Source organism: Rhamphochromis sp. 'chilingali' (assembly GCF_963969265.1).
Source record: "Rhamphochromis sp. 'chilingali' genome assembly, chromosome: 9".
Lineage (NCBI taxonomy): Eukaryota > Metazoa > Chordata > Actinopteri > Cichliformes > Cichlidae > Rhamphochromis > Rhamphochromis sp. 'chilingali'.
The window spans coordinates 31,843,360-31,980,901 of NC_137936.1; the positions used below are offsets into that span (position 1 = coordinate 31,843,360).

Consider the following 137,542-nt stretch of genomic DNA (forward strand, 5'->3'; position numbering starts at 1 on the left):
TCAGGCGATTAGAGGATCATCAGGGGGTCCTTTTGTCCCTCTGTGGGGGTTTACTCCCACTAGGTGTATATCTGGGACTCTCCACCATTTGACCTTAGAACTGAAGAAGCTTCTCGGATGAGAGGTGAAATGTCTTCAAGGAACTTAAAGAAGTCCAGACGCTTTTCTTTGCAAGCTCCTTTGACTAGTTACACCTTCATTATCATAGACACAGGTGTAACTAATGCAAACAGTGCCTGCATTCCAGTGTCAGACTCCTATTGGCTTGCATATCTTACTGCCATTCAAATTAATACAGTGAATAGGGTTTATATAGGTATTTAAATATTTGAAACTCTGAACTCTTTGCGCATGCATCTTTATTGTATTTAAAGTTATCAGTCTGTCTTTATATCTGCTTTGACTGGTGATCATACACATGCAGTTTTTTATGTCCTGTTGATTGAAATCTATTAGCAAAATTAATTTAGATAATAGAATTAGGTCAGTAAGTGTTTGGACAATGACTCAATTTTTATATTTTTGCATTTCTACACTCTTCATTCTTCAATCTTTATTCAAGAGGTTTAAACAAATTATTGTCAATTATTACCCTTTCATGCATAGTGGTCACTACAGTGGACAGCTATTCAAAGGCTGTTTTCTTGTATTTGTGTCATTGTTGATGGTATACTTGCTCATAAACCACTATGTTGAACACTGATGTGTCACTCCATACCCTGCCACCCACCGGTCATTTAATGTTACTATAGATGTTTGACATGTTTCATTGCAATTTTTTATTGTTTTGTTTAATTGTTTTGTTTTAATTGTTATTCAACCCTGTCATGCATGAATTATGATAGCCTCAATCAGGATTTTTTTCCTCAAGTATTTTTATTCATCTTTTCATTCTTAAAGATGAATAGAAATACTTAAGAAAAAAATCCTGATTGAGGTTGTCATAATTCATACATGAAAGGGTTAATTCTAAGGATTTTTAAATGCTGCATTTTTAAATACAGTCAATGAATTTCTTTTCTCTACAGCTTAAAGACATCATGAAATGCTGTTTCCTCCCTTGAGATGCTCTGCCAGGCCTTTATTTAAGTAACTTTCAGTTACTGCTTGTTTGTGGGTCTCTGTGCATTCAGCTTTGTCTTCAGTAAAGCATCCTCTGATGGGTTGGGATCAAATGACTAATTGACAAACGGACAAATATCCCATTTCTTTGCCTTGAAAAACCCTTGTGTCACTTTTTACAGTATGCTTTGGGTCATTGTTTGCACATATGAAGCACTGTTGGATCACTTTTGCAGTCTTGGTTGTATAAATCTGAGCAGAGAGAATAACCTTGTACACTTCAGAATTCACCTGCTGCCTCTATCTATGCCCATGCCATAAGATTTACATTATGAACTGTTTATCTCCTTCGCTGTATTCTCTGAATTTAATTTAATTTGGTATTAATTAGTTAATTTTATTTAGTTTCCCCCTGCATTAAAGTCTAGATTGTCTTACAAATGAAGAAACATTCTAATAATGACGACTGAAAATTGTGAAAAAGCCAGCACTTCAGGTTAGATTCATCTTCCAAGCAAACATGATCAAAATAATACTATTTTACGGCAGAATGGTGAGCGTGCAAGAAAAAGAGTCCACATGCTTGTATGTGAAAGAATTTAATAGCTGCTAAGCTTACAAGGCAAAGAAGTGGCCCGGAACAAAACCCTGAATCAAATGACTCCAGGGGTGCTGTTTTGAGGTCGCTGATGTTGACCTCCGTTTTGAAGAGGGCCAAACAAAGTGTGACATATCTTTAAAGCTTCTCTGTGGCCCCGTAGCTGCACTGCAAACAGAGCACAGTGCAAAGATTAAAGCTCTTTGTTACCATGGAGATCAGGACTGAGGCCGACACTTGACAGGTGAATGGAAAGAGAGGAGAGGAGGGGTTAATTGACAATAGGGGGTGGGTTCAAATCTCACCCTTTACGCTCATTGGTCCGCTTTGCATCACGTTGCCTGTATGGAATGCAAACGAAAGAGTCGCTTCGGTCTACCCTCCCTAGGCCAGGTCTCCTTTGCCGCTGTTTCTTCTGCCGTTGCTGGAGTGCTCCGAGTCTGTTGGGCGCAGCGAGCCACCGTCCAGCGTAGAATATCAGGAGAAACACTGAGCGAGAGCAGTCAGAAGGAGAAGCGACGAAACAAGGTTTTCGGCAACGGTAAGGTCACGTATATTTGGCTTCTTGGCGCAGGATGTCACGGTTCGTACAAGGGTCACATACCTGTTTGTATGTGTTTATATGTGCTTCGGAACGCGTGAGGTTAGTCGATAGCACAAGCAGACGTCTACACGGGCCCCAGAACAGCAGCAAGCGTTTTTCTAGCTGACTTGCTAACGTCGACGTTAGTTTAAGTGCTAAGTTTACTGTTCAAATCCTCATATAGGAACAAAATTGTGTTATTATTATGAATAACAACAATTCAGATGTAGCTAACGTTAGCTAGTTTTGTAATGGAATTCATTGCCAGCAGGAAAGGAGTAAAAATGCTTATGAATGAGACAGCGCATGAGCGAAACGTTTAAATGCAATGTTTTGGCCAATAATAAGCCTCCCTTTTTGTTTTTAATTGACAACAGTGTCTGTAGGGTGTAGCTTTGCTAATTTTGAAATGCTAGGCAAAGTTGGCCAAGTGGATACCAACAAGGAGCTGTGGCCCCTAAGGTCATGACATTTGGCATAAAGGAGGTAGTTATGTTGACAAGTGAAGGTCAACACAGCCGATGGCCCGGGCCCTTTAAAAAGCTGCATGGAACAGTCTGTCCATTTAAGGAAAATTAGCAGTGCTTTTAGGAGCAGAAATCTGTGAGGCAGAAAAACTCACCCAAACTAAAGCACAACCTCTTGGATGGTCTCTACTACACTACAAGCCATGATAATGAGGTCCACTTTAAGGACTCTAAAGTAGTGGAGCTTGGTCTTTGACTTTCATGGGCTCCAGATGTGTGTGTTTGAACACCTGTCGGTTATTTTGGCCTTCCTCCTGAGTTGTAAGCCTCAGTTTAAAGTTAAACTGAGGCTAAAACCATCCACGCTATGAATGTGGTTTTAGTGCTATAAATTTGGCCATTTTAACATGGAAGTTTCTGGGAATTTTGGAGCCAGCCTCAAGTGGCATCTAGAGGAACTAGAGTTTTGTTTTTTCCTTTTTCTTGTTGGCTTCATTTTTCGCCTTGACGGTAGTCACACGAAGTGATGGAGAGCCTGTCACTATTGTGGCTCAAAGACCCTCTCCATCATCATCTGGACACCAGCTGCAGCCATTAATGGTTTTTTCACGGAGTTACCTAGATTACCTTTACAGTTTCTTCCAGATAGCTCTTGAACAAATGTTGGATTTCTTTTAAAGCCACAGTTATAATTTAAATTAAAATCAGATTAAGCAGAACAACTACAGGTCCAGGCTTGGTTTGGTTTCTATGTTTTATTAAAATCTTATTAATTTTCAAAGTTCAGCTTATTAATTTACAGAGGGTGTTGTGCTTTACTTGCCTTGTTATGGCCTTGGTTTGAAGGTTATTTTGTACCTGATTTGCATCCGTTTCCTGGAGCCAGTGAGTTGAGACGGCCACTTCAAAAGGTGCTGCAAGATGGTGCCGAATATCACTGTAAAAAAACTGTGAGGCGTCAAAATCTATAAGCGGTATATAATTATGATGAGAATAATACTAAACTGTTAAACCTATATCCATGCCTATATTTAACTTGCAGTGAATCTTTTTTAGATTAGGGATGTTTACTGATTTGTAGCTGGGGGGGGCAAGCATTTACATCACTTCAGCTCATACAAACAACTGACTAGTTGTCTGCAGCAGAAAAATAACACAGCAGGCTTAGGGAAGAAACTTGTAGATTTTCTACAGTGACACTGGGGTTAACTGAAGAAGAATTATGCATTATCCACTTAAAAGCATGTCAAGCTATTGTAGTAGAGGCTCCTTTAAAAACCTGAGAATAGTTAGCCAGCTGTGAAAAATCAAGCAGAGATAATTAGTTACCCTTCAATTCCTATAGACAGCACCTGATCTGATGCTGTTATTCAAATTAATTATGGGCTTTTATCAGGTATTTATGAAAAGGTTTATTTGTTTATTTCACAAGAGAGAGAGAGAAGCCACACTTTGTTCCTATGTTTTGTTTAGAGATGAGCTCATTTACATATGCATACTGCTTTACATTTACTTGTGACTTGCAACTGCCTCTACCCTTCAGTACACAGTTTGTTCATTTTTATTATTATTATTTTTAAACTGCTTATTTATTTCAGGGTCACATAGTGGCTATAGCTGACACCGTATGAAAATGGACTTCTTCATTAAAGTAGATGACAATTCAGGTGAAATAATGCTATGACACACTGATGACCTTAAACTGCATCCCAAGGCCCATACATAGGTGTAAATTATTAGGTTGGCCTTTGGCTACATCCACATTAGTCCAGATAAATTTGAAAACTGCGTTTTCGTCTGAAAACGCTGTGCGTCCACACTATCGTTTTCAGTCGTTTTCACATTGTTGTTCATCCACATTTTAACGGCCGAAAATGCTTACGTTTCAGTACTGCGTGAAAAGCAAGACGATTTGTCTTGCTTCATTTCTGTCTTCTGTTTATTTACTTTCTGGCTCTTTGAAAAGTTGCAGCAAAACGTCGAGGAAAAGCACCGAGTTTTTTAAATGGACTAACAATGAGGTGGAGTTGTTGCTGCAAGTAACATTAAACTACAAAGTTGCAAAAGCAAGTGAGAATTAAAGAATTTGAAGAAAAGCTCTCTGGAGCATGTACATTTGATATTAATCTTTAACCCTTTAAGACCTACCATAGAACCAAGTACGCCAGAGCTTATATTATATTTTTACATGGTGTGGCGCCATTTTTGGGAGCATTTCAAGTTGCTATACATCAATACAACCATTATAGCCCAGATTTTAATAATATGTCTGCATTAAGTGCATAGTAATTACATAAATTGCAAAAAGTGCAATAAACTACAAAAAAAAATTGAAAATCGTTTTTGCTTTTTTAACATATATTTCTAGTTAGAGAAATTTAAGAGGCTTATCCCTCAAAACTGTAAATACAAAAAAGTTGCACAAAATAGTTTCCTACCACAGGAAATTTATTTTGAGTGTCTTCATAGTTTTATTTTTGAAATACACCAATTTTTATATACTGCAGGAAAAACGAAAATAAATATTATAGTGCAAATTTGCAAAAAAGCAGCATATGCATCAAAATAAACTATTTCCAGCAGTGCAATATGACTTCTAAGCATCCCAGAAATGACACAGAAAGTCATAAAGTCAAAGATAACTTTTAAAAACACCAGTATAGGCTCATGAGGTCCTGATGGTAAAAAAAAACTACATTTCCGCAAAAACGACGTCACTTCCGGTTTCGGGCATGTAATGGTGGACATGCGAAAATTCGCGCTGACGTCTATTCCAACGTAGGAAGTGTTATGAACAGCTGATCGGATCGGCAAAGCGTGTTTCTGGAATATTATGTTTTTGTTGCTCCAAGCGCTTTTTATGCAGTTTTTGCAAAGCTATATGTGGAAGGAAACTGTGACCTAGGACAAGCTGATGGCATAAGATGTAAGTACAACTCCTCCGGTTTCATATGCAAAAAAAATTATTGCGCTAGCTTACGTGGTTTGAGAGCTAACGGGATTTAAAAATAGTTACGCAAAACAGAGCGTGCCCGCTCTGACCGGCTTTAAAGGGTTAATAGGGCTGTCAAAATTGAGCGCAAACAAAACAACTGCTGTATAATGCCTTCCGCTATCTTAGTTTAATTGGTCACATGACTGCACCACATCACTAAAATGTGTCATTGTTTTCGAAAAGGCTCCAGGTTCGCTGTCCACACTGCGATGCGAAAACGGCGTTTTCAAATGTATCCGCTTTGGAGAGCGTTTTCAAAACGCTGCGTTTTCCTTGACCGAAAATGCCGTCTCAGTGTGGATGGAAGGCCAAAACGAAGAGAAAAAGATGCGTTTTCAAACGAACATGTATTAGTCTGGACATGGCCTGTGTGTCTACTTCAGTGTCTTTTAACATTATAAACATTGACTAAAGCTTTCTGTCAGAATGTCAACATGTGTTATGTTTTTCATAATTTTAAACCTGTTGAGTAACACATCTGTTATTTTGGGCACAAGATTTTGCTTCTGAAAGGTAGTAAATTAACACAGTTAAGCTCTCTCGGCTACTTCAAAATGACAAAGTGGCTTCTCTGTTATCCTTTGGATAAGCTCTAATTTTTGTTGTCTCTCTGGTTCCCTGTTGGCATTGATATATATTTAAAGGACTTTAAAGGAAGCACTACATTTCTATTTGCCTCTGCCTTATACCTGACCCAGTTTTCGCTTTCTTTTTTTTTCTGCTGGCATGAAAGACTCCTGAGAGTGATGCCCGAGAGACTGCTTTGATAGAATAGTTGGGATTGAAAAGCGTTGATAATCTCCAAGCTTCACCAGAACTATTTAATGGTGATATTTATAGATCAGACAAAGAATCTTTCATTTCTCTGTCGGCACCACTTCAGCCTCTCAGTCTATGTGTGCTTTTCTGCCTGCTTTTTCTGTGTTTATTTGGAGAGGCATTAATAGTCTGAGACATTTTTAGCATCTACTGGAGCATTTTTCACCTTACAGTCTTAGCCCTTACTAAATGAGCCAGGGTCCTCTCTGGAGAGTAAAGTCAAAGTGTTTTGTATCTTCGCAGCATGAGCCTACATATGCTGGAACTGCACACACTCTCAGCACACTTAACCTGGAAAGCAGCCAGAGTCTCTTTGTGCTGGTCTACTCAGCTGTGGAAGGCAAGTTCCACAGCTGAATCGGAATCAGATGGCTCAATTACGCTTCCATGGTAGGCCTTTCCTTGGGATCAGAGGGTATCGCTATCTTACACACTTTAGCGAGGGCAGTGGCCTGCTTGCTGTGTTTGGACAAGCCCATCAGCTATCATCAGGCTCAGGGGATTCTCCCAGCATCACCAGAGTTCTCCAAGGAAATGCTTTTTCAGAACAAATGATCTTGACTCTGACTTGAGGTTCATTCCACTGAAAGAACAATGAAATCTGAGACCCTCTATAATTGAGGTCCTGCGTGGTCAAATAGCATTGAAGAGAAAGTTCTTCAGGACCTAATGTTGAGGACCTCCCACATACGGTGATATGACCCTCAAAGGTTTACCCACAATGCACTCTTTGAAATCTTCTCCAATTGATCATAAGAAAACAAATACGAGATACAAGTAATCACTATTTTTATCTGTTACACTGCATTGTAGACATTAAATGGGTGCAGTTCTACTATGATATTGATACTATGGTATATCATATGATATTAAACTTTATTTTTTCTACAAAGAGCTCTAATTCTGAACAAAAATTTAATTAGATTTGGGCTTTAGACTGTGACGTAATTTTTTTTTTTTTTTTTTTTTAAAATCCGTAATTCTGATTGCTTAAATACTGGGGAAATACCAACTCACTCCATTTATGTTGAGCTTTTTTTTTTTTTTTTTTTTTTTTTTTTTTGCAATTACTGACTGTCAAAGTTTGGCTTTGCTTAATTAATACACTAAAATTGGGTGGGAGGTACTGATTGGAAGGGAATGACCCATTAAAAGTTTAAATAAATAGGCCCAACCCTCTAAAATGATATTTTAGTTTCTTAGAGGTAGAGCAGGGCGATATGACCAAAAATATTTATCACGATATACATTTGAAAATTTGCGATAACGATATAACTAACGATATAATTGACACTAGCCAAAATACTTTACAACTCCACAACGTTATTAGTGCAAAGAAAACCCCATCAATGTATTTTCACTCAAACAAGCAGCTGTTTTTATGTGCATTAAAGTGATATAAAAATTTAACAGTGCAAATGCAAATTCCTTGCTGACAGTTTAACCAAAAGACATTTCCTGCTCCGACAATCCATCAAGCGGTGCGGGTTCGTAGCTTAGCAAAGTCGTACTAAATCATTCGACTGGTTTTCGAGCGCCGTGTACCACATAAAATCGTTTCGAAGTCAGTAAACACAACCAGAATTCATACATAAGGCTCACAGGATTATAAGCTGCACTGTCGATTTTCAGAAAAATCAAAGGATTGATTTTAAGTGTGCCGTATTTTCCAAAAAAGACTGTAATAACGACGGCCCGCTAGCATGCTCTACCAAAAATAGTGCTTTGTTGTGTATCTGACGGACGAAAGCTAAACCAGTTCCACACCACTGAAGTTGCAGCATTTTTACAAACCAATTCTGGTTCATCTGTTTCATTTAACGATCCGCTTTCACCCTTCTCATTCTGCGTCGCCGCCATGTGTGTATGTAAACCAGTGGTTCTTAACCTTGTTGGAGGTACCAAACCCCACCAGCTTCATATGCGCATTCACTGAACCCCTCTTTAGTGAAAAATAAAATGTGATTTTTTTTTTTACTGGTGCACAAAATGAGCCATGCATGTCATGGCGGAGGCTCTGCCGAACCCCTGAGACTGAGTCACTGAACCCCTAGGGTTCGATCGAACCCAGGTTAAGAACCACTGATGTAAACAAAGGCACTGCGCATGTGAGTTTTACACATATTCTATCACGATATTTCATTTTCTTATCGTTGCCCAACATTATACCGGTATTACTATGAAAGGTATGATATGGCCCAGCCCTACTTAGAGGTAAGGTCTTTGTGCAGAGGTTCTATTGTAAGAGGCAATCTTGTACTTAACAAATGAAGCCATTAGGTGTGAGTAATAAAGACAGTGGGTCCCCATCCTAAGTTGGTCTTTTTGAACTTCGTTAGTTACTTTGACTTTAGTCAGAGCTGTTCGGCTAACTAGAGAGAATTAGTTTTGTCAATTTATGAAGTCTAAAGAAAAGCTTTTGAGACCTAACCAGTGTGTCAAAGGTAGCTCTGTTTATCTTTTTACAAGCAAAAATTATCATTGATAAAAATGAACTGGTAAAATCCTATCAATACCTTTTGAATAGTTAAACTAACACCAGTTATCAGTTTATCATTATATTGAATTTATTCCTATGTTTTAGGTTTGTCTGTCTTTATTTCTTTTCATTACCATAATAAATTTTGAGTGCCTTAAATTTTTTGCCACATTTGAAATTTTGCATAAAAGTTCCTTAGAACAAAATGCAATGCCCTACTTCAAATGGTTCATTAAATGTTTGTGAGATAGATGTCAACAAAATAGCCCCGGCAAACTCATGTTCATTTTGTCAGTCTGACTCATACCAATTTAATTTAATAATATCTTGCCTTTTTTGCCATCTGGCATCTTTAAATATCTTCATTATCCTCATCCTCAAATAATTTAGTTTGCCAACTTAACTTTAACCTAGACTTTTACCATCATAGCTCTTGTTAGGGTCTATTAGGCCCCTGGCTGAACACCACCTTGCATCGTAATCACTTTGTTTTTGATAGCAGTTTTGGAGACTGAGCTTTAGGATGTTGAGTTTTATCATCAAAGAGCTGATATCTCACTGAGCCACACTATTGGTCTTTCCTTCCTGTTTTTAACCCCCCAACCCCCCTGCCACAGCTCTGTTAGCCAAGTGTGAGATTTCAGGCTTGCACTTCTGGATGCACTGCCAGCTAATCTATATGCTAATGAGAAGATGATAATCAATGAGGTTCACGCATGGTTGGCCCCAATCAATACTATGTTGCACCAGCAAACGACTCAAATAGCCACATTTCATGCCGCCAGACAGTTGGGTGGCGTGTTAATGTTGTGGGGTAGAGCATAAGTATGCCATTATCCTTTGGTTTTTATCTTCCCAATTCCATGTAAACGAATTCTGTTGTCATTAAAGAGGAGTTTAAATTCAACTCTAAAGCTATCTCATTTCATTTTTATGAGGGGTTTTGCTGGTTTTCCTCTTTTGTTATTTTGTTTCTAAGCTTGATGTCCATACAGAAATCTTTGGCACCAATTATTCAAAGCCTTCAGTAATAAATCACTCTAGTCTAGTGTGTACACTGTTATTTTTTTTAAAAACTGTCAAGACATGCTGCAGATGAATAGTGTCACAAAAAAGTTGCAAAGGTTGAGAATAACAGTTGAATAGTTTGAGAGCTCATGTCAGCAGAGATAAAGCAATACCATGTCATGACTTAAGATGATGCTAGTCTCAGTTTCACAACTAATAATGAAACAATTTTGTGGATCAAAAATCTGTTTTGTTTTCTTAAAAAAAAAACAACCTCTCGTCCCTGTGGGATCTGGGAGCTTGAGCGCAGTGTCTTAGGCTACGTCCAAAAGCAAGTGAGAATTAAAGAATTTGAAGAAAAGCTATCTGGAGCATGTACATTTGATATTAATCTTTAATAGGGTTGTCAAAATTGAGCGCAAGCAAAACAACTGCTGTATAATGCCCTCCGCTATCTTAGTTTAATTGGTCACATGACTGCAACACATGACTAAAATGTGTCAACGTTTTCGAAAAGGCTCCAGGTTTGCTGTCCACACTGCAACGCAAAAACAGTGTTTTCAAATGTATCCGCTTTGGAGAGCGTATTCAAAACGCGTTGTTCTTGATCGAAAATGCCGTCTCAGTGTGGATGGAGGGCCAAAACGGAGAGAAAAAGATGCGTTTTCAAACAAAAACGTGTTAGTCTGGACATGGCCTTAGCTGTTCTTAGGACTGCACTCTCCTGGACAGAGATCTCAGATGTTGTGTCTGGGATCTGCTGGAGCCACTCGCCTAGCTTGGGAGTCACTGCACTTAGTGCTCTAATTACCACTGGGACCACTGTTTCCTTCACCCTCCACATCTTCTCAAGTTCTTCTCTGAGCCCTTGGTACTAATTCTAGCTTCTTGTGTTTCTTCTTCCTGATGTTGCTGTCATTTAGTATTGCTACATATATCACTACGGCTGTCTTCTTCTGCTTCTCTACCACCACTATGTACGATTGGTTAGCCACCACCATTTTGTCCGTCTGTATTTGGAAGCCACACAGGATCTTAGCTCGGCCATTCTCCATCACCCTTTGTGGCGTCTCCCAACCTTGTTCCTGCTTGTTCCTGTGCTGCCATGATTAGTGCCTCTGTGTTGTCTTTCAGTACAACTTTGTCCAGCCACTGGTAGGACGTCTGGATGTCAGCCACTTCCTCTATCTGCCGGTGGTACATACCGTGCAGGGGTCTATCCTTCCATGATTATTCCTCCTCTTTCTCAGGTTTCTGCTGCCTGAGGTATTCACTGAGCACGTGGTCGGTTGGGGCCATCTTCATTCGCGGATGTTTGTTGTCTCATCCTGGACTGTGATGATATCCAGTGTTGGTGATGATATCTCCCCCCGACTGTCGTCCTGGTTCCCCCTTCGTAGCATGTGTGTTGTTCCTCGTCAATCTCTAGACATGAGAGCAGTCCTTATTCACAATGTTTGAACACTGAGCTGCTAGTTTCGCCATCAGTGTGGATGTTGGGTATCGAAGATTCCATAGGTCCCTCATCCTATTCATGTAACCCCTTCGTTGTTCAGCCTGTGACTCACTGTTCCTGTCCTTAGCTGAATGCTAAGGAAAATGGGCCTATTACAACTGCAGGTTATTTGTGGAAATTGTGCTGCAGACTTGAAGTGAAAACTGAAATACTGAAAAAGGAATGAAGCCTTCGGTTTTCCACTGTTCGGGTCTAGACTAAGCAAAAGAGAAGAAAAAGCATTTCAGGGTTATTTTTATGAAATGCCTCATTATCTTGGATTTTCAGCTATTTGGAAATAATTTGGGTGATATGGGGGGGTTAGGGTCTAAGCATCCTAAAAAAAAAATTCAGTATTCAGGAAGCATCAGAGGGGGAGGGGAGAGTAAAATCATTACCATCATCTTCATTAAAGAGGATCCTGTTGTCCAATCAGGATGCGGCTCTGCATGGGGATTCCATAAGCGCCCGTTGGCTGTCGCTAGGATACCACATAATTAGTAGGCAGGCTGTGGCCTGGTTGGTGGACTTGGGTGTTGATGCTGGGACGACGAGCTTGCTGTGTGTTGGGGGTAGACAAGAGGGGCAGGGGGTTTGGAGGCTGCACAGAAACACCCTTGCACGCGCTCATTTATTCACTCAGTCAGCCAGGCAGCCAGCCACTCACTTAGGCAGACAAAGAGGAAAGAGGAGCAACATCCTGCAGGAGGACAGCACACTCCCCGGGGGATGGGGCATCATACCCCTGCATCGCGTTGGGGGTGTCGGAGGAGGTAGGAACACCAGAGTTAGGGGGCTTTGTCTCAGAAGCAGAGTACCCCTCTTCACACACAGATACACGCACACACACACACACGCACGTGCACACACACACACACACACACACACACAGAAATTTATATATAAAAATACACACAGGCACACATTTCTCTGTGGATCTTTTAGCTATTAAAGCTATTATCACACATCAATCGATTAGTGGAGCTGACAAATGCATTCTCATAGTATTTTTAATGTGGGTCATCAGAGTTGTATGGGCACTGATGGAGGTTTCTGCACTTCCTTACTGTGATGTAAGCTCTGTAGAGACAGCCAGTCTGTCTGACAGTCTCTTAACAGCTCTCATCGTCCTGCTGGATATGCGAAATGGATCACACGCAAAGCTGACTGTCAGTTCTTGTGGTCTTGTAATGCTAGCATGAGGGGATCAATATGCTCCAACAGCACTTAAATTACATTGTTATGGCATTGACTGGCTCTTTGCACTGTGTTTCATGCTGCTGGTGCTGCTTTGATGTTGTCTTAAAAAAGCTGAATAGCACTTTTCATGGGTGCAAGGGGTCGTCCTCCATAAAACCCAATTCAAAGCCAGATTTGTGGATGTAACAATGTAAAAGTGGTACTTGGATGGGGCTGAGCAAGGGGTGATCTACATGGCACTGTTTACTGATTGATGGGTGACTCCTCTCAGAGGGACATGGGTTGCAGGGATCATTACCAGAGGGGATTCCCTCCCCTCTCCCCACATGGGGAGGCAATATGAAGCACACTGTGGGATGTAGGCTAATGATGGCATACAGACAAGCAGGCTTTGGCAGCAGTGGTGCTTTGTTTACAACCTGGACCCAGCACTGCCTGACTGCATTTCAGTTTTTCAGCCACAAATATGAAAACATCAAGTTTTCAATCAGTGACTGGCACCGCTGAATGGAAAATAAGGGTCTTTTTAATTTAGAAGGTCTTGGAATATGTTTTTTACATTTTTCCATTTTTCATCCAGTTTAAATTAGGATCTAGTTCTTTGCTTTAATGGTGTTAGATATATCAGGTTAATATGTAAAAGCATTTTTAATTGATGCTTGTACTGCCCTAATTTGACTGGTTGCTGCCTTTCTTGTTATGCAACCTAAGGTTTCAATTAAAGCATTTAAGCTGTTTAAACAGATGTTAAAAAAATGTCTTTTAACTCACTCACTGGTTTGCTCAAATATTTTGTAACCTTTTGTGAGCTGTTCTGCGTTTGCCATTTTAAGGAATAGCATGTGGTTTAGTGAGATGGCAGATTGTTTCCAAGTCTCCTTTGTAGCCTAAATGGGCTGTAGAGCTTTGCTTTGGCTCCTAATCTGCTCAAAAGAATGAGTATGTGGAGGAAATGGCTTAAGAATTGCAGCATGGCGGCAGCATTGCTCCTTATTTAATTACTTCCATTACACACTCGTCCCACTCCTGCCCATTTAAAATCCTGAACCTGTTCACTCAACCTTCACCTCTCACTTGCTCCTTTTTCCTTGTAGCTGCGGTGACTTAATGTGAACCTGTATAACCTGAAGGCTATAAATTCCTCCCTTTTCCCCCCTTTTCTAACTCATACAGTGATTGTTATTCTTTCTGATCCCCCCATCAAACATGCTCATTAATCCCATTCTTGACACTAGTCAGAATCTTAATGAGTTCAGATTCTTTTCTTGCTCTGAGAGCTTTTTTTTTTTTTTTTTTTTTTTTTTTTTTTTTTTTTTAACTTCTTTTTCTTTTCTTTTTTTTAAAATTAACTGCTGGACTTTGTTTAAACAAAAGAATCTTTGACTTTTTCCAAAGATTGCTTATTTTCCACCAAGGAAGAATGCTTGATCTCCTTCCATCATCTTCACTTTTTATCAGCTGCCATGCTGAAATCTTCTCCACCTTGTCTACCCGGAGAGCTCTGAACCTTTTTCGTTCTGCGCTAATGGATAGCAAAGCACCAAGGGACCAAACCTAAAAAGGCTTTTATGGAAGGACCCTAAATCATTCCTCCTTATTCTTGTGACTGACTGAATGGAATGGATTCATTTTTTTATTTTATTTTTTAAAATCTTATTCACTCAACACTCTTGGACTGAGTGTTGACTTAATTTAGGCTTGTAGTGTCTGCTTACCCCTTATATTTATGCTAAATTCAGTGGAGTTCACTGGATTCCTGAAATACAATTTTTATGTGTATTTTTACATGAAAACAGAGGTATCATTTATTTTCCAGCTCGTGTTTGTATCCTGCATATTCATTTCGTGCAGTCGGACAGCATATCCGTCTTTGAGAACAGACAGCAGAGGTGTGACTTAAGCAAAATGACAAGAGATATCCTTGTGTTTGTTTTGTAACTTGTACTGACTTTATATAACTTTAGCTTGGCTCAGTTTATTGAATACATAAATACAAAGTAAACAATGAGATGAAAACTCCCTTCTTTGAACAGTAAAAGCAAAGGGAGTATAAACTGTTTGAAACTTAATAAAGAGAATTGCATAGGGGCTCTTACATAACCCAGCAGCAACAAAATGAAAGCGGCTCCCCAAAAAGATGGTATGTCTTGTTTTGTATGAGAGAGAATGCCTAGTATCAGAACATATATGTATATTTTGTGTAGTGTGTCAAAGTGGGGGCTGGACAGTCATGGCAACAGGGATGTGGGTGTCAAATTAAGTCGGGGTAAAAAAAAAGTTAATGATTGGCTGCAGAGTTCGACGTGATCTCTTTCATGGTTTCTGCAGTGAGAGATTATTCAGGTAGTTGCTGTAGTAAAAGATTGCAGTGACCTACAGTTTACACTGGGCTGGTTTGCAGCTGGGTGCGAAGGATAAACTGAGCACTGAAATGCTCACTGAGCTGGGGGGGGAAAAGTGAAACTGGTAATTCACTGGTCGATCTGCATTCCTAACCTCACCTATGGACATGAGCTCTGAGTCTTGTCTGAAAAAATAAAATCACAGATACCAAAATGGCAGAAGAGTTTCTTTCAAAGCATAATAATTTGGTAGGGGCTCGAAGTAAAACGACTACGCTTTCATGCAAGGTGATTCAGGCATCTGACTGGTGTGTTTTCTGGACTCCTCCTGGGTGAGGTGTTTTGAGCCATGGGAATGGCTCAGTGTATCACAAGAGCTGGAGGTAGCAGGGGAGAGGGAGGTCTAAAGGTATTGGTTTAGACCCTGATCAGGAGCAGAAGATGGATAGGTGTGATAAAGATTAGTTTCAACTGTAAAAGTTATAAGTAAAACAGTGATTGTATAGTTATGTAGTAAATGTTTTTTGAAGTCAAGTACTAATTTGAGCAAGCTGAGACTTTGAGATAATTTTTCTTTACATTAATATAAAATCCACAAAACCTGGACCTGGTGAAATCTTCATAACCAGAGTTCAGAGTTTTTATTCAGAAGAGATTTTACTTAATTTGAGTTCCTTTTTTGGGCCCTTTGATCATTTATGAGTCTAATTTGCCTTTTGTTTTGGTGGCAGGGTGATGCACTAATTAGTACTTACTTATTTTTCATACTTTAAAGGGATTGTGGCACATGTGTCATACTGAAGACGTAGGGGTTCAATCCAGTCCTTTGCAAGTTTTAATCCAGCCTGCCAATCAGTTTAGTCTTTGAAAAACTTCTTAGTCATTTGTAAGTTTTCATGTGAATCTCCTTTTTCATCCTAGAACCCTGTGGAGTTCATTTAGTTTAAAATTTTCAAAGATCTTTAAGTTTGACTTTTTTTCTTTGAAATTCCCCACATGTACTGAGTTTTCAGGTTCATGCTTTTAAGAATTTTTAGATTGATTATTTTACCTTGAGATATTTGTGCTTGACTAAATGATGTGACATAGTTAGGGATCTTTGGACAAGTTGTTGTTAAGAATATCTGGTATATGTAACCATAATAAGCCGTAAACTATATATGGCCTTGGATGTGACCAACCGTGGTAAAATTAATTTTGTTGCCCTTGACTTATAGTGCAACATAAGACTAAAACAGTTTGGGTATAACTTTGATGCGGTAGATGTGTCACTGGTCTTACATTTACCTGGTGTTGAATGGTTTATTGACAACCATGTTCAGGTGCATCTTGTTTCGACTACTTTGTCTCGATTCAGTTGTATGTAAACATAGAAACCTAAAGCATTTTTGCAATCCATGAGCCAAAACTCTGGGTTAATAATTATTGAGTTGGTTGTCTAAAAAAATTACTAATTCCAACTTCTGTATCAGTGGCAGAAACAAGCTTCCATACATTCATCAGGTTTTTTGCTTCTTTCTTGAAGGCACAGGAGAGCCATTCAGAAGAGCCGGGGGTCAAAGGTGAAAAGAGCAGAGGGCACCATGGAGAGTGAGCCAGGGGCCCCTGCTTCCACTGCCAGCAGTACCGGGACCACCGCAGCCACCACCACGTCCACCACCATTTCCTCCAGCACCACTGCTGTCAGCAGTAATAGTACCTCTAATACTACTACAACTACTACTAGTTCTACTACTTCCACTAGCATTAGTAATAGTAGTAGCAGCAGCAGTAGTAGTAGTACTAACACTAGCAGTACTTCCAGCAGTAGTACTACAGCTGGAAGACCGGCAGTGCCTCAGATATCGGTTTACAGTGGAATACCTGACCGTACAGTACAGGTGAGTGTTTTGGTTCTGTAATAAATCTGCTGAGAGCTTAAGTTGAGGTATTCTGTGTAACATCCTGACACTCTTTGCTCTACTGCCCTCTGTTGGTGTTTAAAAGTGACATACAAGCTTCTAAAATTGTTTTTGATGTAGCATCGTTTTTTACAAAGGGAATTGATGAAAAAGGGAATTTGTCTTCCCAGTAAAGGATCTCAAATATGTGGTAATGTTGGAGCATGTCTCCAATTTGGAGACAGGAAAGAATGTTTTCTGTGCTTTAGTGCTTTTGACCTCTTGCCCTCGGGGTAAGCCTCTACACAGGCTTAGCCTCCCTCAGAATTAGGTCCACTCAACTTTGAGTGCTGATGGTTTGACAGCAGGGTTTTTGTTAGATTGAGTCCTTCTTTTCACCCCCTCAGCATGCTGACAATCACAAGGCAATCACTATTGTCACTGAGCAGCACTGTGAGCATAAAGGACTGCTGGAAATCAGTTCATGCATGTATTTCATCTTTGCTACTTGTGCCCGTCAGCGACACGTTGTGGGTCCGGATGCTTCTGTGACACTGTTGACTGCAGGTCAAAATCCTTGGAAACATGGCATAGGGCACTTGGAGAGGTGGTTTCCCAGTAGTAGGGGTTTAACTTTCTTAGAGTTGTGTCTGGCACAGTGTGAAACCTTTCTGTCCCACATTTAGGGAAAAAGAATTGTTTGTGTGTTTGCAGTAATTGGAGGTTTTGAAACCCTGACTTCTGTCTCCCGATTAGTCTGTTAAATAGGCAGTGATGCAATCAGTTCAGATTCAACACATTTTGATTGTACCACATTTAGGATTCGATAAAGATATTGCATACTAATGACTATTGCTTAATGAAGAAAAATCAGCAGTTTGGTCTGTAAAGCATTTTGAAATACAATCAGGACAAGATTTATAAGCTCAAGTGATAAAATAATTATAAATCTAAAACCTTGTAAAGTTTGTAAAATGTTAAATTCATAATAACCATGCAATCAAACTGACATTTCTTGATGTTGTTTACTGTTATCACACAATTTTCTTTTCATTTTTCCCACCAGATAATCTGCATGAGCAAAGATCCTAGTAAATAAAACTGCATTAAATATGGGGATGTATTAGCAACTGTTACTGGTATCAGAGTTTTTGGGTTGCCTGCTTTTTTTTTTTTGTATGCCTTTGGCATGGTTCTAGCACCGCTGTATGTTTGTAAAAGAGCAAATCATTTCAAAAAACCACAGGTAAGGCTGTACAAAGAACAGAACTGTTTTTAGTATAGGTGTGATGTTGGTGGCTTTAAGCGGTTGTATAATAGAAGAATGTGGAGAGTGTGGAGGTGGGTGATACAACCTCAGATTATATCACAATATTTCAATGAAATTTGCAACAATATTTCTGGAAATACAGAAAGAGTTTTATTTGTGAATGAAGTGGTGCCAGCAATAGCAGCATTATGGTGCAACAAGTCACACAGGTATTGTTTTCCAAGGAAATTTTAAGTAAGTCTAAAATAAGTGTTTAATACTTGTGCAATAACTAAAGTAACCTTGTAACTCTTCAGAAACCTGCACAACATTGTCACACAATAGAACTGAAGCTGCATGGTTATACTTAGGGTGTGTTTTTGGTGAAACAGGTTTGCCTTTTCCATGTTCAGCAGGGGCGGTTTTCTTGCATATTTTGGAAAGCATTGTTATGTTGGAGGATAATGAAGTAGCTCCCTTTTAACAAATCATCACTGTAGGCGGACACATGGCTGTGGCTGTCAGATATATCTGGGCTTGTCTACTTGCTGTGCCATTAGATAATGTAAACACATGGCATTGCTATAGAAATACAATTATAAAACCCATTTTCTTTTCTTTTTATTTATCATGTAAAAATTTGTACTGAGATTACCCACATGGTAGAGGCACAGAGGCTTTGGTTTGCTTTGTTGACATATCATGAAGAATTGATGTTTTTCGAGGTGACTGAATTTGTGATTCTTTGGATTTTATGAAAGTTTAGTTCAGATGTAAAAATCAAATGTCTTTTTTAAACTGGCCATTTTTTTGCACCTGTTTTTATTTGCAGGTATTCCAGCAGGCATTGCATAGACAGCCCAACACAGCAGCACAGTACTTGCAGCAGATGTATGCAGCTCAGCAGCAGCATCTGATGCTGCAAACTGCAGCCCTCCAGCAGCAGCACAGCCTCAGCCTGGCTGCTGTACAGCAGGTCAGCAAGCAGGCATCACAAATAATTCATTCTCTCAGTTTAGAGATGATGATTGCAGTTATTGTTGACCTGCTGCAAGACATGTTTCAGAAATTGTGCATCACTCACCCTGTCCTTCTTCCTCTCTCTACCTTTGTGATAGGCCAGTATCGCGGCTGGCCGGCAAAGCTCTTCACAAAATGGCACTTCATCTCAGCAAACAGGATCTACTCAGGCTACGGTAAGTGCAGTTTGGAGTGCTGCCTTCCTAAAAGCCTCTTTAAGTTATCTTTGTCCAGTTGGATTATCATCGAGCCAAGTTGATTTTTAGCAGCAGGATGCTAGCAGCTTGGTTGCTCCTTCTGTTTTACCTTTAAAAAGATTCAAGTTTCTTTTTGATTTTGTACGTATTTAGCTGTAAGAAATATTAGCAGAATGAACACATTTTAACTATTGAATTTGATGCTGTCGAATTTAATAGTTGGGGATATGATGCTTTTGTCTCAGAACTCCCCACATCTATTCAGGATTTGTACGTATAACCTAATAATCCTAATTATCTCTCCCCATAGATCAACCTGACCACGTCTCCAGCGGCAGCTCAGCTGATCAGCCGAGCTCAGAATATTAGCTCAACCCCCACCACTATTTCCCAGCAGGCTGTTCTGCTGGGCAGCCCATCGAGCCCCACTCTTACACCCACCCAAGCACAGATGTACCTGCGTGCACAGATGGTAAGACTACAAAGAAAAGAAATGGCCACAGGCGCATTTACATGATCCTCCACTTTATGCATAAACACTAGCACACTCGTATTGCTTGATTTAAATAGGCACAACTCTGTTCTTTGGAGGCCCTGTGTATGTGTTTATGCCATTCAGATTTCTTTATTGTCATGCAGTCAATACATCACAGATGCATTACTGAACAAATTTGCATGCACAGAGAGAAACTCGCAATAAAAACAGGGCTGAGTTAAAAAAGAATAAATGAAGGCGTTATTGCACATGTATAGAACATTACATACATAAATAAATAAAATATACAAAATACATATTGTGTTTGTAAGCAATTCCACTGTAAATGACGTGTTTTGTTGTCATCTTGCAGTAGAGTAGGTGGTCAGGATAATGCGTTTGCCTACAGAGAGCTCTTTGCAAACATGGAAGTCGATGTCTTTAACGTGAATGCTCAGAAAACATTTTTTGGTTTGTGTGTGTGTGTGTGTGTGTGTGTGTGTGTGTGTGTGTTCTCTCTTTCTCTTGTTGAAGGAATAGAAATTGGTTATTTTGGGTATAGCTGGTTTTGAGTGCTTGTCAGTTGGAGTTTCCAGATTGTACAACTGATGGCAAACTGAAACTGGCAATGAGGTGGTAGAACAACCTGCTTATTACGAGCAAAAACACAACGTTATCAGATGTCTGTGATGATTGCGGCAGGAAGCAAACTGCATGTCAGTTTAGTCATGGACTTTATTTCGAGTACAGTTTCCTGGTGCTACATTTACTCGTATCAGTGTCCCAAAATATTTTCTTTAGTTTCCTGTTTTGTCTTATCATACACCCGAGGTTAAAAACTAACTGAATATACACATGCAGCACCCCATGATTAAATAATCTTCTGTCTTGTTAAGTTTTTGTAAATACTTTTGTAAATAGTGTGTTTTAACATTTATTGGGAGCCTGTGGCCCTTATTCAGTGTCATGTCCAAGGTACTGAGTCATATTTTCTAAAGCAGAATGGATGCTTCTGGCACAGCTTTACCTACACCTATTTCATAGGTGCATGTTTGGCCTCTGGCTTTCATCAGGTCAAAATGGTTATGGCCATTATTCAACACCATGCCCTGGGTACTGAGCCAGTTTTCACAGGTAGTTAGATACTGATTTGGTGATATAAGTCTTTGTCATCATTAAAATTGCAGTTTCACTAGTTGGTGGGGGAATATGATCAGTAATGACACAGGAGAGTAATTTTAGTTTACAGTTTGCTTCTCCTATGTTAGTTCCCCCTTTTTTTAATGTGTGCCATACTTTCCAGGCCCAGGTACAGGTGGCGAGGAGCCTGGGTCGTGCTGTTCCTCTGTCCCCACAGCTCATCTTTACCCCAGCTGCCACTGTGACGGCTGTGCAGTCAGACAGCTCTACGCAGGCCTCCTCACAGGTAATATTGCTGGAACCTATATTATCACTAATAATACAAGAGCAGTCTTTTATCTCGTCTTAACATCTTTTCCAGCTCCCTCTCGTAAATATAACTTTATACATTTTACACATATGTAGCAAAGCAGTAATCCATAAAAATAAATATTAAACTTACAAGCTTTAAATGAATTTCCAGCATTTTACAAATAAAATTCTTATGAACATAGTCAAAAAATCCACAGCTTGAGCCATTTGTGAATCTTGTCTCTCTTTTTGTATTTAAGAATCAGGTACAGAATCTGGCCATCCGTGGCCAGCAGGGGGCGACAACATCCTCCTCTCAGACTCAGATGCCACAGGCTCTCAGTCTGAAGCAGGCCCCTGTGCCTATCCAGCCTGCGTCACTGATCAAAAACCCAAGTCAAGGTACCCAGGCCTCAGCAGGGGGGAAGACCAGCTCCTTAGACAGTCCCTCTGAAGGAGGGAAGAAGGGGGACAGTGCAGCAGTCACAGAAGTCCGAGCTATAAACATGAGCCGCAGTGTCACCGCTGTGAATGCTCAGCCTCTGCTTGCTCCAGGTAAGAGAAGTTTGCATATCCACAACATTAAATCCCATCCATTAAAGAAATGTCTCTCACACAAGTGAGAGAAAAAAATAATAATGATGGATATTAGTGATGCAAATAACAAACCCAAAACAAATGGTTGGTTAACAGGTTGTTTTGTTTGATCTTTAAAAGTACAGGAAGTAATACTTTTCTTGTTTTACTTACTGCTGTCACTCTTTTTAATCAAGAAAATTGTCTGCAGCTCAACCAATATTTATTGATACATGCAGCCTTAATGTGTTTAAAACCTAATGCTTTGTGCACTTGCCAAATTGTTTGCAACACAAAGTCTTAAAAAACAGCAATAAACTCTGTGTAAGATATCAAGATGTGCTTACTAGGTCTTGTTGAATATGAGTGTTGGTATTAAATGGCAGCATTGTGGTTCAATTGATGGCACCATTTCCTCACAGCAAGAGTGTCCTGGGTTGAAACCTTGACAGGGCCCTACTGTGTGGAGTTTTGTCTGGGTCCACTTAATACAAGTTAAAACTTGTGGCTCCACAGTGTAGTTGTTAAAACACATTTAACATGTGGAAGTTCAAGGCCAGGAGAAGGAGGGCTATGTCAGGGAGGGCATCTGGCATTAAACTCTCTTCTAAAGGCAGTGGTGACACTGCCATACACTCTAGACAATCTAACCAACATGTGCAAGCAACACTGTAGCATAACAGATTACATTTTAATGTCCCTAATCATGTATTGTAGCAACTTAAAAGCAGTCTTATAAACCAATGTTTGTCAGGTCACTGCTTTGATTCTGACTAAATTATATCAGCAGCTCGACTGGATTGCCATGAAATTATGCAGAGCAGAAATTGGTGGTCACAAGAGCATGAATCCTAGTGTCTCCACTGAGTTTCCTCTTCTGTGTTTCTTCAATCAAATTGTCTTATAGCCAGTAAAATCTTTAATCTTAGTGTATTTTAAATGCTGTTTCTGAGCACATCTTAGATAAAACTTCTTGTGCTGCTCATGCTATGTGTTCTGAATGCACCAATGTTTTCCTCTGAAAACATGTGGTCCACAGAGCATGTAAGCTCTAAAACTGCAGCGAAGTTATAGTTTCATTTTTGTGGACAGAAAAAGGAAACTGACAAACTGTTTGCCGGCGGCTGCATGCTTCTGTTATGTATCAGATGTACATTTCAAACCTCAAGAAAGATTTTGGCTTTGTGACAGCTGTCTTATATACATATACAGAGCTGTGCTCTAGTGTTTATAGTGAGATTAGATGAAAAGACATTTCACACATGGACGTTTGAAAGCTTTTTCTTGGCTGTTGCCATGACTTGTCGGGGCCTGCTTCACAAATCCATTCACTCACTAAATGGGTGAAACCAGCTCTATTAGAGACAGCGTGTTGGTTTTGTGTCTGGAACAGTCTAGCTGCTTTGTGAATTAGAAGCTGTGAAAGGCACACTGCCATGCAAGAGTGTTTTTAAACCACTTATTGTGTAATTGAAAGTCAGCAGCTGTTTTTTTTTTTTGTTTTTTTTTTAATGTTTTTTTCTCCCCTTTTTAGTGTGAATGGTTGTGAATGTTCTAGCAGCACAAGCTGATTACGTCAAATTAAGTCCCATTTGTTTGCATGATAAGTAACCTTTAGATGCATTTTAAAGAGGGTCCTCATAGGAAATCACATCTTGCGAAATAATTTGTCTGTCTGTGCATGTGCCATATTTATGTCTGTATGACTGCATGGCTGTAACACTCTTTACATTTATGGTTGGTGTTGTGTGTGTGTGTGTGTGTGTGTGTGTGTGTGTGTGTGTGTGTGTGCGCACTTGGGCTTGTGTGTTTGTGAAGAGAGGGGGAGGTGGGGATTATCTGTGCACGTCGGTGCACAACTGTGTCTTGCTTTGTTTCAGTAATAGATTCGCATAAAATGAAAGGGAGGATGGAAGCTGAAAATCTGGCAGCATGCTGTCTGGGGGGAAAAAAATTACCATGGGTTGCCATAGCAGCAGCCCACGAGGGACAGGTGTGCACATGAGATGCTGGGGAGTTATTACTCTGTGGATCAGGAAGAGAAGAGGCAGCGTGGCTGGCTGATGGGATTCGGATTAGGATAAAAGCTTGGATTCAACTTGACTGTGGCTGGGTCAAGATGCACTTTGCTTTAGAGGGTAAAATTGGTAATAGAAGGGAGCAGCCATTATTTTTAGCTGCAGGAAACCAGAGATTTTGCTCCATAACCATGTATAATATACACAAAACTTAAAAAGAGGTTATACACACACAATACGGTAATGTTATGTTGAAGCGCAGTACGTATCACTCCGCGAGGCTCCTGACTACGATTGCCGTAATGCTCCGACAATCCATCAAGCAGTGCGGGTTCGTAGCTTAGCAAAGTCGTACTAAAACATTTGACAGATTTTCGAGCGCCGTGTACCACATAAAGTCGTTTCGAAGTCAGTAAACACAACCAGAATTCATACATAAGGCTCACAGGATTATAAGGGGCACTGTCGATTTCCAGAAAAATCAAAGGATTGATTTTAAGTGTGCCGTATTTTCCAAAAAACGACGGCCCACTACCAAAAATAGTGCTTTGTTGTGTATCTGACAGACGAAAGCTAACCCAGTTCCACACCACTGAAGTTGCAGCATTTTTTACAAACCAATTCTGGTTCATCCGTTTCATTCAACGATCCGCTTTCGCCCTTCTCATTCGCCGTCGCCGCCATATGCGTATGAAAACAAAGGCACTGCACATGCGCGTTTGACCCATATTCTATCGCGATATTTCATTTTCTTATCGTTGCCCAACATTATACCGGTATTACCGTGAACGGTATAATATGGCTCAGCCCTAATAAGTAGGGTTAATAATTCATGTGAAGGATGCCTTACAGCCTCCCAAAGTGAAAAAGAAAGAGATAATAGATGCAGTTAAATGGTTGGTGTGCGCAGCATGTGTTAGTATGTATTACCCAAACATAAACTTTAGGTTACACAAGCTTAGCAGCTTGCTCTGGTCCTCTATGGTCTTCATTCCGGCCTTTCACCCATTTTGCTCTTGTGGAGGTAGTCCACCTGTCAGCTGTATCTCACAGTCAGACAAACTCCAGGTTTTGAGTCCTCTTCCTGCTCTGGAGGGCCACTCCAACCAGAACCTGCAGCAGGCCGGAAAAGAGTTTCATGTGTGACAAAGACTAAAAGATGCAGTTGGAATAGATCCACTCACAAAAGTGTCAGCTCATTTGTGCCAATTATAGTCACAAAGTATATATTGTATTACTCTATAATTCATTTAACAAAACGGACGTGCACCTCCCATCAAAAGACTCCTATTCGTGTGCCCTTGTTATCGCCACAAATAGAATCTTAAGAAAAAACAAACACCTGACGTGTCTCATTTCTACCAAATCTGTGTTAAATCGAACTCAGCACAGAACAAATTGATTAATTGTGGTTACGCTGAGAGTTTGTCAGATTCACATTCATGGGAATTGAGGAGGAAGCAAATGTTAGGCCGTCTGGCTTGATGCAGCAAGTGTATGTCTGTCATCACCTTCTCTCAGCAACAAAGAGCCGGCACCACACTATAAAACCACAGCAGGGAAACCCCATCAGCACTAAAAAACTGGAAAGATGAAAACTTTTTTCTTTTTCTTTTTTTAAGGTGTACTTATGTATAAAACCTTTACTGTACTGTAAGTTTTGAAGCCATTTGAGAACCGGATTCATGGAGCTAATTTTCCTTGATAAACAATCTTCAATCCTTATTTGGAATTGTATTAAAATTAGGAAAGGTGACCCAAGGTCTACTGTTGCTGTGGTGTTGTTGGTCAATATTTTTCAAGATGGTAAGCCAAAGCAGGAGTCAGTGAAAATGTGGAAACTCTGGGGTTTTCCAGGGCCTGGTGCTGCAAAAGCTGGAAGGAATGCATACTGTCCTCAATTTCAGGACATTGCACAGCAATACACAGAGTAAGAACTCTACAAACATTCACAACGTTGGGGGCGGAGGGAGTGGGTTTCCGCATACTGTAGACTATATGATTTGTATGTATATATTGGTGTGGGGTGCCTGAGTAATTCCAGTCCTTAATCTTAAGACCTTGAGGGGGAATAACATTTAAACGAATTTCCAAATCTTCCTCTTCTTTCAAGACCTCTTTCTGTTACTCATTAGAGGCTTGAGAAAGATGTCAGGATTCATGCGAAGGGGCTGATTGTATCTGGTGTGTACTGATTCAGAAATCCCCCTCCTCCTCCCTTACAGAAGGCTGAGAGTCTCTTGATACTGCAAGTTTGACGCAGTTTAACTGCCGCAAGGGAGCTTTCTGCTGCCGTTTGTTCTTTGATCACATTACAATAGAATAATCATTAATAAAATAGGTAAATGTGCACACCATTTGTTAACTATTGAATATGGCAACCAACAAGTTAAAGACAGACATACATGTAGCAGGCTCTGCTACTGTAATTGGTCCTTTCCTGACTGTTTTATATCTTAAGATGGTCAGTTTGTAATGACAGAATTATACTCAGTCTCCAATACCCAACGATCAGTTGAACTCAACAACAACAAGCACTAACTTTGAGTAGCCGCCTTCTTGCTACATTCAAGACTAAGAACAGCAGACTGTGGCTCCCTCATAACTTTGGATGAACATTGTAAAATAGCAGATGCAGCAACAAACTTGCTTTTCTTGACAACTTGTGGTGTTTGGAGGTAGTAGGTTGACTTCACAGCCAGAGCTGTCTTAAAATTATTACACTATTTTGTAACATCAGTGGATGTTACACCACAGTGCTCATACAAACTCATGTTTCTGCTGTGGGAAGATGTCCGATGTTAAAATCAATTCAAAACAATCTCATTTTCTGGTCCATTTACTTGGTATTTACACATAGTATGATTTTATGTAGCATGTCTATCATCATCGTCATTCTACCACTTTGTAGAAAATCCAGTTTGAAGAAATATTTGAGTTCAGAACAAATGTTCATGTTATCCAGGAGATTAAGAATCACCACAGTCAGTAGGTTTATTTTTATTTTAGTGCAACCATAAGGCTGCACTAAAACAGGGTTTGTGTCTTTAAAAAAATGGATTTCTATGGAATTTGATGCTCGCAATCATCATGTAGAGCAGGGGTGTCAGACTCATTTTAGCTCATGTGCTGAATACAGCCCAATTTGACCTCGCACAGGCCCGACCAGCAAAACCACAGCATAATAACCCATCAAAAAAAAAACCTAAACTCTCAAACCATTCCCATTCAGCTTTGTCTCAATTGTTTCACATTTGGTGTGTGTTTTTAAAAAGCTACTGTTTTAACTTAAAGAAACGCGTCAGTGTGGCTCCTTGGCTTAACCATCTTTGGGGTGGTTTTGGCCGGCAGTGTGTAATGTCTTTGTCAGCAGGAAGGCTGTAAAAACTGGACATGATTCAGAGCTCTGGCTTGAATGGCAATTAATGATTAGGACACTCTCATGATCTATTCTTGTGCTCCGCTTATCTGTAGTTTTCACACTTTATGAACCCTTAAAGGAGGCCTGATCAGATATTTTTGGGAGACTTGTTGTAGAGTTGTTGTAGACTGTTAACTTTGCTTTTCTACACTTATTTATTTTGGCTGTCTCAGACAAGAAGACAGTTGAGTAAACTTTATTTAGTAAATTAAGATTGCTAAAATGGGAATGAGTGGACTTTTGTTTGCCGTGTCCATGACCAACACAAAACTTTACGTTTTTATTCTCTTCTACCACGCAGACTCTTTACATTAAAAATATGCTTTAAATGAAAGGCTTTGGGGCTGTGATGCTTGAGTTGACAAAAAAAGCATGTCTCCACTCATTTCTTTTTCCCACCCATGGGCATAGTTGTTGAGTTGATGGATATAATTTTCCACGGTCTGTTTTTTAAAGTTTGTTTTTTTAAATTCCCTTTAATGGTTAGCATCTAGCTGGCTTTATCCACCCATCCACATCTTATATTTATCCTTCTCTTAACATAATAAATATTAACTGAAGGTTTTCACCGACGCCACAGCTAACCAAATTTTCTGTCAGTGGGTTCCACTGTGTCTCACCATGTGAAAATGAAAACTCTTCTCAGCGGTCCTCGTACCATTAAAGGGACTAATGACATGCAAACTCTGCTGGATAGAAATGTCTATATTTTCCACGGCAGGGTACAGAGTGTGGTTACTGCCTCACAGGGAAACTTGGAAACCAGATGGAGCCTGTCCCACACGAAACAATGCGAAAAGAACAGGGGGGCGGAGGGAGGGGCCGAGGGGGATCTAAGACAAACACTGATGCACTTGGCAGTTTTCCACTCTGGGATTTACTGTGATGTTTATTAACATAACCAGATGCACCTCTAGGTTCACATGGCTTATATAGCAGGACCTGCTGTTTAGTAGTTTTCAGGGATAACTCTTCATTTTGGGGGGGGATTTTTAGTAATCAGATTTTTTTTTCTTTGTTGATAAAATTCTTAGAAATCAAGGAAGTGTGTGAGATACTGGTACCCACTGACTCATCCTTAACTCTATACAGGGTGTCATAGATAGTTGGCGCTGCATGTTTCTTCCTGAGGCATTTCTAATATTAGACTAGCCTCAGGCTACTTCCAAAGAACACTCTCCCACTCGCACATGCTCCCACAATACAAGATTGATGTGCTGTGTCTTGGGCTTGGGGGCAAGTTATGAGCTCAGGATGTCCTTTTACCCACAGCAGCACTGACAGGTGGTGACAAGCCATTTTAAAACTATTTGTGAGTAATGGTCTGGCCAACACTGCAACAGTGGGCCTCTCTATGCACCTTTCAACAAGCTCTTAATATTATATCCTGTCAACAAGGGACTTACAGGTGAAGGCGCTGCAAAACAAGCTCTTTTGTGCAGACGTCTACATTTTTCAATGTTTATGAGCCTGAGGCGCAGTTCTCCGGATATCAAGAGTTTGGACAGTTGTCAGCATGCATGAAATAAAGAATGCTCATTGTATGACAATGACTTGCTTTGTAAGGATATTTATGAACAGTTCTTTTTCTTACCAAATAGTTTTACCAAATAATCATAGCTGAAATAAAATCACGTTCAGAAATAAGTGTTTGTGTTCTCTTTCCAGCATACACCCAGATTCAGCCGCATTCTCTGGTTCAGCAACACAAGCAGCAGCAGCAGTTTGTGGTTCAGCAGAGCCAAGGTTCCCAAAGGACGACGGGCCAGCTGCTGCAGACGGCCTCCGTTCAGCCGTCACAGCATCCTGTCCCCGTGCTGCCCAAACCTGCTCCTCACCAGCCTTCTACACCAAGCCAGCAGGCTACCATCTTCCACTCCACTATCAGCCCACATGCCCTTCACTCCTCCCTCAACCATGCCAAAGCTCAGCCTGTCCAGCTCACTGCCATCAACCTACAAATCCAGCCAACGGTACGTACACAAACGCAGATTAATGCCACACACAAAAGAGCTTGAAGACAGGATTTTTCTAGGTTGTGAAAATGCTGCAAGTTTGACACAAATGGGCAGCCTACCCATAAATAAACGGTTATAGCAGGTCAAAAACTCCACAGATCATTTTTCAAGGAGGCTTCTTATGCTTTACCTTATTGTCTCTTGTTTATTTGCAATGACAGTGGTGGGCACTCATATTAAACGTGGTCATTACTTTAAATAATGACTGTGCGTAATCCCTGTGAGTCACAAACTCAGACTTAAAACTGCTCTAAATGCTCAGTTTTAGACATTTTTTCCCATTTTTGGATCTTTATAATGGCAAGGTGAGCAAATGTGTCTAATATGGTGATCTTACTTAATTACCTGCTGTTTAAACTATGTCTGACTGCTAGCTCATCTGAAAAAGTTGACTTTAACCTGAGAGGATGTGGTAGCTGAACCTAGGGGCTACACCAAATCTCAGCAAAATGTAAATGAGGATTATTTTGAGGAGTGAAAATATGTCCTTGAAATGAATGTAACCCATCTGTTTTAAGTAAAATCACGATTAGATGTGCAAAGCTATTTGCGTTCAAATTTTTGAGACTTTCTTTTCTAATATGAAAAATGTCAATTCAAGAAGTCAATTCTCCAAAGTGAACTTTTCACCTGTGTCCTACCTGTAGATATGAAACCACAGGAAAATATCTCTCTCAGAGTAATGCTATCCTTTTCAAAATTGCGTAATGAATGTGTTTAAAGTATTTTGAGTTCTGGTACACGTTCTGCAATTTGGTATTTTGACAGTGGCAACCAGCTAAACAAAAACTACTTTTACAGCAGTTCCACAGTCTTCATTTCTTCTCTAAGAGAGACAAAGGGAAAAAACCCCCAAAACACAGGAATCTTCACAGTATTATATTTTCCCCCTCATGTAATGTTTTCCAAAGCTGATGGATTTCAATTTTTCAGTCCCTGATGTTTGTTGTTTTATCTCAGATGTCTTCTTCTCACACTTTTTGTTTGTTTCTACTGCACTTTCCAGGCCTCCCGACTACTTCAGGACAGTAAAGATAAGCCGACCTCACTGGTAGTCAGAGAGACATGTCAGACCCCATCCACACAGCAACAGCAACAACCACAACAGCAGCAACAGCAACCTGCAGCTTCTCCATCCCAACCCTCCAAGCCTGTAGAGCAGTCCAAGGTTGACTTAGCCACACCAGCTGTTCAGCAGCAAGGTAGAGACTCAGTGGGATTTTCTAAGCTGAAAGTCTTATTAAGAACATAATTTATGTACTTGCCTCTGGGACGACATTACTAGTAGGAGTTAAACAACTGTTAGCTACAAATTTGCGCCTCGACAATTCAGCCATCTCACATCTGATGTCTTTAATCTGTTCACTTGCATAATGAGGGAAGATACATTTTTGTTCTTACATCAAAACATGTGTTATCAGCTCATTCACACTGCTCTTCTTATTGTTTTCCATATCTGTGGTCATGACTTCACCCTAACCACTCATCTTATGAATCAGAGGGGGTTTCTGCCAAAGGTGGTATGATAATGAATCCAGTTTTTCACTCTTTTCCAGCATACATCCATCACATAGACATTTGTTGATTTCATTATGGGTAAACTGATACATCAAAATGATAATAGAAACTTTAAAACGTTTATATTATATCCTTAATTCTGCTAAGTTCCACTGAGATTAAAAATCTTTTTCAAGAGGTACACCGTCAAGAAGGAAACGGATATTCTAATAATTGTAAGCAGAAAAGGGCACACAGTGGTAAATGTTAAATGCTACAGATAATTTAACACACAATTCAGATTATAAGCAATTTTACAATCAAATAAAATCAAGATCAAAACTGGTAGAACAAGGTGCTCAATTGTAACCTCTTCTGATAATGTCCGCTCCTTCTGTAAGCTCCTGCCTTGTTTTGGCACATGCTGTCTGCTGTCGAGTTGTGTAATACTCACCGGGCCAATAGGGAGCAGTTGACATCGAAATGTGTTTACATTTGTATAGTGTGCTAAAGTTTTTACACCACAAATATACCAGATCCCACTAACTATGGCCTTAGTCCTAAAGTATCAGCTAACCTGAAGTATAGCAGTTTAACAAAATGACAAATACAAGCTGGCTTTCTGTCTCTGTGTTAACCTCATAGTAGCCTACCAACTTTTGCCATATGACTGCTAAGATGGACTCCAGCCCCACCATGACCCTGAGTTGATAAATGGTTAAAATGTTTCCCTGACACTTGGGGTTTGCTTTAGTCTTAACCTTTAAAATTGTTATTTTAATTGAATGTTTTTCTAGTTATCATTTTGATTTTATTGGGGTTGCATCCATTCACTGGCACACTGGCACTTTTCACTTTGGGCAGGAGCTCTGGGATTTACATCTCATTTAGTTTCTTTCACTTATGGGAAGTTTACCGGTCCTTTTTTCTACCTGTCTTTTTCTTTGTGGTAGTTTTCAAGTCTTGCACCTTCTCTTTGATGACGGGCAATTTGACACTATCGTCATGCGTTTCCTACACACTAATCTTTATTGTCTCGTTCATAGTCATTTAGTAAAACACATACTTTCAAAAAGTGTATGTCTCTGACAAAGGAGACTGAAGTATTGCCTTAGAATGTGTGGGGTGGAGATGCACAGTTCCACATAAGCTCCTTGTCCATTAGTACCAACCTTAGGTGATAATACCAGGTACTGTTTTTGTACTTACTCTGCTGGGGTTCCAAACGATTCGAGGGGATGTCAGCACACTGCACGCAACCTATTGGTTTGTCAGTGGCGTCACGCAATCAGTTATGAGGGCGTCTCCTTCACGAAAATCAAAACCACCACTTTGTTGTGGCGTTCGTGTCACATACTAATTAAGTCACAGGACGCTTGGCTGCGTTGCTATAATAACCCCAAGCACATTAGGTGGTACTCGATTGTAATAGAAAATGAGTTGAGTTGTACCCCGCATCGAGCTGATCTGAGTAGGTACTAATCGAAAAGGGGCGATAAAGGATATTTAGACACCCATTTGGGGAATGCTTTGAGACCATGTTTTGCTTCTATGAAGTAATTCATTAAATTAAGATAAGATAAGATAGAACTTTATTAATCCCTCGGGTGGGTTCCTCTGGGAAATTCGACTTCCAAAAAAAGCACAGCAACGACCGAAGTTACAGAATTGTTATATACACACACACACACACACACACACACACACACACACACACACACACACACACACACACACATATATATATATATATATATATATATATATATATATATATATATATATATATATATATATATATATATATATATATATATATATATATATATATATATATATATATATATATATGCAGAGACAAATATAAATAAAATATACAAAGGGGATAAATAGGAATAAAAAATAAAAATACAAGTGAATTGCACATTTCAAGTATTGAGTCTATTGCACTGTTGACTATTTACAAAAAGTATTGCACAAGGTATTGTGCAGTGAGGTGAAGAGGCACTACAGCTTAGTTGTTCCCCCCTCCTTTGTCCTCCTGTTTCCCCTCCCTCTCCCCTCCAGAGAGGAGTTAAACAGTCTGATGGCGTGTGGGACAAAGGAGTTTTTAAGTCTGTTAGTTCTTGTCTTGGGGAGAAGCAACCTGTCACTGAACAGACTCTTCTGATTGTTTATGGCCGTGTGCAGAGGATGCCCAGCATTGTTCATAATGTCCAGCAGTTTCTTTAATGTCCTTTTCTCTGCCACTGTCACCAGAGTGTCCAGCTTCATGCCGACCACAGAGCTAGCCTTCCTGATCAGTTTCTCCAGCCTGGATGAGTCCCTCTTTGCTGTGCTGCTCCCCCAGCATTCCCCCAATTAAGTGCGGACCAAACTGTCTAAATAGTGTGGAGATGATTCCAATATGTGTTCTGGGGAATTTCTTTGTGTGTGGGGGTAGAGTGTATATTGGGGGACTTGGATGGCCCGTGTAACTCTAAAATCCTCTTTGCGGCCCTGCTGAAAAGCATGCCTTTTGTGGCAGGGTTATTTGAGGATTGCTTGCATTTTCAGTGAGAGACTGGTTGAAGTCTGTGCCAAAAAGAAGATATTTCCTGTAGTAGGTTGAAGCTGGAGGCTCTGTGCTGGTTTGTGTTGTTGTGCAGCAGCAGGCGGAGTGAGGAGGATCAGAGCTACTAACGTGGGAGGAAACGGGGAGGCGGGGAGATATTTACTTGAAGCGGCGCTGCAGCTTAAAGTCGCGCACAACAGCGGCAGGCTGGCGTGTCGGAGCAAAAACAAACTGCAAACCGCACGTGCTTTCTGACTGAGCAGAGCGGAAGTTGCGCGGTAAGAAAACGCTTTCTCATTCAATCCAGCCGGATTTTAGGGTGACAAAGCGCAGAGGAGCGGTGTTTACTTTCGCTTTGGAGGGGGTTTTCACAAAAAGCCGAAGCGTCTTTGTGGCGGTGCAAGCGACAGATGTGGGGTGGTTGCGTTGATGTTGACTGGTGCACTGTTACAGGAGGTCTGTGCGGGATCGTTTAGGTCTGCCGGCAGATGAGCAGGTGGATATAACTGCGCTAATTTGCCTGAAAGTGACCGTAATTTGACATTTGAGATTGCGAAATGTAATCGCATTAGTCCTCGGTGCTGTTATATGAAGACAGACATTTACGATGTTGCAAATAATACTACTAACAACTACTACTACTAATTACTAATACTAATGATAATAATAATAATAATAATAGGCTTCGTGTTCTCAAAAGTTTAGCCTTTAAATTTATGGCTGCAACTAATTACGTTATTCATAAATTTATTTATCTATAAAACATAACAAACAAAACAAAGTTTGTTTGCTTGCTGCAAACCGCGGAGGTGTCAACTCCATTGTTATCACACACTCAGTGGCCACTTTATTAGGTACAGCTTGCTCCCTTTTTGTCTTTACAGCTGCTCTAATTCTTTGTGCCATAGATTCAACATAATTCTTGACACATTCCTTAGAGTTTGATCAGTTAACGATGTCAGCATCACAGGTTTTGCAGATTTATCAGCTGCACCTCAATCAGATGAATCTTCCATTTAAACACATCCAAAAGGTGCTCTGTTGGACTGAGATCTGGTGACTGCGGAAGCTATAAGAGTACACTGAACTCATTGTCACGTTTAAGAAACCAGTTTGACTTGCTTGGAGCTTTGTGTTATCCTGCTGGAAACGACCCCCAGAAGATGCGTATGCTGTTGTAATAAAGGGATTTGGATTTAGTCAGCAGCAATACTTTGGTAGGCTGTGATTATTAAAGGATGCTCAGTTGGTACTAAGGGGCTGAAATATTAATTTCAATTCATTTATATAGCACCAAATCACAAGAATGGTCTCTGGCAGTGGGGAGGCTGAACAAGCCAGGATGCTTTCATGTTGTTTTTGCAAAATTCTGGCTCTACTATTTGAATGTTACAGCAGAAATCCAGACTCCTCAGACCAGGAAACCTTTTTCCACTCTTCTGTTGTCCAGTTTTGGTAAACACATTAAGTGTGTTGCTTCAGTTTCCTGTTCCTAGTTGACAGAAGTGGCACCTGGTGTAGTCTTTTGCTGCTGTAGTCCATCTGTTTCAAGTAGAGCTTGACCACTGTTGGACTTTGGATACCGATGCCTATGTTTGATGATTTAAAAATCCCATATTCCAATATGTTTTTTTATTTTCTATCTTTCAGACACACAGACAGCTTTTCCTAACATTTATTATTTATAGTTATTTCTTTTTTCATTCATGCCCTGCTTTGATCAGCTGATTGTTTGTAATGTTTTGAACTTGTTGCCAACAGGGGAGGTTGCAGAGTGCCCTCTGGTGGTTAACATGGTTGGGGCTCTTCTCCTGTGTCTTATTTACTTTTCATTTATTGGCTGTTATAAACGCCAATAGTGGTAACAAAAGGCTTACGGCGGCTGATATTCCAACAAAATCGGTCAGGCTTGAGTTCTTAACTGATAAGAGTGGCACTTGGCAGGGTCTTCTGCTGCTGTCACTCATCTGCTTCAAGGCATACTGTGTTTGTAATGACTGGTTATTTTGGTAAATCTTCTCTGACTGCTGACATCAACAAGGGATTTCTGCCCAGAGAACTGCTGCTCACGCGATGCGTTCTCCTTTTTGGAGACCCTTCGTAAGCTGGTCGTGTGGGAAAATCCAGTAGATCAGACATGTTTAAAGTCACTTTAATTACCTTCGTTCTCCGTTCTGATGCATCAATGTTATTGGAAGATTGCATTAAACAGTTAAATTGATGTTCATTAATGGAATTCGCCAAAGTGGATGGCGAGTGTAATAAATTGTAATTATTATAATTTAAGAAACTGAGATGGGTTACTGTTGAACATTTTCACTTAAATGTGATGCAGATTTGATGACATGATTACTTTTATTAAATATGCTTGATAAAATTTCCCCAAAATTAAAATGGGAATGAAATGCTTGGTTTTACAGCTGAAGTTTTGTTTGTTTCATGTGTTTTTAAACATGAAATTATAGCAAATGCCATAATATGTCCAGCATAGTGTCTGCAAATGTGTTGTTTGTAATGATCTCAGCATTGTCTGCAGCACATGCACACGTAGCATCACAATAAAATGATTCATTTTAAGTACATTGTTAAGAAAATTATTAAACAAATACTCTATGGTTTCCTTTTCAATATTACTCTAACACACTGTATTTATATTTATGTGTATAAATATGTATACAATCCAATATATTTATATTTCCAATGTAGTATATTGGATAATTACATAAAATTTTATATAATTATGATTATATGAAAATCTGACATTTCTATTGAAAAACAAACAAAAGGAAAAGGACTCCAGCTCTACTTGTCTTGCTTAACCAACAATGTACAACCAAAAAATATTCAGCTTATCGTAGAAGCATTAACCATTCAAATCTGAAAATGTAATCTGTCTTTTCTGCTTTTCTAAATGACTGAAACGATCATCAGCTACTTCTTTTTAAGCTTTAATTTCATTCAAACTGAAACATTTCTCAATGGATACGTGCTCCTTTGTATTAAATAGACCCATTTTGTTTTTGTTTTTTCTCTCCATCAGGTGGGGGTACAGCGAAGAGGCCGAGTGCAGCAGTGGGGACCCCACCTCCAGCCATGACCTCAGGAAATGAGAGCGAGGTGCCCACCGTGACGGGCAGCACGCCACAAAACGGAGAGAACAAACCACCTCAGGCCATCGTCAAGCCCCAGGTCCTCACACATGTCATCGAAGGCTTTGTCATCCAGGAAGGAGCTGAGCCGTTTCCCGTGTGTGTAAGTGCTCAATCTCGGCAATACTGGCAGACAAACATGATAAACAACCCAAAGCCAGCACCGTCTCCAGTGTACACGCCTGCAGGGAACTGTCAGCAGGCAAACACATACCCTCTGTTACTGCTAGCAGTGACATCGTACAGCTTCTGTTTGATTCACTCGTTAATTACAGGGAGATGAGACCCTGTGAATGGGAAAGAATACAGATGGAAGAAGGTAATGAGCAGCGCTCTGTAGTCAGTTCATTTAATCAAGGGCATTAAAATCCTTCCTTAATCTGTGTAGTCATCTCCCTTGAAATTGGTTCATTATTATCTCATATTGTTTGTACAGTTTAACATGTGCTTGTATATTAATGTTTGTATCTTCTCAATTGTATTAGTCATTAGGGGGGGAAAAAGTGTAGTTTTAATTTCTAGGCTTTGGCCTCTCTGCCTCCTACTGGACATTTTGTGAAAATGCTCTATATACATGCACACATGGCTAAACAAGCAGATTACATTTCCAATTTTTAATCAACACACATGAAAATAAATAAAATGCAGTATTTATGAAGATGCGTACACACGTGATGACACACAGAGCTGAGGATTATTTTTCCTTTTATAGTAATACATTTTTTATTCATTTTATGACTCAAATGAATCTGATTACATTTTCCACCTCAGTGTTCTGTCAATTTAAAAAAAGAAAAAGAAAGGGGGGAAAAAAAAGAAGAAGAATAAATTAAACACTGAGTATATATTTCTTATGATGCCAACACTGTCCTGTAAAAGAACTTGATTGTTAACAGTTAACTGTTACTTTATATACGCTGGTATTCAAGTTGCTTTATGTGCCATATGGACAGGAGAATTAACTGTATGCAAGCTTCATGTGTGCGACATGCAATGCTTGAAAATCAGACTACATTGACGTGAACATGTCAAGTCTACATTATCAGTTTAAATGGTCACTGTTTGTGGTGGTTTAACAATGATGGTGTTTATCTGTTATTTTTGTGATCGCTATATATTCAAACATTAACATCCGGAAGACGAAAACATTCAGTTGGTGACCACTGTTTCCTTTTAAGTCTAAAAGGTTTAACTTGTAATGGCCAGCAGTCAGCTGACTTTAAAAAAAAAAAAAAAAGTCATCTCATTAATACTACGGTAATGAGGCGCAGTGGGGCTGTGCAGTGAAACAGCTGCCCTGATTTCCAGGTTATTATTTGGAGTAGCAGCAGTCTTTGCGTTAATGTTGCTGCGGCGACAGAATGCAGCTGTTGTGATAAAGCAGTCCAGATGTAAACCCTTAAACCACACCCATTGTTTCTTGTTACTGTTGTGTTCAGCGTTTCATTTTTAGTCCATTTATAAATATTTTATGCCCCACACCAGGTGGAGCGTCTGCCCATTCTCATCGATAGTCCAAAGAAGCTGGACCATCAGCTCTCATCTGACCCGGACAAAACTCCGGTCAGCAACGCAGCCAACACAGACTCCGAGCCCGAGGACATGAGCCAACCAGGTGAGACCGAACACATTACAGTGTAGATTGTGTATATTTCTTTGTGTAGCTTCACCAGGTTTTGGAGGTGTTAGTCTGTCGCTCCTGATTTTTCCTGCCAGGGTTTCACATAAGGTTAAAGGAATTCACTTTACAATGATCATCCTCTCATAGTATTGGAAGGTGTTACGAGCAGACACCGACCCAACAGACAGAAACTCTGACCCTGGTGTGTCCGTAGAGTTTATTTAACCATGTAAACTGCATTTTGCTCCTCTTCCCCAACAGTCAAACCCCACACTTCTAAATAATGTAGACCCTCTGGAAGTGTTTTTAACTCAGTTGCTGGAAGTTCATTATTAATTAGATGTTCTGTCAGTTCCTGTTTCCTGATACATGCTTCTTTTTTACCTTTGTCTAACATGTTGTAACAAGTTGTCCATTTATAAGTTAGAAAAAGACCTATGTAGAAAAGTGTTGAAAATATCGGAAACGGTGTGGAGTAGATATTTGGCAACACTAGCTAATGTTGACATTTGTGGTTTTGCTGCAAATGCCTGGTTTTTTTGCCTTCACTTTAATGTGGGGAGGAAGTGCCATCAGTAGCTTTACAAGGGTTGACCAACTGATGTAAACAAAGCAGACCAGACTTACTGCACTCGCAGAGAAATCTCTTGAAAGAGGTTCAAAACAATGTAGGTTTGTATGTATTTGACTTCTGCACCCTGAGCCTTAACCATCCCATGACTCTCCATCAGAAGTAGAAATAATGCTTTAACATTGGGCCCCGAATAGTTTAGATCAGCAGTCCCCAATCTTTTTTGCGCCACGGACCGGTTTATGCCTGACAATATTTTCACGGACCGGCCTTTAAGGTGTCACGGAAAAATACAACAAAATAAAACTAGTACCGGTACCGAAAAAAAGAAGATTTATTCATAACACGTGAAAAGACCCAGGAAGACCGAGTTAAAGATAAAAACGATAACAAAATAACGCTGAAAACCGATAAAACCCTGAAAATTATACATTTCACACCTGAGCCTCAACTCTCGCGGCCCGGTACCAAACGACTCACGGACCGGTACCGGTCCGAGGCCCGGGGGTTGGGGACCACTGGTTTAGATGAGCTACCTACAGTTTTAATTTTCTGCACGCCTAGTATTATGTCTCTTTTTTTTTTTTTTTTGTTCAGAAGAAAGTCTAATACTTGACATGTGTGTTGTGTTTATGCTGCTTCCTCTCCCCCAGAAAAAGATGAGCCCAAGCTGACGTGTGAATACTGTGGCTGGGTTGATTTTGCTTACACATTCAAAGGCTCTAAAAGGTTCTGCTCGGTGGTTTGTGCAAAGAGGTAAGTAACCTTGGCTTCTTTTTCTTTCATGTGAGAAAATAGCAATTTTTCCATTATGTTTACAAAAAAGGAATTTAAGAATATATATATATATATTTATTTGTATGAACAGATACAACGTAGGCTGTACGAAGCGAATTGGACTTTTCCGTCCAGAGAGGAACAAACCAGCAAATCGCTGGCGTCGACGGTCTCAGGGCCGCCCCAGTATTGAGGCAAAAAAGCAGGTAAAAACATGCTTCTTAACTGTCATAAAACTTCCTCATCAACACTTTACCTCTCATCAGATACTGCTTCTGCTGCACATTTTAAACCCTGCACTTTTCATGCCTCTTGCTTTTTAATGAAGTTGAACATAATTTGTGTGAGCCCGATTATCTCCCTCTGTCTTTAAAGGGTCATTAAGTACTCGATGATCTTCATCAGCCTTTATTGGTGACCGGCAGAAATGGGAGAGCATTAGTAGAGATTTTCTGCCTTTTGCACAAGTTATATAGATGTAGATAACAACTGGATTCACAGTTTTCTCCCCACACGTCAAAGCCTTCTTTTGGGACGTAACACATTATCCTTTAACTGATCTTAAAGAGAAGCAGTTTAGGTAATTACAGCAGAAATTCAGTGGAAAATATAAAGCAAGCATTTTACACCACAATAGTAAAATGTGGTGTAAAATTTTATTTTTTAATCAAGAGCTTTTTAGTATTTTATGGACAGCTTATGTAATGTTATAAGGATTCAGCTTTAAACCTCCAGTGGGGGGTGCTTTTGTGTCATGTATACACCAATATGCTTAGGGCTTTGCAATTCAAAGACAAAGTGATCTTTGAGGCAATGGTATTGATCCATTAATCCCCATCATATCCCTGCAGGTGTATTATCGGCATTTAAACCTATTGTACCCTACAAATCTTACTTATTACCCCGTTAATCTTTGCGTTGACTTTTATATTGACCTGGGAGTGTTTTACTTATGCGCTATCCTTTCTTAAATGTAACAATTGATGTCACTCCTGTTTGTATTGCTTTGCAGAAGCTGGCCTTGTCACCACAGCAAACTCAGGGCGGTTCTGTATCCTCACCACATCCCTCCCAGCCCAGTCAGGAGGAATCCAGCCCATGTTCAGACATGTCAAGCTACGAGGAGCCACCGTCTCCCATGTCAGCAGCCAGCTCTGGACCTTTGGCTCCTGCCCCGGCTCCAGCCCAGGTCCCTGTCCGCCGTCAGCCGAGCAGGGCCTCGGACCAGGAGGCCTGCGTTGGGAGAGATGGAGCACCGCTCTGTCAGCGCTTCGTACCCAACGACCCCACCAAATGGAATGTGGAGGAGGTTTATGAGTTCATTCGTTCACTACCAGGTGAGTAGGCTTTGCTAAGAAGGCACAATCATAATGCTTTATACTCCGATGTGTTCCGTGTATGAAACCTGTTTACCTGTTATTAACTGTAGCTCGTGCCTCTGCTGTTTTCACAGGTTGCCAGGAGATAGCAGACGAGTTTCGCTCTCAGGAAATCGATGGACAGGCCTTGCTCCTGTTAAAGGAGGACCACCTGATGAGCACTATGAACATTAAGCTGGGACCTGCACTCAAGATCTTTGCACGCATCAACATGCTCAAAGACTCTTAGCAGGAAACCATGTGTGTGTATGGGTGTGTCTGTTTGTGTGTATTTGTATATTATAGCACTGATGGCACAGAGTACTGACTGCACTGTGAGCAGGCCTGCTCCATTACTGGACTGGTTCCTGTCATCCAGAATCTCACTGAAGTTTGACTCGACCTCCCAAACCAGATCATACTCACCGGCATCAGCTCAGTCGCCTTGTGACCATTTATGCTTCTGCTTGGTAACGTTAGAGTGACGTGTCAGACACTTCAGTCTGTGTTTACATGCAGTCACAGGAGAAGCTTTTCAGTTGCTAAACCTTAAAGGAGCCTGTACAAAAGCTGTGCCAAAATCTTTTATTTTTCCAGATGAAAAGAAATTATACTTTAAAAGTATACATGGTTGAAACAGCAGACTCATAAGTTTCCACCTGGCAGTGCACCTGGTGAGTTCTTTCTGGGTTAAAAACAAAAAAACTAAATGAGTTGATGTGAGTATAACTGTTAGTAGAAAAGACACCAGATGTCAAAACTGGAGACAAGTTAATAGCAAGCAGCAGCCTCTGGGGCTGAAAAAGCCAACGCACAAGTGCCAAAAACTGCAGTTTTTCTACAGTCGCTAGCTCTAAAAGCCATTAATCCCCCTTACCCAGTTTATGCTTCCCGTTGTCGCCCTCGCTAACAGTGGTACTGGCCAACAGTGACATCACAATTGCTGGCAAGCACGACACATCAGTGTCATGTAGGCTGGTGTGTACTATCATGCCACCATTTCAGTGACACAGTCGTACAGAAGCTCAGAGATTCTAGAGGGATTTTTAAAGCAAGGCAGATGCAGCAACAGCTTAAAAACATGACTTTGCTGTAGCTTTGCATCCTTTTTCTTCTTCTCCTATACCAATGCCCCTGTGAAGGATTCTTCTTAATAGGAGATGAATCTGATGTGCGTCAAGCACCAGTATAAATGGGTACAGGGCTGTAATGACGTCACGGTTGGTGTAACAAGCAATTTGAGTAACATAAGCTAGACTTAAGACCCCAATGTTAAAATGCTCAACTTTACTGTATCAATAAACATGTCTGCAGCCCTGTACAAAAAATGGTTTGGTCTTTCTGGATAGATTACGCCTTCAAACAGCCTAATTGTATCTGATAGCTCTTGGCAAAGCTTCCATTCAGCTAAATAGAGTCGCTATATTTAACTTCTCAACTGTGTTTGGTGCCTTTGGGAGCTTTTTTTAAATGCCGTTATCTGACATTTTATATGGTATTAAAGCACTGCTGAACTTATTATCTGTGCAGGTATCTGTACTATAGATGCAGCTTACAAACCAAGCTTGCCAGCATTAACTGATAGCACTCTTTGTTATTGAACAAATAGATTCACCACAGCTCCAACACAACATGGACATATAGCTCAAAGTTTAAAGTGCCAGTCCATAAGTTGATAAGTGATGTTGCACTACATCCATCAATTACATAATCTGCTTCTCTGCCATAAACAGACGACGGGGGAAAACACCTCTATAACGTCAGCTTTTCAAGCTGGGGAATGATAATCTTCTATTACATGTGTAATCTGTTAAGCTGTGATCACAGTGCAGGAGAATTAAGATAACAAGAGTGTCCTTTTAGTACCAGATGTAACAGCAATTATCAAATGTCATTAAGCAGATTCCAGATGAAGATACTGATCCTGTGATAATTGCAGAAAAATGAAGTGTTATGTTTTCCCTGGAGAAGGTTTTTTTTGTTTGTTTGTTTTTTAAAGTCTCTAAAAGCTTAACTGAGGGAAAATGTGGCTACGAGAAGAGACAGTGCCAAGGTGCATTACCTGTTCAGTTATGATTGGGCCAGGTCACACTGCAGCACAGTCAGTGCTGAATGGAGGCATTGGGACAAAACATGAGAGAAGTCTCGATTTATTATATTATTAGACAAGTTTTTGTACAGTTTGGTTAGCGTGTGAATGAGAGCGAGGTGGCTGTACGTGCGGCTGGGAACAGAAGATTGCATTCATTAATTTGCCCATTTTTATTCACTTGATGCTCCTTTGCCTTTTCTCACAATGGACTCTCACAGCTCTCGAATACAAAGCTTGAATGCGAAGAAACCATTTAAGCAGCCTCTTTTGTGACATCGATTTTTCCCTTCCATCTGCCAGTTTTCTCCTCTGAACTTACACTGCTTACAAATGATTTTTTTTCAGCTGCTCTTTTTTTTGTTGTTGTTAAAGATTTACTAAAATATGATATTGATTTCTTGTATGAGATTTGTAAAAGTACACTAAATTATCAAAGAAAAAATGTGGGTACGCTGCTCTCTTTTTGTAGCAGCTCTGTTTTTGGCACTTATTCTCTCTTTTGCTTTAATGTTGGGGAAACGCTTCACCTAAAAGTGAGAAATCTGGAGTGGCATTTGTGAAGCGGTGCCAAAAAAAAAGTTTATATGTGCATCAAAGCTCAAGTGAGGAAGAAGAGTGTGAATCTGTTATCGTTTTGCTTTTTTAACAAAAGTATAAAAGGTGTTTGATATTTTGAAATATGCAAATGTATAAAGTACCATTGGCTTGGGAATTTTGGGTTTGTTTGTTTGTTTTCTATGGGGGGAAAAATGTTCTTATTTACTTGTTTTGTGGGCGAGTTTGGAAAGTTGACATTTTTTTTGATACTGCTTTGTTAAATGCTTGTATTTATCAAAACTGTTTGTTACACATTTTGCAGTCATAAATAATTTGCTATACAATTCTGTGTCGGGACATTTGTGTGTGTCTGTGGATTTTATTATTTATTTATTTTATTAATGGGACACCTCTAGTTGTTAATTTATATACAAAGCATTTAATTTCACAAATTCCATTTGAATGTGCTTGTGTTTTTTGGAGCATGTTATCAGAATTTTATGACCACTGTTTCTTTCTCTTGAAGTTCCAGACTCATGAGGACCGAAACTTAAAATGCTGAAATATCATCAGTTTTATTTAATTAAAGATGGAAAATGGTTTTGAAAATGGGCAGATTTGGCAATATATTTAGAGATTTCTTCAATTAAGCACCAAAGATCTAAATATAACTGGGCACCAAAGCATTTTTTTTTTTTTTAAAGGCACATATTTCTTCTTTTGATACATGTTCAGTCTCCCTGTCACATTAAGTATTTAAAGAAATATGCTAATCTATAGACTGATCACAAATGAAATCCAAAAACAATTAACAAACAGAACACCATCTGAAATGATGGCATTATTATTATTATTAGGATATGATATAGAAAACATGAGCTTGAGAAGACACGCAAAAGCAAAGTAGCTTTTTAGCTCCATTTGTGTCCATTCCATTAGGCCTACTTGATGAGGGAGGTGAGGAAATTGAATATCATATAAAATAAATATAAAATCCAGTATGTAACAAACCTGGAACCTGAACACACGCACAATATATAAAAAAAAAAATTATGGATCGTCTGGTTTATAAAGCATAAAGTAAACAGAACATACACAAAAAAATTAGTAATTCTAGAACAGGCCTTTTAAAAGTACTGGTGCAGCATTTGAGTAGTTCGGTATAACGCACTGGTTGACGGTTCACGTTCCTAAGCTGTGTACCTGCTCTTTCTCGAAATTGGAACAAAGATATTTCCAGGTGTTGAGCTCTCATAACGTTTCGTACAATGGCTGACGGGCGGTTTCCTTTTTGTTTCCACCGAACTATAATGAAGAAACAGGTAGCTCTAGTTTTGTTTCAGACGCAGAGACGAGCAGCGTACAGTACAGAAAACTGCAGCACAGACACGCCCACTGTTTTGATTTGAGAACGGACGAAACCAAAAGAAGTAGCGGCATTTTTAATGTCTTTTTCAAGGTAGAAAATAGTTTAGTTCAATGGTTTATTATGTTTATAGCTGCATTTTTCTATGTGACCACAGCCACGCATACAGGATAGATGTTGCTGTGAAACAGGAAAGGCGTCTATCATTGTTTAACCATCCCCCCCTTATTGGTGAAAATGGTTTAGTCCAAGTTTGAAACGACGTTTTGAACTGGAGGTTTTTAAACTGCGGAAAGAAACACTGTAACGTTACTCACCTCTAAAACCTATACTATATTCTTTAAATAACAGCAACAGGTAAGTTCGCCTTTAGAAAGGTGTCATATTTTCATTTCTGTGTAGTCCTATTTTTGACTTTAATAAATACATTTTTACTCATTTTATTTTATGTAATTTTTTTGTTAATACTTTAATGTACACATGTAATAGTACATTTTCTGTGTGTGGAGTGTAGGTGTACCCAATTTTACCCTTGTACCCAACTTCATTAGTTTTCTTTTTTTTCCTAATAAATAATGTTTAACCTAAATATTTATGTTTATATCAATAAACATATTTATATCAATAGTTGCTATAGTGTGTGTGTGTGTGTGTGTGTGTGTGTGTGTGTGTGTGTATAAATATAGAAAAATGTGTGTTTATATAGATAGAGTTGAATATAGATACAGGACTATTGTACATTTATAGAAAAAGATGAAAACCCCTTATAATTTCCTAGAAGTAGTCACACTTTATGTTCTTTTTGATCACTAGTCCCCAAACCAGGGGGCAAATCTTTGAAACTGTAGCTGTGCTGTTTCTCATTAAAATATGACTAAAACTGTTGCTTGATTGTTAATCAATTGACGAACAGTCTCAACCATGACCATTTTGAGTGGAGGCGTAGTTAAAACCTGACAAAAGTGACTATTTGTACCACGTTAACGAGTGATTTAAATGTCTAGACTTCTTCTGAAATGCCAAATCAGAGAGAGGGAGCCACTGATGATTCCCCTGCTGACCTTCCCTGTCTGGAAAAACTTGACTCTCCAACAGGTACGTGGCAGTTATTACAGCAGTTATTGTTTTCAGGCACATTCAGGGGCCATTAGTAATTGAAATATTACCACTGTGGCAGTTTTAATTATCTGTGGGTGTGTGTGTCCTGTCTGTGGTGTCAGGGAGCCCACCCACTGCCTCATTATCCAGTCTAATGGAGCTGGAAAATTGTGTTTCCAACATGAGTCTTGCACATGAGATAGTGGTGAACAGAGACTTCTGCTTCAAACCCCGAAATCCTTCTACAGACAGGCAAGAAAACACTTAACCACATCTACAGTGACCTTGGTTATTCTTAGTTCCTATATTAATGAGTGTTTTTACCCTTGAGCTGTTCTTTTAATCTGCTTGTCTGCAGCCTGGAGGGTAGAGTGACAGAAATCGTTCACCGGGCCTTTTGGGACAGTCTTCAGGAGCAGCTGAACAGCGATCCTCCAAACTACAGCCACGCTGTCCTTCTGCTGCAGGAAGTCAAAACTGTGAGTATCTGGCATTGTAAGGGTCAAAAGGAAAGCACAAACATGATCACCAACCTTACAAAAGGAGAAATTAGCGCTATCTGATCAATAAAGCATTACTTTAATTCACAATGTATTTGTTATGATGCTGTCAAAAATATTCAGGTTTATAAGAAATGTGAAGACAAAAAAAATCTTACATTTTAGATCTTTTAGGGGTTTTTTTGTACCAATTAAAAAGTCATTTTTAAAGTGACATAAAACAGAAAAATCAGAGAAATACACGTCACAATGAAATTACAACAGATTGGGTTTGGCAACTGTGTGGCAGTCCTTTGAGTTTATACATCACTTTGATGTGTAGAAATCCTGTTGTGGGCAGATGTCCCAGTCCTTTTCACACAAGAAAGAAGCTGAACAGCTGCTTGTTTCAGAATTTCAAAATTGATGAAATCTTTGTGCCTTACATTGAATGAAAATGTTGGTGATTTAAAATATACAGTACAAGGGAAGTGATTATCCAGTTCATTTCTTTGATCATACTGAAAAAACAACATTGCATATTTTGAGATGAAATATTAGGTCACTGCAAAGTGTATTTGTAGCTTCTGGGAACCCCAACATATATACCCAGATGTTTATCTTTAATATAGTCACACTACTGCGCCTCCACAAGGTTTGCACAGATTTATTTAAAACAGATGAGAGGTTCAGGTTTGGCTGCTTTGAGTGTACATTTACTTAGAGAAGCTCTGTCTTTGCACAATCTTCTATTTCCTGTAAATTTAAATAAGAAATGGAATAAGATCCCTTGAGCACATATGTAGATTTTCATATCTTCTCTTTTGATTCCAAAAAAAGGAGAAGAAATTAAAAAAACAGAAAGAAACTGGCCATGTCATCTTTAATCAAACCCATATTCTACTCTACTTTTATCTTAGATGTGTGCTTGTATTTTATAGCTTGTTTAAGATTGTGTTTATCTGCCCAGGGATTGTAAACTTGGTAGTAGCTAAATCTTTATTAAATAGACTTAAAAAACAGTTCCAAGTGAGTGTTTGCAGTGTATTATATTAAAAGAACTGGATAAACTGAATACTTCGAAACAAAACATAACATGTTAGTGAAAACAGACATTTTTCTTCACATTAGATGCTTCAGTCCCTGCTCTTGCCTGCTCACGTCAGACTGAGGTCTCAGCTTGACGAGGTGCTGGATATGGATCTGATTGGGCAGGAGGTCGACCACGGGGCTCTGGACCTCCACCGACTGGCGGAATTCGTTATCAACACCATGGCATCTTTATGTGCTCCGGTGCGCGACCCAGAAGTCAGAGCACTGCGGGATCTCAAGGAACCTGTGGAGCTCCTGAGGTAAGAAGCAGGTTAACAACACCTGCAGCGAATAAACTTGTGTCTGACATGGAATCAGTGGCAGGCTGTGGCCCTGTTTAAAATCCAGCATGCAGCAAGCTGTATTCCTGTAATGACATCACTTGCAGACCACATTATTACCATGAAATGTAACGTAAAACCGAATTAATATACATTCACTGATCAGTTTTCTGCTTAGTAATGCAGTACCAATATAAGATAAATCCAAACTTCTTTTCAGTTGGTGTGAGTTTGGATGCTCCGTTCTGCAGTAATACCTCTCATAATGTCCAATTAGAACTAAAAATAATCTTCAGTATGTGCAAATATTTAAAAGTGCTTGTAAATTCTTGTTTTAAAAATAGTATAAATCCCACCAGAATTAACTAAATCTATTTAAACAATATAAAGATGCAAATCTATTAATTTATATCCAAAGCATCTATATGTTGTGCTGAAGAGATATTAACTAAAATTGAACTTTGGCCAAGCTGTACTATCATGTAATACCACTTTGCGCCACATGATGATGCTGTGAGTTGTGTAACCTTTATTTAACTGGGCAAGTCCTTTGCTCTACCTGCTATTTCTTGAGGAAATGCATGTAGAGCTAAAGTATCCACTGTTTAAAACATCTCCAAACGCCTATTAAAATTCTGCCCTCTAGTGGTTGAGGTTACCTTATTTCCAAGAATGTCAAAAAAGGTTTTACTCAAACATTATTCCTCCCAGGGAGATCTTCCGTGTCTTGGGTCTCATGAAGACCGACATGGTTAACTTCACCATTCAAAGCCTGAGGCCTCATCTCATGCAGCAGGCCATACAGTACGAGCGGGCGAAATTCCAGCAGATCCTGGACAAGCAGCCAGGTGAGAAGGGATTTCATTTCCAGCACTCTTCAATCTTCAACTTCACTGGTGCAACGAGTGATAGATGATAAAGGTGACTTTGTGAGTGCTACATTTATGGTCGCTAGATATTTCAGTTTTCAATTGAACCTCTTTTGACCCTCGTCTCTCTAAAGTACCATCCTGCCATTTTTCTGCTTCTCATATATTGGGTAAGGAGTGGGACAGCCAATCCCTGAACTGAGTTTTTGGCTCATGTACTCTGCTTCTGTAGCGCTGGCTAATCAGAGTAACTGGCAGCGTGACAGTCACTGGTGCTGAATAAGCCATGTTAGCATCCATCCATTTATTTTGTTAATCGCTCATCCAACTTAGGGTCATGGGGGGAGTTGCAGCCTATCCCAGCTGTCATATAGTCAGAGTCAGCCTTTACAAAAGGCTGACAAAGAGAACCACACAGTCTCACATCCACACTTAGTTGTTTTGTTTTGGGTTGTTTTTTAATGTAATTGTTTCATCTAATAAACTCCAGAGTAGACACCATGCTTATGGAGTCATTAGACAAATAATCAGTAACAGCCATTTAGGATATTGACCCCAAGTGGTCAAAATGGGAATTAGAATCGTGTAACTCCCCGTGGTTTGATTTTCAGGATTAAAAAAATTTACCTGCAGTGGGAGATTTTTGCCAAACAATTTTTTCTCACTACTCTGGTGAGTAGTTTAAATACTGAAAAGTCTAAATAGTAAGCAAGATCATGAGTTAAGCAAAAGAGTTTTATCACCTGGGAGAGACACTTGGTGCAATCCCATGTGAAGCCTTTGTTGGGATTACTGGAGCGTATTCCAAGTGTCATCGAGTGACATGTCAAGGAAAAGGAGAAGACGAGACGGGTCCTTTTTAAGAGCAGCAAAAGAACTGGAGAACTTCAAGACATGTCAAGGAGGTAATTTAGCCATTTAAATCAGCTGTGTTGGAACAAGGACACATCTAAAACCTGCAGGACACTGGTCCCTGAGGCCTGGAGTTGGACACCCCTGTTCTAGAGTCATCACAGCAATCAGGTTTTCACCAGCTGTCTCTAACCAGAAACCACCTTTTACTGGGTCCAGCTCCTCCACCACATCCGACACCAGTTCCACAGACTTAACTCCAAGGCTATAGTCCCAGGTCAATTGCAAATGTAACATAAAAGGTCAATATATGCTGATAGATTACTCTTCATAAAAAGACAAAGTGGGATGGAGATGATTGACTTTTTAACAGAGCACCACAGTCTTAGACTAAGGTAGGTGTGGGGAAAACCACAGAGGTAAATTTAAGAAATTATTGTGCTTTAAAGGTGCATATTTAAATATGTAAATAATAAGTGCAAACACATACAAGGTAAACGCAGTTTTAGCAAAATAACTCAAGTATGAATTCACAGCTAATCCCTACATGAGTTTCTAGTTTCTACTGAATAGAGCATGTTTATTTTTTTAAATGATGGTCTCATTAGTTTAAAAATTGATGATAAAGCAGGGGATGCTTTAAGTTGCATGGAGTTATTGCTCAGTTTCTCAGTCGATCTCCGCCTCAATCATCACAAAGTCTAAAATGGGGATGGTGAAAATGCTCAGCTCGAGGCTTGACAAACCACAGTGACATAACCATGGCTACATCCATCTTTAATGAACAGTCTATGGCTCTGTCTCGCTCAGTAGCCACTAAAATCCATGATTCACTTAGTCGGTCTCATCTGTGTAGTTTCAGTTTTTTAGTATATTCTTAATCATTTCATAATTTGTCACTTCTCTTCAGATTCTTTGGACAATACCACTGCTTGGCTTCAGACAGCAGCGTCTGAGGTGGTGTCGCCGTGTGAGGCGCAGTCTGATTCTCCCGGTCCTGACAGCCGCGGTCCTTTCAGCCCCACCGCTGTCCTCAACCGGGCCTACATACGTCTTCTCCACTGGGACCCACAGGACCAGAAATACCCTGAGGTCAGCTGCCGTCTGAAAAATTACATCACGCCCATGCTTTTCATCGGACCCGGTGATATTTTATTGATTATGAGGGAATGTTCAGTTTGCCTACCCATTCCTCCTCACTGGTTAAAAGCATGTGAACTGATTTTAGACGCTGCATTAATATAATTGATGAATCATGACAGTTTGCATTTATATACTCTATGACCCCTGGAAATTCATCAATTACCTGTGGCTTCGCAATCTTATTTAGGGTTATAACCATTAGACTCTTTATTGAGGTATTGATTTCATATTTATGCGGAAAACATTGCCCCCTTGTGACCCCAATCTGCCTTCCACACACAGACCATCCTGATGGATCGGGCCCGCCTGGATGCTCTTGGTCAGCGGCTCCAGATGTTGGTCCTGGAGGCGTCGGTGCTGCTCTTGACTAACGCTCAGTGCGGCCGCGTCGTTTTCTCCCTGCAGGGGTTTGTAGGTAAACTCAGGCAGTCCATCACTGCCCTGCTGGAGGGCAGTCACACAAGGTAAGAGGAGGATGTGGTGATGCATGTACTGGCTGTCACAGGGAACAGGTATTGTATGAGAAAGAAACCAATGGAGGTGACATGAGGCAACTAGCTTGTCAGAACAGATCCAGCTAACCTCATTCTTTCTGTTCAAGAGAGGGCGTGTCATGATTAGCGGATAAATGTGGAACAGCAGCTTGTAATGTTCGAGGTCTGCTTGCACTCTGGTCCGAGCTGCAATAAAAGGCATTATTTAAACGCCAGAAGAGAAATCCTGAGCAAAATTAGAAGCCATTGCCATGGTTGAACATTTTTGCTTTGGTGTGTTGTAACAATGAATATCTCAAACTTGGCCTGGATTCATAGTTGACAAACTTCAAAAACTGAACCAATCAGCATGCGAGATGAGGCTAACTTGTTAGAGCTGTTTAGGGGTACGAGGTTTATCTAACATTTGTGAGGAGTTATCAGCTATAATCAAGCCTGAATGTTCAGATCATCTATGAACTCTATGAACTGGATCTGTTTTACCTGACTGTCTTTTATGCATATACTGTTACCATGGTGGATGCTAATATTAAACATGACCAGAGTTTCAAAATAAAGCAGTCCTAGACCGCATATCTCCGCCATGGCTGAAGATGACCTCAAATCAATTTCATAGATTTGAAAAAAAATGTTTGAATTATTTTGTGATGTTTTCTTGAAAAAATACAAACAATGTTTGATATTTGGCAAGTTCTCCAATTTTGTCAGACATTGGTTTGTTTTGTTGTGTTTTTTTTTAAACTCTGGCTCTAAATTTTGTCAACAAGAGCAGGTATCCTTAATATGGTCACAGCGCAGCCTGTGAGCACAGAAGCCCCACCTACCTGCTATTCAAACCGTCTGTTTGACAGCGACAGCCAGTCAGAAGAAAGTTGGCTTAAAAGGGAGCGTGGTCTTAGAGTTAGAGGAGCTAACACTGTTTGTTTGAGATAGTAGAAGTAGTAGAAGTGGAGTAAGGAATATTTTGAACTTCCCCAACTTTAAAATGATGGAGTCTAAATGAGGATAATAGTTCTAATTTAAAATTTCTAACACTGTAGAAGCTGTTCTGAAAAATTGAGTTCCAGACAATCTGGCATTTGCTCTTCAAAATCTATTTCCATGTCAAACATCTGTGGCTCAATTACTCCTACGTTAGTTTTATCATTGCATAGCAGAAAGTAGTCTTTCAGTGTTAACTGTCAGAGCAAAGCAGATATGCCTCAGCAGCAGGCAAGCAGCAGACGAGGTGAGAGGGCACAGAAGACGACACTAATTTGCATTTTCATAAATACGCATCTACTAAAAAGAGGCAAGGGTGTAGAATTATATTTAAGCCATTTTAAGGAGTGCACTCATGGAAACAAATGTGTAATTGTGAAAAACAAAGATGAGTTTGTAGGAGTTTAATCAATGGGCAGGAGAGGAACTTTAATCAAAATCCTGCTCTTGGAGAACTCCTTTATTACTTCCATCAGTTCCTGTGCATAGATGCGTAGGCCTGTGAGACAATATATGTCTGATGAAGAATGCTGATGGTTGGTCTGATGCCGGTTTCTGGTGCTACAGGGAAGCTGACCTGAAGGGGGCCTTGTTGGGGATTGGGGAGATAGTATTGCAGCAGATGTCTGAAGCGCTGGCTACTCAGGGAGGAGCAGCCCTGCCGGAGGAGAGCCAGGATCTGCTGAAGGGACAAATATCTGAGCTGTGGAAACACAACAACCCAGTCTGCGTGCTTATAGGTAAGACAGGATGGGGGAAATGAAATATATCCACATATTGGACTTACATCAGTGTGTATTACTATATAATGTCAGCTGTTTACGTTTTGTAAGGTGTGAGTGGAAAAAATGGCCATTATAGACTACCGTTACTGGAAAAACATTTTTAAAAGAAGTATATTTTACGCTTTCTGAAGGTCTTTTGAACGTGTGCTTTGACTATTGGCTGCTTTTTCCACTCATTTTCTGTCCACTCCTTGTACCTGACCATTTTCACAGGAATATTTTTTGTTTGTTAAACCACTTGAACCTGACTTATGAGTCATTCAAATAAGCACTTAAGGGACAAACCAGTGTTTGTCACACTGTTATTAGCAGCCTGTTCCCATATCTTCAGTTGAATCTATAAACAACAAGAGCTATTAGCTGAAAACTTGGCATATGTTGGCATGATGTCCAGTGTGTCCAAGGCATCAGGTTTTTGGTTAAGTTCTTACTTCATTAAAATTTAGGATAACTTGGCCAAACAGAGTGGTTAAAAAAAAAGCGGTCCTGGAAAAATATTTTCATTAAGATAGATAAGTACATGTTCCTGCACTTTAATGCTGCTGAGTTTAGATAATCTCTGTTTAAACTTGGATGTGTGCTGCTGCAGAGCTGACTTCTCTCCCTCCTTCTCTCCATCAAACAGGAGAAAGGGTACAGGGTTTCCTCCAGGACACGCTGCGGGGCGGCCCTGCTAAAAGGAGTCCAGAGCTGCCTGCTCCCCTCGGGCTGCTGAGTGCTGAGCTAGTTGAGCTGGGGACGGCCTTTGGGCGAATCGTCCACTTCAACCAAACAGTCTTTGGTCCCTTCTATGCGCCCATCCTCAGGAAACTGCTGTTCCAGCCAGTAGGGGCCGAGGCTGGGGAGGACTCGCGCTAAACTGAGGCTGACCCTTTCAGTTTGTAGCTACATTCTTAGGCAATTTAAAGAAACAAAGGCACAGAACCAAAATCCTGTGTTGCCTTATACATATTTACTGCCTTGAAAAAAACAAACACGTGAAAGAAATTTTAGTAATTCTGACCCAGGTGAAAGCTATAATTATTATATTTAGCCATTTTAAGACGCTGAATGTGAATGGTTTTAGAAATCAGAGCACCAAAGAACATATGATGAGTCTGTAAATAATACTTAAGCTTTAATATGTAGCTCTTCATGTTGAAAAATGTTTATGAGTAACTTACCAAAGACAGCATGCACCTTTTCAATATTTTTATTATTATTATTTTTTTCTTCTTGAATCAAAAATATACTTGTGTTTCTTTCAGTCGTTGACATTGGAGCGGGTATGTGCTACTAAACAAATACCAAAGTGATATATTTTTTCCACCAGCCATTCAAAGACATGAAAACACGTGAGCTTGAAAGAAATTATCGTTCACCTTGTTACATTTTAAGCAATATTTCAGAAAAAAACTGTTACAGGATGCACATACAATGGGATAAGTTAAATCCTAAAGAGGTCTTATTTTAAAATCTGTATTTTTTTTTCTTTTCAAAAAATACTAATACGGTTTTTAGTATTTTTCCCCCATTACATGTTATTGTAGTGAAGCTTACAAGAGTCCTGTTTTAAATGTATGTACACGCTAACATTTCAAATGTTTGGAGTGACTGTGCTATAGCTGACTGCCAACAAGCAAAGGAAGTATTCAGAAACCAATTTGTGCCCTTTTATTTGCTTCTGGCACTATTTTTGTAACCCATTAACAAACTGTATAAAAAAGATGGACATAGCCCTGGGGTCTATAAAGTAAAGCCAGTGCATAAACGCCTTAAACCTAGATTCTTTATAATGGCCAGCAGGGGCCAATTCTGGAAGCAGTCAAAGTCAGACAGTGTACAAGTGAGGAAAAACTGCAGTTCCTTTAGTGACCACTTGTGTCTCCATTGACTCTCATGTTTAATCCACAATCTTGGTACAAAAACAGATTTGGTCACAACTATACAGTTTTTCCCCCCCGCTCATACAATAAATAATAATTATAAATACAGAAGCAGACAGTTGGTGATTTCATTGGTCGCTACCTTAGTGATGCACCCAATTGTGATGATACGATACCTGGTAACTTGTATTTGTTTTTTAATAAAAGACTTATTATACTTTCAAATATACTTTTCATAAATAAAATGTTATCCGTCTAATTTATTCAAATTAGTCTTATTTTAGCTCTGCGAGTGACCACTGCATACTTTACAGTGACACTTCTCAAAGTGCCTCGAGGCTACTACTGCTGTGATTTGGCGCTATATAAATGAAATTCAAATGAACTTCTCCTTTACCTGCTGTCACTGTGAGCACACCTTTTATGCATGCGTGGGGTAAAGCCAATAACAGAAACATGAGATGAAATAATACCACATGGAGCTGACAACATGTTACTGTATGTTACTGTAGTAATGCAATAAAAGCTTTTTAACAAGTGTTACACTGAGCATAACAAGAGTGAGGACCAGTGAGAGTGAGCAAACAAGAGAAAGAAGCTGATAGAGAAAGCATCCGAGTCTGAGCTTTTCAGCAAATAAGTTAACTTATAAGTCATAAATAAACTCCTATTTCTTTGCTTTTAGCTTCCTCCATGCTTTTGACTCATGAAACACAGAAATGAAATTAATTCAGTAAAATCTAGATTTAAATTGAACAGAATGACCCATTGGTAGCAGATCCAAATATCAGATTCATCCACCCCTATCTACATCCACCTTTTATATTCAGTCAATCAATTTCAGTAAAGATAAAGTTTATAACTTTTTCCAGTGTTGCTTTGTTGCTTTCTAATACTTCATGCTACAGTCACACTAGGTAAAGCAGTGGTAGGAGACCATGACACGACCAAAATTATTGCATCACGTTGGAATCTGACTGCAGCACAGCCAGTCTGCTATCAGTTTGTGGCTGACTGGAGTTAAGTTCGCAGTAACATTGCGTTTGTGAAAATACAGCAATTAAATGTGATAAATGAGTGAAAATCTCAAATGCTTCAGGAATTCTCATTAAACAGAAACCAACATTAACTTATATTCAGTGGGGCCCAGCAAGCCCCTCATAGATTTGAAATTCCTCCTCAAATACTTACATAGTTGCTGCAGGACAGCAGGCAGGTTGTACTCATCAGAGTAGACTAACTCAGATTGTTTGCCAGTCTGTCTGCGTTTATAAATTAAATTGCAATTATTTGACTTTCTGGGGATTATCGGTGACCAATGCAGTCGTCTTGCAGTCCAGTGTGCTTGTCCAGAGGTTTAGGGTGCTACACGCTCAACCTCTGGTTGACCACTTGGTCGCCACAACTATAGTCAATCGGTCTCCAGTTGCAAAAACTGAATAAACGAATGGATTCAAACACAAAGCAATGGGCAATTTTTTTCCCTGCTTTTACTGTAGTGTGACTGAGCTGTTAGGTTCGAGAGCTATGCAGAATGACCCAACATGCATTTTAAAGAGTCAGCTTTTCATTTTCTATTTAAATTAAATGTATACCCATAGCTGGAATGTAGCTAAAATAAAACATTTCTAAAACAATGCCAGTTTTGAAGAATTGTATTCATACGGTTAGCAAAAACATGCAAAAAAAGGACAGGCAATTCTCATTTAACTTTGACTTTGCTATACGTCCCAACAGAACTGATAAACATATACCTGACAGAAAAATGTTTCTTCATGTTGTGCAAATGCTACGTTTACTGTGTTGAATACTGATGTGTGTGTGTGTGTGTGTGTGTGTGTGTTTTCACCAGGCACCTGGATGCTTGGCTCTGACTTGAATGCAGTTGGAGACATGAGAGAAACAGAGACTGGGGGCTAATCGTTTGTTTAGAATAAAAAGTTGCACCACCCACTAATCTCTTTGGCAGGAGAAAGAGTGAAAGTATAATTGTACATTAATTACCATGTTTGTTGTATTTGTCACTTTAAATTTTAAACAGCTGGTGTAATGTTTCTGCTTTTAACTACTCAGCCATATAAAAGAAATCAATGCTGACAACAGACGTGAGAGGGATTCTTTAGTCTTTGTATTATTTAATGTCATTAATATAATATTGCTTTGAAATTTGAAACAGTATCACATTTTCATTGACAAACCATACTCTGTCCAGAAACATGGGCAAAGCATTGTATGCTGGTACAGTTTTTTTTCTTTTCCTCTACATTTTGTTACCCTTTAATAATAATTCCCACATTTTCAATAGACCTGAATCAATAGAAATGCTCATTAATGGTCTATATCATTAATGGTCTACAGTGCTCTAAACATTACAGTACCTACATAACAAGATCAGAAAGTCACACGGAGGCCAGGAAATAGACTTGACCTTTCTGAGTGACCTTTCTCAAGACAGGAGTGATACACAGGTCCTGTTTAGCCAGTGATGTGGGACTACCGGTTTACCTTTTAGTCTGTGTTGGGATTCATCTCAGGGGCAGTGGAGGAGCAGGGGATATACGGAGTGAGATCTAAATGTCAGAGTAAGCGCTGGTTTGGCCCTGCACATTGCATAAGGCTTACCTCTCAGTTTCTCTCTAGCTCTTTCACACTGCTCTGCCCGCTATAACTCAACACACACAAACACACTCGCATCGGCTGCTCCCCTTCAACTCACAGCTTGGTATCCGGAAACTTGAACGCTGGGGCGAGCTACACAAGGAAAACACCAATGTTAAAAAGAGCGGTTACATGCACAGCGATATCATGCCACCAAAACTTGCTTTAAATAGCTTGCTGCTCATTTAAGTGTAATGCTTTTATATTGTGCATCCATAATAGAGCAGGTTGTTTCGGTGACACACAGAATGGGAGAACATACGTGACAAAATGTTGGACGACGATGGCAAAACGAAATGAGGGTGAAGCGCTGAGTTGGCGTGTGACGGGGAGAGGGAACGTAAAAAGCGAATGGCAGGTGAGTGAGAGGAGACGAGACACTGCTACGGTACATACAGAGAGACTGCTCAGGCCAAGTGCATCAAAGGGTACGAAAACACAAACACACTGCCAACATGCAATCATCAGTGGAAGCTAACAGTTAACAGTCAGAAACAGAGTGGCAATGACACAGCCACGGTACCGCACGCAGGCCGGTTACACCGTAATAAAAAAAAATAAAATCAGTCAGCCTCCACGAGCTCAATCCTTCACTTCTCCCGCAGCACACAAAAAACAAGGACAGTGGCCAGTGATGTAAGAGTCCAAACTCCCATGAGGACAGACAGAAACAAGGCATACAGCACGCACAGCAGGTAGTGCACACAGGGGAGAACCCACAGATATGTGTCGACTTCACGACGACCTTTTTTTTTCAGTCACAGTGCAGGAGGAAAATCTTTTAAGAAAAAAAAAAATGGTACCACGCTCTCAGCATTACAAATCCACTCGCATTAACACGACACCAGAGCAACATTTAGATTTGGCTCTTTTAATGTAGTGGAATAAAATCTTTTCACCCCCTCAAAGTAACACACTTTGCATGTACTGTACCTAATTCTAAACTGGAGTGAAACAGCATGGATACCTACTCAAGTAATCATGATAATAAGATGCTATGACGGGATATGTGCATCAGATTGTGCTAGAGGCTCATTAATACACCCAATATTCTTTTTTAAACTTTGTTTAATGTTTTGTTTATGTTTTGTTTTTTTTTTGCCTCTGGTAGTAATGTTGGGATTCTTTACAATCCCTTCGTAATCATTCCCCCCAACCCACATTTCAGTTATGCCCCGTCTATCAAAAAGTATCACAAAAATCCACGAATGTCAAATTTGCACCATAAGAAAAAAAGAAAACAAGGTCTTAAAAGGGATAGTGCCATGTTTTTAAACACAGTGTTCCTTTTCATTTTTCTTTCTTTGTTTAAACTGACAATAAGAAGAAGCTGTGATTTTCAGGCTCTCAGTGCTACCACGACTGCTGAGAGGCACTGGGCAGTACAAGGCCAGAGCAAAGACTCATCCTGACAAAAACTGTACCATCTCTGCATCAACGTCATCCCAGCTAGTCACAGTCAGTTTAAATACAGCAGGAAATAAGAAGTGTTGCCTTTTTTTCTTTTCTTTTTTGCCTTTAAAGTCTTTTAGAAGCAGGGTGGAGGCGTGCAGTTGTTGGGTGGTGGTGTTCGGGCAGGTTAGGGGATTTTAGTTGATTATAGATAACCGTAATGAAGTAAGGCTGTTGTCCTTGATATTGTCCTTCTGGGTGTGTATGTGTGTATTTGTGTGAGTTTACGAGGTCTCAGTTTTTGGTCCGTTTTGAGTCCAGACATCAGTGATTAGATTCGTGACCGATTCCTTGTGGTCTTTCTATGAGTATTGTACAAATGCGTAGAAAAAACCCCAACAACAACAAAAAGAAAACACAAGTTGTTTGCTGCATGTTGCTGTTTTGTCTTTCATTGATTAATTGTCCATCTTGCATCCCATGCTATCAAAGCAGCCTCCTCATAGTGCTTCACAGTGGTAGATGCCTGGTAAGACAGGACAGGCTACAGATGGAGAAAGAAAAAAAATTATAACTGTCGAGAGGCAAAACAACCAAACAATTGTGTAAATGAAAAAGATATGTTAATAATAATAATAAAAAAAAAAACTAAATATAAGCTACAGACTCGAAATCTATCTGTGTGATACCAAAAAGACACAATAAAGAAAAAGTTAACATTTTGGAGAATATGCTTGCTGGGAATTATGCAAGGGGACACAACTGTACATTTAATATGGAGCTGACTGGATTTACAGGTAGCAGAGCACCTGCTTAATTAAGCTCAGCTGCCACAAGAACCGATACTGAACTGAAAATGTAACTTTCTTTTCAGTAGTTTTTGCTGTTATTTTATTTTTATTGTATGAATTTATTTAAGCCATTCTTTTTTTGGTTGTGTTTTTTGTTTTGGTTGCTATAACACAGACATTTACCAACTTTTGGGATAAACTAAGTAGAAATGCTTTAATCTGTTTGGCATACAATCTTATAACTAGCTAACCTGCCTTTAGAAAATGAAACACAATCAGCACCACTAAAGCTCCCTAACGATGTGGCTTGTTTAACCCAGCGGTTCCTAATCTGTGGACCCTGATGGGAGGAACTTTGAAATTTGGGATGTGGACTGAGGTTGTTATAGTTAACTTAAACTGAATGGAAAAACAAAAGCTAGGTTGGAAAAAAAACCCACATCTCAGTTAGGCCTCAGTCACACAGGCCTAGAGACTGGTCCCCCTGGCAACCACGGGTCGTTAGTGGAAAATATTTAATCCCCGACTAGTTGCGGAGATTTCTGGCTGCTGCTGGGTGAACTTGGTTGCTAAAATGGAGCTGCATCAAAAACTTGCTTGTGATTGCACTGGTTGTTAAGACTGCAAGTTCACCTGTACTTTACATCAAGGAGGGTGACTTGTCTATAAACACTTGCCACAGCTACTTCCCGAGTGGTAGTGAAACCTTAGGAAGTGCACTGCAGACTAAAACTGGAGACTGTTCACCTTCAAAAGTAAAAATTGCTCTTTTCATCCAAGCAACACATTTCAACAGCACCTTTTACTTTGAAAATGAATGGTCACTCTGTGCATAATTAGCAAGTGTTTGCAGATGAGTTGGCATCTTCCATGTGAACAACGGGCACCAGTGGCAATCTGCTGGAAACCAAAACAATCGCAAGGAAAGTTGCACGATGGGCTTTAGCAACCAATTTCACAACCAATAACCTCAGCAACCATTACACTTTTTTTCCCCTAGTAACTGGAGGTTGCCAGGGTGGGAGAGGAGGGGTCGCCTGTGTCTAGGCTGGTGTGAAAACTAAAACGTGCAGTATACTTATAATCTAACCTATCTAATAATATTAGACCGTTTCTTTAGCTATTTGTTAAATAGCTGAAATTTGTCAATAATCAGTGGGAGAATGCTTTGGTGAATGTGCTTATTGAGATATGTAGCCTGTGTGATTTCTGTTTCAGCTTTATATTAACTATACACCTGTGAGACTGTCAATATCCTCACGTAATTCTCTGCTAGACATATTTCCCAAAACGTCTAACAGAAAACCATTTTTAAAATAATATAAACTCAACACTTCTGGAAATACTTCAACTTGCCTTTAGCCAGTGTGAAGTCTAGACAGAGCAAGAGAAAAAATGAGCATGCCTGTTTTGTCTGTGGAGAATCACTTTTTTAAAAAAAAAAAAATGGCTTGAAAGAGGAAGAATAATAAAGATGCAACCTCTGGGAGCTATCGGGGATTTGGAGGCAGATGCAAGTTGTCAGGAAGAGGAGGATGAGGAGGAAGAGGCAGTTTGGTTGAGAGAGCGGGGCCACTGTAAAATGAGATCAGTCCAGGATCATCCGTTCCAGAGCTCCGCCATTGGCTGTAGCAGCAACAGGCGACGGAGGCTGCCAGGGGGTGTTGGGGAGGCATGGGGGAGCCGCAGGAGTGTTTGTCATGGCAGGTAGGAGGTTGGTTTGGGTCGCTGGGCAGGGCAAAGGAGGGTGCAGGAGTAGGCAGCCCTGAGGGATGCTATACCATCACAGTGAGAAGGCACGGGGCTCACATGTATATATGTGTGAGTGTGAGAGATAAATAGAGAACCGGATGCAGGGGCAGAGGAAAATACAGGGGGGTGCAGAGGGGCGGCTGTGGGAGTCCGGCCTCAGAATATGGTGGTCTCGTACTTGGTGCTGACAGGGCGCCTGTTGGCGTCCCGCTGGTCCAAGAGCCAGGTGGTGCTGCCCAGGGACTGCATGTCTGGGTCCATCTCCAGGGGGTCGATCTGCCGGGGGAGGGAGGGAGGAGGGACGAGAGGAGGGCGTGAGACGTGTGGCAGTGGAGGCCATTGTGCCACACTGACAAGTCCTCAGCTCACACACGTGCATGTGGATTAGAGGTACAGTCCAGTGATCATGTTATAATCACAGACACTCAGGGCTCAATCCACAACATGGATGATGTCTGACAGAAAAGACCCTCAGCCTGTATAAGCAGCGGCAGTAAAACCAACAATACGACCCTCTGGGAGTTAAAACATACGCTAATTAGTAGTTCAAAAGCACCATGCTCTACACCATTGGCTACTGTCATAGCACAAACGGCAAAGACACATAATTCTACATGCATTACGCTGAGTAATTTACTTAGAAATACATTTGACTTTTAATTAGCTTGAAAAAAATCTCAACGTAGGCGTTTGGCAATCTGAAATTTCCTGCTTATGAAAGACACCTTCAGTTGAAAATATCTTAAAAACAGTTTAAAACCATCGAGCAGAAACAACTTCAGCCATCATGTTATTGACGCAATGGGCTAAACCCACACTGGCATAATTTAGCCAACAGTCTTCATATAAAGACGGTAAATCACATCAATGAGTCGCTCCAACCACAGAGCTAATTGCATTTTAACACTAAAATGTAAGATGAAGATGAGAGATGGGAAAATAAAAGGATGAGGTTCATGGTTGAAATACTAATAACCACACAACGTGGAGGCGAGGTGCACCGAAGCACTCAGATGCAAGAAAAATAAAGAGGAGAGGGAATTGTGTGTAAGAAGATGCATGATTAAGGATTGAATAGAGGAAAGGAAAGAGAAGGACCTGGACTCCAGGGCTAACAGAGTGCAACGGGAGGAAGGAAGGACGGTGGGTAGTACACGTGTGACAGTGACAGCAGCGGCATTCGAGCAGAGGGGCACCCTGGGAAGCAGGAGGACCAAGAAGACAAGAATAAAGACATGTTAAAAAAAAGAAGAGCGCAGAGGGACAGAGAATTTATATGCACTAAACAGACAGTGTAGAAATCCAGAAGCAGCAGAACGAGCAGTTCATTATCTGTCCTTAAAGCTCAAGAGGGCAAATTTCTCAGCATCTTTGAGTTTTCTTGTCATTGACTGTTTACTTAACCCTGTCCATGAATACTGACGGTCCAATTATAGCTTAGTAGCTCCAGCTAGGCATGGCAGTATTTACTTATACTTGTGTCATTTTTGGCCCTCCATATGGCAGGTCTGTGAAGCGTTGGATTTCTCCACTTGCTCAAGTGGCGTGCATGTGGCTATAGTAAAGATGGAGCAAAGTGTGAGGAATTCATTTACGAGTGTTTTTACTGTTTAAAGAAATCAGCAGCATGCCCAGAAGACTAGTTTAGTACCTACAAACCTACAATAACTGTGCATGCATCTGATTTGAGAAATTAACTGTCCAGGGTAACAGTATTTCTATAAATTGTTCAAATTCACATATCAATATTTGTCAGTGATCCCGGTGAAGCGATTATATACTGGAAACAGCTATGAAGGTTGCATCAGTGTTGTTCCTATATTCCAATTTAAAAAGCAAACAAACACACCAAAGATTACAAACTTATTCCCAAAGCCAAGAAACTCAAGAACATACATCATTATTAAGAAATCCACTTTGCACTGTTCCTTTACTGAGTGCATCCTGGGGTCTGTCAAAGGTTAACATTACTGGCTAGGCCCTTTTCTTTATTGAATATGGGCACATTTACACTCCAGCTAAAGTTACTCAAGTAAGCAACATTTGATCATCACGCTAATTAACAGTGGAAGCTTTGTAAAGCATTTTTAGAAATATTCTATCCACAGCACAGATAAAATACTAGGGTTAGCTAGCTTTAGACACAACAAAAAATATTTGTGCATAGATGATGAGCTGGCGAAGTTTGTGAAATTGAGCCAGAGGTGTGCAGCTTTTGAATCTGTCTTAGCACACTGGTTTAACAGTTGTTTTCACTTATGTTTACCATTTTCTGCTTTATTTCAAAGCTCTGACACTAAATGGGCAAACACTCAAATATTTTGGTTTCCTAATATGTCATGTCATTGAGTACTATTTAACCCAATAACAGTAATGTATACATGTCATCTAATGACATATGTTTTAGTCACTGCATTATTTCTGATAACTATGTATTTTAATGATAATAGTAGGGTGGGGCTTTTCCTGGCGTAAGAAATACACCGACCAATCGCAACTGGATTTCTTTAAGGGAAACAGCCATTAACGAATCTGGCCAATGGGCATACACTGGACTTTTTTTTTTTTCATTTTGAGATGCATACTTAAGATTCCTTTACAATATTTTTGTTTTAAAACCAGAGGGGGGAAAAACCTGACAGTAACAGTTGATAAATATTTTTTGTTTTAGGAAATATTGTCTTTATGCAAACTACAGAGGACAGGGCTTAGCAAACAGTCAATCTCTTCTTAGGTAAAATACATAAGAAACCTTCATGATTGTCACAGTTTTTGTTTCACTTCACTTGGTAGCAGCGAAGTGTATTAAAACAAATCGCAGCTGACAGAAATCAGCCCCCCCCCCACTCTTCTCATCTAAAACTTAAACAACCAGCAGGCTCATTATGCAGCTCTGTGATCACTCCATATATTATCCTTGCAGGCAGGTAGTAAAACAATGTGATTTGTGTCTCTGAATAAGCAAGTGGTCCAGCAGTGTGTGTGCGTGCATGCTCCTAGTGGTGGCTGTGCAGCGCTCTCAGGTGACAGTGATCACTGAGTGCTTATTATATGCAGCCTGAAAGGTCAATACATCAATGCTCAGGGTATACCTGAACATTTATGCAGCACACTCAATCAGAAGTGAGGAAGCAGCGGGTGGTTCTGACCAACGAGGCTGTGCACAAGCTTAGAAAAATCCCAGAGGAAATCACACACCTCCTCCCACCCCACTGTTAGCAACAAATAAAAGGAATCATTCATCACGCTTCACATATGCACAAAAAGAAAGTCTCCTCTGATTGGAGTGACTCACAGAGCAAAGTAATGACTCATCACTTTCTACCACACGCACAGCAAATCCTCCTTTGTAGGTGGCCCATTAGGGGTTCAGCAGTGGAGAAAAAGTGGGTCACAGGGTCTGTCTACCTATTTTGAAGTATGACTGCACAATATGTTCCTTCACACCCGCTTTCCTTTTAACGTGTAGAGCAACCTCACCACTCAAATGCACTCAGAGATGCACACATTCGCCACGATTTTCTTAAGGTTTTATAGGCTGGTACTCACTGCTGATCTTCGCATGCTGCTCCAGGACTGAGATACAGGACGGCTGGTTTTGGTGTCTATGACCTCAGAGCCCAGAGATGAAGGAGGCATGTAGTGTCTCGCCCTGGACTGAATCGCCATCTGATAAGCCACCTCAAATGCCTGTCCCAGCGTTAGGATGATCTCGTAGGTCTGTGTCTGTGTGAGTGGAAAATAAAGATTCATTGTACTGAAATATGTGACGAAAAGCAAAGCAGGCAAAAACAACTTTTTAACAGCTGACTTTAAATGACCGCACACAACAAAGACAAAATCTTTATGCACTTTGCTTGTGTGCTCAGTAAACATTTAATTTCCATAAAAAAACACAACTAAGCACCTTGTATTAGTTACGCTACAAAGCTTGGACTAAAAAAGTCTTCTGAACGTGTTACAGTATTTGTTTTGAGTTAACCACTATTCAATTTGGTTAGCAAACACTTGTTTTCAGCAAATTCGCAGCACACAAAAGCGCTGCTCTTCACATTTTTAGGATAATTACTTTGTATAATTATCCACAGGCTCTTGTTTAAATATGATGCATTTACAGAGAAAAGCTAAAGCAGTTTTTAATCTGACATTCTGTGCATGGAGGAACTGTGTGAAGTATAAATAATCGAGGCTCAGCAGTGTTTTTTTTAGTCCTGTAAAGATCTTTTTCAATGCAGTTCATTAAAAAAAAACAAACAAACCCACAAACAAAAATTTTTTCCCTGCAGTTAAAGTGCCCCCACAGTGGTCGAGCTGCCAAAAATGAAACCTCACTGCTGACCTTTTAACAGACCTTTCGACTCAAATGACAACATAATTTGTGCTTGTGCATGGAAATGCCATGCATAGCAGGAGTGGGTCTTTAATCAAGCTATTTGATGAGCCAATCAAGAAAATAATCCATAGGATGCTCAAGGCAGGTTTAACTGCAGGATATATGACGTCCTACAATGGGACATTTTGGTTTTCTTTCTTTATTTACCCCAAAATTTGCAAAATGTTCCACAATGATATGAAAATATGGGGCTGTCTGTAGTGGATTATTTTAATATATTAGCATAATTACAGTGTATTATGCTTATAGTTCTAATTCTATTAAATCAATCACAGGGCTGATGTTACTCACCACTTCCACAGTGCTGAAGACATGACAGAAGTGGTGGCCGCTCTTCAGATCCTTGGTAATGTATGCAAATGTGCAGAGGTCATCTGGGTCTTGCGCGGCACATGAGATGTTCCTGATCTCATGTTCTGCTACTATAGTCTAATGAAGACAGGAATGAAGTGAGCGCTAAATGGGAATCAACCACTAATGGACAGTGAGAAAGTCAACAGCAGTGTTTGCATTGGACAGGTCAATAATCAATAATTCCCATTACCTTTGTGGCTGCATCGATGAACTTAACACCTCTATAGGTAATGGACAGTATGACAACTGGACCCTTTTTGGAGTCCTTGGATTTCTGGAATAGATACAAAAAGAATAAGTGAGAATAAAGAAAAAAAATCACTGCCTGTTTTGGGGAGTTTATTAATTGTTATGACGGATAAAAACACTTTTCAGTTATTGTTATTACAATTTAGGCTTTGTCCTGTTTCATACTTCTTTTTTCTCTCTTCTTTCCCCTCATGTTTTCACCAGTAGCAGCAGACGACTGCCTCCCAACCCCCGAACATCGGCTCTTTTGAACCAATATGCCTGATCATCTCCTTTATAATAACCTGAACACAGATCATGAACCAACAGTATTGCTGCTCACATGAAAGCAAGTTAAAGGTTTAGTTTCAGCTGTTTGCTGCCAGATACATCTAGTTGTTACTTTATTGTATTTTAGTGGACTTAAAAATTTATTTATTATTGGATTGATGGCATGAACTAGCATGGTGTTTGCCCACAATGTAAATTAAAGTAGTAAAAAAAAAAATCAACCGGCAAGAACCTGTAAGAAAAAAAAAGGCTTTTTAAACCTTATTTTGGGAAAATACCACCAATTTTTTCAAATTTAAAAAAAAAAGTATGTTTAACTGGTTATTCTATACATAAAGTTATAGCTCTCTCCCCAACCACGCGTCAGCGTTGGGTGTTACCACGATGGCTTTTACATTTGCTCTTAGAAGGACATTGGCAAATACTTACCCTAATTTTTGCACAGGCATCTTGTGTGGACTCAATCCCTCGTAGATCCCTGATTATCAATGATCCTAGATACTAGAGGAAAGAGTCAAAACACAATTTAAAAAATGATTTAAAAGTTGGTGCTGGCAAACGAAGTCAACTACAGACACAGACGGGCCATCGCAAGCACAGGATGTATTTGAATAAAAGTGTTCTACACTATTTCTTGTTTAATAGTGTTTAATAGTCCATCTATAACATATTTACAGCATATTCTGGCATCTATGCTGAAGACAGTAAAAGTGACTTACTGTTGCCTCGTACCCGCAGGAGTCCAGAATGAGTTTCTCAGGCTGGTGATGCCAGGCGGAGACCGTGGCATAGGTAGCAGAGTGGCTCGGCGGCCGGAGGTTTAGACGAGACTCTTTATGCCGGTCGCTGTGTCTGTCCTGCAGATGCAAATGAACAGGCTGCTAAATGCAATGAAGAGAACAGACTGATCCAAGAACAAAATATTCTCTGCCTTGTGTTCAATTTTTGTAGATATTAAAGGGGATAAAATGCTATTTTTTCAATGTTTTGCAGGATCTTTGTAACCACACTCATTTCAAATACTAATTTGTGCATCCATCAAGTTGGCAAGGTAAAGGGTTTCTGACCGCTGAACATTAGTGTGAAGGCAGATGTCTGGTCAGCAATTTAATGCAAGTCTTTTATGCTAGGAAACGAATAAATATTATGCATGCTGGGCCTTAAGGTCAGTGTAGGCTGTGCTCAGTGCTTTCATGAATCACTGTCAGAGTAAAATATACTTATGATGATCATTACACACTAAGATTTTATGGAAATTGTAAGTATTGATTTTTATACAGCAGTGGTACCATATTCCCTTTCCTTATTTGTGGATGCTCCCGTGTGCTTCCAGATTGGCCTCAGTGAGTCAGAAAGCAGCTATGCCAGCTTCACTGTTTGTGTTGTAGTTTGACCTTTAACAAATGCTAAGATTTGATCACTGTGTTATTCTTGGTTTCTTCTCTTAAAGAAGAAACAATAGTCTACAAAAAAAAAAAATGCTCAATGGCACTTCATGTCTTTTTTGTTTTTTCTTCCTTAGACTACTTCATCACAATGATCATCAATTTATTTTTTTTATATTTTACACATATTTTCTATATTCTATTTATCAGTTTGGGGACTTAATGGAAGTTAAGATTAGCTTAATTAGCTAAAATTACACATATTTATATATAAGAAATAAACTCAAGTTTTTGTTCATTAAGAATCAGCAGTGCTTCAAATGTTTATTTGGACAGGGAGAAAATATCAGACAGATGATTAAATATGACATTGAGTTTTCCAACTATATTGATTCAAAATGTCAGCTCCAAAATGTGGGTTTCCAAAACTTTCCATCGACTGTATTTTCTACGTACATCTGAGCACATCCTTAAGATTAGAGCCACAAGGTGGTATGAGCTGATCAGGATATCTCCAGGACATCTCCTAGTTGAGGTTTATCAGGTATGTCTAATCAAGAGGAGAGCCTCAGGCAGACCTAGGACATACTGGAGAGTTTATATATCTCCAAGATTAAGGACTAAGCAAGAGCTGTAGGAGGTGGCTGAGTGGAAGGATGTCTGAACATCTCTGCTTAGACCTGGCTACGCAGCAAAAATACAATGTAAAAACCCAACAACCTTGAATGCACCTCTGCTTTTTTCACTGGTTCTAGTTACATTTTGCTTTAATCAATCACTCTGCACATCCACCCTTCAATGCAAAACTTCGTTTTACATCCGGACCAGCACAACACATTTAACTTTCGGCAGCATTTATTTATTTGTTTCTTTTATTTATTTAAAAAAGAAAGAAGAGGTCAGAGTGATGTGATTATTTAAAACGGAATACCAATACCCCCAAAGTTATTTCTACTTGATAACAAGCAGGAAACAATATGAGCCTCAGTACCAAGAAAAACCCAAATGTTAGACACTGGATAAGACAAATGATGTCAAACCTATGGCTAGAAAGACTAAATATACTGTAAATATTATGTATGTTAGATTGAAGGTCAAACAAGGGTTTGTAGAAAAGGCTTGCAATTAATCTGACTGACTTATTGTCAATGGTTTTCTGTGTGCGGAAACAGAGAACAGGCTGTTTTCTTTGCATCTTTGTCATTTCTTTGTGCCTGATTGTGCTCCTGCATCTGCTGAAAGCTACAGACATTGTTGGAGAAAAGCATTTAGGTAAAAGAAGGTGGCACTCACTACAGAACGTGGCCTCTCGCTATAAGAACGCAGAGATACACTACAGTCTTGGTCAACTCCTCTTCGCCTCCGATCTGACTCGGTCAGGGGAAGGAGCATGTCCATGGAGCGACTGGTGTAGGGGTCCAGCTGACTCAGGGGAGATGTGGTCTGGGATAGGAGGTCATGGAACTGCCATACGCATCGACACACACACACACACACACACACACACACACACACACACACACACACACACACACACACACACACACACACACAGATTAATGATTTGAAAGCACTGTCTACACAGGCTGGTTTTCCTGATCTACATCCAAGCCTAATCCTCGACAAAAAGAGCCTCTTCCATGGAGATTCTCAATTCTTTTTAGCCCAGTTTAATCTGCCTGGGAAATCAGCCCTCAGTATTTAACTGTTGTGAACATAATGATATTGAAGAATCTCATTCCAAAATTAGATTTCCGCTGCAGAAAGAAAAAGGATCCATTTTCTCACAAAATGATGTCGGTATAGAAAAACAGCTCAACCGTGCCATGCTGCTTTACACTTCAGCTCTGTCTGGATTGTTGTAGAGTAAAAAAAAAATAAACTAAAATATAACAGCACACAGGAACGAGGCTAAACATGCTGAGGGAAAAAAAAATCTCATAACAGACAAGAGTGACACAATATGTGTGTTATACCGAGGGTATGAGCAGAGCTATCCTTCTTACTAAGCACATTAAGCATATCTGATCTATTAATCGAATAAGTGTCGACAGTGGTTAAATAGCAGCACTAATACTGCTGCAGTCTGGCTGGTGCTTTAAATAAAAACATCTTCCATCTTTTAGAGCTGACCGTATTTTTGTGAATTCTAGAGAAAATGTGAGAAAATATGAAATGCATTACCATAATTGGGGACAGACGACGGGACTTAGATGGAGCCTCTTCGTAGGGTCTCTCTGCTAGAGAGGCAATGATCCTCTTCCTGTGACCCAGAGGACCAACCTTAATAACCTAGAGAGGACAACATCAGGGCATAGCATGAGACTTTCCTGTACTCTTAGATCCATATCTTACATACAGGAGTTTATCTAGACTAAAATAATATAGATACTTTATATTCAAAATAAACTGACACAGAGTTGGTGGCAAGCACCCCTCACTGGCAGGCATCCACAGGCAAACAGAAATGACTCTCGTCAATAATTCAACCTCAATCTGTTTTGCCGTAAGCTTGAAGTACCGCACTGTCTCCTTCTCGGGACGCTCTATAATTTACGACCCATTTTTGGACATAGTGCTTAAAAAACACACAAGACTTTACTGATTTATGTAGGATAACATGTGACATATGAAAAGGATAAAGCATAACAGTGTCACTATGTAAATACACACTGTGTTTGCCATTCACAGTATAAAAACACTGCTCGTCTATCCACAGCATCTGTCTCGCTAAACTTTTTTTTTTTTTACAAAGGCCGCTGCAGCTAGTGAGACTCAAATCATCACAAAAGGAACAATAAGCTAATTTTATATAGTCAAAACCCATCACCCCAAAACTGACAATTTGCATAATCGGCTATTAACATTCATGCTCATCCAGTAAAGGTGGATGTTGAGTGATTAATGTTACATTTGCAATTATGTCACGGGTACAAAATATTCCATAACAGGCTCATATGATTCTTTGTCTAAAGCTTCAATTATTTATTCAGTGGGAGTCGGAGGCAGAAGAGGCAACTGGTTTGTGTGCTGGATTTCTGGTGCTGTTTTCATCAAAACCATGTGCAGAATCCCAGTGAGGCCAGTGTGCACGAGGCCTGTGAAATGAGACGGAATTTAAATAGTAATAAAGAACACCTTGGGATTATACAGGGAACCAGCTCATAGATCATCTCAGTGCTCGATGCTGTTTGCAGTGAGACGCTGAGGAGGATGTCGGAGATGTAATGGGCAAAGTGAGTTCAGATGCTGAGAGGCAGTTCTGCTACTCTGCACACTGAAAGTAATGTGCCCTGCACTCACATCCCCATCCTTCTGCATCGCAGTCTGCTGGACACCATCTCTCACACACTGCATGGACAGTATGCTTGGCTGCTGCTCGACTGTTGCTGCTGCTGCTGCTGCTGTGACTGCAGCTGTTGCTGGTTTCTGCTAATTTACCGCCACAGTTTTTTGTGTTTTTCATAACTATGCACACAAACAAACTGAGTGAGAAGTGCAAAAAAAAACAAAACAAAAAGAAAAATGATGACTCAGTATCAGCTTTGTTGCGGTGCTGTCTTTGCGTATGAGCCATATTGGATCATCTCATTGCTGGTATTTTTTTATGAGTCACAACAAGAAAAATAAATAATATTTTCAACACAATCTGTTATAAATTAGAAAACACGGAAACATTATCACCACATTAAAAACTGACAGACAGATTTTGATTCCATATACATCAGTGATCCAGTCAGACCCTCTCTCAGAGTAAGAAATATTGATCACATTATTGCAGTGAACAAAGGAAATGCACAATACTGTTGATTGATTGACAACCATTTGGTCAAATGAGATGGCTGCATTCAGACAGCTGCACAACACAAAAAATTGTATTGGCATATAGATGGGATTTATGTATTGCTTTATATAACGCACATTCCTGTCTCATCACATTCTGTCTGACAAACTTGCTTGTATTGACTCTCACAACCCTTGTGTCTCTGCTGCTCCGATGTCAGCAACATAACCCTATGACACGTTTGGATTATCCTATTTTCACATATGAAGTTTGGACAGTTTTAGGAAAATCAAGTTGGGATATTTTCCAGTTGTCATCTCTCACATGCAGCATACATAAGGAAACAGCCCACTTCAGACATGTTCTAGTTTGGACATTTACTATATATATATATATATATATATATATATATATATATATATATATATATATATATATATATATATATATCCACTATGATATAGGCAAGAGATCACCACTCTCTCATGGTAAATTACCTTTTTATGAGTTTCTTGCTCTTCACATGAGCAAGATGATATCATAACACTGAATTTACACAAGCTTCTCCTTCTTATAAAGTGCAAAAAGGAGATAATGCTGCAGACATTGCACAGCTTTCATATTAAAGCAATTGATCAACAATAAACTTCCACTTTGCAAGATCTCTAGCATCAGTTATAAAAAGTGAAATGTGAATACAATGTGAATAAACCAGGTATCAAGTGGCAAATGGAAAAACATCAAAAGGATGCCTATAAAGTTGTTGCAGCTCAATACTGCTTAAGCGCTTTGATTTGTGACTCCAGCAGACAAGGCCATGGCTATTTGCAAATCGTCATCACAGGCAGATTAATCCATTTGGATAATTTACATGTAGCCAATATTATCAATATTTCATTATAAATTATTTTTTAAAAAGAGCACCATCTTGAAAAATCTCTAACTAATGATCATGTGTTTTTCTACTTCCATATTCTAGTAATAATGTTTCAAACCTGTCAGAAAAACACTGTTCTCCATGTACACACAATCTGAGAAATCAATCCTCCTACACATGTTGCACCCATATTTCTAGGCAAAATTAATAAGACCGCCTCTCTAATTACAAATTATCATAAAATGTTACACTATTTCCATACGGATAAAACCAAATTACATTTCTCCATGTCATCAGTCACAACTTTGTCTCTTAATTTACACACATCTGTTAATTATCCACTAATTACTGTGTGGTGATTTTGTCTCTGCTGTAGTTTTATGCAAATGCTTCCATCACGAAGCATTTCTGATATTTCGGCTCAGCATTTTAAAGTACTGCTTAACTTCGTTGGGAGCCACATATTAGGATGGCCTTGTTATTAAGGCTATGAGAACTGGCTCGACTTCATCCATCCACAGAGTTAATCAGTGCTGGACTGTAAACCCTCAAAAGTTCATAGAGCTTAATACAAAAGCAACTAATTATCAACTAAGGCAAACTTAAATCAAATGTTTTCTGAATTATTTTCCAAGTACATGCTATATATCTGTACTTTAATTTTAATAACTGTACACTACTGCTTTGGTAACTATTGTCCATGATGTAAATATATAAAAATGTTTGTGTGTTTCTGTTCTATGTCCTGTGTCCTGTTCTGTTTGTATATGTGTTTTTTTTGCTGCTGTTCCAACCAAATTTCCCCCTGTGGGACAACTAAAGGATTATTAAATTGTATTCTATATCCATTTTTGAATGTCACATTTAAATACAATCAATATTCATTACTCTTGTCTTGTATAAAAGGTATGGTGAGTGATTATGTGATTATTTATTATTAAAAAATGTCTCAATTTATTTTAGTTTTCTTTCATTTAGTCTTAGTTATGACGGGCATGTATAATTTGTTTTTTGTTTTTTGTTTTTTTTTTCGCCTGTCCCATTTGGTTCTTTAGCCATCAGAATTGTTGTCTGAAGACCAACAAGGATACCCAATGGATTTACTTTGCCAAATGGATCATCGTGGCATTGCCGTATTGGTCCATTTGGTCGATCTTTGTTTTTATTATTTATTATATTTTATTTTCAGATGTTACAAACAGAGCATGTATAATTTGAGAATATGATTGCAATATAATATATTATCATACAAACTTACCTTTTTCAGTTTCTTTAGACTGCTCTCTCTAATGTACCGAATGAATCCAGAAACACTCACACAGACCTCTCAGTCTCAAAAAAACTTCATGCTAGCTGTGTTAAAAACAATTGCCAGAATGACAAGTGACAAACGAAAACAAACTACATTTCCTCTACCGTTTTGAAATTAGTTTTGTAGCTATAAAATATAGTTTCTGTGTCCCTGAGTGCATGTTTTCCTGGTGCAGAGTGTTTTTTCTTGCATCTATGGTTTTACCTGACATTAGAAAACACGCTAGGTTAATCCTGCTTATGTCAGCCCACGACACTCTTATGAAAGATATAATCAGAATCTGAAGAATTTAACTTCCTGGTTAAAGAATAGCTTTATATAATACAATGACCTGTATGATTGCATGCTCTTGATGAACATCAGCAAGACAGCTTAAAAATATTAACTTTAAAGATTTTCTTCCTTAACAATGAGCAGAGCATGCTCACTCCTTGCGGTGCCACAGTGTTAGTCACTAGCTCACCTACCCACCTCAGCCATGACAGCTTTGTTATTCAAACATGAAGGTAAATAAAACACGACCCAAGCAACTGAACTGTAAACATAATGGTACAAATATAGAAGTACTAAGGAGAGTAGCGCATACAATATTAATGGGTGAGCACTGACTATTGTAGACACAGTTAAATACTTAATACTTACTTAATTATATTTTTAGGTAACATTTATTTTATCGAAAAAAAAATGTTTTCGGACTCAGAAAGGGAAAAATGTCATAAAACATTGCAAAATGTTAGTAGAAAAAAATAAGTAAAAGTAATTTTTTTGCTACTTTATGCATTTAATTACTCGTAGTGCATGCATTTATAATTTGAGTAATCAGTGGCCTCTTACATTGATGATCTCCAGTTCCCACAGGTTCTTAACACACTCCAGTGTGCGGTAGCCGCTGGCAAGAAAGTTGGGCAGATATTCATGCAGACCAAGGCCATCCAACCAAGTGGCAAGAGATGTGCTGCCATCACACCCCAGTGCTTTTACCTACGGAGACAGATGCATCTAAGTAAGCAAGAACTGTGACTTTATGGAAGGACAATTTGGGTTTTCTACCCAACTAAAGCTGACTGCTGCAGCGGCCATGCTAGGCAAGTAGCTTAAAAAACAGCAATGTCAGTTCAGCTCTTGACTGGAACATCAACGATTGCCGGATGGAGTGCTGTGAAATCATCATTTATAATCCCCGGGGAAGGTTACTCCTGACTTTGCTGATCCCTACATATTCCATCTAAACTTTTCTCATCTCCAGAACAAAAATGTAATTTGTACAACACTGCAAAGCTTATGATCTTAGGTGACAGCTGCTTCCACTTCTTTAGGTACACTTGTTCAAGTGGTGGTCTAAAGGAACTAGTACATGCCCATGCTATAGCATTGTTTGACCTGTTCATGCTGGTGGCCATGAAATGAAAATGATATGATGCTTTGCTGTAGGCACGTAAATAGGTAAGTTTAGCTAACTGCTATGTGGTTGCTAGGCAACATACCATAGATCATGTATAATTCAGTTTTTGTGGATATAAATGAGATGCTACTATGATGACAAAAAAAGATACAATACTTTTAGATGGTGTTATAATTGTTAAACACTAAAAACAAGTCATTTTAGCCTGTTGCTTAGTACAGTAATTGCTAGGGAATCTGATGACATCAGAAACCTGATATACATAATAACCTTCAGGAGCCTATGATGTACCTGCGTGCCAAGTTTGGTTGCTCAACTCCTGACTGTGTAGGAGGAGTTAGCAGCCAAAAAAACAAACACACAGACAGAGATTTGTACAGTAAATCAGTGGCACGTAGACATAGTCAAGATCTGCTCAAACCAAGTTCAAACCAAGAACATGGAAAAGAGTTGCTTTTAATAAAGCAGTTTGGATAATATTGTTCCATTCTTAAAATAACTTCATCAGCTTCCTTCATAGTCCACCTCAAAGTAAATATGCAAGAAATGGACCTTGGAGAAATGGAGGTGTCGCCGTATGCAGAATGTAGAAGGCAAGATCAGAATGATTCACTATCGTACTCACGATGGTAAGAACAAAATTGGCCAGTGCAACCGTTACATGAATTTAACAGTAATTTTGCATGCACAGTTGGTTTTTGTTCAGTTTAACAACATTTCTACAAACATCGTAGTGAAAGAGGCCAAATGAGTTCATTAAACTGTAATGATTTCCATATTAACCAGAGTTCAATCTCACAGAAAGCATCTGTGAACTAAAACAGGACTTGCATCACGAAGGTGCTGGACCAACTGCATAATGCTATCATTTTAATGTTTTTAACAGAGTCACCGGTTAATTTGTGGATTAATGTTAAAATAATACTAGCATAGTATAAAACATAATTCCCTCAAGCATACCTTATATTTATTTTTTTTATTGTAAATGAGGAGAAAAATTGTCTTTTAAAAATGGATAGTTGTCTAAAAAAAAAGTAATAACTAGTGTTTTATGACTCGTTTTTTCATTTGCAGTGATATCAAACAGATATCAGAGTATAACAAACACAAATAAAGCCACTCATCCATCCATTCATTCATTCAACTATCCTCTTAATCAGTTGTCCAGTTGAGGGTCACTGAACTGGAGCCCATCCCAGCTATCATAGAGTGAAAAGTGTGTATTCCTGAATGAAAGATAATAGGTTTTAAATGAACCCACTCTGTCATTTTGTTTGCTTAGACAGCTTTGTTGCTTCAGGCTTAACCCACTCTATGGACAGCATGAATACTCCTTCAACACTATAACACATATCAGGGTGCCATTTATCTATTTTTAGCTTATTTGCTATTGTTAGTGAAGTACTTGTCCTTATTGGGTTTTTTTTGTTATTTGAGATCCTGTCAGTTGCTGGTCTCCTTAGTGCTGAAGATAACCTACGATATTAAGCACCTTGGGCAAGTTGCGTGCCGCGTGGAGGATTTTCTTTCGATGTCCTGGATCAGTGATCCCGATGTCTCTGAGATCCTGGTCCTCCATCACGTTACTTCCCTGCATGTGCACAAACACAGGAGAGACACACAAATAAACACATTCACACACAGGCACACCCAAAGGCGTAGTCATCAGACATACGTGCATGCAAACAATCACATACACACAAGCACATAGACAGTACGCAGAATGAAAATGGATATACAGAACAACAGTATGCAAGAAAAATCATTTATAATACCGTGTACATATTTGCACAGAAATAAACAATCCACTCAAAAGTATCATGACTTGCTCCACAGCCTTACTGCAAGGGTAAAACTGTGACTGAAAAAATACACACTTGCTCTTAACACACACCGCATGCGCAAACACGCAGAATATGCACATCTCTGACACAAGCAGTAACAGCAGAGTGGGAGGACAATGAAGTCAAATAAATTGTGCGTGCCAAGAGTAATCAATCTGATCTGGTGCGACTCAGCAGGAACAAAGCCTTCAGAATTGCTGCTGCGTCTCCAGGATCCCTGTGCTGCTGTGCTTCATCCAGGGACACCAAACAGTCCAAGAGGAAGTATTCCACAACAATTTGAGACTATTTGTTAATTTAGGGTGTGGAAACAATGAACAATAGATTTTTTTCTCACATCCTGAAAGCTTCAAAAAGAAAATTCTTCCCTTATTCAAATCACAGCCCCACTTGCTTCATCATCTTCTACTGGTTTATAGGTAGGAATGTAAATACAAGGAGAACCATGAAAATGAAGAGCTAAGCGTTTTTCCCTGAGGACTGCTGCAGATTGATTCTCTCTGGCCAAGAATGTTAAAATGTTCTGTAGTCTTTACTCAATCTGCTCTCTCTGGATTGGTTTCAGAGCACAATGCAGCAGTATTCACAGGCCTCTATCAGGGTGCAGTTGGGAGATTACTCACTGATCGCAAGAATAAAAGGTCAAAATGAAGCGGGCCTGATGTAAGGGAGGTCCAAAAATAGATCCTCCACTTTTATTAACACGGTTGGAAGTTTGATGATGCCTCGGGAGACTTTGCAAACTTGTTATTTCATGCCGCATTTGAAACATGTGACAGGAATGTATGGTTCAGTTCTTACATAGCTTATAAGCTATGGTAGTGTGATTTGATCTGATATGCCTTGCAGATGTAGCCATGGTAGAAGTCCTTCATCTCACTAAATGCACTCAGTTAAGGCAACAGTGAATTAGAACTGCTCCATTCCCCTTCTCCACAGAGGAATAGTTTGGAAGCATAAAGATTTTCCATTTTTAAAGCAGACGTAACAGGGAAATGATAAAGAATAAAGAGTTTACGGATCAGAATGTTGATGTTCAGCTCCATATTACGATATTCGAAAATGGGGGGGGAATGTAGCGTCTGATGCAATATTAATGCAGAAGAGATGCAATACAAGTGGATGATGATGGACAGACTTCTAAGATGTTCTCCTCCACTAGATTGTTTATCTAAAAAAAAATAATAATAATTTGTGTATTTTTTCACTCAAATGAAATGTGTGGCCATGAAGGCCAAGAGAGTGAAAGCTACGGGTGCCCCACTTTTGGTAGTGCAAAAATGATTATTATCGTGTAAAAATTATGAGAATGGGCACACAGCTGTTCATAATTTATGATCCCTCAAAAGCTGCATCTCAGAGCAATCATCACATGCAGAGAGCCTTGCCGACTCATGTGAGCGGCTGCTCTTGTGCGCTGACGGGCGGACACAAGGAAACTTTCCAAGCAGGACTATACAGTGTATCTTAAGCTGTGACAGCAGTGGGTTGTGGGCACAGAAAGGCTTGCGTGCTGAGACTCCTGTCACTGCAGAATTAAACTGGGAAGAGCTTTCAATCCCCTCTGGGCTCACAAACGATATAGTGTTTAAAGTAAAATCTGCTCTGGGTTTACCCTGTTTTTATGTCAGCTGATTTCCAGAAATGGTTAAATATTACTACATGTTCCTCTGGGCTCCATTGCATTGTTCCTAAATACAGTGTTAATACATAAATGAAATCAAACATGACGGGGAATTAAAAAGGAGCCACAGTACTGCCCTCTACTGATCACTTTACTCAAATTTGCAATGAATCCCACAAATGAGTTCTGATATTTAAGTTCAGTTAGATTGATGACATCTGAAGCAAGCCTAGCACAATCTAAAAGGTCAATATTAAACATTCACAGTGCCTGCCTACTCTGACCTTTCTTCTTGTTTGCAACCTCCACATCCTTGTAAATATCCATGGCTAATTTGCCTTGTGAAGCTAATGATTTATTTCCTTGATGCATCAAGTCTAGCAGACACATTAACTGTGGCATGAACATGAACATCAGAAAGGCTAATGAACCAAGTCCACATCACACTGTATCCTGGAAATCTTGATCTACATGGATTCATTCAATCCCAATCAGACGGTAAAGCTCGCTTTTTGTTCTCTAAGTCTACTATATCTACTAAATGATGAATGTTACATTTTGGGCAAAATAACAAAATACAGGCAGAGATATTGCTTAGTCAATTGAGGATGACAGTTATTCTACCTGGTTGTTGCATCTGGCTTTTGTTGGCTTATGTTGCCTATGTAACAAATCAATAAGAAGAACAGATTTCTCCATCAACTAAATGAAGTACCTGCTCCCACATGGTCATTTGCAAGAGGACTAAAAACATATAAAGATTAGATTTAATCAGTCAAGGTTAGAAATCATCCTTTTTTAGTGCCAAAGGACTCATCCCCTCAAATCTTATGCACTGAAGTCTGAATTTAATACAGATGACCTGAGTTTTGTCTAGTACAGTACAACTGGCTGAATCCATAATGTGTTTTTTGCTGGACATTTTCTGACTGAAAAAAGTCAACTTGCCCTTTTGTTACTAGTGTTAATTACATAACAGCATTTCCAAATCTCTCAGTGTGTAAATTACTTCCAACTTAATTAACTCCAGTGTATTATTCTGGAGATAACTGATTTATTAGTGTAGCTGTAATCACCTACCAAATACTGTATTCCTTTATTTTTTACAACCATGCTCTTATAGTTGTGTTATCGCCTCATAAACAAATATAAAGCTGAGTCCATCTGAATGGTCACATTCTTACAAATTTCCACTATACTGCAATCTCATTTCTACCCAAAATGGGAAAAGAAATCCAGAAAAGACAGTAGCACTTATAAACTATACTGATTTGTCAATACAACCACTCTTTTTTTCTGACCTCACTGGTCTCACTTGACTGAATTCCACTGTGACATCAGACGCACTGTATCATATAACCCATGGTGCTATTGCAACTCTGTGGCCTGAGAAATGTTACCCCCAGGCCTACTTATTTACAGCATATAGCCATGTTTTCAGAGAAACATGACTATCAGATGGAAAGTGGTGTTTTTGGCTATCCCTGTCAAATGCAATATCAGGTTTCCTCACAATGTTCTTTACGGGAAACATGATAAAGCTTTCAGACAGATTGTGGACATCACTTTAGTATGAATATATTAATATTAGATTCTTACTGTTGCATAAAAAAAATGCTAAATTGTATATAATTCTTCAATAACTTTTTATGTTTTAGGAAAACTTATCTCTGGCATCATTTTTTAGCCACCACAGTGGAAAAAACTGTGATTTTGATCATTTTTTACAGTATAAATAAAAAATTTGAAAATAGAAAAATAGATGCATGCAAACATATGTAATGCAATTGCAGCATATCATTGTAAAAAAAAAAATACAGCACAACAGCATGCTGCTGCAGTGTAATCATCTCTTGTACAGTAAATGCAAGATAGGCCCACCATATGGATAGTACAGAGAATAATCTGTGGAGGATTTAATAAGATTTAGCAATCAACCATGCAAAGTGTATCTAGGATAAAACATGCTGTGCTTATATTAAGAATTGTTTGTCCTGGTTAAGTGACTATACCTAAACAGAGGTCAAGTACAGTGGCTGTAAATCAAGGGAATCGATGTGGAGACAGACATTTGAATTTTGCAGTAAATGAGATGACTGGGAATGCTGGGAAAAAGTTAATGAATGTTGGCTGTCTGTGTGTTCCCACTGGTGACAGCTCATACTCTTTATAGGGATTCAGGAAGAGGCCATAAATTTTAGCTGGGTCATGCGTTGCACAGAGGTGAGGAGGAGTTATGGAGAGGAGATGGGAAAGTGTTATAAAGGAAGAGAGAGAGTGGAAGGGTGAGTGAGAGACAGAAATAAGGGGGCGTGGAGTTACCAAGAGACAAGCAGAGTGGTGACATAAAAAGACTAATGCAGCTTGTTTGACAGTGGAGAGACAGGGTGATGTAAAGTGGAACCGACCCTTGAGATGACATGCTGCAGGTGACTCACCATGAATCGTAGGTCATCAAAGCCATTGAGCAGGAGCTTGCTCTCGTACTGCGGCAGCCCCACGTGCTCCAGCCACTCTCCCACCGGCTGGTCCAGGGCTTTACCACAGGCCCCATCTGCCGAGAGAGGGAAGCGCTTCAGCAGGGAGAAGCCGTTCAGCCGGTAGCAGCGGCACTCAGAGGACGACACATGGCATTGCCACATCATCCTCGGCCAGCAGAAGCAGAGCCGAGTGCAGCAGCACCAGGCAGGGTAGGGGGGAGACAGGGTCCAGGCCGGGGGTGAGGGGCTCCCACAGTACAGGCGGGGGCCCGGCTAAACTCAAACACAGGAGGAGGAAAGGAAGTGCTGCAGGCACCGCTCAAGCCCTGCAGGGGACTGACTAGGCTAATATACACCCACTGGTGTTAGTGTGACTGACTAGATATGTCAGGCAAGGGTGGAGGTAGTGCGGGGAAGGGAGCCCATCTGAAGCTCTGTATTGTTAAGTTATGTTGGACTGAGCCACTACAGCATCTTCCAACAAACCGCGCTCACTAAGCATTCCTTTAGTGAGCAGATGAGCAAGTGTAAAAACAAGTGCCTAGTTCGTCCAAAATCATTACAACACACCACTACAAGTCAAGAGACTAGATCATTTTCAGACTGAGTGGAAATGGAAATTATGTTTCACTAAATAAGACATTTTCATATACCTGACATTATTTACTCTGTTAAAAATATCCCCGTCACTTATTCTAAAATCAGAAACTACTCCATCAGGATGTAACACAGAAATACTCAGCTCCCCCAAAATGAATCTGTCAGGGTTTTCACCACATACTTGTAAAGCTCTGGCTGAGTCCCATGGCTTCATTGGTCAACCTCTTTGAGAGCTAGGACAAGGCTCATACAATGAAGGTAGCAGCATTCTAAAGTACTGTTGAGGTACGGGTGTAATTTTTGATCAAGGAATAGACATTTGCTTAAATCATATTTCGTCCTTACTCCACAGCCACACGGAGTACGGTCAGGTAGACATATTGTAAATCCTACATCAAAGAAACGTTGGCTTAGGCTTTCCACAGTGTGCTGATTCCAAACTCCTCAATTCATAATAAAATCCAAGTTTAGATTCCTTGATAAAGCTCCAGGTAAGCTGTCTGCCAAAGGAAAAAGGCTCAATGTCCTTGGTGGTACCAGTGCTCCCTGTGCTGCCCACTTTTCAGCAAGCTGCTGGATGTGCGGCTAAGCCAAAGAACGTGCTTCTCATCTCTGAAAGCAGTAAATCCAGGTTCAGATCCAACAGATGGCAGGTGAGCCTCTTGACTCTGAAGCGAGGATCACTGCAGGACCACAGTGCCGGTTAAGGTAGCTCCTTCCTGAGGCAGGCGCCCCCCACTCCCTCCCCAGCCCACCTGGTTCTTCCCCTTGCTGGGTGCAGCTAGCAGCCTCTGTGCTCAGGGCAGAGGTTTGCTGCATCCCCTGCCTGTCGGAGACACGCAGGCAGCGCAGATGCAGTCACAGCAGCTGCTCCTGGCTCACACACGCTACCCCTCACTGCTCACAGGGCATAGCGTCCTCACGCTGGCTACTTCTACACAGGAGACCAACGATCTGCCTTAAGCTCAGCCACTGCCGCCACGTCCTTCTCACATCCACGACAGCCAACAGACTCACTGTTCATCCCCCCCCCCCTTCTCATCCAAGCAAATCCCTCAAGCTCTTCTTTGTAACTCCCCCCCCCCCTCTTGTCTCTCTCGCTTCTCTCAGCTTTCTTTCTCTCAATCTCATAGCCCCATACCCATACTGTGTGATCGCACTGCAGGGCTGCCGTATGCTGCCTGATGAAGTGGGGTGCTGCTCCACGTAACCACCTCTCTCCCGCTATATCACTTCCCCTCCCTCTGCCTCTCTCTCCCTCTCTGGCTTGCACTCTCCCTCACTCTGTCTTGCTCCTTGCCTCTCGTTCTCAAACACACAGACAGATGCAAACGCACGCACACTTTCTCTCTCGACTCATCGTCTGTCTGTCTACCCCTTCCCATTATATCTTGCTCCTCTTTCTCTCTCAATAAAATGCACACATACTCACTCTTTTCTGGCAGTGCCTTTCTAACCTTAACGTACCTCTCCCCCTCTCTCCCCCTCCACTGCACTGATTAGAATTGCACAGAAGCACTCTGATCTTGCCAGTGGAGAAAGGACACCACCATCAGAGGCGAGGAACAAGCTCCGAAAGCCCCAAATCACAGTCTTTTCCAGCTAAGAATGACTAGAATTTAAAGGGATGATGGGACCTCGATCCAGTTCTGCAGGAGCCACGCCAGTTTTTTTGGCTAACATGGGATATTGAAACAAAGACTCTGCTCAAATCCCTGCTTATTACCAGAAGGCTTTAATTCATTTACATCTTACTTTGATGATAGGACAAGGGGGGGCAGCATTGATTCAAGTCAGCAGAGTTTTTAATACACTTGGAGAAGAGAAGAGAAGAGAAGAGAAGAGAAGAGAAGAGAAGAGAAGAGAAGAGAAGAGAAGAGAAGAGAAGAGAAGAGAAGAGAAGAGAAGAGAAAAGGACATGTCGAGACCTGCCTCTTCTCCATCTCATCCAGCATGACAGAAAAGAGGCAAATTCCACTATGTACTTCCAGATGCTCATGTCATGTCAACCATTTTTAGAGCACAACAGAGGCTTCTTACAGGAAAAAGCCTGCATAAGAAAGTAAGATGACATAAAATTTTTAGAATTGGGGTTAAAAATAAACAAATCAGGTCATGTGTGGCATTAACATGTCTTTAGTAATCTGATCACAACTGGACAACTGCAGAAGTTCACACTTGGCATTTGAATGCCAAGCTATCGCTTTTAATCATTTGCAACATCCCAAGACATTTGAATTGGAGGTAAAGACAATACAATATAACCCCAATGATTGAGCCTCCTGTGAGCTAACTCTTCATGATGGTGGGAAGTAAGGAACCTTGTTTAACTGGAAAAGACACACTGTAGAACCAGTATCAGGAAGGGGCAGGCATGTGCCTCGACTGGTTTGGGGGTTGAGGGGAAAGAGAATAAGGGGAAAAAGAGAGACAATGACAAAAACTAATGATAAGACCAAATACCAGATTCCTGCTGCAGTCTAATTTTTCAAACCAGCATCTCACTGCTCTACACAACAGCAGATTACTGTAAGCTATCACTAAGTAGATGGCAGTACCTTCCTGAGCCAGGTACTGCCAGAGGTTTCTTCTTGTTAGAAGGGAGCTTTTCCTTCACTGTCACCAAAGAACTTTCTCAGAGGGGCTTTTTCTTTCTTTGTATTATTGTAGGCTTTACAATATAAAGTGCCTTGACGCAACTACTGTTGTGATTTGGTGTTATGTAAATAAAATTGAGCTGAACTGAATTGAATTGCATTAAAGTGCCTTTCACAAATTACAAAATCATCCAACAGTCTTTCGCAGAAGTAATAATAAATAATAGCCACAGGTGTTCAAACTGCTAAAGCCAATGGCAGATGCACAGCTGTATTTTAGTGACTAGCAAAGCTTCAGTTGACAAGTGCAACTCTGCAGTCAAGTGGCTGAAAAATGAAGCCAATGCTAAAGTACCTGAAGTAGATAGCTTATAGTTATTGAACTGTAACTTTCTTTGTGGTGTTGGTGACCTTTTGACATTTAAACAGTTCAAGAGTCTGTGCCTCAGTTTTATTGCATAAAAATCTATTATTTTATGTACTATTAGAACTAAATTGTGAATATGTGTGGTATGTGCTTTGCACCTCCACGGTTTATGGAAGCATTTGCTAACCAAGTTTAGCACTTCATTTTTTCATCTAAATATGTCCATCTTTCATTATTCTGTCTTTTTTCCACAACATGTCAGGACCCACTAACCCAACACCTGAGCTTTGAAATGCAGTCTACACAAACCAATCCCTGATGTCCCAAATGTTACGTTCATCTTTTATATACAAAAAAGGTGAATCAAACCACCTTCAATGGAGGTCTGAGCTATGTGATCTCGGTACATCTTGAGTATATTCACACCTGTAATTAGAACTGTCCACTTGTGATCTTGACCAAAAATGCATGTTAATGACAGGTGAACAAGGCTTGAAAGACTCACTCACTTATGCAGGGTGTCCAGTGGTGTTATCCCAGTACAGCTCCAGGCAAAGCATTATTATGCAGGCTTTCAAGCAGCCTGCAATCACCTCACACATTCCCCAATGGGTAGCCAGCCAGTCAGTAAGGTAGAGAGGGCGAGGAGAAGCAATGACAACACAGGGAGGCAAAGTGAAGGGCTATTGATTGAACCTTCTCTTTAATTGGCCACGTATACCTTTGTTTCTTCGCCCTTAACAATTAGGTGAAAGGCCAAGTCAGGTCTCAATGACCTGTCAGTCATCCACAAGGACCGATGCTCATCATTCGTTATCAGGAAAAGAGGCTGCTATTAAATTTTCTGTGACTGAGGACAAGAATGATGGATAGGGGGAAGGAGAAAGGAAGGGAGAAGGAGAGAATGTGCAAGAGAGATAAGACGGAAAAAGACTAATAGAGGAGGCGGCGATGAAACATATGGGTGAGATAAGATGGTAATAGGAAGTAAGAAGGATTGAAGTGGACTAATTATGATTCACTACAAGATCCCACAACTCCTCCTTCTCATACTTTACACTTTTCTTCTAAGCCTCATACCAATCTCAGCTTTTACGATACAACAAAACTGCTCAAAATACCATCCACCCCATCCAATTTTTTTCATTCTTTTGGGACAGGAACACCTCCCACGATAGTAAAACCTAATTACTGACTGACAGAGGATCCAATTCTCCTATGGGGGGTGGGGGGAAATGGGTCACTGTCTTATCCCCTGTTAAACAGCCCAAGCTGTCAAATCTGTCCAAGTGGGTTTCTGTGCTGTGTGAGCACTACGAGGTCTAGACTTGGCTCCACGGAACACCCCGAATGGCCTATTTACCGAAGAAGAGGTAGAGGTTGTGTGTAGATAAAGCCATGCCTTTTTATCAGAGCAGGAGAAAAGCAGTAGCTCCTTGTCAACACACCCAAGCACTGGAGAAAATGAGCCGCAAAGCTGAATTAATTCAGAGAAACTGAAGGCGGACTCTTTTCCTTTGAACGTCAGAGTGTGCCTGTACACAAACCGAGCCGATGCCTCCTGTGTGCTGTTAGCTGTGCGGTCTCTCTCCAGTCCCTCTCTTATTCTAAGCACATTTACTCAGTGAACTCTTTCATACAATCAAGGCACTTGTGATGGGCACACAACACAAACATCATTATCTTTGAGGATTTATATGGTACAAAACTGCATTAACATTTTGCTAGCCGAGAAAATCTGATTCTTTTCAGAAATTGCTTCGAGAAGATGAATGACCATCCTTCACTTGTGTTATGAAGTGGATAAGTTTTTCCTCATCCTGTCACAACAAAAGCTAAAAGTGGAATAAAGATTTACAATTTAGGTTTCCATCTTTGCATAATCCCTCCTACATCTCTCCCCTCCTATCTATGTGTACCTCCTTCCCCATGTGATTACTCTGAAGGGTAGCCGATCCTTCCCTTACACAGTGAAAAAAGGAAATATGACCTTTTTATTAAGAGAGACACAAAAAAAGCATCCTGGCAACCATCAGAACTAGTTGTGCACAATCTCCGATTTAAATCGGAGCAGCAAGTGTATGACTCAGCTGAATCTGGGACACTTTCAGCATGTCATTCTTCAAACAAGGACTATTAATAGTACACACCTATAAGTGTAGCGAAAACAAACACCATATTTGCTCTTACGTAATGTGGAATAACTCCAGGTCTTAATTGCTTAGATAGCATTTAATCCAACACTGCTCACTGAGCTGGAATTTAAGTCAAAATTAAAATGATAAATTAACAAGCTTTCCTTAAAAAAAGATATATTTGAGCTTAAAGATAATGAATGAACAGAAATTATCCTTAAAAGAATTGAATTGTGATGAAATAAGTACATTTAATGATTTCTAAGAACAGTTTATTTTTATTGTTTTTGATATACTTTCGTCCTCTTCTTTTGAAAATGTACATTTCTAAATTGTGAGTTTCTTAAAAGCACTTTGATCGGCATTTTTTTACTTTAGGGGAAATCATAAACATTGAGAATTTTCACCATATTGTTGCCACTCAAAAAGCTGTATAATGTTTATTTACTTTTACAATATAGGTTTTACTTCTCAAGGCTAACAGAAATCAATTGTCTTCCTGACATGACGACTGAAAATAAAATTTAATGCTAAATCCAAAACAGAAAATTTACAATCTTCACTATTTTATATTAAAAGTGGTCAAAGCAATCACATAAATACACCAAATGGACATTTGTAAGAGGAATACAGGAAGATGTTATGGAAGAAATGACAGCATTGAATCAGAAATATGATGAAAGAAACTCTCTCGTTAGCAGACACTGCAGCCCATAAAGCATACTGCACATTACTAATGAAAATGTTATCCCAATAAATCTGATGAGACACGTAAAACGCAGTCCTGTGCAGAAAAACACCCTTACACAGTCCTGTACGACAAAGCCTCCTTTCCTACAGAGTATGTAATGGGGGTAGGTTTACACTGTATCAACTCAGTTGCGTTATCTAAACAAACTGAGATGATGCCAGCTGGCTTCTCCCTCTGTACTGCCTGAAGGACAGTTGATGAAGCGTACTATCAAATCAAGCCCTATTGAGATCTACAGTACCACGAGAAAAAAAATTACAACACTGAGGGGAATTTAGAATTTGATTTCCCATGAAGTGGAAACCTTGTGAGTAATAAATAACAACAATGATGTGCCAAACAAAAGTCAGCATGAATCACTGTAACTTGTGAGAACAATAAAAGAGCTCTTCGTCCTTTCTGAAGGCGTGTTTAAATGCCATGAAGGAGCTCTTGCTGGTGTAAAATGACTGGTTGCAGATAATATTCTATATAAATCGTGCTCAATTAACTCATCAGTGGTAAATGAGTAACATTCCTTAATACCTCAGACAGTGTTGTTATTTTGCATTTACACCACAAAGTCAAATCTGTGGAGAAGAAAAGACTCCAAATTCAAGTTGGTTACTGATGGATTACCTGAACTTGGTATGGGCTGCTTGTTTTTGGATGTTTCAATTCCTGCTCCAATTAAGTTCATGATCTTCTCAATCTGTTGAAGAGAAATAAACGTGAAACACTGGTGAAAAATTACCTTACCCGAGACTGACATATTAACTCATGACTTTAAAACAGAAGGCAACACATCATAATGGATCGACTTTAATGCATTAATGTAAAACACACATCCAACCTTCCTTTATCCTACCTGAGCCAAACCAATTATAAAACAGGAAGGAGTGAGACTGCCTGAAGAGTTAGGTCTGTGCACTGCTACTGCTGGGAGTGTTGGAGAGAAGGCAGGCTACTTTGCATTGATGGATTACGAGCAACAGTCCAACGTGGACAGCAATTCAATGACTAATGCTTCACTCAGCAAAAACACAGACGGTTGATTAAGGTGAAGCAAGAATATCTAGGAAGTTCTGTAACCAGGTCCAAAATGCATAAACTAAGCCCCAAGAGAATGAGAGCTGCTGTTGACTGTTTCAGGGAGTAACTGATTGCCCCCTCAGACCTGTGGCTTCAGAGAATAAAGCAATAGCTTACTGCAAGATTAAGTGTGCACAATGCTGCATGCAGGAGATTACAGAACAACTCAAAAAAGAGTTGTTCTGGGGCTTAGAGCTGAGCGTGTTTATTTAAGAGGACTCTGATTTTCCAGAGCCAAAATATATTTTAAGGTTGTTTGTTTTTGTTTATTTTGCTGAGTAACAGAACATTTGTGCAGATTCTAGTGAAATGCTTTTGGAGACTGATAAAGGTATCACAGCTGATATTTGAAAGGCAAGGAAGACAAGCTATGAACATTATTTTTTTTCATCCCAATAGAAATGAATATGCACAGATATATAGGAATATACATTTCAGCAGTTGAAGAAAACTCCAGTATTTTATTATTGCACTTCATAGACTTGATTTAAAGTTTGTCAAAAATTGAAGCACTGAGAAAGGCAAGATAGAATTACTTTCTACATTTTTCATTGCATAAAAATGATAATAAACAAGCTTTACACTCTACACTCCAAAGTTTGAAACACAGCATTTGCTATATACTCGAGACAGAGAATCCCAGCTGTGCACAAAAACAGTCAAGAAATGACGCAATCAAGAATAGCAGGACTTTCCAAGTGTTTTTTTTTTATCTTCACTGGCATAAAGGTAGTTTAGAGGTGCAACTTGGCCTGCCAGCTAGTGAAATTTGCAGCCTTAGCGATGCTGGAGATTTTTCCAGCTTTAGCCAGAGGTGATAACCCTGTGTGGATTATCTGCGATTTCTTGTTTTTATCAGTAGTTTAATTATCTGAGAGAGACTATTGCATTGTTACTAAACACAATAATTCAAAAATGGAACAGTTTGACATCTTCAAGTTGAAATTCATAGAAAATAAACTAATAAAATTAAATCTGTTTTTGCATGTTAATCTAGAAGTTTTACAATTTTAGGAAATGTGAAAAAGAAAAAAATATCTAAAGTTTGGACTTTAGCCCGGTGAAATAAGCTGAAATGGCTCTGAAACATCCTCTTCATGAGACTGACATTTAAATGAAGCTTATGCGTAAGTTCAATAAGGAAGATCTGTCGTCACCCATCTGTCTGCTTCCCAGGTGTTGACGGATAATCTAAGCTTTACATCAATTCCACTTTCCCACGCTGTCAAGTTGATTATGACATCACATGTCTAGTCCAATCAGTTTTCTGCTGGCCTCCTTCAGGCCGATCAGCCTTTACTCGGCTACTTTAAATCTCACTGCGCATCTGTTATTCTTCCTTGCAGTCGCCTTCATGCAACTCACCTCCTCCCTATCACCGCCTCTCATCACTCAGGCTCCATTCAAGCCTCCATCTTCATCTCCACCACCAGCGTCTAGACTCTGGGGGGGGGGGTCCTGCCCTTATCCCTATCACAGCTGGGATTATGTTCTGCTGTGCTAGGCCATCGGGGTCTGAACGCCAAATACCTCAAATTGAATTTTGTACATCAATAAATCATGTTCAGTTCATTCTAATGATCGCTTCTTATTGAACCGAAGCTTACTGTTGTTCCAAATACACTTATGTCCACTATCAATTTTATTCAATCAGTCATGGTTTTGGTACTACCTAAACTACCCTAAACACCAAGCTAAGCGCTCAGTCGACAACACCTTGACAATCTCTGGTGCTATGGAAAAATGTGTAGGTGAGTTACAAAGTTACAAAGGAAGTTTTGCACCAAACACCTCATTGTGATTGGTCACTAGCAGATTGTTGCCGTTACCCACAGTTTACACCAACTTACCCACACCAACTTGCCGGCAGACACTTGCATACTACTGGCTGAGTGGAAGTAAAACTTGAAAACGTTTGATCTGTTTGCTGACGGGTCGGTTCATTACAAACTATAGACAACCTTGCAAATTTGCTAGCAATCAAAGCAAATCTGTGAGGCTAATTTTGCACAATCACTCACCAAATGGCCGGGGAAAAAACATTTTTCCTAGTGACCAGTGATTTGCCATTGGGTCGCCAACTGGTTTCTAGACCTGTGTATTTGGAGCCTTCACCTGCTAAAGAAATTTGGTTGAAGCTTAAAAAATAAAAATAGACGTCCAAAGATGAAATAGATGTGAATTTTATTAGTCTACTTCTGCATTTTGTTAACTACTTCTCCAACCTAGGGCTGTGGGCGGGATGTGTTCTATCTTAGCTTTCACAGGCAGTGTTGCGACTTTTTTTTTATAAAAAGCGACTAGCGACAAATCTGGCGACTTCTTCTGGTGTTATTGGAGCCTTATTTATGACGACTTTTTGACGTGAAAACGCATATCGCCCTTACTCTCAATAAGCAGCGGGTGCTGCCATGAGCACCTCGCCCATGCCAAAGCGCTCACCCCCAGCTGCTATCAGGGCAGGAGACGTTCAAACCTATGCGTCCAAACTGCAAATGAATCGCGCATGAGCGAAGCCGCTGCTCCCGCACTGACTGTAACGCAGTCAGTTCTTTTACTGTTATGTTGTTTTGTGGACCACAAGGTTTTAAAATACTTATAAACACACACACACAAAGTAACTCCAACAGAGTGCCTATTTCGGGTCACTTTTGACGGTCCAAGCCCGGATAAAGGAGCAGGTTTGGAATTGTGACATTAAAAAAACAATAATTGCCAAAAAATATAAATTATAAATGGATTTAAGACGTTTTTACTGACTTTATCTCTCTTCCTCGATGTTATTTCTCTCTCCAACTGCATAGGTTACAATACATTAGCATGACCAATTATGCAAATTAGGCGATGACATAATTTAGCGACTTCTAGCGACTTTTAGGACAGCCAATAGCGATTTTCCTTACTCTGGAGTTGGCGACACTGGTCAGAGGACAAAAGAAAAAGTACATCCTGGACAGACTGCCAGTACATTACAGGGCCATCAAATGGACATCCTTATATTTTATTTATTACAACCCTATTCCCCGTTCCTATGAATAATAATCACTGTAATCTAGGGCTGCCACAAACGATTATTTTGTTAGTCCACCGATTATTTTTGCAATTAGTCGACTAATCAGATCATGCATCTATTGTAGTTAAACAGACTTATTGCACCAGCATGCATCTGCTCTTATATAACTATCACTAGCTTACAGCTTGAAGTGTTTAAGGTATGTGCTAACTAAAAATAAAGACAAGATGGAAGTTTATTAAATTTTAATGAAATGTGCAGATTGTTGCGGTGGAGTTCAATAAACTCAGCCGATTTACTCAGGAACAAATAAAATACTGAAAAAAGCCAAACAATAACATTTTTAAGTTATCTAAGTGACTTATATTTCATGTTTAACCTGAGTAGCGAAAGACGGCGGTGGGTTTGAAAACGATTTGCCCAGAGTCCGGTGTTCTCACCAGCTCTAGTGAGGCTTGAACCCCGGCTCGCTATCGAGCTGGTGGGTAACAGACGTCTCTGAAAACGTCGGAGCGCTTTTGAAAATATGTGGTGTCTTGATAAACTGAGCAGATATTTGAGGTTTACACAGCTACATTCTCGCCTGAAAACACGTTAAACGTTTATTTTATGACTCAGAAAGAATAATAAGAGTAATATTAAAACTAACTGCTGCCATTGTTGGAAACTGAGCTGGGCTGCGCTATGAATTCTGGGACACAGCTTCTTCTTCTTCGGGGTTTAACGGCAGCTGGCATCCTTGTACATGCAGTGCTGCCATCTTCTGTTTCAGTCCGTTATTACACTCTTAAATCCTACTACTTATTCCTGCGTCTTTTGGGATCTTACAAAGCTTCAAACGACGCGTCGACTAGCATCCCCAGGCTTCTACCTTTCTACCTATAAAACCCGAGAGCAGCCAAATGGCTGGTAGGCTTTTAGCTAAGCTTTAGCTTCAGCCAAGTGGAAGCTAAATTGGCTAGTCATTCATATGTATATTAGGTCGTTATCTGGGAATTCTGGAGGGAGGGGAGTGGGGGTGTGTGATTGAGGGCGTGGGGGAGCTGCTAAAAGCTGTGCACTTCCTTTTGTGTTTCATCTTGATGCATTCTCAATCATCCAGGGAAATAAATCTCCAAAAGTCACCAACTTGGAGTGTTTCAGTTTGCCATCTTAGGGAGAAATCAACACACATGGGTGTATGTCCTTTGTTGCTGAGATTTATTGATAAAAACAGTACAAAAAACCAACCATTTGTACAAATATTTACAAATAATAATAAAAAGTGAGTGAGTACAATTCAACATTTTCAGCAATCACTCACAATCCTGGCACTGCCATGGTATCTGTAGTCTGCATTTACCACATGTGTATCTTTTGCAGTGAACACATCGCACAGTGGCATGATTGTTCTTGCAGTTGTGTTTGACCTGACACGTGGCTCTTTTTCCAGGGCTAGGTGTGGAGGGTTGTGTCCGAAGCAACTGTTCTTTTCTTGCCTTCTTCGCAGCTACATGAGAGTGAGCCAACTCTCTTGCAAGCTCCACCAGGAAGTCCACCCGTCTTTCCTTCGTCCCGGTGCATGCTTGATACAGCACATGTGCATTCAGTGCTGCCATGTCAATCATGTTATAAAACACGGCGACTGGCCAGCGCCGTGTTCCTCTGTGGACAGTGTACTCCCGAACCATCTGGTCCATCACATCCACACCACACTTTGTTTTGTTGTAAAGGGAGACAGTGTTTGGCTTCCTTTTGGTGGTGTTATCAGTCTGAACCACGCTGTGCATGCTGCTAAGAATATAGACTGTCTTCTTCCGTTTGGCCGCATACGCCGTCAGCGTGGCAGCAGAGGTTGAAAACACCTAAGAAATAAGATAAATTGTTATTTCCATAGCCCTTTTACACACAATGAAACACATAAACATAGAACCACAAAAGACCTGTAACATACCTGAGTGGTGAATTCATTGCGATCTGTCTGTCTAGTGGATTGAGAAATTTCCCTGCGAATCCTGTTGACTGTGCCGAGGATGGTGGTTTTCCGTCTAAGAAGTTTTTGCGCAAGTGAAAGCGATGTGAAAAAATTGTCCGTGGTAACATTTCTGCCCTTGTCTAGGAATGGTTCCATCAGCCTCATTACTACATTTTCAGAAAGTCTCTCCCCAGTGGGACGACTGGGGTCCTTGCCAAGATATGGGAAGACATTGCAAATGTACTTGGATTTTAGGTCGCAAGCCACCCAAAACTTGATCCCAAACTTGTCAGGTTTACTTGCAATATACTGCAGGAAACAGCACCGAGTCTTTGATGGGGAAAGCTGTTCATCAACGGTGATATGTAGACCACGTGATGCAGTTGGTGACAAATGATCCCCACACACTGGAAATTGCAGCAAACTTATCAGTCTTTGCTCGATTTGCTCCATTGTGGCATCAATCAGACCACTGGTATAATGTTGAAATGTACTCACTCACTTTTTATTATTATTTGTAAATATGTGTACAAATGGTTGGTTTTTTTGTACTGTTTTTATCAATAAATCTCAGCAACAAAGGAAATACACCCATGTGTGTTGATTTCTCCCTAAGATGGCAAACTGAAACACTCCAAGTTGGTGACTTTTGGAGATTTATTTCCCTGGATGATTGAGAATGCATCAAGATGAAACACAAAAGGAAGTGCACAGCTTTTAGCAGCTCCCCCACCCCCTCAATCACACACCCCCACTCCCCTCCCTCCAGAATTCCCAGGTAACAACCCAATTTACATATATGAATGACTAGCCAATTTAGCTTCCACTTGGCTGAAGCTAAAGCTTAGCTAAAAGCCATTTGGCTGCTCTCCCGGGTTTTAAAGGTAGAAAAAGCCAAATGGCGGTCCGTGGGGGTTTAATTAAATTAGTCGTCGACTATCGTGACTAGTCGACTAATCGTGGCAGCCCTACCACTGGCCAGGTGTATAGTCATGCATCAAGAACAACAAGGCAAATGATCTGTACCAGTCACTCTGTTATAAAAGAATCTACTACAAAAATAACATTCAATATCCTTCAGCTATTACAGACAAGTGTAAATCCAGCTACAAGTTCTGACAACTTCAAGCAAGCCAATTAACAGGCTGGGGTCACCTTAAAATGTATGAACACAGTATTGCGAATCAGGCTAGAGACTATATTTAGAAACACTGGAGTAGTCTATTCATAATCAGCATGAAGATTTTTGCAAGCCTGAAAAACTGATTCTGCTTCCACTAGTGACACCAGAGACACAGCCAGGCTTATTTGATGTAATATTTAGTGTTTGAAAAAGCCCTATGCACTTCGCTAGTGGCATCAACACTGTGGATTGCCTTGATTCATTTGGAAGTCAGGCACGTGGGACACACAGCATATGCCTCCAGCAATACAGACCGCACATTACTTTATGAATTAACCCAGTTACATTCTATATCACATAGACACACTCATCAGGAGTGCATTACATCTAAGCTTAAGTGCACCTTTATTAAGACCCGTCACCAAAAAATGCTGCTTCTGAGGAAATTAATTACGTAATAACTAAAGTGCTGAAATGTCTTCATGTGCATATGGCCTCATCCGGTGCATACAATTCCCCAAACAATAGTTGCAAAAAACCTTTAGGGTATTTTATGTGATTTCAAAAAGAGAAAGTTGCCATCATATACGTTAAAACACACAGAACTGTGCAAACATTGCACCCACCAGAAGTAAAGATTGCTTTCAAAAACAAAGGCATGAATAGTTTGTCAATTAAGTTCATATAAAGTCCATCTGTTGCTTTTAAAACTGCATTAATTCTCCCAGGTACACTTTTACATAGTTTTATAGAGCGAGTAGGATGTCCCCAATATCTTGGAGTGCTTGCCATAGTTCGTCCTATCTCTTCTTCCCACACTTAGGCGCCATAAAATCAGGGCTTTATTCTTTGGCTTTTATTCTGGCTCTGTGTTTACTGTTTGTACCCTTACCTGGTGCCCAAAATGTTTTGCACTGTAATGTATATTGAAGGTATTTCTCACGAAACAGTTACCATGTGAACTGTACCAAATGTATTTATCCACTAACAAGTAAGTCTACTTTATCCCTAAGCCAAAGCTAAAAATGGTGGTAACGAAAGACTGATGTTACAGAGGAATCTTTACACCACAAGAAAAATTAAAGCAATAGTTCTACATTTGGGAAAATGTGCTTGTTGGCTTTCTTGCCGTGAGTTAGAAGAGAGGATCAATAAAACGCTCAAATCTGCACACAAAATATGAAGTTATACCTACAATTTGGCTTCTTCAGGTTAGAATAAAGGTGGGACACAGGGAACAAATAAGCCTCGCTCTGTCTAAAGTCCACAAAATCTGCCCACCAGCACCTCAAATTCTCAGTAATTGTTAAATCTCGACTCCATACAGAAAATGAACACTCCCAGGAACAGCTCCCAAGAAGTCAGCAACGAAATCACCAACAGCCAAAACACATAGTCTCTATTTCCAAACTTTGGTTTTTGCATGAATAAAATATCTGATTTTATTATATAATATATTAATTGGTGATAAAAATAAGCATAACAGTTGCTCGATGGAATATTTTGTTGGTTTTAGACAAAACTAATATAGCCAATTAAACCTGTTTGTAGGTTTAAGATAAGATAAGATAAGATAAGATAAGATAAGATAAGATAAGATAACCTTTATTAGTCCCACACGTGGGAAATTTGTTTTGTCACAGCAGGAAGTGGACAGTGCAAAAGTTATGAGGCAAAAATTAGAATACAATAAGAATAAATACAGTACACAACTGTACAGAATAGAATAAAATAAAATACTATATACAGTAGAATAAAATAAAATAAATATACAATAAGATAAAAATAGAATACAAATACAAATACTATATACAACTGAGTAAAAATACAACGATGACAGAAAGGATTATTGCACTTAGTGTTATTGCATATGTATGGATGTGTGTGCTTGATCAGTTAAAGTCTTTATTATGGAGTCTGACAGCAGTGGGGAGGAAAGACCTGCGAAATCTCTCCGTCCCACACCGTGGGTGCCGCAGTCTCCCACTGAAGGAGCTGCTCAGTGCTGTCACAGTCTGCTGCATGGGGTGGGAGATGTTGTCCATCAGGGATGACAGCTTAGCCGCCGTTCTCCTGTCACTCACCACCTCCACTGGGTCCAGAGGGCATCCTAGAACAGAGCTGGCCCTTCGGATCACCCTGTTCAGTCTCTTCCTGTCCCCAGCAGAGATGCTGCCGCCCCAGCAGACCACGCCATAAAAGATAGCAGAAGCCACAACAGAGTCATAGAAGGTCTTCAGGAGTGGGCCCTCCACTCCAAACGACCTGAGTCTCCGCAGCAGGTACAGCCTGCTCTGCCCTTTCCTGTAGAGGGCGTCTGAGTTATGAGTCCAGTCCAGTCTATTGTTCAGATGAACACCAAGGTACCTGTAGCTGTCCACAGCCTCAATGTCCATACCTTGGATGTTCAGTGGTTGCAGTGGAGAATGCTTGTGCCTGCGGAAGTCTACCACCAGTTCCTTGGTTTTACTGGCGTTGATCTGGAGGTAGTTCAGCTGGCACCAGTCCACAAAGTCTTGGGTCAGACCTCTGTACTCCTTGTCGTCCCCATCAGTGATGAGGCCGACTACTGCAGAGTCATCAGAGAACTTCTGCAGGAAGCACTGGGTGGAATTGTGGGAGAAGTCTGCAGTGTAGATGGTGAAGAGGAACGGAGCCAGAACCGTTCCCTGTGGGGCCCCCGTACTGCAGACGACCCTGCCAAGTACGGGGCCAAGTTTAATGCCAAGATAACCAGCAGCAGGCTGTTCTATCACTCAGTGTAACACCAATCTAACTCATATTAAGACACACCTCACAGACTTTCTGCATCAACACAAAGCAAAACCTACTTTAATTCAGTTTATTTATACAGTGTCCAATCACAAAAAAATTAATTATTAAAAAAACCAATCTCAAGATGCTTTATATAGTATAAGGTAAAGGCACCATAACATGAGACACAGAAACCCAACAATAGCCTAGAAGTAAGGGCTTTGCATTACTGAAAAGAAAAAAACAAAGCTCTATTTTAACAGGAAGAAACCTCCGGCAGAACCAGGGTAAGGGAGGGCAGCCATCTGCCACGACCGGCTGGGGTGAAGGAAGAAACACAACAAACAAATCACAGAACAAAGCGCAAACTACAAGAGAGAGAAGACACAAAGCTAATTACATGCAGTAACGGTGTACAAATACATGGGGAGTGGAAGAGAGGAAAGGTGCTCGGTGCATTATGGGAGATCTGCCTGCAGCTTAAGCCTACAGCAGCATAACTAAGGAATAGGTCAATTACTAGCTTTATCAAAAAGTTATACACTCAACAAAAATATAAACGCAACACCTTTGTTACTGCTCCCATTCCCCATGGGATGGACGTAGAGACCTAAAATTCATTCCAGATACACAATATAACCATCCCTCCCAAACAGTGGTCACAAATCAGTCCAAATGTGTGGTAGTGGGCACATCTGCTATATTGAGATAATCCATCCCACCTCACAGGTGTGCCACATCAGGATGCTGATCTGACATCATGAGTAGTGCACAGGTGTACCTCAGACTGCCCACAACAAAAGCCCACCCTGGAATGTGCAGTTTTTTGCGCTATTGGGGGTCTGGGGACCCAGAACCGGTCAGTATCTGGTGTGACCACCATTTGCCTCATGCAGTGCAACACATCGTCACATGGAGTCTATCAGATTGTCAATTGTGGCCTGTGGAATGTTGGTCCACTCCACTTCAATGGCTGTGCGAGGTTGTTGGATATTCGTGGGAACTGGTACACGCTGTCGTATACGCCGGTCAAGCACATCCCAAACATGCTCAATGGGTGACATGTCCGGTGAGTATGCTGGCCATGCAAGAACTGGGACATTCTCAGCTGCCATCTGCCCTGAACAATGTGAACCATGATTCATCCGTGAAGCGCACACCTCTCCAACGTGCCAGACGCCATCGAATGTGAGCATTTGCCCACACAAGTCTGTTACGGCGACGAGCTGGAGTCAGGTCAAGACCCCGATGAGGACGACGGGCATGCAGTTGAGCGTCCCTGAGACGGTTTCTGACAGTTTGTGCAGAAATTGTTTGGTTGTGCAAACCAATTGTTCCAGCAGCTGTCTGGGTGGCTGGTCTGAGACGATCTTGGAGGTGAACCTGCTGGATGTGGAGGTCCTGGGCTGGTGTGGTTACACGAGGTCTGCGGTTGTGAGGCCGGTTGGATGTGCTGCCATATTCTCTGAAACGCTTGTGGAGACGGCTTATGGTTGAGAAATGAACATTCAATGCACGGGCGACAGATCTGGTTGACATTCCTGCTGTCAGCATGCCAATTGCACGCTCCCTCATTGCTTGTGGCATCTGTGGCATTTTGCTGTGAGACAAAACTGCACATTCCAGGGTGGCCTTTTGTTGTGGGCAGTCTGAGGTACACCTGTGCACTACTCATGATGTCAGATCAGCATCCTGATGTGGCACACCTGTGAGGTGGGATGGATTATCTCAATATAGCAGATGTGCCCACTACCACACATTTGGACTGATTTGTGACCACTGTTTGGGAGGGATGGTTATATTGTGTATCTGGAATGAATTTTAGGTCTCTACGTCCATCCCATGGGGAATGGGAGCAGTAACAAAGGTGTTGCGTTTATATTTTTGTTGAGTGTATATTTGAATTCTAATATGTATAATAGACACAGTGTCTGACACCTGAACCCAGCCTGATAAAGATAAAGGCTTTGACCCACAATGGAAACTCCAGGGACCTGAAGTAATGCTGGAGTTTGGAAGCAGTGCTCTGTTGGCCTAATACAGCAGTATAACTAGCGTGCATCAACCTAACCAAATAGGTATAAAATAACAATTTATAAAGTCACAGTTTGTTCTCTGAATCCAGTTAAGCACTGCTTTTTCCTTAAGTATTATATCTGAAAGGTGAAGTTAACCCAGCCTTTTCTCAATGGTATTAAGTTTAACTCATACCGTATTTTCTAGAAAATGTCTGGGAGTCAGAAGGGATATGATCAAGTAGATGTATTCACACTGAAATGCTACTGATAATGCTGTTATGAAGCACTTGGAGGTTTGAGTGGGCTGTATCATAAAAATCGGTGCTCAGCTGAATGATAGCACTAAATCCTGAAGTGATTTAGATGTTAATACAGTTTAAGCCGCTCCTCAGTTCATGCACATGTTGCAAAAAATTATCCACTCTGTGCCACCTTTTCATGCTCGAGTGCTTCAATGAAAAAGATCTGATGGTAAAGGTGAAATAATTTTGCTTCTTTCCAATGCAATCAACTGCCCTGCTGAATTCCTGTGATCACTCCTTCAGTCCTTGGCACTTACTCTGTAACACCTCCAGATATCATGACTTATTCCTCTCAATCTTGAAACAAGCTTTTTTCTGAAGAGGTTTTAAATCCTAATTATTGACCAAAAGGACAAGTTAAGATCAACATTTTTTGAATTACACTTGCCACAACAATGTTTTTCTCCACTTTGTCTCAGAGACCAAATTTTTGGAGGACTGGTCTTGATCTAATTTAGGAGATTAAGACTTGAACACAAATCCAAGGTGATTAAATAATTTAACTCCTTAACTCACCCCCACTCTGTGTGGGTGATATAAAGGCAGGTTTTGTTGGTTTAGAGATGTTTGTTTGACAATTCTCAACCAACTGTGGGTAAAAAAGTATATCAGGCAACTTGATTGCCCAATTTTTCTCCCCATTCAGGCCAATGATTGCTTTCTGTCAATAACAGTACTAAGAAATGCTTTGCGATTTTTATTTTCCTGTTGTCTGTAGCCTATTTTCATTTTAAAGGAAGCAGTTGGGGATACTGAGATAAAGAGGCTGTTCTTAGCTGCACGGAAAACTAAGGAGGAAGGCACAACAGCATGAGGATTTTTCTTGCATGCATCTAAAATTAGATGTGTGCATACTGCAAAATGTATTTAGAAGCATAGGTGTGAATAAAATGTAATATACTCCACTCAAGCTGGTTGGTTTTTCTCAACAAAAAGGTTTACAACACAGCAGCAGTGGGGATGATGTTGTAGTTTATGGTGGAACTGGAGCCTCGCCCCTCAGACACAGCAAACAGCAAAGAGGCATTGCTGTCGTTACAAGAACAATGCCCCTTACTGTAATCAGAATCAAGACCTCTGCTGGTAAAAGGCCAAAAGTATCCTTTCAAAGAAAAGCAACTTTTTACCTGCTCCCATCTGCAAGTTTATTTAAGACACTTACAAAGCTATTTAATTAGAAACCAGGTGATATGATGTTTATTCATATAAGAGGACAGTAAAACTGCTGTAAATATGGAAGGAGCAGCGCTTTAACTACAGAGGATGATGCTCAACTCAAGTGAGCTAATTAGGAAGACATAACATCAAGTCATTTTTGATCTCTTGGTGCTGCTTTACTCGTGAGTGAGACGTTTTGCACGCAGGAAAAGAAACACAAAAATCACGTTAGAAATCAGGTTTGCCTATGTGGAGAAGGTGCTGGGAAGGCAGGTGAGAACACAGCTGGTGGCGTTTGGTCTGATGACAGTTTTTCCCCTTTTTTAGTGAGACGGGACACGAGAGGAGAGAAGCTTGAAACAGCTGAGACCGGAGCTGACCAGACTGTGAACTGTCACAAAAAGCATAGTCAGAAATAAACGTGATATCTCGCTATATCAAACTGTGTGTGCGTGAAGTGCATTTTACAAGTGGTGCCGAAACCCAGGGACCACACCTCTGCAACAGCCTACATTTTATCATCAGCAGAAAGTCAGTTATCAGAACTGTAACAATAACTCAGTTGTGTTGCTTTACAGCCTGGGATGTATTGTGTATCCTTTATATCACTGACAAATCAATACAAATAACACATTGCTGACTTAAATCAATGGCACTTTAACATGCTGGTGACTGAGCCTGTTATCTTTAAGACAGGCCTGTTATTTGCCAGGGTTTGGACAATTTTATCCTGGGGTAGTCAGCCTGAGTGAGTGTTACTCTACAGTCTTTAGATACTAACTCTCATCATGGGTGCTTTAGTGCACACAAGATGAGAAATAAATACACGTGTGATGACATTCCAAGAGATTCTAGACCCTCAAGTACTGCTGGAAACCAGGAGATGGAATATTTTAATGTTTATACAATAAAAATGGAAAATTCCCCAACTTCAGCTAGCGGCAAAAATTACAGGGGGTTTAGTTGCTGTTGGACCTGCTTGTCTGGGGACACTGTGTCAAACATAAATAAAAACAGAATGCAATTAATTAATTTCAAAACATTTAAAATCTATATTTAATTGAAATTATTACAAACGCAACATGTCAAATGCACAAAGTGACAATTAATATTCTATTCGGTTGTCCTGTCCCTTCCACCAAAAAAACCAATCAACAGGCAAAGTGGGAAGTACAAGTCAGCAAACAGCTAAGGCAGCTCCAGTTTTGTGCTGGCAGACATACTGCATCTTTATCACAGTATAGATGTGTGTATTTACTATGTTTTATGTCCCTTAAAAAAATGTCCCACGAAAAGGGCTTAGATTTAAAAGCATGATTAAAAAAGCCGGTCTAGAGCAGGTTATATTTAAGAAAAGAGAACAAAAAGCTGCAAAATCATCACCTTCTGACCAATCAGTTCTCTAGAAAATAGTGTCAACAGTCCTGCGACATCCCTCTGACCTCTCATAGATACCAAGAATGAGTCTCACATTTCTTTTGAACGTCTAAAATCTTTGTCTATCTTTGCTAAACATCAGTAATAAATAAAAATTCAACTTTAATCCTTAACTAATTCCTTAAAATCCTTTTTTTCCTGTTCATTCAATCAATCAATCAATCAAATCAGTTTTATATTTCTATAAGCCTCAATATATAACCCTAAAACAGGAACCCTATTTTTACTTGTTGACCCTAAATTTGCCTAAATTAATTAGTCTAAATTAGACTAAGCCTGCATTTTCTATTTTTACACATACTCTTTACTTGGTCTGAGACCATCAAACACCACCAGCGCTGCAGAAGAAAGAATAAAAACTCAAACTGAGCATCAATTTAACTGAATAACAATTATAATCTATCATATTTTCCCTGTGCAAGTGGTATGTCTTACTGACAGAGCAGTCTGTTAACTTACAGTTATATTTTTTGGTTTTGTCTGGCTCAAAAAGGCAAAAATCATTAATATAGTAGCACATTTTCACTTGCCAAAATAGTAAAGCACACACACACACACACACACACACACACACACACACACACACACACACACACACACACACACACACACACACACACACACACACACACACACACACATTAATAACTACTGTACAGCACTATTTCAATTATACACACAAACACCACTAATACTTGCTGGCTCTACATATTTAACATATTCATATTTTTCTAACATTCTAGATTTATCTTTCTTTGTAGCATGCATCAGTCTGTTGTAAGCAGACTTATTCATGACCAGAGATGGGCAGTAACGCGTTACTTTTAACGGGTTATATATTGAGGCTTATAGAAATATAAAACTGATTTGATTGATTGATTGAATACTTGTTACTTGTAACGCGTTACTGTAATCCAATTACTTTTCAAGTAACGAGTAAAGTAAGGGATTACTATTGCAAAAACAGTAATTAGATTACCGTTACTTTCCTGTAGGAACGCTGCGTTACTGCCTTACTAAAACCGTGATTTTTTTGCAAGAATGTCTCATGACAGTGACGTAAACAAGTGCGACATTTGTGACAACAGCTGTCTGCAGATCAACAGTGGATAATCTAAAGCAAAAAACCATCCTTTCGGTGCTTTTTAAATGAAACCAAACAATATGTTAAAACCATACAACATTCTCAATCAAAAAGCTGTCAAAACCATAAACCTATGTTCCCTGTTCAATATCATGTGATTCTATAATAGACTGTGTCTATTTTGCTTTTTTATACGAACCCCCTGACATTGTGTTTGCTATTTTGTATTTGTATATCTGTATTTTGTGCTTTGTCAATAAAACGTATTCAAAAAAAAAAAATCAACAGTGGATAATACATGGAGTCCGGGAGAGAGTATGAGCGTGCAGCGTTTAAAGCGTGGAAGTACTGACCTTCCTTTAAGTTTGATTCCATAAAACGTGACAAAAACATTAGCATCCGTTGTGCGTGGGAAGAAAACTTCTTTTTACAGCGAAAAAACCCCCCCCCAAACTTCCAAACAAGCACCGAGTGCGCAACGACGTAATGGGAAATTCACAGAGAAACTCGCGGAATCTTCAACTGACCTATGCGGCACACCTGCACCAGGGTAAACCTCCGCCTACCCTGCTCCTGCTTTACAGGTGAAAATAGAGCAAAAGGACCGCTGAGTCTTTGATTTTATTTATTTTCTGCTGTGTTTTACTTGCATCTATTTGAAAGAGTGAGTGTAAACACACACAAAAAAGAAAAATTATGTGCTGGAATGTGCAGAAAATAGGTTTAAATATTAAACAAATCTCTTCCAGTCACAGAATGTTGCATATAATTAAATTTTTGCTTGATGCATAAAGTTAAAAGATTAAAACTAATAAAACAAGTTTTAAAAAGGGACCTTTCCATTTGATTACATTTTGTATGATGGATTATGTAGAAAAAGTAGAATTGGGCTGAAAGATCTATCGCTTTATCACCTGTTCAGGTTGTAAATCGTGTTTTTAAAAAGTAACTAAGTAACTAAATAACTAATTACTTTTGAAAATAAGTAATCAGGTGCAATTTTAATTGCACCTTAGAACACATATGCATCAACACTACAATGAGCGGGTGGAGGGAGGTTTGGAGTCTTCTCCCACCCCCATTCTCTGCGGCCTGCTGGAGCGGGAGGGCTAGTAGGAGGAGTTGGCCGTCCGACTGCGGTCTGGGGTGTGGGGCCTCCCTGCTGCTGCGGAGTCGGGGTGGTCTGCCTCTCCCCACCGCAGGGAAAAGGGTAACACCACCTGGGTCTGGGTGCAATTCCCCCCTCCAGGGGCAAGGGTACCTAGACCCGGTTTGTAGAGTACGCTTGGGGAGTGTGATTGTGTGTACAGCGTCTCTTTATGTCTGTCTCCACGTTGGTTGAGTGTGGAGTGAGTGCATATGAGAGCATGAGGGTGGGAATGGATGTTTGTGTCTGTGTGTGCCTGTATGTCTGTCTATATGTCAGGTTGGGTATCAGACGCCACCTCTCTGGGGACACCTCAGGCCCTCCAAGGTTTGGAGGCCTATCTCCACCCACCACCACTTCCCCTGCCGGTGGCGGACTCCCTCAGGTGTCGGTGTGTTGGTGGTTCTTTGTGTCTGGGGGTGGGCGTCCGGGTACACACCGGCTCACTCCTTGGCGGCCGCTTGTCGGGGCCTGGGGCCTGGGGCTCGCTCGGGCCCCTTTGGAGGTGGGGTGCCCCCGGCCTCTCGACCTAGGGCTCGGTCACTCAGGCGCAGCTGGGGGCCGGCGGAGCTCACGGGCGCGTCACTGCAACTCCCCCTGACTTCTGCTCCGCGGCTGCTGGGCGAGCCCTCATCTGGGACTCTCCTCAGCTCTTACTGGGACAGTGGCGCGGCTGCCCCTCTGTTGGTCTTCCATGGTCTCTTGTGTTCTGGGGGCCTCTGGATGTCTGGAGTTTTGATCTCCTCCATACCCGCTTCACACCCTGGAGGACGGGGCTGTGGCCCCCCCACACTCCCTAGCAGATCATTACATGGAGAAACCTTTGGAATGCAAGCATGCTGATCCACACAGGTATGCACACATGGGTATTCACAGACGCGGACTAAAGCTTTCTTGGCTGCTGCCTCAAAGCACACTGTGCGCTGTCTATCTTGCGTTTTGCACGATATCGTTTATTACTTAGTAAATACTGATATCTATGACTAGCTAGTTTATTGTGATGGTGCTTTGTTTTCTCTATTATTATGTTGCTCTTTGTTGTTTGCTGTCTCCTCTGTTTGTTTTTGTTTGTTTGTTTTTTCTTTCTCCATACAGGTGACCCAGGAGTTGTTTTTTTTTTTTTTTCTGTCTCTCTTCCCCCCCCTTCTCACCGTCTCTTCTCCCCTTTGGTTTTCTTTCTTTCTCTCCCCCTCTCTCTCTCATTCATTCCCCCTGTCCTATTTATTAAAAAAAAAAAAAAAAAAAAAAAAAAAAAAATGACAAAGGATGAACTGAAGCTCTGCCATCACGTAATGTCGCATACTGCTGTTTCTGATGTCATTTTAAAAAAAAAAAAAAAAAAAAAAAAAAAAAAAAAAAGAAAATAAGTAATCAGTAAAGTAACGGGATTACTTTTTTGGGGAAGTAGTCAGTAATTAGTTACTGATTACTTTTTTCAAGTAACTTGACCAACACTGTTCATGACTGTGATTGATCAGATGGGGCCATTGCTGAAGAGGTATAAGCTATATTAAAGACCCGATGACAAGCTAAGCTTGGCAAGTGTCACACACTTGATCAGCACCATCCTTTCTTAATTTCCCTTTTTCTGTGCAGCAAGAACACAAAAAAGTATAAAAATGCTACAATATACAAATATTTGCAGTTCAGCTAGTTTTGTAACAACAGTAGGCATTTAAATTCCACAAACTACATACTAGCTAACATGTTTGAGATAATGTGAAATGATCCTAAACAATGCCCTTTAGAGAGCATTATTGTTCACTGAGCCAGAGTCTGAATGCGCATAAATGATGGCTGCAAATCCAGAACAGAAAAGACAAAGAAATAGATGGCTGAATATAGAAATACTAAAAAGACTACTTAGAAAGGCTGCCTGCTTCACTGTCCCTTGTCTGGAAACAGGATTAGCGCCTCAGTATCACTGTCAATAAAGACAGATGGCCCAGCAGCTCCACAGTATACAAGACCAGCAACACATAATTCTATCCACCGGATTTTATTTGACAGCTCTGAAACCACACAGCATAAATAAAGCCTGCGAGAATAGTAACAGTAAAGTCAAGAACGCCTTTATGGTTCAGCTTATTCATCTTTTCAAGTATCATTTAAGAATCCATATGATGTAAATATAGTTATATTGAACAGGTTTGAAACTATTTTTTTCACAAGATTCTAAAATTCTTTTGAGGAAGAAATATTTTAAGATTTATTGTGAAAGCTGCTAGCTTAGGTTGAGCTCACATTGCAATAAATTTAAGGGCCACTTAAATGTAACTTTCATAATAAAGTTTTATTCAATCCTGCTTGTCAAAAAAACCCTCCAAATAAATATCTGTGCCAAGTCACAAAATCAACCAAATTTGAAAAAAGGGTGTTCACTTTTATGCAAATGCAGATTTCTCCAGTGAAATACCAGAAAACATACAAAACATCAAGGGTGCTAATATGTTTTTTTTTCTGTTACTCTAAATCATAGATGTTAAATTGGTGCAGTTTTATAATTAAAACTATGCTACATGGACCTGCTAATGGAGCTGAACTCATGCCATGAAGATCATAGGTCACAGTTTTTGTGGTGATCTTAATGCTAGAGGAGGCCTGGAAAGAGTGGAATCAGGTAATAGGAGAGGATGCTGATTAGGCTCGACAGTTTGGGACATCTTAAAATGTACAATCTGAAATTTCTATTTTCAAAATTTTAAACTCCCATTTTTGAAAGGAATTATAGTTTCAGCTCTTGCACATGTGCAAAAACTGCATTAAAAGCAGTTTGGAAGCAGTGTGGAAGCAGTCTCCTGCTTCTGATACACCTGTTGTGAAATGTTACAGACAACACGGCATCAGAAGCAGGACTGTGCCTCACCCCACCAAGCCCCCTGAAAACACCATTACTCTCATATTAATGTACCACATCTGTCAAACCAGATCTTGGAATGTGTTCACTCTGCTGTAGCTCACTGTATAAATTATGAACCAGCTTGCACATACTGTAAAAAACTTGGCACCAGCTGTAATCTACAACATTAAGATATTTTTGTGCCCTTTTCATTTTTTTATGACATGCATAAAGCATGTGAATATTTAACAGAACGAAATTAACAAGATAAAAATATATTGGAGGGCCACATCAGCTTGTGTGATTTATAACCACAGAATAATTTGAAACCCCAGAAATACCACTGGGAAACTTTGAGTACATGCAGAAATGAACCCAATTAAGCATCTGCAATATGTGGCTGCTTAACCTTTGGCTTTTGAGCGTTCAACACATGTACTGACGATGCCAATCACCTTAACGACATTAAGATGACTGAAGTGAAAATTACTTTATAATTGAAGTTATTTGTAGCATTATGTCAAAAAGGGAAAAGGAGAAATTCACAACTAAATCCACATGTAAAAGTAGTAAAAGGTGAAAGTAGTCAGTTTACTGGGAGAAATTTGCTAAATGCCTGCTACTGATAATAACCATCAAACCAATTTAAAAATGTTGTTTAATTTTACAGGAACAGTAATGGTAAAACTGGATAGTAGTTTATCTTTGAGTAGTTATTAATAAATGTTATTAAGGCCTACAAGATGTAGTCTAAGATGCATTTTTGAAGCTTAACGTAGACGCTCAAATCACATCACTGACAGATAATCTTTTTTTTTTTTTTTATTAACAGGCTAGTGCTTTTTTCCCTATCCTCAAAGAAAGAAGAAAAAACTTGCTTGTTCCTGTATAATTAAAATATACATTCAAACAAAAATAGTGCAGGATGCTGACATAAAATCATGTACTGGAATATTTAGATTTGGTGGGATGTTCATAAAACATATAGTTGTGCTTGAAAAAAAAGTGTAAATCAGGTTTTAAAATAAATATCACCACTTACAAGCCATTTAAATTATTCTCAATTAATAATAATTACCATAACCCTTACCATAAAATATTAACACTTGCTACAATTTTATTTGATTTATGAGACATTTTGTTTTTTAATGTTAGCAAACTTCAGCTGCACCTGTTTTAAGCTAGCTAGCTACTAGTTTAGCTAATTTGGGCTGTAAGATTTAACCTAGATATGTATGCATAAGTAATTTTGTTTTACACAAACAATTAAAACCAAATTTGAACTTGAATTTTGTTTTACAAGACACCACAAATCAGAAGTAGTTCAAACTTTGCTGTCATCAGTGGTGTTGAAGTTAATGCCGGTGTCCTGGGAATCCATCCTTTTTTTTTCTTTTCTTTTTTTTTTTGTTAATTAAGTCTTTTTATTTATTTATTTATTTATTTTATTTATTTATTTATTTATTTTTGGCAAAAAACAAAAACCAACAGAATGGGCAGGGGAAAAAAAGGGAAAAAATGCATATATCGATCACCTGGATCACCTGTTGAGAAAGAAAAAAGAAAACAAGCAGAAGAGAACAAGAGTAATAGAATAAACAACATCACAATGATATATGGGAATATGACAGTAAATACTAAATATTAAACATTATTGTGCAGCACATAAGATCAACAGAACACAGTGTGCTTTGAGGTAGAAGCCAAAAAGGGTGTAGTTTGTGGGTGTGATCACCCGTGTGTACACCTGTGAGCATGGACGCGCTTGTTTTTTTTAAAAGGTTCCTTCATGTAATGATCTGCTAGAGGGTGTGGGGAGCCACAGCCCCGTCCTCCAGGGCATGAAGCAGGCATGGAGGAGATCCAGGCTCCAGACATCCAGAGGCCCCCAGAACACAAGAGACCAAGGAAGACCAACAGAGGGGCAGCTGCGCCACTGTCCCAGAAAGAGCTGAGGAGAGTCCCAGATGAGGGCTCACTCAGCAGCCGCGGAGCAGAAGCCAGGGGGAGTTGCAGTGACGCGCCCGTGAGCTCCGCCGGCAGCCAGCTGCGCCTGAGTGACCGAGCCCCAGGCTCCTGGCCCCGATAAGCGGCCGCCAAGGAGTGAGCCGGTGTGTACCTGGACGCCCATCCCCAGACACAAAGAACCACCAACGCACCGATGTCTGAGGGAGTCCGCCACTGGCAGGGGAAGTGGTGGTGGTGGGAGATAGGCCTCCAAACCTTGGAGGGCCTGAGATGTCCCCAGAGAGGTGGCGTCTGATACCCAACCTGACATATAGACACAGACATACAGGCACACACAGATACAAACATCCATTCCCACCCTCATGCTCTCATATGCACTTACTCCACACTCAACCAACGTGGAGACAGACATAAAGAGACGCTGTACACACGATCACACTCCCCAAGCGTACTCTACGAACCAGGTCTAGGTACCCTTGCCCCTGGAGGGGGGAACTGCACCCAGACCCAGGTGGTGTTACCCTTTTCCCTGCGGTGGGGAGAGGCAGACCGCCCCGACTCCGCAGCAGCAGGGAGGCCCCACACTCCAGACCGCAGTTGGACGTCCAACTCCTCCTCCTAGCCCCCCCGCTCCAGCAGGCCGCAGAGAATGGGGGGGGGGGGGGTAGCCTCCTCTGCACCCTGGTGACATACCCCTACTCCAAGGCCCTGCATGTGTGGGTGGTTGTGGTGGAGCAGGAAGAGGGAGGCAGCTGGAGATGGGGAGGGAAGGAAGGGAGGGGCAAGTGACCCCTCCCAGTAGGCACCCCCATATTCCGCGACCCGCCAGGGAAAGGGGGCCCAGGCCCATCCAGACCGGGGCCCAGTGCAGCAGCACCTCCCGGCCCCACAGGGCCCGGGACAGTCCACCCAACCCCACCACAGAGAAAATTGCACCCACCCCACCATCCACTCATCTTCCAGACTACATGAGACAATAGATGCCCAGGCTGAGATCTTCCTCCACCTCTCCTGTATCTCCCCCTCCTGCAGAGAGAGTTCCTGAAGAGAGGAAAGCTCCTGCAAGATGTGACAATCTCCCCCACCAGTTGAAGTGCCCCCCAGGTGGCTCGACGCACCGGCGGCACCTGGGCCCCCATGCACCCACCCGCCCACAACCCTGGCAACACACCAACCAGGACCCAATCCCCCGAGGCCTGGCCAGGGCCCCAGCCCAGAGACGGAGCGCCCCCAGAACCTCACGCCCATCCCGGACCCACCCAGGGGCAGCCAGGCTACCAGGTCAGTAACCCACGTCCGTCAGCACAGACCCTCCCCTAGCCCCGCTGCACGCAGCCACGAGGAAACAGTCACCTGAGAACCAACAGAGCCCCTAACCGGACATGACCGCTACCCCGGGTTGAGCCCCCCAAGGAAGATGCCTCCGGGGAACCCCCCGACTCCCTAAGCCTGTCCCTACCCCCACACCAATCACAACAGTGAAGGCGGGACCAAACTATGACCCCTCACCCCCACTAGGTGAGGGAATCCATCCTACCTTACAAACTATCCTACCCCTTGTTTCTGCGCATGCTCTGCATATGCGCACAACACAAAACCCAAATTTACTTCATTTTTTTAAGCTATTGTGAATATTTGTTATGGTTATGGTTAGGGTTTGTCAGAAGTCAAATTTGCCTACAGGTAGCCTACAATTTGCCAAAGTAGGACGGTTTCTCAGAACACCCGGCTGTTATATTCCTCAGCTTTCCAGAGTGACAGTGAAGCAGGCAGCATTTCCTGGTCTTACAGCTTATTTGTAGTGGGAAAGAACTAAAATGGAGAAGTGGCTAACAGAGTCAAATTCACAAAGGAAAAATATTTTAGAAAATCAAAAGGAAATACTTCATTACAAAGTCATGAAACCTGTTCTAAACATTGAAAAAAAACCCTCACCTGTGGTTATTGTGTTTGACAGAAAGGAAATAAAACAACTTTACAACCAAGGTATATCGACTAATACAGTTTACATATTTAAACTGAATTTGGGACAATTACAAAAATATGAAGGATGCAGGAAATGTAATTGTTCATCTGTTTTATGAATTTTCAATAAAATAAAATTATATGGAGTCAAAACAATCTTACTTTAGGCAGAAATTCTGATGAAGGGTGCAAGTCCTAGGCACATGTCAGCAATATCATTTAGTAATCGAGCAACAGCTGACAGGACAAGCACAGGACATTATGATTCATGTCATAAATGTGAAACAACAGATGCAGCAGCACCACTCACCCTGCAGATGTCTGCCATTTCAGGGCTCTGAGGTTTTCTGCTGAGTATTTTCCTTAATTAAAGCTTAGTTTAATCACACTACAGACAAATCCACAAGGATTTGTATGCGTCAAAGCATTACACAGTAGTATCACTCTCTACACCAACAACGTTAAGTGCTGAACTAATGGCTAATCTGAAGATTTTTGATCCACAGTATCAGAAAGGAAAGCTTTCTCATCACAAAAACTAATGCCTGCCTTTGTTTAAATAAAACTTTTATAGAATAACAAGTCTTTTCACAATAAAGGAGAACAAAAAATGCTTTATAATTATATAACATACCAGATATAATAATGTTTTAAATGTATCAGGTTTCTTTTTTTAATGAGATCATCTGAATGCCAGTATGTGTACACAGTTTGGCTTTCTTTGTGTGCATGTACTGCCACAAAAGTGATTTTATTTATATGACCTGAAGCCCAGTCCCCCTCTAGGCCTGGTACGTTGCATTGATGTTTTCATGTTTAATGTGGTGGTTGATTGCATTATGACATACATTGGCTCAATAATTGGATCAGCAGACTTTCAGAAAGATCCATAAGGCAATTTCATAGGGTCATTGGTTTTGTACATTTACTATAAAAGATCTTTGCCTAGCAACTGCAAATTTGGTAAACACAAGAATCATATCACGCATCAACAGGAATAACAAGACAAATTCAGCTCACAGGCCATTTGAGTAGAAAGAGCAAGCACAGAGGGAGAGTGATATGACAGAAACCGTTTGTAGGCCTAAAGAATAAGGCAGCAAGGATTAAATTTGCAAAAGAACATGCACAGTAAGCCTTTTTAAAACTTGTGTTATTTTTGGATGGTTTTAAATTCAACCTACAAGGATCTAATGCTAGAAAGCTGGTATGGAGAAAGCCAGGGGGGGAATCTTCAGTCAGGCCACCTTGCTTTGGCACATTATGACAAAGCAAGGTGGTGGATGCATGCAGGTTTGAGGCAGTGTTCAGGTGAACTTGTATCTATTCACTGAAGGAATCATGAACTCTGCATTTTAAGGGCAGCAACCAAAATAAGCTTCTTCTTTTTTTTTTTTTTATCAAGATGATGACTCAAAAGAGACTCTTAAAGAGTCCTTAGAGCACCTAAGGGAGAGAAAAAAGCCAGCTTGTTGACATGCTTGTCTGCATGAACTGAAAGCTTTCCTGACTGAAACATGATGGAAAAACTTCACCATAGCTATTAACAGAAAGCTGTCAAGCTGATCTACAAGTAAAAACACAGAAAGCAAAGACTAAAATATTATGACTTTGATGCTAACAGAGAGCATCCAAGTACTTTTTTGTCCTTATTTGAACTTAAGCATAACAAACATTTTGTGCTTAATGTAATGCCTTTGATAGCTGTTTTTTATTTGCTAATGCAATAAAAATGTGGTGTAAGTCTCCCTAAGTGTTGGTGCTATTGTATATATACACATAGTGTATATAAACACATGTATGCACAAACTGATTTAACTTTTGCCCTGAGCCTCACCCACACCCATATCCCCAACCCAAACAAATCCCTTGACATGTGGAAGAGAAACAGACACTCCAGGACAGCTGCAAAACAGGATGCCCTTGAGAACAGGACACCCCACCCAACATAGCCTGGGTAAACAGGCCTGTCAGAGAACAGGGGTGGAGTGGAGAACAGGCACAGGGCATGCAGGGCTGACAAAGAGAGAGATCCAAGTTCAAGATGTCTCGGACCCCTAAACTGCTTCATTGCAGCCCTTGTTGTAACATATGGTACAAACCATACGTTTTTAATGTGAACATATTTTTTTAAAATGCTTTCATTAAAACATGAGGCAAGATTAGTTTAAGATAAATCTTTTAAAATTGAATCAAGTCCAAACAGGCTCGAAACTGAGTCAAGAAAAGGACAAACAAGTCAGCTGTCTTACTGATGGTCACAGTGAGACAGATTTAGGCAACGTTTACTGTAACAACTCACTCTGAGCATTCTTTAAGAAAAGCTTAAAGTGCTGTAAATTAATTACAAATATAGAAGAAAAAATGAAAAGAAAACTGATTTCCCCAACAGGCATATGGCACTTTCCAGTGCAGTCAGTATACATACACTTAAAATAACAGTAAAGGCTTTTAAACTTTTAGGAAGCAGTCGTGATTTCTGGAGCCTGTAGGGCCATCATTGACATCAAGGGAAGGCATTTTGTGTTTAATTGTCATTTAAAAGTCATACATACAAACATAAGTCTTCTTTGAATTTGCAATCTTAAATAATTAGATATATAAAATTATGAAATCAGTGAAATCTAAAAGAAACTAAAAAGTGCTGTCCTTCTGGTGCACGTTACAAATTCTAAAATCTTAAAAATGAATTTTACTTTGTTTTGTGTTAGATTTACTTACAACTGATAATATATGGAAAACAAGAATCACAGGCATTGGTTTACAATCACAGAGAGCAGAATGTGAGGAAAACTTTCTTTTTGGATAACTGTAACCTGACAGCAGTGTCTTCAGATGCTGGACTTTGGAATAGTCCCAGCCTAACCAAAAATAATGGATGACAGACTGAATATAAAAGATGGATGTAGTGAGCACAATGTGACCCAATGTTAAGTGAAGTCCTGTTGTGAAACATTAGCTGATCTATGGGCTTTAAACTGGATGTAACAAGCGAGATCTAACAGTTACAGGATACTATATCCTGCTTTACCTTCTTTTTGGACCCACAAGTTACAACTTGAGCATGATGATGTATTCAATAACACTTGAAGCTAGCAAATGAGTAAATAAAAATAAAATTGAGTAAAAGAGCAGAAGCAGTGTTTCCTCAAAGACATGTGTATAATGTGACCTTGTTTTGCAACCATTCTTCCCTGCTGGACATTAAGGAATGCACATTTGCATTACAGTGACTTTTTAGATCCATCTTTTATATAAAGTCTTAGTGGATGTAATGAAAGAGTATCCACAAAATAAAGGGTTTCGTATTGCTCATTTGGCTGCCCAATTGTAGTTTCTCTTCTGTTTTGCATAAAAAAGATTGATTTTTAAGAAACGAATCGGTCAAGTTGTAATTATCAGTGGAGCCAATAGCTTTTGCTTAAGCACTGATAGCAAAAAATTCATGCAAGCAGGAAGAACTGAGTGCCCCAAATAAATTGCAGACAACTAAAGCCTTTTCTTAAGAGCCATTTCAGTTCGACTTAAACCATTTGCTAGCCAAGATATCAGCTGGGTTTGATGACATATGGCACTATGCCAAAACTTAATCTGATAATCTGATTAAAATCCTTCACGTTATTATTGTGATGGGGAATAATCACCAGGCATGAAGCGTCAGATATGTTCTACTTTGCTGTGGACATTTTAAAAAATTGTACTGCTCTGCCTCTAAGCTGTATAATTTAATAATATATTATCAGTCGTCAGCCATTGTCTTCGTTGTCTCCAACCATTTAAGTTCTGCTAAGAAATGATTATTCATTCCGTGGTTTTTGCAGTGCTTTAGGGTGTACTGCATTGATGCTCCAAAGTGCTCAGAAATCACAAGTTAAGGCTTTTGGGGATAATGGGGGGGTGGAGGACCATTCACATTGGGCTGAAAGTAGATGGCGCAAGACGTAGAAAAGGAGCCAGAAGAGAGCCGGATACAGTGGAAGCGTGGGTCGGCCCTTGAGACATGTACTGAGTGGATATGGAATGACAGCACAAGCCCAATTAGTCTTGGATGCCAGGGCTGCTACAGGGAGGTCGGTGCAAGTGATCAAGCCATTCATGCATTCAAGCACTCGCCCGCAGGCATTCTCCGCCAACAGCCTGGGTAAAGTTACTCTATCACTGCTTCTGCTGGACTCCTGATCGCTCTCATTGCGCTGCCTCCGCTCTCCCCCTCTCCCTTCCTTCCTTCCTTCCTCTAGCATGAAATGCACTGCCTCGCCCGTTCTCATTTGTCTTTTTTCACACTAATCCAGAGTTACTTCTCTTATTGGTTTTCTGTTTTCCCCCTCACACATTCACACTTGCTAACACACTCTCTCTTAAAGACATTAACACGCTCCATTCGAAAGCCTGTCCATGCCTGAATAGTGACAGTACCACTCCCTCTGTCCTCTACACCCTCCCACTTTTTCCCCATCCCTAGAACTTGAGTATTACCTCATCCCACTCAGAGGCAAAGGAAGGCATGTGCTCCATGGATGGCTGCCCAGAGCTGCAGTTAGACACAGACCCACTTCGGCCAACCAGACCTCCATCCTCCTCTCCAAGTGGCGATGCCAACAAATCAGAGTCTGACTTGGACAAACTTCGAATCAGCCCCGCGTCTGCAGGTCTGACTTTGGCTGCTCCTGCTGATGCAGACTCAGCCGAAACCTCACTCAGCTCCTTTATGTCAGCCTCTGGATTCTGGATTACGTTGGTGGGGTTTACATCCGGTGTGCACTCTGCCATTGCTTCTGGAGCTGCCAAGTGCAGCTCAGTGCCTTCACTGTTTTTCTGCCGTACTCTAACTTGTTCAGTCAGTCCAGAGAGTGATCCAAAGTCTTTGTGGAGTTTTTAAGCTTGTAGTTGTGGAAAGCCAACAGATGTACTGGAAGATGCAGATTAATAAAATATAGATGTTGAAGGATCAGTTAATCTTTCTGCGCAGCAGCTTATTCAAAGTCATTCAAAGTTCTCCTGTTTTGAGGTAAAGACGGCACAAATGAGAGACTTGTTGTGCACGGAAACAATAATCAAGGTCCACCCACTAGTTGTATCCTGTAGCCCTCCCCTTACTAACTGGCTGCTCACTTTGATACTCCTACACTTGCTTTTATCCACACATGCAGCCTTTTTAAAAAAATAAATAATTCCGTTTTTATCATCAGTTCAAGTCATTTATTTAGTTATGCAAAGCCTAAAAGTGAATACTCCCAAAGAAATCTGGAAGGGTAACTCAGGTTTAGATAGAGCAAGAAGCACATGTGTTTATACTGTAAATATAAAACATAATGTGTCTACCTTAAAATATAATCTTCTCCCAAATATTTAAGAAACTTAGACTTACCAGAACCAAAGAAGCCAGAATCAAAGTTTTAACTACTGCATCTTACCTGCTGGCTTTTTCTGGTCCTACCAGTTCTTTCCCTTCCCTGTGATTGTGTCCGTCCTGCTCTGCTCCAAAATCTCAAGGAGGACTGCTTCTATCCTGTAGTGAGGATCAGACAACGGGAGGATCCCGAAGCCTGGCCTTATTCAGACTGACAGCTGGGGTAATCAGGTTACTGACGCACTGGGTGGCTGCTCCATTAGAAAAGGAGGGAGAGTCGGGATTCCTGCGTTGTCGTTCATGTGTGTCTACCAGTGTGGGTGCATGGAAGAGATTGAGGTTATTGAGTTACTTAGCTTTGTTACTGTAGAGCAGAAAGAGTCTAAAAAGTATTTCAAACCTTTACTGAACCTGTATGGAATACCAATGAGATTTCTAGCGTTGTACCTTTGTGCAGTATACCTATTTATACACAGCGTATTCCTATCTAAAACTCTTTTCTTGGCCTAACTCTTTTCTGATGTTGTGACCTAAAATCTTGGCAAAAAAGTAAGGATGCTCCTCCCGGAGCTTCTCCCATTTTCTTACCTCTGCAAATTCTCCCTGACCTGAACCTTTATCGCTAACACGCTTACATATTCATATATTATAATCACAAATCCATTTGAGGCCCAAATATTCACAGTTCAGTGAAACTGATTTTGGTGCCATTTTCATTGTTACTATCATTTATGATTATATTTTTAATCTAATCTTCTTTGCAAGAGCACTCACTAAGTTGTAGGCAGCAGCTCAATCAGGATTATGTGCAATACACATCCAGTGTGCACACAGGTATTCACATTAAACACGTATGCAAATGGATCTGAAACATCAACTAAGCATAAAACAGGGGTAATAAGGGTCATGCATACAGCTGCAGACAGATGTGACTGCTTCTTCTAGTCATTTGGTGAGACAAACTCACTAAGATTGAACAGATTTTTGCTACTGATCCCAAGCAGCATCTTTAAAAGTCCCCTTCGTTTTTGTAATTCATCCATAAGACCAAAAACATATTTTTTGTATACTTTTTTGAAGGATATAACTCTGTAGGCTCTGCAAAACCAAATGTTCTTGTTCATGAGTTTACAAGAGGACAAAACAGTTCATCCACTTCAAGCATACAATGTGCAACAGCAAGAGTTTTGAGTTTTGTGATGAATCCATCAAGCTTGTGTAAACACCGCGAGGATGCCTGCAGACGAATAACGTCAACATAATCCAGCACAGACATAAAAGCCCTGGGAACAACTCTTTTTTTGGCCTCAGAGGAAAGCAGGACTAGGAATTTAAAATAAATACCAAATTTCATTTGATATTTTGCTAACTGGTAAATGTGAGTCTTTGAAGAGAGAGAGGTAGAGGCATAGTGAGATAGTAACACAATTTTAGAACCATGTAAAGTAATGATTAAAAAAAAAAGCTGAGTGGATTTCATTTTACATGTGAGGAGAGTTTAAGATGACACTAGACAGTGTTTCTGCTAGAAAATATCACTCTTCAGACAGGGTAGAGATGAGCGTCAGGGATGATTTGTGACAGAAAGAGAACAGCAAGAGTGAAAGGGAATATTTACAAGATGGTAGTGAGACCTACCACGCTGTATGGTTTGTTGACGGCGGCACTGACAAAAAAAAGACAGGAGAAGATTAGACATGCGTAGATCAGAGAGGGAGCTCAGGTTGAGCCCTTTGGACTTGGTGACTTAAAGAGGCAGGGTTGAGATGGTTCGAACCAGTAGTTGATGCTCTGGACAACAGGTGGTGAATATGAAGCTCAGAAATAAAAGATGGAGAAGGCTCATGGATCTAGTGCAGAATCAAAAGTGAGCCTTTATTTTGGCTGGTGAAAAGTTCATAAACAAAGTCTATCAGAAAACTAAACAAACTCCCAAACTGTCTGGAAACAGAGAGAGGAGGTTAACAGATGCTGCGACAAAAGACAAAGGAAGAGCTTGAGTACACACAAGAAAAAAACTGGGTGGACAAAGCTTTTCAGTCTGTGGCTCCAAGCCTCGGGAACGGTTTACCACTCCAGCTTCGTTTAGCTGACTCTGTGGAGTCTTTGAAAAACTTATTTACCGGTAAATTCATTTATTTATTTGTCTTCTGGTTTAAAGGCTCTCCGTTGATATTAGTTGTGTTTTAATTGTCTCACTTTGTGACCTTTGTGTCTGTGAAGAGCACTATTTAAATAAACTTACCTACATACAAAGTCGTTATGGGGAAGTGGACACAGGAGGGTCAAGAGTCACAGTAATCAAATACAATTACACAGGAGAGGAAGTGAATTAAACTCAAGACACTAGAAATGAGAAACTATAAAAATAAAACAGGAAGTGAGGACCATAACTAAATGGAGAATGCAGGAACAATGAATAAGATAGGAAACAGAGAAAGTAAATGGAACTAAACACTGAAGACTGAAAATGCTAAGGAATAACACAAAGATGACAGCATAAATAATGAGCAAACTAACTGACAAACAGAAAATATTTAACAATAAATTCACTAGCTGGGCCCACGTCCTCATTTTAGGTTTAACAGCGTTTTAGTAGGTAAAAGTGAATGCTTTGACATGAATTGAGCTGCGGTTTGGGGAAGGCATCGAAGAGGACTGGCGATGGCTCCCGGGCCTGGCAGATCCCCATGTACTAAATAGAAGTGAAGAAGTTAAAGAATGGAGAACAAGGAGGCAGGGAGGGTGGGGCACGAACCTATATAGATGACAACCGGAAGGAGTGTGTTTGGATGCTTGGTCCTGCTCCTGAAATTCCGATACATAATCTCCAAAAGAACGTGAAAGCCCCAAACTCAAAGAGGTGGGTCAAACACCCAGGACCATAACACATGCAGAGGGTTGATGCGACAGAGGAGGATGGCTGGGATAGGGTTAGAGGGAGTGAGGGTGAGGGAGGCAGATGATCCACTGTGGCAACCCCTAAAGAGAGCAGGCAAAAGAAGAAGGCTCTTTCATCGAACAGAGCCAAAAGGTGAAAAAATGTATCAAAATGTAGCTAAAATTGAGGGCTTATAGTCACCTGAACTGTGACTTCATGAGAAATTCTTTCGAAATGTGGCGATTTTTAATATGATCGCCCCTCACCGTGTCAGAAAGTTAGAAAATTTTTAGCTTTACATAATTTATCGATTATATGTATGAGTTTTTGTTAAGTACAAAGGTTTTAAACACTGAAATAGGAAATCTTGATGATATGGCAGGAATGTAGACAAGATCTCACACCCCCTGTGCTATTTATGACTCTTCTCAAAGGGCGCTGACGCTGACAAAAGATTCTCTTGTGAGACATCCTTAGTATTCACAGGCAGCCATAGCAGTGCACAGCTCGCCTCTGTGCCCTGTGCCCTCAATCAGCCAAGTTCCTTGCATGCTCACCTCTTCCCCATGGGCAGTGCTGGTATGAGCATGACAGAAAAGATAACATCCTTCGTTCTCCGAGGAGGGTTCATACAGCCACACGCTGCTTAGGCTCGCAATAACAAAACCCTTTCCTAATGACGCACGCTGGATTGAACGTCTAATGATGAAACAGTTTAAGTTATACACGTATTCAGTGCCATTTTAAACAATAAAAGCTCTGGGAAAAAAAAACGTTACGAGATAATGATGTCTTCACGCCATATTAGAGAGACAAAAATAAAACATGCATCCCCTCCTTCAGCTGGCTGGATGCTGAGCCTTAGGGTAAAGACAGTGGTGACTCATGAACACTCTTCTAACAAAGACATGCACACTGTGCAAGTCACAGAGAGGCAGTGTATACAGTAAACGCACATGCTGAAGTGCAGTGTTTTCAAGTGCACGGGGTTTGTGCCTGTGAATGTGGATTTTGTGCTTCTAAATTGTTTGCACACCGTGACACATGAATGCCTCTTTAGGATTCCTCTGATTCTTCTTGTTCTATCTGCACCTGCTGTATGTGTATCCAGGTCTACAACTGACATTTTTAATAACATTTCAAAACTTCTAATACCATTTTCTCATCACTCCCGCATGTAAATCATTATCCTTCTCTGCAATTTGGTGCCCTGCAGTTCCCACCTAATCAGTCGGCATTACAGGCACAGAGAATGAGGCCACTGGGTAAAGATCTAATAAAGTTAATCAACCGAGGACGCTATTACCTTCAGATAAGTTCCAAAACAAGTGCTGAAAATCAGCGTCTGATGAAAATCGTAAAAAGTGAAATACAGCTCCCTGCATGCCTGTGAATGCGTAGATCCAAATGGCATTTTTTCACTTGTTTGCCTTGGAGAGATTTAGAGTACATTAACCCGAGAGTCATGGACCCAAATGCTTTGATGCTAACCTCTGAGGTCCTCTGCTCCCAAAGGCAGCAGGGATGCCATTCATCCATGCTATCATTTTCACATACCCCAAAAGTGGGAATTATTACTATTTATCATTGGTGTAGCAGAGCAGTCCAAGGATTGATATCATACTCAATCCAGTTGTGCTTAGCAGACTAGAAAAAAGGTCATTTAGAGGGCAACAACGCAGCAGATACACATTCTGAAATAACCCCGAAACACGTTCGGGACCTCAGCAGCAAAAGTCATGCGTTTGCCATCATTTTGGAGCTACTGAGAACAAGTGTTTCTCTCTGAATCAACACTCGGCAACACTACAAATGTTCCTTCATTGTACACTTCAAAGTCAAGGGATGAAATGAATCACTTCAAATAGAGGCAACAGCAAAACTACCTGCTGTTAGCTCAGAGTAGCTAAAGATGAGGCTCCTGTGAAAGCTTTCCAGCAGACACGAACAGCACTGACCTCTCAGCAGGGAAATGGGAGGGCAAGTGTGCACGGCTGAGTGAAGACGTAGTGCTGGATATCCGTCAGCGTTAGAGGAGGACGGCATGAGAAAGAGAGACTAGAGGGTAGAGATACGATCTTTTCTCAGAGTTTAGTGGGGTTTTGTCAGTAATCTCACTTTGCTGTTTTGTGAATTTTATCAGACTCTCTTTTACCAGTAAGATCTGAAATATTTGAAGGATATGGGAAATTAGGTTTCCTAAACTGAAGGAGGCAACAGTTGGCTACCTGCTAGTGTGTTTCTAATTAAACAGCTTGGAAATGGTGATAGCCAAAGAGTTTGGTGGTTAACAGTTTTCACCTATTTTGTAAAGTGTGGTAAAAGAGTGGATCACCACTCCAAAAAAAGTCCATTTTTTTTACCGAACATGTGCAGCTATTAATTTATTACTGTACCTCTGCCAAGGGGGTAGCATTTGCATGCATATATACATGTCATTCTTTCTGTCTGTAAACACAATAGCTCAAAAAGTTTTAAATGGAATCTGATAACACTTTGCAGAGGTGTAGACTTGACTCATGTCAACAATCCTTTTAAACTTGGCTTACGTCCTTCAAGGTCTTCAGAGTCAGCTTAACGATTTATTCATCGAAAACTGACAAAAAGCCTTATAACTTAGAACCTATGATTTTTACAAGTGTGCTATTGTCAACGAATAATACGTACCTTATAAAGCGACCTCTGACCTCTCCTTCAAGGTCAATAGACCAATCATAAGTAAGATGTTTCTTACATCCAATGTTTGTATTGACAACATATAGCCATATAGGGAATGATATATGGGGGTTCTAAGTATCCCGTCAGAGTTTGTATCCAAATATCATGTCACATTTGACCTCTGACCTCATTTTTTCATTTTACATCTGCCTTTCTTTCATGTTGGCCCCCAAATATGTTATTTTTACTGCACTACAAACCTCTTAAATTATGCTTAAAAATAATAAAGAACACAAAATGAATATACAAAAAACAATACGATTCCCTTAAAAGTAAATACTGCCCAGAGAGTGAGCTGCCCCAGTGGAGGTTTGCAGTCTTGGAGTGCTTCTTGTTTAGACTATTTTTGACGTAGGTTTCCCGTTTTTGGAGATATCGCCCTTCTGTTGAATGTGTGTTTTGGTTTTCACATGGAAAAGGATCCTTTTATATCTGAGATGTAAATTTCATCATTGGACAGCAAGTGCTAGGATCTGTGTGTAGATGTCTGCGTGCCTGCTGTTTTTTGTGACACATTGTGATACTACACTTTACTGATTGAACATGTGCCCTTCAGTCAGATTTTAAAGAAGCATTACAGGAATGATGACTCTGTGCGCTGCAGTCCGTATCTGCAACTGAGTATAATCCCAAAGTCCAGTTTGTTTGACAAGTATGGCTGCTGCATGCCACGTCCAGGCGTGGTTAAGTGGACAGCACCCTGAGTTGCTTAAATAAGTTTTTCCACGCATGGTATGTGTACAGCCAGACCACACCCAAGAAATGAACTCCAGTGATTCCTGAACTACAGCTGCCTCTTCTAAGATGGAACTAGATGGCAGACCTTGTGGTCTTCAAAACACCATAAAAATGCAATTGAAAAACTCAGCAGGCATGTCTCTTTCCAGAAATCATGACATGTTTCCAAAGACCTTATTGTGAGCATTTTTATGCTTTATTTTTATTTTATGCTTTATTATTTTGTTTTTGCTGTCTACAGGGGCTTTAATCTGCAGAATGAGTGAAGTTGTTGGCAGGTGTAGTAAAAGAGAAAATACTTGAATACATGAAACAGCTCACAGCATGTTCATGATTTATGGAAAGAGACTTTTCACTTATTTATTATTTTCACTTATTTATTTATTTTTTGGCACTTTGGGCACCACAAAGCAAGTACCATTTAGGGTGCATTATATTAAAGAGAAATCAAATATTTCTTAAGAACGTATATCCAAATTTAGGCAATTCTAATGTATAAATCAGAATCAGAATCAGAATCAGAATGGGTTTATTGCCAGATGTTGAGGTTTACAACATTAGGAAATTGCTGCGGTGCTTCAGTGCAGACAATAAGAATTAAAGTGCTATGTAGAAAGAAAGATATGTGCATGAGATATACATGAGATATATACATGAGAATAAGAATTATGAGTGCTACGTAGAAAGATATATACATGAGTGCAGGTGGTGATCAGTGCCAAACATATATACATGAGAATAAGAATTATGAGTGCTACGTAGAAAGATATATACATGAGTGCAGGTGGTGATCAGTGCCAGACATGAAATGATGCAGTGACACAGCGTAGGGTCATGTGTTAGTGGCGGGGACAGTCATGTGGTTATTGTTCATGTGTCCAACAGCAGAGGGGAAGAAACTGTTCTTGTGGCGAGAGGTTCTGGTGCGAATGGACCGGAGCCTCCTGCCTGAGGGGAGCAGGTCAAACAGACTGTGTCCAGGGTGAGAAGGGTCAGCTGAGATCCGGGCTGCACGCCGCAGTGTCCTGGAGGTGTACAGGTCCTGCAGAGATGGGAGTCTGCAGCCAATCACCTTCTCAGCAGAGCGCACAACACGCTGCAGTCTCTGTTTGTCCCTGATAGTGGCTCCAGCGTACCACACGGTGATGGAGGAGGTGAGGATGGACTCGATGATTGCAGTGTAGAATTGCATCATCGTCCGTGTTGGCAGGTTGAATTTCTTCTAAACTTAATAAGCAACACATCCTCAGAAATACCATTTGCAGAACTACTTTTTTGCATCCTTAATACCAAGGGTAAATAATGCATAAGTAATGTATAATTATAGACCTGGATATATTCATTTCTGTAGGAGGGATGAGTAAATCTTTTATAAGAGTTAACAATGATACCTCAACCCTATGCTGTGTTGTTTTGTTTTCCAGTATACTCCATGCAAGTTTTTACTCTTACTGATCTTACTGGTCTCGCTGTAGATATTTTACAATTATTAATTACCTTTAATGGTAGTTAATATCTTGCTCAGTGTCAAATTTCTTTCCATTCATGAAAATATTCCTATTTTCCCTCCTCTGACTGATTACAATCATTAAACATCTGATGTGTCAAGGTTGAAATGAGAGTTCTTTGTGTGTGTTTTACAGTTGAAATGTAAGTAGAATTTATTTGATTATTCTTGACTTTACCAGAAGTACATCACAAAATAAACGAGCCTTTCATCTGCTCGTGGGCTCCTGCTCTTTAATCCATGGTAAGTTTTTTACACATTTCTAATTAGATGGACATTTATGTACTTGGGGTTTGGGTAAGTTTCATAATATTATACTTGGACTCAACTAGAGGATATTGTACGCAATGCATGGTGGCATTGATATGCAGTAACTTATACATGAATACTATGCTGAAATCACGTACTTGATTTGCCATTTTAAATATATGGCTTCAGTAAACTAATCAAAAATATGGGGGTGTTAGTCTGATTAGGTTAAGATTAACAACCAAACTGGATGAAATGGTTATTTGCAGTATACTGTATGTCAGTATATACAGTATGCTGTGTTTGTGTGTTCATAAGGAAATAGTCTCGTTGCAGAACAATTTTAAATGAATTATATTACTTAAGATATTAAAACTGTATTCTATATCACAGGACAAATAAGGATAATTCATTTGAGGGATTCTTGAGAATTCATATTTAGATAAGCTTTGTCTTGCCTTCAGATGTTTGTTGAAATATCTGTATTTCTTCTTTTAATAGTAGATTTATGTTTTTATCAGACAGATTGATAGGCAGCAGATGCCTTTGAACAAGTTGTTGTGATGGTGAGAAACAGTGAGAGCTGTATCCTCAGCAGACATTTAAGGATTGATTCCAAGAAATGTACCAGCGAAATCTGCTTATATGATCAATGCCATTACAGGTTTCATATGCCATCATTGTCAAAAGGATATAAAATACTTTTTCGGTGTGGTGTGATAAGGGATTGCTCATTCTTTGCTTTCACACTGCGAGGAGTCGTGTGAAACAGTAAATGCTGCCGGCCACAAAAGGACAAAGATAAAATTAACAGATAAACATAACAGGCCGGAAAGATCAGAATCAAAACACAACCTGAATTCTAACTGTATCTCTGTCATTTGCATGCAAGAACAGAAACAGTAGTATGTTGGCATGTGTGTCGGGTGGGTGGGTGTTTACCTGCAGTGTCGTCATGCATGAATGCACGCATTTTATGGCCGCACGTGTACGTATGTATGCATGCAGGGTAAATGTTTGTGTTGGAGAGCCAGAGGCATGCAGAGCTTCCTGTGTTAGGTTAATGCTCCCTGTGCCGCTCTCAGTGAAAACAATGGGCACAGCTCCATGTTTCTGAATTTCCCATCAGGGGGACGATGATGACAATCACCACTGACAGATTCACACATTCACTGTTTTTACTGCGGCTGGCTCAGAATATCACGGTTAAAGAGAAGAAAAAGGAACACCACAGATTTTCCAATTGTATTTAAGTGCTAACAATTTTCTGCTTCTTACTGGAGGTACATGGTGAGGCATTGAATGGGGAACACATTTATATTCAGAGGAAAGATGGGACAAAGGGAGAAGACGCAATCTCATCCTCACCCTACACAGGTAGAGTGAGGATGAGAGGGCAGAGTAATTAATCCACAGATAACGCTGACGGTTCACAGCCAGGTCACTTTCAGTGTAACATCACCATAATAGCTGCCCTTGACAAGCTCCATATTCACTGAGCACCGGAAATGTATGTCTAAATGATAGTAATGATATTGGCAGTCATGAATCAATGAGACATGCTCAATATATTCAGCAAGAGAGTCGAGAAATTTATTCTCAGCGATGTGATAGTGTCAGACAATGCACTTCCATTATGAACCGGCTCACACAGCACTTTAAGATAGATTAAGAACACAAGTTGAGAATAAAGACATTAATCACTGTTGATAGCTGAAGAAAAAAATCCATTTATAAAAGAAAGGTTTGCACATGTTTAAGGTACAAAATACTACAGGAGCTGCTTTCTATCGTCAGCTCTTTGTTGGACAAACTCTGGTCCAAAACCCTGGCTAAATCTGCCTTCATCTTTAGATACGCAACACTAACTCCAGTGCTTTTAGCCTTTTCAAACTTTCTCAACAACAAAGAGAGCAAGAATCCTCTCCTTCTACAAAAATAGACTCTGCCCTTGACTCTATATTGAGCACATTTTTAGAAACAACTTTACTTGTTGCTGGAGTAAAAGGCGGCACAGCACTCTAGCATTCATCCTCGCTGTGATGATGACATCTTCAGATTTAAAAGGTGACATTACAGGAAATGTTTTGTTTGAACCTTGATTTACCTGCTTGTTCTTATTTTTAGAAGGAGAAATGTCTCTGTTGTTTTATGTGTATAAAACACATTTTTTTAGTCAGTAATAGCTGCAAATGTGCAAATTAGTATCTCCTCAGAGAAGCTTGCCTTGGCAATTCGAAGACACTAATGACAGTAAAAACTCTGAATTCTCACAAATTGTGCCTAGAAAATGGTTTCAGTTTTGTTTTAAGGGACTGAATATGTTAATTTAGCAGAAAGCTGATTATCGGATCAACAAATCTTTGGCAAATGAGAGACGAGAGAGAAAAGAAAGCACAGAGTGGACAAGCAGTCTAAAGTACACTTTGATAAAGATGGGCCTTAGCTAATTTCTAACAAGAGCCAAGTGCTTGTATTAAACACCATCACATGCATGAGTGAGATAGTAACAGATGATGGCTTTTTCAATTTCCACATCGGTGCATATTGACTGGCAGAAGAGAACAAGAGAAATTTCTATAGGAGAGATAAGCTATTTGATTGCAAAGACAGCACCCAGCAGAAACAATTTGCAAAACTTGAGGCAGTTTCACATGTGCCTCTGAGGCAAAGATTTTTCAGACTTCTTTCTTTTCTGCTGTTAATCTTCCACAGCCATTATGGATAAAACTGCAGATTTTGCACCTTCGCTTTGTTCGTTTCATCTTCTGTGTGCATGAGCAAGTGAAAAGGACTGTACTGGAGGGCATTAAGTTGTTCATGATCCTGATGATAAGAACACAGAATGAACATGAACAGGAAAGCCTTAATGCCTGCACCATGTGGGGCTGCTGTCAGTCAAGTGAGTATTATCATTCTATTTTTAAAAGAGAAGACAGAAGAGAGAAAAAATTTTAACGTTTTCAGCATTTGGTGACAAACATTTAAAATGCCTTATTTTTTAGGCTTTTGAGGTTATTATGTATATAAATGAATATACTACATCCTGCATTTGGAAAAAGTTCCTTTATATAATTTACATAGTTTATCCAGAATAGCCAAAAACAGTCATTGGACACTTTATTAGGTACACGAATTCAACTGTGCATTAACACACATCTAATCGGCCAGTCGCATGGCAGAAAATCAGTTCATTTGGGCATGTAGATATGATCAAGACAAAATGCTGATGTTCAGACTGAATGTCAGAAAGGTGAAGAAATGTGATTTAAGACATTCTGAATGTGGCACGGTTACTGTTGCCAGATGGGCTGCTCTGAGTAATTCAATAGCTGCAAGTTTACTGGGATTTTCCCACACAACCATCTCTATGGTTTACAGAGAACGATTTTATAAACAAAAAAACCCCGGTACAGCCAGATGAACAGAATCAACTACCTCACAAGTGTTGCTTTATCATGTTCATCCCTTCATAACCACACTGTACCCATCTTCTGATGATTGCTTCATGTCACTATGTTCAAATGATCTCAAACTGGTTTCTTGAACATGACAGTAAATTCACTGTACTCAGATGGCCTCCAACAAGATCTGTCCAATTTGGGAGCTGGTGGAACAGGAAAACACAGATTATGCTATCATTATACTATCATGTCAGTATGAACTAAAATCGAGTATTTTCAGTGTTATGACAAATTAAAGCAGTTCTGAAGGCAAACTGGTGCCCAACTGAGCTTCAGCAATCTGATACTGTCCAATTTTGGTGACCCTGTGTGAATTGTAGCCCCCCTTTTCCCAACTTAGCTTACATGAGAGGCACCTGGTGTGGTTTTCTGCTGCTTTGCATTCAAAGATGCTCTTCTAAATACCTCAGTTGTAACAGTTAGTTATTTGAGAAACTGTTCCCTTCCAATCACCTCAAAGAAATCTGGCCAATTTAATATGACTTGTGGTTTCAACAAACTTTTTCTATCAGAGAACAACCATGATTTCTCTTTCTCTGTACACCTAGCGATTGTTGTGCAGATTAAGTTTCTATAAACCTCAGACTAGCCAGCTGTCACCAACAACTGTGTGCATTTACAGAGTCGCTTAAATCACCTTTCCTCCCATTCTGATGCTCAAACTAGAAATGTTCTGAGTACGCTGGAGCAACATCATATGAACAGAGGGGCAGGATGTGCTTTAAAAAGCCAGAAAATGAGGTTTCCTAAGAAAAGCACAAAAATAATCTTGTGATGCCACATCAACAATTGACTTGGGACACTCTTAAAAGGCAGAAATTTGCAACTGCTTTTAAATGCATGTATGGACGGGAACCATATGTTTGAGGTGATGAGGACCTTGATAAAAAATTCAAGTCCTTTAGTTGGAGGTGAGGTTATATGAAAAATTTATCAGGTGACTTTATTCCAAATTTAGACTTTTGGAATTGGGGAAAACAAAAACACTCCAGAAGAGAAGATCGGCCTCTATGTTCCTGGATGTTTCTTTTTCTGTAGCTTTTAAATTCAGCTTGACTGTTAGAGAGGTTCATGCCTTAGATATGAAGTGTCTATCCATGTAAACAATCATAAGAATAGGAATAACTTGATACTTGATTTTAAAGGTTAAACATTCATTCATTCATTTGAATTCATTAGGATCTGTTATCTTAAAGGAATACTTCATATATTTAAACGGTTGGCATTATAATGTTGCCGTATTAGGAAGAAAACTCAGAAAAGCTTTTAAAAAGATGAGGCTTTTAAGTTGTTGGAAATCGTTTTTATGTATTTTAAGCAGCTGACATGCATTTGGAGATGCTTGCATAGTCAAATGTAAACGTAGTCAACACCACTTGCTAAGCATCACTGGGTCCATTCGTGTCAGATAGTATTTTTAGAGCATTTCCTGCTTGACAGTCTCGAATTTGCATGAAACTTTTATGGTACAAAGTTTGAACATACAGTTTAATATGGTTGTAAATTTCAAATCCTTACAAAAGAGAAAGAATGAATGAATTTCTGACTTAAATATTGATTCATGGAGCTGATCATTTATATTTACTGGTCATTTTATTAGGTACACCTTGCCTGTACCAGCTCAGACATCTTTTTGCATTTAGAATTCTTCATGGTATACATTCAACAAGGTGGTGGACACATTCCTCAGAGGTTTTGCTCCCTATTAACATGATGTGATCTTCTATTGCAAAATTGTGGTGAGCCTGCGCAAATTTTAGCCTCTGTTTCCTGTTCTTAGCTGACAGCACTGGCATCCAGTTTGCTCTTTTGCTACAGTAGCGCATCTGCTTTGAGGATCAATATGGTGTATGTTCAAAGACGCTCTTCTGCATACCTTGATTGTCAGTGTTGGGGAGTGTTCCGTACGGAATACATGTACCGCTGTTACGTATTTAAAATACAAAATATGAGTAACTGTATTCCGTTACAGTTACCGTTTAAAAAGGTGGTATTTAGAATACAGTTACTTAGTTGAAATAAATGGATTACACGGCGGTACTTTCCTGTTTCACATTGTGGCGGGTCAGGACTGTTTGGGTTTTGTTTGACAGCTATGTTCTGTTGTTCCAGGCGGCAGCGTTACGGTTGCCATGGTTACAGGGTGACGCTCTCTCTGCGTGTTTCCTGGGTGAGAGAGTGCCTTTTTGTTGTTGTTTTTGTTGTGCTAAGCTAATAGGCAGAATGCTACAGGTATAGCTCTAAAGAATGTAGTCCGTGCTGCTGGGAGAATGGACTGCCATACCCTTATGTGTCTGTGAGCGAGGGAGGGAGAAAAAGGAAAAGTACGAGCTGTCACCGAGCAGAAACGGGAGCTGGAAGCATGTAATAATAATGACTGCAGCCAAGAAGAGAGTCTGACGAGCCCAGTTGTAAGTAAGCTATTAAGACTCGACTGTACACTGTGTTCGTGTTTTCCTCTGAAACAATAAGTTTCGTTGCAGCAGCCTTTCAACGCCTCTCTCTGTCTCTCGCTGCAAAGTTGACCCAGACAACAAAGTAAAGCTAGTTTTCAGCTATGAGCCCGACATGGAACTCACCATATTAGCCAGAGGTCCCTTTGCTACGGTTCGGAGCCGCGGACCTTCAGTAACAGTAATAAATCACAGCAATAGTACATTCACGTAGTTGTAAGCAGCATATATTAAGTAATCCAAAGTATTCAGAATACGTTACTCCCATCGAGTAACGTAACGGAATACGTTACAGAATACATTTTTGGGCATGTATTCTGTAATGGAATACATTTTAAAAGTAACCTTCCCAACACTGTTGATTGTATTGCAAATGCTTATTTGACAATCGATCCCTTCCTATCTGCTTAAAGCTTTCTGGTTATTCTCCTTTGACTTCTGCCATGAACAAGGCATTTTCAACCCAAGAACTTCTGCTCACTGGATATTATCTCTTTTTGGACCATTCTCTGTAAACACTCGAGATGGTTGTGTGAGAAAATCCAAGTAAATCATCAGTTTCTGAAATACTCAGACCAAGCCATCTGTCACCAACAAGCATGCCACGTTCAAAGTCACTTACCCTAAATCACTTTTCCTCACTCAGTGAACTTCAAGCAGGTTGTCTTGACCATTTCTACATGCCTAAATGCAGTAAGTTGTTGCCATGCGACTGGCTGATTAGATATTTTTTATTAACGAGCAGTTAAACTATAAATAACATAGTGGCAGGTGAGAGTAGCGTTTTATTCAGGCCTTTTTGTACTAACTTAAAGTGCAGTAAGGTCTGACAGTTCCAACCATATCAGTAGTTGAGGGTAAATTATTTGGCTGTCCTTTTGACTTTATGAAACTCATCTGTAAAGTGCAAAATACTTGTATGCAAATGCTAACAGATGAATATTTAACACACAGTTATTTATAAAACATGGCAATGCACAACGCAGTTGAGCAGGTGAAGGAGAATCACTGTCAGTGTCCACAGAGCGTACAGCTGGCCGGTGGCACCCGTGGGGTGGGCTTAAGACAGTTTATACTGAAGCAGGGCAACTAACAATGTTATGTGTGATCAAAATGTTTGCCCAGTGGCAGCGAATGACTAGTTCTTCAGCTAAATATAGACATTTATCTGATGGTGTGTCGTCATTTTGCTCAAGGACACTTTAACAGGCTGTTCATGATTGAATCTCCTCAATGCAGTATAGTAATAGTAAATACTCTTCATCTCCCATCCCAGTATGCTCCACTGTGCTGACAGTGGGTCTAAATCAATCCTGGAGGGAGAAGAAATAATAATTCCAACTTCCTTCCTGGTCACTGGCACGGTCCACTCATCAAATTAGCTTTAATTGAATCTGATTCAGTGTCATTTATTTACTAACCAACTAGGGGTTGCATTTCATCCTCTCTCAGGAAGAGTATTGTTTAGAGTAATCAAGAAGGAAATCTTAGAAGAAGTGTAGGTTGTGGAACAAAACACAGGTTAAAATGTGAGGCGAGTGAGAGATGAGATGCAAGTTCAAAGAGCGAGCTTTGTTTTCCCAGATACTGTTGTGTAGTACATCTGTATCAGCCAGCAGGCCCACGGGAGCCCCTGCTGGCCAACACAACCACTGTTTGAAACAAGCAGATTCAAGAGGCTCTCCCTAAGGCCAAGGAAAATGGATATTGATCTGGAGCCATGACTAAATGGATTAAATTACAGAGTAGTGTTGGTAGCAGGGCAGCAGAGAGAATGAGGCAAGAGAGAGGAGGAGGAGGAGGAGAGGAGGTAGAAGAGTTGGAGGAAGAGACAAAAGGGAGGAGGAAAGGGAGAGACAAGGGGTATTGAAGAACTCTACCCAAACCTTTGCCTTGCAGACTGCTTTCTTTCTCCCTGATTCTTTTAAACAATAGTCCACCCAGTAGCTCTGTGCAATCATCCCCTGCATGCCGTACTGAAGCATCACCCTGGGCTTCATGCAGTTATGAGCCAAATGGTTTTAGAGGAATTGCTGGTCAGGGGATTATTATTTTCTATTCAGCCAAGGCTGCTGGATGGAAAGAGTGCCAAGTGCATGCTGGGAGTGAAAGGAGATGCACCATCATGAATACAGAAGCCAAACTATCTTGCAAAGAGCGTAAATCTGGGCGGAGGTAGCTGGCTGTCTGCCGCAGTCTAACCTGTTTGGTATGAACGGTTAATCAATCAGCAGTTCTGCTTAAGCCCCTCTGTGCTGAGGCCTCGCCAATGGGTCTGGGGGTCTGCAGAGAATAGCTTTCCGAGTGCCTCTCTGTGAGCTCTGAGTGTTGATATTCGTGACATTAATGCGTTGACTTGTGACAGGAATATCAAAAAGGTGAATGTGAGCTGCACTGTAAAAAACGGAAAAAGATGAGAAGAGTTAGCAAACATCAAAAGAATATAAAGTTAAGTTAGTTACATTTAACCAAGATAAATCAAACATCCTTACATTAATAAGTTTGTTGCAATGAACCCACAGAGAACTATAACCCAACACTGTGAAGCTTTGCAGAGCTCTGCAGCACCTTTCAGCTCATTGTTTTGGTTTAAAGTGGACTGGTTCTCATATAGTGCTTTTCTACTCTACTTCAGCACTGAAAGGTCTTTATACAACAGGCCTCATTCACACACATTCTTACAAGCACTTCTTTTTGCTTTCAATCTAACATTCACACTTCGATGAACCCATGAGAGAGCAACTTGGGGTTCAGTATCTGGCTTAAGGATAGTTTGGCATGCGGTATGGAGCAGATAGGAATCTAACTCCAAAGCTACATAGATTTAAACTGTGTGTTTAAAGTGTGTTCCACAAAAACACCCAACACTAGCTGTGCAGCTTCAATTGGTAGTGTTAGCTCCTAACTGGTGACATTTGTTGAGCATTTAGTGGCTAAAGCACCATTTATTTCTCTAGTGAGATAAAAAAAAAGAAGAAGAAAAGAAATTGAATTTATTTCACACTGTTGCATATCAGCTGAGTAAATAAATTCAGGAGGTCTGTTTTGTTTTCCATGTTTGTAATGCAGTTTCACGTTTTGCCGATGTGCAACTCTGATATTGGTGAATTTGTTAAAACCAAAGTAAAAATTTCACTTTCAGATTTATTTCTTAATGAGCAGTGTTGTGTGTTATATATGAATTAAAAATGCGAAATCTGATACCCTGGGAGATTCACTCCCTGACATATGTTCTAAAGGCGAAAAGGGTCCAACCTGGTGCTGGCAAGTTGTACCGAACAAAGTGGTCAGTGAGTGTATATGATAGTGTTTTATAGTGCAAAACAGAGCTCCAGTGATGGAAACATCAAGGGAATACTTTCTCCCAAAGCTCCCTTTGCCTGCATTGTTGAAAATATCTCTGCATAAATGTTTTTTTCAGGGCCTAATTTCACTCAATCCGACAATGCGGTGGATGCTCACGAGCTGCTTTGCTTCTGTAGATTTCGTTATAATACATATTTCTCATGATTTCCTCAACTCCTGAGCTCTAATCATAAACACTTTTCGCCACTCCACTTCCTCCCCTTCAGGGCAACGCTCCACTTCATGGCTGGATTGAATATTCATAAAGAGTCTGTGGATTTCAGATGACACAGGGGCATCCGCCTATGCTCGACATATGCATAAAATGTGCATTAACATGGTTTTATTTCTGTCTCACTGATGTGGAGAGTGAATGTTTATGTGACACTTAATGAAATCTATCCTTTAGAGTGTCCTAAAGAATGCATGTAATCTATCAGAGTCTCTTTGAAGATTACAATTTACACCATGCATAACTGACAGCTCCCAAAAGTTATCTGATGTGGTGCACAGCACTGTAACAGTTTGGATTGTCTTTGCAGTGCCTTCCCTCTGCTCTGCAAGTCTATAAATTGGCAAACGCAGCGTGAAGCATATGGCTATTGCCCCCCAACAAATTTGTTTCTTTTTTGTACGTGGCCTAGAAATTTCCTAAACCATAAAGCCACATAAATGTCCTCTGGGAGTGTGAGATACAAAGAAATTTGACAGTCCATGGAAGCACAAAAATCAGTCACTGCACATCATTCCAGTGTCTTGGCTCTAATTGGAAAGCATTACGACTCTCTAGCTCCATCTGTTGAGAAAATTTCATAACTATGGGCAGAGGTTTGTGTTAACGGATAGGGAGGTTAGAGCCCAGCTAGAGGACAGAAGTGAATTCTTGCAAGGCGTGGAAGATACAAATGTCAGCTGAGATAATGATTCACTAGCTGCTGCAGATTCTTATGTAAGAGCTGTAATTCTTCAAACATGCTTGACTGGGTAAACTAATGAGGGTGGGTGAACTTTCTCATTTGTCTTGTGAAACAATATTAGAAATATCCATCTGTTGTGTTTCTCTGCTTGCAATGCTGAGAGAGGCTAACACATTAACCAACACATTAATACCTGCAGGCGGAGACAACGTGCCCCTCGCATGTAGGATGAACCAAGTACGGGAGGGGCAAACCTTGAAACTTCTTTCTACAATTTCTGGTTTAAAATTCTCTAAATGTTTGCGTCGAATAACAAACCGGGACACGAGCAGGTAGAGTTCAGAGTGTATTACAGTCGCAATAATTGCATTCTAGTTTTCCGCTTTTCCTCTTTTGAGAGCAGAAGCAAACACTTTTTTTCTTTTGAGCGATGCTGTGTCAAATCCATTTTTGAACACACACACAATCCACACCATGTAATTCTGTCAGCAGCTCAAAACAACATTCAGCTGCCAACTATGAGCTTTAATTTCAAAGACACAGTTTAATTTTAAAAGCAATATCTAGGCAGATATACCGGCTCTGTGTCACCTACTTGAGTTCATATGCCAAACCCGTTAGCAAAGGGTTGACTGAAACATTCAGGAAATAAAAATCTGTCAACTCTTTTTCCAAATGTATAAAACAACATTGCCATATTCTACATTAGTGTTTAATTACAGGGGGTTTTGGCATGTGAGCTATATTAGTGGTCTTTAATCTTTGTTTATTCCAAATGCTTCAGCTGCACTTATCTATGCAAAGATGTTTTTGCATTTTTGGCTTTGTTACTTTTTAGAAATACCATCAACCCATCAGGGACTGCAGATGATAATTACTGTGTATGGCTACATCTGGGGCATTTAAATGATGGACCCAAGTGCTCACGTTAATTAATGTGCATTGTCCCTTTTCAAATAAACATTAAAAATACATTTGAGTTGCACTGCTGCCCAGCTGCTTTCGTATCACCCCAATAGAGCACTTTGCTCTCAGACTGCGGGCTTACCTCTGTTTCCTATGGTATTTAAAAGTAGAATGGGAGGCAGAGCCTTCAGCTTTTAGGCTCCTCTTCCACCTTCCAGCTTGGATTCAAGAGACAGACCTTCTCTACTTTTAAGATTAGGCTCAAAACTTTGCTTTTTGATAAAGCATATAGTTAAATCTGGATCAGGGGACCTGGAATCCTTTCTTAGTTACGCTGCATTAGACTTAGGCAACTGGGGAATTTCTGTGATGCACTTTTCTTTCTTCTCTCGCTCCCTTTGTAGCGTATGTTTATACACATCTCTGTATTTAATTGTGAGTTACTAATAATCTCTAACTCTCCCCGTGGCTGTCCCTCCCTGAGCCTGGCTTTGTTTCTTCCTGTTGAAACAGAGTTTATCCTTCCCACTGTCGCCAACATGCTTGTTCATAGGAGGTGGTATGATTGTTGGGGTTTCTGTTATTGTAGGGTCTTTCCTCACATTATTAAGCACCTTGAGGTGACTGTTGTGAATAAAACTCTTTAGTAAAAAGAAAAACATATTGAACTGAATTGATCTACTTTTTAGCTCCTAAATGCTCCACATTCTTCACTATCTTTGTTGCGTTATGGTGTACAGATACTGTGAATCGCCTTGATTCCTGTCGTATAAAGTTTTAAATATTTTCTGCACAAAGTATGCTGTACAAATTAAAATTATAAGCACAGAGTCTGAAATATTGAAGCTGAAATATTAAGGCAATATTTCTGATTAGTAATTGGGCAATTGGCTCAAGAGCAGTTTCAAAGCAAGGTGACGCCTGTGCCCTTGTTTTATGATGAATTAAGAAGATAAAAGATGTGGCTCTTGATTCCAAGTGTTCAACTTGCTTTTGGTAGCTATTCAACTCTGACCGCGATGTCCAAAAAGATGTCAATGTAAGTGAAGCTGAAAAACCAAATATAATCCAATATAAACCTATCAGAGGAAAATTAGCGGTCAAATCCACAGACTGTTATAGTCTTAAGACTGAAAGAACTGGCCAGCTCAGGACCACCAAAAAGCTTGAAAGACCACAAGGATGATTGCAAGTTTTATTCTTTGGTTAATAAAAACAACTTCACAACATCTAATCTAGTGACATCTTGCAAGTAAAGAAAACTCTTGAGGAGGAAAGTGTATCATGTCCAAAATCTTTGCAATTTTCAGAATGACTGGAAAAGGAACATCTCATTATCGGAAGCATGCTGCATCCGTGAAACAGATGAG

The 137,542-nt window shown here is 40.1% G+C and overlaps 3 protein-coding genes across 3 annotated transcripts; 2 read left to right on the forward strand and 1 right to left on the reverse strand.

Moving 5' to 3' along the window:
• The first annotated feature begins 11,974 nt into the window (after positions 1-11,974).
• phc2b (polyhomeotic homolog 2b) lies at positions 11,975-43,842 on the forward strand. Its single transcript, XM_080890413.1, is given in 16 exon segments — positions 11,975-12,164; positions 12,166-12,279; positions 16,574-16,928; positions 19,010-19,153; positions 19,296-19,373; positions 19,705-19,866; positions 21,173-21,295; positions 21,561-21,855; positions 28,984-29,288; positions 30,340-30,535; positions 36,425-36,636; positions 38,019-38,148; positions 39,379-39,481; positions 39,594-39,708; positions 40,515-40,839; positions 40,956-43,842. Coding segments are annotated over 16 exon segments (2,931 nt in total). The 5' UTR covers positions 11,975-12,045; the 3' UTR covers positions 41,111-43,842.
• Positions 43,843-45,165: 1,323 nt separating this feature from the next.
• Positions 45,166-55,092, forward strand: LOC308403004 (T-complex protein 11-like protein 1). Its single transcript, XM_080892216.1, has 10 exons — positions 45,166-45,212; positions 45,860-45,950; positions 46,076-46,205; positions 46,312-46,432; positions 47,564-47,784; positions 48,517-48,653; positions 50,437-50,618; positions 50,952-51,133; positions 52,712-52,884; positions 53,555-55,092. Exons 2-10 carry the CDS (start codon positions 45,872-45,874, stop codon positions 53,785-53,787), a joined length of 1,458 nt encoding a protein of 485 aa, XP_080748342.1. The 5' UTR covers positions 45,166-45,212; positions 45,860-45,871; the 3' UTR covers positions 53,788-55,092.
• A 6,435-nt stretch (positions 55,093-61,527) lies between these two features.
• On the reverse strand, positions 61,528-116,414 carry anks1ab (ankyrin repeat and sterile alpha motif domain containing 1Ab; the record flags this gene model as incomplete). Its single annotated transcript, XM_080891865.1, has 13 exons — positions 61,528-61,663; positions 64,937-65,113; positions 66,072-66,209; positions 66,325-66,408; positions 67,083-67,154; positions 67,373-67,510; positions 69,332-69,502; positions 70,223-70,330; positions 74,846-74,992; positions 76,906-77,004; positions 81,320-81,435; positions 88,430-88,502; positions 116,121-116,414. The coding sequence occupies 13 exons, from the start codon at positions 116,412-116,414 to the stop codon at positions 61,544-61,546; spliced, it is 1,737 nt and encodes a 578-aa protein (XP_080747991.1). The 3' UTR covers positions 61,528-61,543.
• Between the last annotated feature and the right edge of the window lie 21,128 nt (positions 116,415-137,542).

Coding starts and splice junctions, on each gene's coding strand:
- LOC308403004 (XM_080892216.1), top strand. CDS start 45,872: ATGCCAAATCAGAGAGAGGGAGCCACTGATGATTCCCCTGCTGACCTT. Junction 47,785..48,516: donor GAACCTGTGGAGCTCCTGAG/GTAAGAAGCAGG, acceptor TATTCCTCCCAG/GGAGATCTTCCGTGTCTTGG. Junction 51,134..52,711: donor CTGGAGGGCAGTCACACAAG/GTAAGAGGAGGA, acceptor CTGGTGCTACAG/GGAAGCTGACCTGAAGGGGG.